The 142,098-nt window shown below is 38.0% G+C and overlaps 10 protein-coding genes, 1 long non-coding RNA gene and 1 pseudogene across 16 annotated transcripts in view; 5 read left to right on the top strand and 7 right to left on the bottom strand.

The window, feature by feature from the left end:
• Window positions 1-8,016, bottom strand: part of LOC144643651 (alpha-L-fucosidase-like) — a 12,700-nt gene extending 4,684 nt beyond the window's left edge. The window contains exons 1-5 of one of the 2 annotated variants that reach the window (XM_078502968.1): window positions 7,789-8,016; window positions 7,245-7,705; window positions 5,963-6,069; window positions 4,944-5,074; window positions 3,985-4,115 (exon numbers count right to left, since the gene is read on the bottom strand). In XM_078502968.1, the coding sequence (XP_078359094.1) occupies window positions 3,985-4,115; window positions 4,944-5,074; window positions 5,963-6,069; window positions 7,245-7,585 (710 nt within the window). In that variant the 5' untranslated portion in view covers window positions 7,586-7,705; window positions 7,789-8,016. The remainder of the gene's footprint in view (window positions 1-3,984; window positions 4,116-4,943; window positions 5,075-5,962; window positions 6,070-7,244; window positions 7,706-7,788) is intronic. The other variant, XM_078502969.1, reaches the window with a different exon arrangement.
• A 152-nt stretch (window positions 8,017-8,168) lies between these two features.
• Window positions 8,169-13,530, top strand: LOC144643650 (uncharacterized; annotated as a pseudogene). Its single transcript, XR_013568947.1, has 3 exons — window positions 8,169-8,323; window positions 8,454-8,542; window positions 10,638-13,530. The product of XR_013568947.1 is annotated as an uncharacterized LOC144643650 (transcript).
• Window positions 13,531-13,972: 442 nt separating this feature from the next.
• LOC144643649 (ectonucleoside triphosphate diphosphohydrolase 8-like) lies at window positions 13,973-24,118 on the bottom strand. Its single transcript, XM_078502967.1, has 10 exons — window positions 23,962-24,118; window positions 23,345-23,466; window positions 22,236-22,362; window positions 20,919-21,081; window positions 20,360-20,531; window positions 18,675-18,890; window positions 18,029-18,301; window positions 16,750-16,860; window positions 16,133-16,264; window positions 13,973-15,443 (listed from the first exon to the last, which is right to left on the bottom strand). Exons 1-10 carry the CDS (start codon window positions 24,014-24,016, stop codon window positions 15,213-15,215), a joined length of 1,602 nt encoding a protein of 533 aa, XP_078359093.1. The 5' UTR covers window positions 24,017-24,118; the 3' UTR covers window positions 13,973-15,212.
• A 2,276-nt stretch (window positions 24,119-26,394) lies between these two features.
• LOC144641875 (uncharacterized) lies at window positions 26,395-37,191 on the bottom strand. The gene is made up of 14 exons (XM_078500885.1): window positions 36,180-37,191; window positions 34,753-34,927; window positions 33,247-33,412; window positions 32,506-32,676; window positions 31,921-32,034; window positions 31,417-31,527; window positions 30,998-31,094; window positions 29,903-30,121; window positions 28,867-29,249; window positions 28,214-28,381; window positions 27,469-27,579; window positions 27,233-27,355; window positions 27,000-27,090; window positions 26,395-26,581 (listed from the first exon to the last, which is right to left on the bottom strand). The coding sequence occupies exons 1-14, from the start codon at window positions 36,244-36,246 to the stop codon at window positions 26,574-26,576; spliced, it is 2,004 nt and encodes a 667-aa protein (XP_078357011.1). The 5' UTR covers window positions 36,247-37,191; the 3' UTR covers window positions 26,395-26,573.
• Window positions 37,192-37,957: 766 nt separating this feature from the next.
• LOC144643659 (uracil-DNA glycosylase-like) lies at window positions 37,958-46,600 on the bottom strand. The gene is made up of 9 exons (XM_078502978.1): window positions 46,174-46,600; window positions 45,992-46,043; window positions 44,725-44,768; window positions 44,375-44,429; window positions 43,844-43,886; window positions 43,516-43,604; window positions 43,079-43,143; window positions 42,316-42,429; window positions 37,958-38,830 (listed from the first exon to the last, which is right to left on the bottom strand). The coding sequence occupies exons 1-9, from the start codon at window positions 46,477-46,479 to the stop codon at window positions 38,675-38,677; spliced, it is 924 nt and encodes a 307-aa protein (XP_078359104.1). The 5' UTR covers window positions 46,480-46,600; the 3' UTR covers window positions 37,958-38,674.
• Window positions 46,601-46,621: 21 nt separating this feature from the next.
• On the top strand, window positions 46,622-55,198 carry LOC144643657 (MICOS complex subunit MIC60-like). The gene is made up of 9 exons (XM_078502975.1): window positions 46,622-46,759; window positions 46,897-46,973; window positions 47,441-47,732; window positions 48,499-48,868; window positions 49,311-49,591; window positions 51,430-51,719; window positions 52,933-53,137; window positions 53,546-53,667; window positions 54,347-55,198. The coding sequence occupies exons 1-9, from the start codon at window positions 46,685-46,687 to the stop codon at window positions 55,050-55,052; spliced, it is 2,418 nt and encodes an 805-aa protein (XP_078359101.1). The 5' UTR covers window positions 46,622-46,684; the 3' UTR covers window positions 55,053-55,198.
• An 853-nt stretch (window positions 55,199-56,051) lies between these two features.
• Window positions 56,052-58,819, bottom strand: LOC144643660 (uncharacterized). The gene is made up of 2 exons (XM_078502979.1): window positions 58,665-58,819; window positions 56,052-56,804 (listed from the first exon to the last, which is right to left on the bottom strand). The coding sequence occupies exons 1-2, from the start codon at window positions 58,741-58,743 to the stop codon at window positions 56,347-56,349; spliced, it is 537 nt and encodes a 178-aa protein (XP_078359105.1). The 5' UTR covers window positions 58,744-58,819; the 3' UTR covers window positions 56,052-56,346.
• Window positions 58,820-79,743: 20,924 nt separating this feature from the next.
• LOC144643648 (uncharacterized) lies at window positions 79,744-94,119 on the bottom strand. 3 transcript variants are annotated; one of them, XM_078502963.1, is made up of 6 exons: window positions 87,537-87,995; window positions 84,534-84,707; window positions 83,295-83,617; window positions 82,654-82,786; window positions 81,267-81,986; window positions 79,744-80,981 (listed from the first exon to the last, which is right to left on the bottom strand). In XM_078502963.1, exons 1-6 carry the CDS (start codon window positions 87,625-87,627, stop codon window positions 80,689-80,691), a joined length of 1,734 nt encoding a protein of 577 aa, XP_078359089.1. In that variant the 5' UTR covers window positions 87,628-87,995; the 3' UTR covers window positions 79,744-80,688. The 3 variants fall into 3 exon arrangements, with proteins under 3 accessions (XP_078359089.1, XP_078359090.1, XP_078359092.1); XM_078502964.1 differs by lacking the exon at window positions 87,537-87,995 and adding an exon at window positions 93,808-94,119 and having other exon boundaries at window positions 79,745-80,981; XM_078502966.1 differs by lacking the exon at window positions 87,537-87,995 and adding an exon at window positions 91,824-91,920 and having other exon boundaries at window positions 79,745-80,981.
• A 4,629-nt stretch (window positions 94,120-98,748) lies between these two features.
• On the top strand, window positions 98,749-101,371 carry LOC144641874 (uncharacterized). 2 transcript variants are annotated; one of them, XM_078500884.1, is made up of 3 exons: window positions 98,749-98,821; window positions 100,330-100,486; window positions 101,051-101,371. In XM_078500884.1, the coding sequence occupies exons 1-3, from the start codon at window positions 98,774-98,776 to the stop codon at window positions 101,314-101,316; spliced, it is 471 nt and encodes a 156-aa protein (XP_078357010.1). In that variant the 5' UTR covers window positions 98,749-98,773; the 3' UTR covers window positions 101,317-101,371. The 2 variants fall into 2 exon arrangements, with proteins under 2 accessions (XP_078357010.1, XP_078357009.1); XM_078500883.1 differs by lacking the exon at window positions 98,749-98,821 and adding an exon at window positions 99,392-99,474 and having other exon boundaries at window positions 100,334-100,486.
• Window positions 101,372-102,269: 898 nt separating this feature from the next.
• On the bottom strand, window positions 102,270-119,829 carry LOC144643644 (vesicular glutamate transporter 2-like). The gene is made up of 10 exons (XM_078502962.1): window positions 119,372-119,829; window positions 113,175-113,208; window positions 112,030-112,229; window positions 111,437-111,524; window positions 110,095-110,190; window positions 109,521-109,642; window positions 108,750-108,902; window positions 108,168-108,297; window positions 103,942-104,180; window positions 102,270-103,251 (listed from the first exon to the last, which is right to left on the bottom strand). The coding sequence occupies exons 1-10, from the start codon at window positions 119,729-119,731 to the stop codon at window positions 103,084-103,086; spliced, it is 1,590 nt and encodes a 529-aa protein (XP_078359088.1). The 5' UTR covers window positions 119,732-119,829; the 3' UTR covers window positions 102,270-103,083.
• On the top strand, window positions 105,858-121,686 carry LOC144643646 (uncharacterized). Its single transcript, XR_013568945.1, has 3 exons — window positions 105,858-105,984; window positions 120,362-120,467; window positions 121,572-121,686. It is a non-coding gene; the product is annotated as an uncharacterized LOC144643646 (long non-coding RNA).
• A 774-nt stretch (window positions 121,687-122,460) lies between these two features.
• On the top strand, window positions 122,461-140,705 carry LOC144642229 (uncharacterized). The gene is made up of 18 exons (XM_078501211.1): window positions 122,461-122,479; window positions 123,184-123,674; window positions 124,048-124,572; window positions 124,776-125,097; window positions 125,259-125,429; window positions 126,891-127,121; window positions 127,591-128,066; window positions 128,706-128,842; window positions 130,177-130,312; window positions 130,692-131,008; window positions 131,738-131,994; window positions 132,454-132,717; window positions 133,105-133,303; window positions 134,606-134,786; window positions 135,306-135,758; window positions 138,169-138,405; window positions 140,099-140,287; window positions 140,484-140,705. Exons 1-18 carry the CDS (start codon window positions 122,461-122,463, stop codon window positions 140,574-140,576), a joined length of 4,698 nt encoding a protein of 1,565 aa, XP_078357337.1. The 3' UTR covers window positions 140,577-140,705.
• Window positions 140,706-142,098: the final 1,393 nt, after the last annotated feature.

The following is a 142,098-nucleotide window of genomic DNA, read 5'->3' as shown; positions in this document are numbered from 1 at the left end:
AATTATAATAATAATAATAATAATAATAATAATAATAATAATAATAATAATAATAATAATAATAACGGCTTTATTGGAAGAGCTTCCACAGAGTGGCTCTTCGTCTTCCAAATAAACTAAATTTACAAAGAGTTATTAAAATATATAAAAGATTATTATTTACAATATTTACAATAAAAAATAATCAAAGGGCACTTAGAGCCAGCTCATTCTTCTGCCTCTTTCGGGGGGGGGGGGGGGTGGGAAGGGTAGGGTTTGGGAGTGGTGGTGGTGAATGGAAATGTACTGGTACAGTTCACTTAAGTCAAGTACAGTCCCGTGTAAAGTCAAAATCAGATACGCATGTGAAAAGAAATGAAATCACAATTTCACAACTTCTAAAAATGGTGCAACGTGAATCAAGTTGCCGAGCTGTTTAGACCTTAGGGACCCTAAACGTATTTTCACGTATTTTAACACGCGCTGACACAAGCGATCAAATCCATTGAGGCAGCCGGAAGTAATTTTACATGGCCCCATTCCCCGCTACGTAAAAGTCCACAAGCAGTTATTTAAAAAAGAAATAGTATTTCGTTTCCGGATCGCGGTACGATAAGCATAATAAAAATATAAATAATAGGAAGAGAAGATTCTAGGTCGAGAATCAGTATTACGCGGAAAGGAATTGCGAAACAGTCAAGTTTTTTGCATGCATGCACATTCCTTTACCCTTCCGTGCCAGAAAAAACGAGACATCCGAAGACATCCAGTCTTGTTTGCTCTTCTTAGTGCTATTATTGATGGAAAATGTAAAGTCAACAACAACATAGACAGAAAAGCTAGAATGTTTACATAACAATTAAACACGGAAAGGGCTTTCACAATATTTTTCACCAATACATCGCTTCTTGACAAATATAATTTCGATATTTGAAGAACATGTTTTTACTGCTAAAACGTGTGGAGATTGTGGTTACGAGCTTTCTTCTGGTTGGATAGTGTGTAAATAGTTCATATCTTCCACGAAGCTCAGATACACATGTGAAAAGAAATGAAATGAATATTTGTTACCGTTTTAAATTACTGAATTGCGTTTTGAATAACCTTTCTGTCAGCACGCATCTACCGGGCAGTGACAATCATTGTTCATGGATTGAGCAGCGAATGAAATTTGAGAGAAAGATGCGCACGAACACGTCGTGTAAAACGGATGACGTGAGTCACGGGAAATGAGATGACTACAAAGAGAGTTGACGTGGCTTTATTTTTGGTTCATTGTACACATAGAGAAATGCGTGCGGGTGAACATCAACTGCGTAACGTCATAAGTTAATTTTTGAATGGCTCTTTATCGTTTTACTTGGACGTGTCCAGGGTTCTTAGAAAGAGGAAATTCAATAAAAACTATACATTTGATACATTTTCGTTCTCGGAAATATTAGCTGTCAAGCTACTCTAAATTCGAGTTTAAATAAAGTTTTATTATTATTATTATTTCGGCGACGTGCGCAGATCGTGCATTTCTAAAAAAGAGAGTTGACGTAACTTTAGGTTTATTTTTGGTTCATTGTGCACGTACAGAAATGCATGCAGGGACGCGTGCGGGTGAACATCAGCTGCGTCACGTCACGAGCCAAAACCAACTCTACTTCAAACATACCAAAAAAATTCCATTGATTCCATATTTTAGATCGCTCTTTATACTTTCTGTTGGACATAGACAGATTGGGGTCAGGGCCGAGGACATGTTGAGGGGTCTCAGAAAAGAAAAAAAAATGAAAATATACATTTGATAATTTTTTGTAATAACGACACGTGCGGGTTGTAGTCGTAGTTGACGTAGCTTTAGTTTTGGTTCATTGTAGACCAGTAGTTCCGAAATTGTCATTTGATGTTAATTTATTTATTACACTATACAATGATTTCACTTCTTTTCACATTTGCATCTGAGCTTCACTGAAGTTATTTTTGGCGTTACTAAGGGGGCAGGGGTAGCATATAAAATTACTTCCGTTCTACCAGTAGTTCCGAAATTGTCATTTGATGTTAATTTATTTATTACACTATACAATGATTTCATTTCTTTTCACATTTGCATCTGAGCTTCACTGAAGTTATTTTTTGGCGTTACTTAGGGGGCAGGGGTAGCATATAAAATTACTTCCGTTCTACAACTTCCGTCCACACAATTTTTGTACACGCAGACTTCCGTCAACATATGTATCACTTCAGGTCCACACAATTTTTGTACACGCAGACTTCCGTCAACATCTGTATCACTTCCGGTCCACACAATTTTTGTACACGCAGACTTCCGTCGACATCTGTATCACTTCCGGTCCACACAATTTTTGTACACGCAGACTTCCGTCAACATCTGTATCACTTCCGGTCCACACAATTTTTGTACACGCAGACTTCCGTCAACATCTGTATCACTTCCGGTCCACACAATTTTTGTACACGCAGACTTCCGTCAACATTTGTATCACTCTATTACTCATTCTGGAGAATGAGCTAAAAACTATGAAATCTGAAACTTCTCATAAAATTACACGAATACTATAAAAATGGATCACTAAAAAGTCATTCGATTTGTAAAAAGAAAAAAATAAAACTGAGGGTAAAATTAACCTATGCGAGACTTTGCATTTTTGAATAAAATGTCTTTAACGGCCTTGATAATCAAAGAGGTCTATGACCTACTCGTGAACGCGTTAGATTCCTTTGAACAGTATAGTATCGATGGAAAATATTCATTATAGTGATTAATAATATTAATCAACTTTATTTAAAGAGGGTGAACATATAACAGGTCGCTTAGGTATAAGAATTACTTTTTTCATCATTTTAATTGCTCAGTAAACCGATGGCTCAGTGGTACTGCCCTGCGTTCTGAAGCGTGTGACCCGGGATCGACTCTCATACCCTGTGGCTAAAATTCTTTTTTCTTCTTATTTTTTTTTTCACGGATATTATATACATATCTGTCTTGTATAGAGTTTCGTTACTCTTTTACTGATTATCCTTTATTAAATCGTGCCGTGATTTAACCTTCCCAGTCTTTTAATAACACATACATAAAGTCACTGGTCATCGTTTCCGAATGTTCGCGATTATTATATACGAAAAGGCAATATTTCATCGTTTGGGAAACGATTGTTTCTCATTTACAGGGTGAAGTATTTTCTACACTTATTTCTTTGAAATGATACCTTTGTAAAGCTGTATTTTTATCCACAGCCGAGGGAAACGAAATTTAGAAAGCGCCCGTGAGCATACCTAATTTGCATAATGTTAACAACGATGGAAGGAAGGACGGATGGACGGATGGCTCACTTTCCCCACTATACTCGTTCATTATGCATTCACGAGTAAAAAGGGTATATGTGGGTATATTTCGTACGTTCGCTGGTAGGCCATTAAAACTAGTTGCGGCCATGTGTTGGAAAGTGTTCGCCTCTTTTGGAACTGATAGTTTGGGTGCCACAGATGATCGCAGGTTATAAGCTGTAACTGAGTGTACATCCAAACGTAGATAGTCTGGCCAGTGAATGCTATGTTGTGCTAATTGAATGTTATTTTAAGCAGACTTAACTCCCTTCCATATAAAATAAAGGCCTACTTATCGGGGACACAATGGAATCTGGCAAGGTTTATTTTAAGACTAAAGGGTTGAAAATAAGAAATTTTTTATGAAAAATAATTAATTTTAGCATTTCCTAAGAACATGTACAACAGATCTTGTTCAGCTTGGGTGTGTGGAGACTTAAGCATTACCAGGATGCTGAAACCTTAGGTTTAAAAACTATTGCCTATATGAGCAAGACATGACTTTTCTAGCAAACGTCTGAGACCACATCACGTTTACACTAGCAAGACTCTTGTATGTCTTAACTTCTCTGTACAGCATGTATTTAATGGTCCTTATAGGTTTGGAAACTCGCTCAGTACCGGTACTTAATAAATCACGATAATTTCAAGCAGAAGACGTTAAGTTAGCACCTGTCGTTATAGAGCCATGCTAGAAACTCACGACTCCCCCAGTACGTATCAGGTCCATGTGGTCCATCTGCAAACAAATACTCAGGTTTGTACGTGTTGAACAAGTCGTACAGCTCCGGCATCAGCACTTCCTGTGGATACCAAAATGAAATTCAGACCAATGCATGTAAACACAAAATACTGCAGCCAAAAGTTGTATTGATCCCCCCTCTCTGATTAATTATAATTATTATAGCCTGATCTCCCAAACAGATCTTATAATTATTTTCTTAAACTCTTAACATCTGGTCTCCACTGATTTCTCTAATTAATTATTAATGTTTTGTAACTTGATCCTTACATTTCAATATTACAAGAAACCAAAGAGAGCATGATAGCTTTAATTAATATTGTCTTGCTGGACAAACAAGAACAACATAATTATTAGAAAAATAAGGTATGACAATCAATTAATTAATGAGGCCTTCCAAGGGGGGTAGCCGTGTCGCAAGGTCGCATGTTTCTGAGAACCCATGTCGCCTAGCTAACAGCGGTAAATGTCGTTGTCGTTTTTTACCCCATTGTTTTGCTGTCGCTTCGTGTTGCTGTCGCATTTCAGTGCTGTAATGATGTCGCTTGTCGCTTTTAAAATATTCCATGTCGCCTGAGTTTTCAGGGTCATGTCGCTTGTCGCTTTTACCCCTTGGAAGGCCTCATTAATAAGGGAAGTAAATAAATCGCTATCCCCCAAATAGTGATTTATCTGGTGGAAAGTGTTATCCACCCTTTGAACAACTGTGGCCTGATGACTTGCAATATTTAAGTTCAAATTAAATTTTTTTCCTAATATAATAGCAGTCCGGCAGTCATCCTCATGTTGTGTGGCATACAAGGCCTTCTAATTGCTGGTCATGCTAGTGCATGGAGCTAATGTAACTGTTACATGATTGTATAAATTAACATATTAACATACACTTTACCTTAACATAATCCTGAGTTGTGAAATTATTTGCAACATCTTTCACATATAAAGGATGAAACCACTCATACAGTGAATGGTACAATCCAAGGGTGATATTTGTATTTTTCCTTATAGATTGTGAAAATTCAGCTGAAACATAACAATAATACATACAAACAAATATTAAAGGAATATTAACAAATTAATAAATTATTTTTTGCATGTCAGGGCTCGAGACTAAATTTATGGCTAACTAGCCAAGTGGCTAGTGACAGCTTTGATTTCACTAGCCAAAACGTATTTTCTACTAGCCACAATTTTAAGCATAGTTCTTTTTTTTTGGGGGGGGGGGGGTGAAAACAATGTCCGATAATGTTTAAACCTTAAGCCGTAAAGTGTTCCTTAAATCTTCACGTTTTTTCCCTTAAAAATTGGGCTTTGTTCTTCACTATAAAAAATTGTACATGTACAATCGTTTTTGTCAACTAGAATTTTGTTTAAAGCTTCACATTCTATAATGTCAACAGTTTACTTTTTAGTTATAATTATTCTCTGAGACGATTTTAATAAATGCGGTTTCTTGCCACTAATGCCTGATTTTTTCACTAGCCATTTTGGCTAGTGAAAGGCCAAAAGCTACTAGCCAAAACTGCATTTTTACTAGCCTTTGGCTAGTTGGCTACTGTCAGTCTCGAGCCCTGCATGTAAGGTTTGGTATGAAGAATTTTCAACTACATGTACAGTACCAGTTTGGTTCCTGACTTTGACTGAAAGGGTGTATATTTGCAACAGCGACAAGTTTTCCACAAATAGGCAACAGGTGGGTTGGAAACGAGCAACAAAGCAACATCAGAACCCCCCTTGGAAGGCCTCTTTAATAACTATTCTGGATACAGGGCTGTATTGCAGTGTTCGACTGAGCCTGAGAGTTTGCAGTGTTCACTTTTGGTTCAAGTTTTCAGGAGGTTCCAGAAATAGAGGGTTAGAGAAATCAGGACTCTACTATATATGGCTTAAATGAATGCTAGTGATAATTACCCACAAGATCCCTGTGAGGTCCATTGTCAACAGAGTTCCAGTTCCATGACACATTAGATCTCCAGTTTGTCCATCCTTCATGATGTTTACTGGTCAGCACTACATACCTGTTAATAAAAACACCTAGTAATTTATTACAGGCATGTGACTGTAACACATTTTGCTGGCAGGTATAGCTCATTATTATGACTGACATTTTTCTTCTAGTTCCTTTAATTTGGCCACCCTGTCAACTGGTCAATAACATGACTATGGGTTCAGAATCGAAGGGGCTGTACAAGTTTGCAGATCAATGGATTTGGCCGTAAAAAGTGCACAGATTACAGACTTTTGTGATAAATTGAGTGGATTTGTGGATTTCAAAAACAGTGGATGGCAGATTAACCGAGAATTTTGGCCCAGATTCTGGTCTCTGCTTATGTCCTGAAGTTTGTAATTTGTTGATCCTAAATGAGTATTTGGACAATGGATCTTGGGACAAGGCTTAAATAACCTTTGACCTTGTTACTGGGAATAGGTGATGCTTTACCTAGTGCGGAAACGTTGCCTTCATATAAACATGCAAATATGATAGGAAACTTCTTAATAAATCATCACAAAAACAAACATCTACAGTCTGTTGGAGTGAAACTGCATCAGAGAAAGTTATCAAGTAGGCATTGACATGGATTTGAACAAAAATAGCGCCAGTTCAGAATGGGCCAAAAAATAGCACAGACGGACACATTTGCATAGCCCTATTTCCCCCTCCCCCCACACACTCGCCCTTGTCCAGTTGGTAGGTAGCTCATTATTATGACTGACATTTTTCTTCAAGTTCCTTTAATTTGGCCCCACTGTCAACTGGTTAATAACATGACTATGGGTTTGGAAGGGGCTGAACAAGTTTGCAGATGATCATATAAACATGCAAAAACAATAGAAAAGTTCTTGATAAATCATCACAAAAACAAACATCTACAGTCTGTTGAAGTGAAACTGCATCAGAGAAAGTTATCAAGTAGACATTGACATGGATTTGAACAAAAATAGCGCCAGTTCGGAATGGGCCAAAAAATAGCACAGACGGACACATTTGCATACCCCTATCCCCCCCCCCCCCCCCCCCCCCCCACACTCGCCCTAGTCCAGCAAAACATACCTGGGGCGTAGTAAAGCCAAGCAATAATTGTTGACTACCTTGCCCTTTCCCTGTGCCCTCCTGTGCCCAAATTATGCCCATCTGTCATTGGAAAACTGCTCTAAATAAACACAAGGTGACAAATTGTTTATTACGTCATACCTTGCTCCTGACTTGGCCAATATCTCTGCCCAGGTGTCTGGGTTGAAAAATTCAGCTTTAAACATTGGCGCAAAATCAGCATATTCAAAATTTGGTGGGTAATTCTGCTTCATAAATTCCACATAGCTTGGTATCTGTTGATGTTTCCAGCGGTACCAAAACCACTCAGATCCAAAACTTGGCACAGAGTACACCCCCCAGTGTATGAAAATACCAAACTTGGCCTCATCATACCAAGAGGGCAGAGGACGTGAGTCCAGCGATTCCCACGTTGGCTTATACTGAGCTGATCCAAAGCTCAAAAAGAATAGGAGGATACAAACTGTTATAATTTGAATCATTTCTGACTGCAACTCCGTCAAAATATAAACGATGCAATGCGATTTTCAGCCTTCTGGTCCGCCTGTTCCTGCGTCAGCTCCCGAGCTCAAGATTTAAGACTGATCTATCTTCTCGACAATCTGCAAATGAGAGAGAATAAAGTAATCAACGTTATCAGTCTAAGTTTCACTTGAATTCAGATCCAAAAAAATTATTGACTTACAGAGAGCGAAGAGCACGAACACAAATCAGCGACAGGCACGTTGCGGATCAAGTAAACTTACGTCGGTTACGAAATTTTTGGCGAGGTTTTGCACAGAAGGTGGTCTCTGTCTGCAGTAAAAGTACTCGCCACTTCGAACCTTTCAAGGTCTAGATCATGCTTCAGCTTTTTATTTTGAAAACATAGTCAGAAATCAGTCTGAATCTAGTCTGAAAACTTTTCCAACACAGCTTCGAACATTCACATTTCTACTCCCTAGTTCCAGTTTTTTCTCGGCGAAGCAATGATATTTTGGCTGGTGACTCCCCACCTACTCCACCCCTACTATCTTCCTTATGCTATCTGTCAATCAAAAGTTGAATGAGTTCAGAACTTGGAAGTGCTGGCAAAACGGTCGAGCAAAAACTCGTCCAAATAAAGACCTGAAATCTGGAACGCTTACAAATACGGACAATGGAGAAAAAGATCGGCATAAAAAGTCTTTGGTGACAAAAGAATAAGGAGCGATAGTGATCAATGCGACAGAAGCGATACGGTGAGTTTTTATGAGTGTGCTTTTGCTTTGAGTCTAGCGCATTGCGCTTTGGGTTTGAACAGTTTTTGAAGTTAGGATCGGAATACAGTCGTTAAAACGTTCTTAGAGAATCTCCATTTTTCTGGTTTAGGTACATAAAGCCTGCTGATAAAGGGACTTTTTTCACAATCGGAATTGAGGTTCTTCGGAATCTTCGCATCACTGGCACCATTTTCGCAGGTACGCCCCACAAGCAGTTGTTTTGTTTATGAAAACACTCGATCTCGTTGTCAAGCGATTTTACTCTACCAGTTTTGAACATTTCTCGTTTTAGTTTATTATTACATGTCTCTATAAATCTTTATCTTATAAATCGATGCAAAATTTTAGTGGAACGCTCGTTAAACGCGAGTAAACAGTGGATCCAAATGTCAATACCTCGCCGAACTCTTGGCATACCGTCCAAAAAAAATTCCAGAATTTTAGTCTAGACTTCTTTGGGCACGTACAAAAGCTTAAAAATCAATTTTGATTTTGTTTTCAGGAAACTACTTTTCTGATCGCAACTTCAGTTAGTTCAGTTTTTGCGAAAGAATTCAAAGACTGAATCGTAACTAAAAAATCGCCATTGCCTCCATTTGAAAGGCTTCTCGCTTATATCTTTCCCGCGAATTAAAAAGTTCAGGTGATATATTTTGTGCTTGGTTGAAAGAAACAGTGACTTTTATGCCTCGATAAACCTATTTTTGGAAAAATCTTTATAATATCGCAAAATGCTACAGCCCATTTTTTAGGCGTTAACTACGCTTTATTTGCAGTGTTCGTTTGCACTGGTTTCGACTAATTACGTAGCCCTATTTTTAGAATATAAACTACGCTACGCTTCACTTTGCCAGTAAGTCAGTAAAAAAATATTTATTTAAAATCGTATGATCGATATGATTCTTAAAACAAAAGTCTTTAAGCAAATTACAAAAATAATTAGATTGGTATCTTTATAAGGTCTTATAAAAAAACACAAAACTGTTAGCAACAGATGGCAAATTACAAAGGTGCGAAACGCTTGTACCTTTGTGCCGATGTCGCAAAAATGTGGCCTCGCAATTTAACAAGTCATGGAAAATTCTGCTCTGTCTCTTTGGATTGCAAATTGGTTGATTGTACAAGATCAATTCTACTTCCAATTTTTAAGGAGAAATTGTGCACTGAAAGAAACCATCGTATTAAATGAGCATGCAAGGCTCACTGAGTAGAAATCTGTGAAATCAGAAAGCTTATAAAACATTCAAGAAAATTTAAGTGAACGAGTGCGTTTTAAAATTTTTTGTCGATTTTCATTACATTCAATAAAACGTATGCCATATTTCCACTGAAGGGCAGTTCTTCTAGTCTTCTGAGGCGCGCTTCGCGGCTTTGTGTCACGTGACATTAGTAGAGCTTCTGATTGAAAGCAACAACCAAACGCGCACTTTAACTCGGACTCGAAGGCGCTGTACATTAGCAGGAAAGGAACCTTTTTTTTACCCTTCAAGGCCAGTAGCTATTTACTCGGAGAAAATGGTCCTGGCCACGAAGGGCGACGCCCCTTTCCCCCCATTTCACCCACCCCTTCCCCACTCTAACACCCTGGGCAAATAACAGAAAGCTTTTGGGGCCAAAAAACTACTTTTGTTCAAAAGGCGCTTTTAGTGGGCTTATATCAATTGATCGTATCTTCGAAAAGGCTTCTATAAACGGAAGAAGTTTTGCGTTTTAGAAACGGTTTATCAGGCTTATAATTAAAAGGGACTTAGCCTCTAAGAAAATTACTATCACTATTGTTACTGGAAATACCAAAGAACCGCTACACTAACAGTGGAGGGCTTATTGTTCAAAAGAAATTTTATTGAAGAGCAAAAACTAGATTTTAGCCGATGGGCTGATATTGAGAAAGGCATCTTCTTTTTTTGTTCAGGCGCTTTTGTGGGCTTTTCAATGTCGTTTTCGGGCTTCTCGGCGATTTGCGTTGCGGTTTCCGGCTTTATGGGACTTAGCCTCTAAGAAATTAGTATCACTATTGTTACTGGAAATACCAACAACCGCTACAGTGGAGGGCTTATTAATAAAAGAAAAAATATTGAAGAGCTAAAACTAGATTTTAGCCGATGGCCTGATATTGAGAATGAAGGCATTTTACTGGAAGGATTTGTGGGGAGCGGAGTGGGGGGAGGGTATTTTCTGGCGGGCATTTATTCGTGAGAGGGGTATATTATCCCATTTTTACGGTAGTTTACTGAGTTGCAGTTTATTGGTGAAAATTTCATTCAAAGAAAAAATGTATTTTTTCCTTTTATAGGGCTACCTTAAAAAGAAGTTTTACACTACATCAGCGAACAATTTTCCAAGTAAACATAATGGAATGTTTTGAAGAGAAGACACCAAATGGTCCAACAAGCGGAAAAAGCCAATCCCTCGAAGCTCAAACCCTGTACAACAAGCAACAAGGATTTCCAGCAAACGATGATCAAGAAATGATCACGAATTACGCAAGGCAAATGAATTTATCTGTTCCAACTGAGTTCTCGCTTATCGAGCCTTTATCCTTTGGGTCACTTCCTTCGGCGCAACAGCCCCGGCACGCCAAGACATCAGTTTCTACTGTATTAAAGGGTCCTTCCTACTGCTTCCCTCATGATCCAAGCATTTTTGGTTCCTCCTACACGCTCCAGCGGCAAGAACCAAATGCAAGTTCTGATTTCCAATCAGCTTCTGTGTTTTCCTCGCCTAACCGTAACATTCTGAATCATCAATGTTCCCAAAGTGGTATCTTTACACCCGCTACGAGATCTGCGTTATCAAGGCATACTAACACTCATCAAAACGAGCCTAATTTGCCTCCTGGGAAAGGCGAAAGCAGCGAGGTTGTTTGGTGTAAGGACGCTCTGAAAGCTCCGTCACTTGAAAATCCGCTGCAATTGAATCCAGTCCCTGCTTATCTAGATTCTTTGCGCCGCAGACTGTTCCTTGTAATGCAGACACTGGAAATCGAATTCAGAAGAACAGTTCATTTCAAACAGGCCGTGAAGCCCTTTTTAGTAAAATGAATATCCCACGCTATGTATTCCATCCAAACGAAGCCCTGAGAGTACCACAGAAGCTAGCTAATCCCAGCGGATCAGTTCCTTCCGGGAGACCATTGAACTGCAGCACCGCCCAAATATCTGGCGGCCAAAGAGTGGGCGAAAACAGTATCTCAGCGCCGCAGTCAGACTTCCAAGTGTGCCCCACAAACGACCAGCGTTTCCAGGATCTTCAAAACGCCATAAAATTGAAAGAAAATTACGCGGCGGCTTTGTGTCTGAACAAGATGGCCCAATCATTGAATAAAAACACGCCTTCCAACAACAACATCCCGCTTCATTACGTACCGACGAGTAGAAGTCACGAACAGGAACATATGGATAACAGCTCAGCACAGTTCGTTCCAAGTAACCTTCATCAAAACCTACCTCGTCATTTTCCCAGTAGCAATGGATACAGCCAAACATTGCTTCCTTCAGCACATTACTGCAATGCACAGCCTTCTGCAGGAAACAGCTCAAACGGGAGGAACACTAGTGCTCTGTCTGATTTTGCATTCCAAAGCGCTAGACAACCTGGAAACGTCCTCCACAACACCATGCCTGCCCAGTTTACTTCTGGTACGTCCGCGGTTATTCCAAGTCCCGTTGGTGCCTCAACTCAATTTGCACCATACCCAATATCTATACCAGTATCAGCGCCATTTTCTCCATTTTTTGAAGCTACTGTGATGGGTCAGCAATTCCCTCCTCACCAAGGCTATGCAAGTGGGAATACAAGAGAATGGAGCAATGAACAAGCAATGTTTCACTCGTCTCTCCCGACAGCCATTCAGCCCAAGCCTTCCCCAGTTGCGTATGCCTTTGATCCTATGTCTCTCCTTCACTTCCCGCGAGGCCTGGGTTATCAAGCTCCGATGCCTTTTGTTCCCAGGGGGTTTTCATTTCTCCAATACCCGGATCCGCGTACCATGTTCCGCGAAGCAAACTTGTTGAGGCTTGATCATGTGAATGAAGGAGCAATACCTTTTGCGGTTGGTGAATCACCACAAAGAACACCACAGCTTCCCATTATCCCAGAAGAAAATTCGCATCAAGACGCAAGTCCGTCTCAGAAACAAGCGACCAGCACAAGTGTCCCTGCAGTGAAAAGAACCCATCAAACTCATCAGTGCAAGATCTGTTCAAAAATATGCGCACGCGCCTCTTCTCTCAAGGTCCACGTGCGCACCCACACTGGAGAGAAGCCCTTCTCGTGCAAATTTTGTAAACGGACTTTCGCTCAGGCTGGAGGTCTAAAGTCGCACGAGCGCAGCCACACGGGAGAAAAACCTTACAAGTGTGATGTTTGTGACCGGTACTTCTCGCATTCCACAGCAGTCGTCAACCACAAGCGAACTCACACCGGGGAGAAACCCTTCGCATGCGACCACAAGGGATGCGGCAAGTGCTTCGCTGATCAGTCAACGCTAAAGAAACACCAGCGAACACACACAGGAGAGAAGCCGTTTCAGTGCCCTTATTGCACGAAGAAATTTACTCAGTTGGGAAACATGAACAAGCATGTTCGATGTAAGCACGGTGAAAAGAATGGGCAATAGGTTCGTTGTGATGGTAAATCCATCACTGGAGTTCTCTTCCGACAATAGTTGTGTTAAACTTGAAGGCTTAGGTTTTAATCTCTCCATTGTGTTGCAAAATTTACACCGCATAATACTAGAAAGGAAAGAATTGTGGTTTGGTCGAGCTCATACAGCTACTGTACGAAGCAGGGATTCATTCTGTTGCGTTCAGTTAGCATAGTCTCTGACTGGCTCGTACAAGTAGTAGACTCTACTTTGAGACGTTAGTTGAGAGCACAAAAAAGTGATTTACAAAACAAATAGTGGATTTCCTCTCCACGTTCTGGACTAAGGAAACCTCGAAACTAGAGCTCGCTAAAATAAGGCGTATGATGCTCCCTAACAAAAAATCACGTCCGGGAAAATTTAGCTGTCTATATTAAACTGACGTTCCCCTTCGCGCGCTCATGCAACCCTTCACTGTCTCTGATCGGTTGAAATTAGTCGCGAAAAATTCAAAACCGAGCAAGAACAAGCTAGGGACAAGGCAACAAAGATCTCTATGGCGTCAAGTCGTCAGTATCAAAATTTTCAAGTTTAATATCAATCGTTTCAGTTCTTAAGCGGGTGAACGCACGCGCCAAAAACATGTCCCGTCAGACTGATGTCAAACGTCAGCGTTTCAGGTGTCAAACGTTCAAGTTTAGCAATTAGTAACGACTTATACATTCCAGCCGAAACATTCCACACTGATTCCGTTTAAATGGCGGAAAGATTAGATATAGAAACTTCTTCTGAGAAACTAATGCTATCTGTGTCGATATGCAATACACAGGTTCACTTGAATCATTTCTAGGGTGTAAAGTTTCGCCCGTACTCAGTGTTTATGGTGAGTATTTTGAGTGCAAAAGTTCGCGTTTCGGTCGGCTAAACTTCACAGTTTGGCACCTGAAACGCTGACGTTTGACGTCATTTGAAAACATGTTTTCAGCGCGTGCGTCCACAAGTAGGTACTTAAATAAAATATTACAAGAAACTCTCGGTTGAAAACGATTTTAAAAGTTGAGTTTTAATAAAAGCTATAAATCTTATTAGGTTGTAGTTAGCTATTTCTTACATTGATACATTTGTTGACATCAAAGAGACATGCAACATACAGACGTTTATATCTCGAAGTTAGAAACCTCTGTGAAAATGATAGAAGCAAACAGTATGTTTTGTCATTTTTTTAATCTCAAAGCTTTTAAAGCTTTTAATTCTTAATCAGAAGAAAGTTCCTGTAAGGATGGTAACTAAGCTAAATACTATAACGTAATAAAAAGGTGTTGAGATTTATTTCGAGTCTGCTCATTTTAATTCTTAGTTACAAACGCATACTGACAAATGTCATAAGTATGATTCCTATCGTTTCTTTGAAGAGTACCATTAATTTTAATCTGGATACTCATATTAAGAGCATGTGTTAGTAAATCTGAAAAAAAAAAAATTCAAAAAATAAAAGTAAAAAGCAGCCCTGCATTGGGAGCAACCTGGTACTCTGGGGAAAACGGTGCGCAAGCTCTTTCCACTTTTCGCTCGCTCCCATTCATTCGTTTCCCCAACATGCAGTGTTTTCACGATTTAACTAATGCCGAAGGCCTTTTTTCAACACTCAGTCTTACAGATCCGGCGTTTATCTGAACCCAGCATAGATAAAACAAAAAAACACACATAAAAAAAACAAAGGTGTGATAGAGATGAATTATAAAACACAACCGTGAAAAAAATAAACGGTAAATCTTTCAACGTTAACTATAATCAACTGAAGTTGTATACACTTCAAAAATGGCATTAAAGTTTTTTAATAAATCCTTTACTTGATCTGTTTTGGGGTGTTAAACAATCTCTTTGCATAAATTGAAGATAAAACTATAACTACGATATTTTTTCTTCCTCTAGTAAATCTGCCCGTTGTTCCAAACTTAAGGCTACATTTTGCAAGATACTCTATCCATAGCGAAACATATTTGAAAATGAAACATAGTGATTAATAAAGCTTTCTCTAAATCTAAAAATTCCTAATCGTAAAACTCTAGCTCCCTTCACAAATAATTCGTTATGGAACTTAAATTAAAGATAATACTATTGTGATATTTTTTCTTCTTCTAGTGAATTTCTCCGTTGTTCCAAAATTCAACTATAGCTTGCTAATCATTGGTCATATGACTTGGTCTTGACCATGTATGTCGTATACATGAATAGAGAAACCTCCATCTCAGTTTTAAAGGGCCTGGACGCCACTGATCAGGTTTACATCACCCGTCCTTGTGTTCGCAACTGCTTTCGTTGGTAAATCCTGCCAGCAGACAGCATACATATCAGCACCCCCGAACTGATGAGTAGAGCACCTACGATAACCACTGCCAAGTAAACATTACTTTGAATGAGGTGAATGGAGATGGTGCCTGGATTTTCCACTGGCAGGAGATTTGTGGCGTTGATCATAAAACCAAGAGTCCAGCCCAGGGATAGCTGGTTCACCTGGGGAAAAACAGTATAGCGACAAACGGTCAGAAATGAATTCAAAATGTTTTATGTTTCCGTTAAATTTAAGCAACATTAGCGGATGTTCAGGAGAACGTGAAAAGTATAAACAAACAAACAAACAAACAAACAAACAAACAGATTCTCTTCTTGCCATCGAAGGGTTGTGACAAATAATTTACCAACGCTATTTGGCCTTTACAGACTAATCGGGGACACTAATAAAGTTACTTAAAGTTAAAAAAAGTGAAACAAAATAAAATAAGAGTTAAGTTACAGTAATTTCTATATAAAAGACTAAGAATTCGAAAAAATGGTCTTAATTTTTTGACAAAATACAGCCCGATTCTAGTTGTGCAATCAGGAAATTGAACGAATAGTCTGAAAATTGTCTTGTTATGTAAATATGCGTCATTGTTACTAAGCAACCCCTCGGACTAAGACTGTTGGTTTCACTGCCATCAACGCTTTCAGTTTCGAAGACGGCTGCTGGATAAGATAAACTGATTTGTGCACGGGCAACTCAGCACCAGTAGCCGAACTCTGTAGTCTACTCTTCGTTTTTTGTCTTTTCCGCGAACCCCTGCTTCTCTGCGACTTTGAACTTTTTTCTAGTATCAGGTCACCACTAACTTTTTGTTGCTTTGTAGTATTTAAAAGGAACATTAAATAATGCTGGTACTTACCGAGCCGACAAATCTCACGTTTGCTTTCGATTTGTCGAAGTGGTAACCGCGTGAAAGAATTGTGTAGATGTACTGCGCATCAAAACAGTAAAATGCAAGAAACAAAGGATTTGGAGAAGGAATAACCACCATCTGTATAAAGAAAAAACAACTTTGTTAAGTTAAATTTCGTTTACTATTTTAGTTTTAACTTGTTTCGAATACAAAGCCGTGGATCTGCAAGCAACTTTCGTGTTCTTTCTGCAGTTGGACTTCGGTAATCAGTCAATTTGCCCACAGCGAAGTAACATTAAATGGCGTGGAATAGGTCCAAAAAAAAGACACTAATAGTCGCCGGCTTAAGAGCGTGCTGCCTGGAAATTAAAAGGGATGAATTTGCATAAAAAAGGATGAATGTGTATTCCTCGCTCTAAAACCAATTGTAAATGAGTTGATCTAAGTGTGGGTGAGCGGCACTTTGGGCATAGTAGGTAGAGCTTTGCTTTGGGTAAGTTAACATAAACTTGAGTGCAAAGTAACCGATCGGGACGTTCCAACCACCCAGTCAAAGTTGTGAGGGCTTTTTATTGCAATTTTACGTTTAACTTTTTAAGTAGACAGATGTAAACAATACTAACTTCTTCCCAAGTTTTCCTGCAGATATTTATTGTTGCAGCCTGTAGCTGATCAAGCGACACGTTACTTGTGAGATTAAGATCTTTGATGATGGCATAGTAACCAGAGAATGCCTGAAATCAAGAAACAGAAAAAACTACTAAATATGTCCAAAAACTACATGTAAATCTTTACGTAATTGCCACACTAAACAACAAGTTTAAAGAAAAAGAAGGTTTTTGCCGTTTTTCAGCAACGTAAGTAGTTGCGAATAAAGCCGACGAAATTAAGTAGTAAGTAAGTAGTTGCGAATAAAGCCGACGAAATTAAGGCTCCAACAGGGTCCGGGCCAATGATATTTGCTAACCTTTGCTATGCAGGTCCAAACGCTATGCCACTATTACTGGGGGCTAGATTGTCCTACTTAACATGTAAAATAAATAGTGAACATAAACTGCGAGTGAAGGATTTAAAGGAAAAACGATTTTTTGAAGTTTTTACAGCAACTTTTAAAAGTTGCTAAAACTACAAAGAACTCTATGAACAAGTGCAAGAAACCATGAACCAAATCTAAGATAAATCTTTTTAATTTCTACTAGGCTTAAAGTTAGACTACAAGCAGTGAAAACTTTCCTGGTATGGATCGTCGAACAATAGGCACAAAAAACAACAACAAACAATCAACAACAACACGTTAGGGGGAAAATCTACTGTACGGAAAATATGGCGGCTATACATTTTACCACAATACCTTGCGAACCTAACATAGCCAATAGAGAACAAAGACAGCCACGTTTCTGTAAAATTCGTCCTTGTACTAACAACATTGCTCATGTAGAGTTTGAATTTTTTGGAGCTTTTCGGTGCGTTTTTATGAGCGTTTTAAGCGTTTTTGCGGTACGGTGGATTGAAGGTAGGGTTCTCCTTGTGTCCGCTCTTAATCAATCAATCAATCAATCAATCAATCAATCAATCAATCAATCAATCAATCAATCAATCAATCAATCAATCAATCAATTAATCACTTTGTAAATGTTATGGCGCGGGATGAGGTTGCCCTCTCTATCCGAGTTGGAGGCTCATGTAAATAGCACATGGCAATAATTAAAATATAGTATAAAAACAATGGGAACTAGTATAAGTAATAAATAATAAAAATAATTAAAAATTATTAGCGTTTTTGTCCTAGCGTTATTCGTGGCCTTTTTTTTTCCTGCTCATTTTTTTGCTTCATCGCTTCTTTCTGGACCATCTTTAAGGGTGAGTAAGGACAGCACATAGTCTACTAAAAAGTGAACTTACAAAAAATGTTTCTCCATCAGGAATGGGTGGTTGATAAACATCATCAAATGAACAACTGCTATTTCCTCGACATGATGTGAAGTTGAAAAGTTTGTTGACTTGCTCGGCACAAAGAGTATAGTTCCCAGTTCCCTTCAGAGTAAAGGAAGTCCTCTTTGGACTTTGGCCTTGCAATTGAACGCAAGGTGGAGCCCATAAGTACTTGGACGATACGTTTCTTTGGTGGCCCTTGGGTCCACATGGATTGTCAACTGTTGGTGAATAGTTAGATTCCTGAAAGCAAGGTCATAGTTAAGAACAAAGTGTTTTGTTTGCTTTGCTTTTCTATAACTAGAGTCAGTTACAGAAGACTTCTGAAACAGCTGAGGAAACGAGGGGTGTTCATAACAAAAGCCGGAAGAAACTGACATTGAATTCCCTGCAAGGTGGACAGCCACTTAAAGTCATTTAGATACTGAACAGCAATACAGAACGGTGGCTAAACTTTTTCAAAGTCAGTGGTTTGCTTTTAGTTCCGGTTTGGTAGTAATACACAATGTAAGCAAGACTAAAAGTGGCCTTATGGAAGAGGGACCTCTTTGACCTTGTACATGTCAAATAGGGTAAATACTGACGGTTTAAAGAACATACATAGAAATCTATTTACCTTGACAAGTTGGGCTAAAAATCTCCTCTCTGCCTCTTTCTTGCCATAACACAAATAGCTATGTGTGTACAGCTGATACTCGACTCCATACAGCTTTAATTTACTGGAACGTGGTGCAGGTTTAGAAGGAAGAAATGTTATTTGAGTAGATGCGCCTCCCATGTCCAAAGCTCCAACTATTTTTTGACTGACCAGACCATATTTTTGACTTGTTTCCTATAAGCAAGAATTGAACCTTTTAAGGCCAATTTATATGGTCTTGGGTACCCAAGACAATCTTTCCCCGAGTTACCCTGACCAAGCTAACTTTTTATTTTTTTTTTCTTTGAAAAATTCACCAACCATTTACATGAGAACCGCAAACTCGTGTTGGGGTGGGGGGGGGGGGAACTCAGGTGGGCGAGTTGTCTTGCCTCGGCAGGTAGGGTAACCCTGGCAGACAGAACAACTTTTTTTTTTTCATATAAACACCTTGGCTCCCCACCTGGTGGGAGATACAGTAAAGAAAACAGGCCAAAAGAAAAGAGTACCACAAGGGGAGGACAGCCTTCCCCACTCTCCATCCCCCTCCCTACACCTTTCCCATATTTCTTTCTCTTTGCCCTATGTCCAAGAACTGGTATTAAAAGTAATTTTGGCATTCACTAAATTTTGAAAAAACTGTTTATGATCTCTTTAATTAATGTCCTTGCATCTTTCTCGATCAGTACAGCCTAACTCAGCCCAATGGCCAAATTTCTGTTGCCTACAAGGGGGGTGACACCTGACTACCAATTTGTTGCTAAGGAAGGTTTCTAACCATCATATTTTGAAAAACCAGACCTCATACGGATAAGATTTTTGCACAAGATTGTTCCACTGGAGAATCCTTAAAGAGTTTCAAATCACGGCCATATTTGACAAGTCATGTGACCAGAACAGAAAAAACTCTATAACTCAAACAACGTATAGATTTGAAAATTAAAATCAACACCAATATATAAAGATTGCCCACATGCTTAATGTGTAGCATCATTTTTATGAAATTCACATTTTTTTAACAGTTATGGCGTTATAAACACTCGTATTTACAGACTTTCTTCATTAGCATTTCTTTCTTTCGTGTAAACTGTAATCGCATGCTTCAGATTATAAAGAAGGCTATATTATTTATGATGTGTAAAAAAAATAGGAACTCTACCTTCTTTCCTCTGAGTTTTAGAGAATTTAAATTCTAACGTGTGGCTAGGGACTGGCACTAGTCGCATTTGGGCAATAATATATTTTTCAAAGCACTTGGAAACCCAAACAAAATTCACCATTTAGTGTTAAAATATGCTCCAAAATCGCATGCCACAAATGACAGTCTTTAGAAACTCCTTAGCAACTAAATAAATAAATAAAATAAATAAACGGTAATTTGCAGTGGCATTTCCACAGGGTGGCTCTTCGTCCACTGTTAGCGATGGAATTGGAATTTAGCAACTGCTCTGGATCTGTAGTTAAGAATCTTCAAGTTAAGCACAAACAGATAATTTCCAGCATTCATTAATGCATGTTCCTCATTCATATTTGAGAATCCGTCCAGGTTTTACAATAATTTCCAGGTCTGGGGACTAGGAATCACTATCAGTTTGGCAGTTTTTCTTACATTTTTCATATCTTTTCAATGCATCTCAAGGTAGACAGGTGATGAGATCACATACCTGTGAATCTTTCAAGGCACCATTCAAGTAGTTTACTGTTACCCAGGAAGAAAGACCTTCTTCTTCACCACTTATGATACGGGCAAAGTCATCTTTAAACATGAAAGGTGATTTTTCCAGTGTTTGCCTCACAGAGTCAAGGATGTGATCTGCTGTTGTAGCATTTGTCTCCCTGAAGCAGTAAAACATTATCATATTGCTGTCAGTGTCAGTAGAAGTTCAATGATTGTGGTGTAAAACTGACAGTGCTTCAAATTTCATAATTATTCATTCACTCAGAAGAGGACTGTGAGTCCTACTGAAAACTGACACATGTACCTTGTTTATTGTAATATATTATATTAAGCATTACAGTAAAAACCCGCGTTGCCTGTTGGGCCTCAGGTTCTTGGTGGTGGTCCCTGTTCGGTTTCTCGTCTGGGGGCCTCTTGGGTGGGTCTTTGGCTGTGGCTGTTGTGGGGGCTAAAATGAAATAGCTAAAGGTTCTTAAATGTTAGGTTCTACGCGGGTTACTGTATTATTATTATCATTATTATTATTATTATTAATTATTTCTTACTTCAGCAGCCTCATCCCTGCCGTAGCACCCAAGTAAATTGGAGACTTGTCCTGTAGATACGATGGAATAAGCTTCTTAGCTTTGCTTTTTATACAACTCTCCAGTGACTGTCCAGCCTGCTCAGGGTTTGCAACATAACTTGATATTCCTCTCACGTTACCATCTGCAAGATGAGTTTGAGTTGTAAACTTGCAAGCTGCCTATCAAGGGGGTCCCCAATAGGTTTTTCGGGATTGGGGATTTGGCTTATTTGAAGGCCGAGATCCGGGATTTTAGATGGAAAAGGGAGTGGAATTCGGGATTGAAATTATGAACAGGACACCTGAATTGCTGATTTTATAAGGCAGGAATCAGGAAATGTCACTTAAAAGAAATAAGATCAGAGCGTCCAGTGACAAAAACATAATTCACTTGTATAGAAAATCACGTTGTTATCTTCGTGAAGGTCACAAAAAGCTCCACAAAGCATTTATTGTGACTAACACAAGTTACCCTGTTTCTATGTGTCAGTTACACGGAAAGAAAGAATAATCTGATTGTCGGTGACCAAAGACTTGAAGGTCAGTGCTGGGTGGGAATATACACCCACTGAAAGGCTTTTTATCATTGAGGCAAGGAATTAAGAATTTTCAACATTTTATGGTCGGAATCGGGATAAGCCAATAAAAACCTTCGGGATTACGAGATTGAGGCAAAATTTTAGCCAGGATGGCGGGATCCGAAAACCCTATTGGGGACTCTCTTTCAAGTGAGTGACAATTTTAAATTAACTACATGTTAGGATTTTTATAAAATAATTATCCATCATTATTTCAAAGGTTTAAAATTATACAACTTGGTTGTGTTTAACTATCATGCTATAAAAAATCAACACAGATTGGGGTCATTTTAAGCAGATTAAACTCGCTAATTCTGCGTGTGGTATGCTCGAGGTTATTTCAATCACAAATTAAAACCGTCAGAATTTAATTATAAGCATTTCTAATTATTAAATTAACAAAAATAAATATCAGGCCCCTTTTCACTGAACATCACTGTTCATGTTGGTATAAATCAAACATAGTTTATCACTGACACTATTTACAGTCAAACTATTCAACTTTTAAAACTAAAAAACTGAATTATTTTTTTACTCATTTGTCATGTTGTCAATGAAGTTTCTGAAGCCAATTGAAAATGTCTCTGTCAAATGAATGTCTTATGATTGGTCCAATCAAACACAGAAATCTTTGTTTCAAACTTGTGCAGTGATTGGTGGCCTTCAAAGTAGTCGGCCTGTAAATGATGTACTATTCAAGTAAATATTGGCCCTTTTACCTTTATCAGTAACTGTACAGTCTCCAATCTGCTTGACAAGTGCAGTGCCTTTAATGACATCGCTGACTGTCCATTTGTAAATAAACATATTGGTATGTGTCGATCCTGCATCCAGTACAACTCCATACTAAATTTTAAGTACAGAAATCAAGAAGGTGATGTTAATAAGTAACAGCAGTAACAGTGTTATATAAACAATAACTGGAGTCTTAATAATTTCTGTTAAAACCTCCTGACCAATAATTTTCTTTTCTCATCATTTTCATTATTAAAATAGTGATTGTACTGATTCTTACACTAATCAATTTCTGAAGAAAAATTGAAAAAAAAAAAATCCAAAAACAGATGGTTTTCATTTTAAATTCTTCAGTATATGTACTAGCAAATAATAAAAACTAGTAAGGGAGATAGGTACTGAGGCCTTTATAACTACAGAATCAAATGTTACAAAACTCTTGCATACTTTAACGACAAGCTGAGTTTTGAAACGTTCTCCCAACAGAAGCCACATCCATGACCTTAAGAGGTGCTTTATCATACTGAGTTTCCAACATGAAACTGGTAGGGACTCATGGAAGTAAGCCCATCTGATAAGTTAAAATTACCGGGTTTGATATTAAGCCATACAACTGGGTTCATTTCATATATTAACTAAGTTCAAACATTCCAAGATGATTCATGAACATTCAGTTCAATAGCAACAAACAATAGACCCTTCCACGGTTTCTGACGCCAGAGCTAAAAGAGTTAACTGATTAAATTTGAAGGGGATCGGTTTACTTAGAAGCGAGAAATCGTACTTTTAGTTTTTCATACAAATGCTTCTAAATTTTCCCGCGAACGGCGGCTCCATTTTACAGAGAAATATATGAAAAATGAAAATCTTAATTTGTGGCTTTCTAAGTGAGATTAAAATTCTCAAATTTGATCGGTTAACTCTTTCATCTAATATTTTAGGTTTGTAATTCATAGAAGTTGCAGATTATCGAGCATCAAACTCCTGATTTTTCCCATACATTTACTGTAAATTTTGCTGCGTTTGTCCCCCAACCAAGATGGCGTCAGAAACCGTGAAAGGGTTTATTGTAAATGAGTTGCTTATACTGTACCTCATCTTTGATCTTCTCCTTGTACACACTGATAACTGTGATACAAGTGATTCCAAAGATGATCAAGCATGATGATACAATGCAGCCTGCCCAATCTCGTATGTAGCAGGTAGAGTTCCTGGCTGAAAACATCAATTTGAAATTGAAAAATATATGAAATCAAATACAGGCAGCCTACACATATTTTAAAATATGTCATTCATGGTTTGAATTTGCCCGGGCAATTTGGTAGTTCCTGAGTACCCAAGGCTGGCTACAAAAATGAGAAAAAATTGGTAAAAAAAAATCAATCAATGATCGATCGATCGATCGATCAATCAATCATTCAATAATTATAATTAGTCAGTCAATCATTTAATATAAGTCAATCAGTCAGTCAGTTGATAAATGTAGCTCCATTGTTCACACAAAGCGGATCACAAAGCGAATCTCAAATAATTAAACACCCCATTCCCCTCCTTAGAGCGATATCACTTTGCAAGGCTGCATGATGACGACCTTTATATTTATAAGACTAAGTTAAATTTGTCAATCGGAATTGTGAATCACTTGAAAAACTCAATTGCAAATTTGCAATGAAGAATAGTTCGTGATAGCAAAAATGAGAAGAATATTACCTTCAACAGCATTTCTTAAGAGCGGTGTATTATCCTCCTCGTCTGTAGGCAGCATTTATTGGCAAAATAAAATTAAACCAGCAGAAAATACCAAGAGAAAGTCGCTGCAAGCAGGAAGAAACGAAAATGTGACAGGCGTTCCCGGCAAGTATTGTGAAACGGAGAGTTGTACCCAGTTCCCTCCGCTTGGAAATTGGAACTCTATCTTATGAATAGAGGCCGCTTTTCTAAAATAACAAAATTTTTCCAATACTGTCACATGGGTCACATACAGGAAATCAAAACACGCATTGTATGAAGTAAACGAGTTGAAAAGTACAGATACCCTATCCTCTAGTTGGACAATCGCGTCGATCTAAGAGGGTCCGAACACAGGCTTCTCAAGCTCAAGTCGTCTTTTGTTGTTTTGGCCCCTTCGGGCGTGACTCCATCGGTGTGGCGCTGGTTATGGGTGGGATCACGGATTCCATCGGGTAAATAACTTCTTTTCCCGATTTTGATCCGGTTCCCTCACTCCCCTCCCGTCCCCCACCGGTGGTCGAAAGAAAGGATGACAGCACAGGCCCGGCGGCCTCGTGTGACATATTATGCGGAAGGAAAATTGGCGTTTTCGTTCCAAGTCAAATTGTGTGCAAACCATCAATGGTAACCCCAATAAAGTATATATTTTCTGAAAGCTTATTGAATAAAGATTGTAATTGTGGATTTTGTTTACATCATATAGACCATAATAAGCAACGTCAGCATTTTGTTTGCAATTATGATGTTGCGCAACTTCAGGTTTATTTGAGAAGCAAGGCTGACACTACGTAGAAATGAAACCTAACGGGACAACGACAGGTTTCATCGGTGTCACTTTTCTTGTCTCTGTATTTTTATTTTTGGCTGTTGGCTGTCGCCGCTCCTACGTACACAGCAGCATTTTCGTCCGCGGTCCCTGCTTTCTATTGTCACTTTTGTTTGAGAACACTTTTCGCGCTTCGACCCGCAAATAAACCGCCTGTTTTGCAGGCTAATGAGAGCCAAAACTTTTATGTGGAATTTGATCTACATATATTGGTCTAAAAAACGGTGTCTCAGATTTTTCTTTTCTTGCTCCATTAATTTTTTAGGAATTTTTAATCCTAAAGAAGCCCTAAAAATGCCATTTTAAAGTTTAATGAATTCATAAAAAATAATGGATCAAGAAAAGAAAAATCTGAGACACCGTTTTTTAGACCAGTATATGTAGATCAAATTCCACATAAAAGTTTTGGCTCTCATGTAAAAGTGTTTTCAAATAAACCTTAAGTTTAAACGATTTTCACTTTCGACGGTTTAGCTTCCCCTAAAGAAAAACTGATGGCAGAAGCCCGTGAAATGTTTGCTGTTGGGCCTGGAGTTCCATCGTTTTGCTGCTTGGGGCCCTTAATTTTTTAAAGTGCGGAGCCCTGAGAACTTTTTTCACAAAGCCCGTAGCCCTGTTTTTAAGGAGCCCAGAGCTTTTTTGGGCCTGGAGTCCTGGAGCCCTAAACCCAACCCAAACTCTGGTCTAAGCTCCATCTTACTCGTCAATGAAGTCACGGCCCCCAAGCCTGTTTAAGAGTTATTTTTTGGTCTTAGATTAAAATCTCCACCCGGGGAGAGGTTATTCGGCCCTCAAGCCAGTCTAGAATAACCCCTTTAAAGCGTGATTCGAACCCTCGAGCCCTGATGACGTCGTTGTCCTCGCTGCGCGCTGCGATTACCGCTCGGCCAGCTCTGAAATCCCTTTGGAATACTAGCATAAAAAGTCGCTGTGGTAAGTGGTAAAATTGCTAATTTAGGGTTCCTGACTGAGAGTACGTACTCTGATAGATCAGTTAAAATGGATAAAAATCAACAAGCTTTACCCCCCATTTTTTTTAGGTGGGAATAGTGCTTTTCACAATGTAGACTTTGGAAAGGTTTCAAACCCAGCGTTTTTCTGCTGCTGTAAATTTACGCAAGCTTGGAAAACTACACAGGTCTACACATCCCACAAGTGTTGGACGTAATCGGAGATCAAAACACGTTTGTCCCAAGTCTTTGGATTTTGCCGACTTTCTGCAGCTTTAGCCCAGAACTGTACATGTGTGGCTCGCTTAATCTGCAATTTCAACGATTTTTTTTTAACCCGATTTTATCTGTCACCCCAAAAGGTGGCAACTGTTTATTGACCATCACCGTAGGTGTAAACAACTAAGTTTTTCGAGCGCAACTCTTCGATATCAAAGCAAGCTATAATATTTTCCTTATAAAAAACCTGGTTAAAAAAAAATTTTCATTAAATATAAGAACAAAGATAAGACTTTTCGAAACTTGGGCAGATTTAAGATGACAGCGAAAATTCAAGGGCATTTCAAGACTGTACGAGCCATGTTTGATATTATACGGGGAGATAACGGCAACAAAAAGAACACTCATAAGGTCAAATACTCATAATTTATTAATTTTAAATTTAACAGTTTAGAGTGTTTAATAACACTTTTAGGTATAAGAATTCTTAAGCAATCAGTATTTTATAATATAATTTCATATTCTGCAGGTCGTTTTTCCAACTTCAATCGTTCACGTCGGTCCGTCCATATTCGGTGCATCTGAGTTTAACGATTCTAGGAACCTGTTGAAGGAACAGATGTTTATATATCAAATTGTTTTGTTTCCGCTGTAAGTTGAACACTATTATAAACGTTTTGATCAAATGAGTCTTTATTTATACAGAGTGCTCCTTCAGTTCAATAGAGGCCCTGAAGAAATATGGTGAAGCTATAGTTAAATCTTCCCGTTTCGAAAATAGCACATCCGAGTAAAACATATAAGGTCATCATCATTGAAACTGTCTTTGAAGTGCCCTTGTATTGCTTCTTGTTGTTGTTGTTGTTGTCGTTTAAGTTTAAAAAAAAAAAACACCTTTACAGAGCGGAAAACCTCGCGGAATAGTCGTTGTAAGAAAAGTAATCTTGCTTCTGTACTAAATTTAAACTGTCCTAATGTATTCTTGATAAAGTTGTATTATCGGAAAGAAACATTCGACCTACCAATGATAAGTGAGGACACTTTGACAGGATCGTAACCATTTGGATTGTGAAGTTCCTTGATACAGACTCGGCAGGCTGTAGTGTTAATTTGCTGGAAAGGAAGAAAAATTGAAAAAATTAATTAAACAATAAAAAGTCTCAAGCGAATATAAGTGTCAGATTGTCAACAGTGTGACTAATGTCGCCTAGTTTTGGTGCGAAATTTTCATCTTATTCCAGTTACATTTACGTACCTCTACCCAGGATGCAATGCTGTTATACTCGGGAATGACGTTTGTCTTTCCAGCTCCCCAACTGTGAGACGCTGACACAATGACTGTGGGCGCGGAGCTGTAAACCTTGTTGAATGCCAAGTTCTGTAAATGTGACAGGAATCAAGTTTTTCAAAGTTGTTAAAATTATCTTGGTAAACCATAAATGCAATAAACTCCAGATATGTCTAAGTGTGGACTTTTACGGAATGACATACCTGACAGTACGCGTTGTGATGTTCTGCAAGAGGCAGGGCGTCGTTTGGAAAGTCGATGTACCTTTGCTGGGAAAGAAGCTTGGCTGGCAGGGTTTTATACGCCATCCAGTTCTGTGTAAGAACAGAAAAACACATTCAACAAGAATTACAGCATAATTTCCCATCCAGACTTCTGGATGATAATGCTGTCGGTGGAATTATGATTTTTTGATTGAATTTGTTTGTTCTCTTATTTGGTGTTGTTGTACACGGTAAAAAAAGAATAAGGAATAAAATAAATATTTATAACAAAAATATAACGATTAAAAAATTCTTAGCCTAAAAATTGTACAATGGCCAGAATTTAGAGTTCAATGAGGTGCAAAATAATTAGCTAGGGAGCTCCGCTCTTAGGCTTGCCTAAATCTATATATTATACTAACTGTCGCCGATAAGAAAAAAGAAAAAATGTAATGCAATGAAACTGAATAGCATGCAGTTTTTGGGATATGTGTATGTTGTTGTTTTGTACTGAGAAAATGGGCATTCCTTCTCTTGTACGTTGATGTTGTAATTGTTAACAGTATGAAGTTGTTATTTATGTAATTTGGGACACAGCAGTATACTTCACCCCAATATCATCAGCTTTTTGATAGGGCCACACCCCTGCTCCTCAGTTCAATTCTAAACTGGTATAGCTTAATCTGGGCTCACGTTGTCTCGAAGACTTAGTACGGCTCCCGCTGTAAACATATTTCTTACTTACCACTTTAATATTTTCATGAAGACCATCAAAGTTCTGCATTTCTCTCAAACAGGCGGAAAATCCTTCAGCTGTAGCATTCTCGACCCAGACCGTGGCCGCGTCATGATTAAGATCCAACTTTGTGTGTTCAGCGGTCAGTAAAACATGTGGCGCAGAGGAAAAGGTGCCCTGAAAAAACAGAATGTTTTATGCTTAAAACTGTTATTCCTTCATGATCAGTTAGATTGGCAAAGCAGAAACTTCTCCTCCAGGTTACCAGCTGTGGACTACTTTTTCCTCGATCGAAACCCTTGTGTTGATTGTACTGGCTTAGTTTTTCACCAACTAAACAGTGAAAAGACGTGTTCTTTACAAAAGCAAAATGAAAATAATGGAAATTTCCTATTTTGTAAATTTAGTTGATCGAGATTGTTGCATAAAATTCAAGTTACCTTACTAACTCAAGTTGCTCAAAATTTCTTTTGTTTTCCATTGAGAATTTCGATATACATTTAATTGAAAGATAGGAACAGGTGGTTTGTTTGTCAGTATAGTACAAGAAGGTTTGTATTCGTTCGTTTGCACTCTGATAAAAAGCGTTGGCTTTTATATTTTTCGTTAGTCTACTGACCCCGGCAAGAGAAGAAAATTATGCTGATCAAATTAAAACTAACCGAAGGAAAATCAATTTTCTTGCAGTTAGTTCCATCCCACCAATTTGAAATACTGAATCGACCAGCCACGGAGTCCACAGGAGCTTCCTGGAACGCGATGTAGTCAACAAATGTGAGCCCGCCGTCTGGTGTCAAGCGCTCTGCTCTTCCCGCTTTAAGCGCGCACACGTCGAAGGCGTTGAGGTTAACATTCTCGATCCAGTTCACAGCAGCGTCATGGACGAAGTTACCGGTGTAGTTGAAGTAATTGATAGATGTTTGGACATGAACCAATCCACGGCTGGACTCAAAGCTTCCGTTAACGTTATTAAATGAAATGGTTCTGCACTGCACATCGGTCGTTTGTAAACGTAGAACAATGCGACCACGTTGAAGAACAAATGCTAAAGAAATAAACAAAAAAGCGTTGAGAAGTACGACCTTAAACTTAAGGAATTTATTCCTTTAGGACTTTTAATTGGCTTTAAACTTGGAAATTAGTCTGATAAGCGAGTCATTCCAGTGAAATTCATTGTGGCGCATAGTAACCAAGTATTTGACCTACTTCTTGGGCAGCTTTTGTTTGGTAGGAAAAAACTCAAAGGGCGGTGTAATTTATCGACTTCGACTTAATCCCCTCATCAGGATAGAACGATTTTAGCTCAAGTGTCAACAGAAATCAATGAATGAAACCTTTATTGGAGTGTCTTCTGAAATTCGCGTTTGCTTTTGTTTTGCATTAGCAGCATTACTACAAGAGGTGAAAACCGAAACCAATAGTGTCTCGCTCATACACGTTTTCCCGCGCTTTATGCCGGCTAAATATATTTACTTCAAGATTTGATTGGTTCACTGGATTGCCTGTGTTCTTATTGATTGGCGAGACTGATTAATTCGGATTGATTTCAAGACATTCGATCAAAAATCGCTCTAAGCCTATACATCATGATTTAGTTCGGCTAAAAACCAAACAGGTGATGCAAGGCAAGAATACACTCCTACACTTTTTAGTGGCAACGGTACGACGCGCTGAACTACAAAATTGCATATGACTCACGTTTACAGCCGCCAAGGTGCTTGATGCCGGGTTCCTCCTTATTCTGACAAACTGTGTAATTGTATTCACAAAGACTTTGATGCGTCTTGTCATTGTTGTCACACAGCGGTTCTGATACTCCACTGTCGCAGGGTTTACAGACGCACTCGTGCGATGTAGGGCCAGTGGCATTGCATACTCCGTAAAAAGGACACGTGATACCGATACATGGGTGATAATCTGTGAAAGCAAGAGAACGAGAAGACCAGAAGTCATATTTTTTCTAACCACTGAATATCTGAATATCATTGAAATGACTAAGATTTTTAGAATTAAGAAAAAACGGACTTTTCCTTCTAAACTTGACAGAAACGGCCAAAAACTGTGGTCATTTTTCGAAATTAAACGTCCGCCATTTTGAACACTTTTTCTGTCGGTTACTTTAAAATAAGGAATGCGATTCGCCATGTTTTTACGTCATTCTGCACATCCAAATTTCCCTTGAAGTAAAAAAAAAAAGTAAATCTGTTTTACAGTTCGGTGCATGTGTAAGCTATTACTTGGCCTACTCAATTCCATTGTTTATGAACCAATCGATGCAAGTGAATCACTTATATGTGTGCCCAGAATAAACCCCGCGGGCCAACAATAAATTCGATGTCCAACACTAAGTTCTAAAGGCGCGAGGGGGGCACGCAAGGAAAAAAAAATTCTATGCGCGGCCTTCTCGCGATCGCGCACTCTTTTCAAAGTGTGCTAAAAAACGTACACAGACGCCTGCCATGCAGGCTATTTTCTGAGCAAATCTGTTGACATATTTTGTACACATGATAGCCTGTACATACGTATGTACATAACTGGCATAAACTATATTTTAGAAGCTCGCGTTTTCTGTGATTGCTGCTATATGTGTGTAAACGCAATTTAAGGAAGCCTCGCATATTTCGAATTTAACGATCTATTGAAACAAAATGATTGAATACACTGTTCCATTATTTGAAACCGTCAGTTGTATAGTGTCTTCTGTTAATTGCTTAATGAACGATGTTACAGTGGCGTTATAATATACGCATTGCGGACCTTCTATTTACATCCTACGAAGTGTATCGTACTTACTTCCCAAAGCCATGTAGTTGACAGTGATGGGATCATGTAAGGCATCAAAACGTTGGATATCCTTCAGACAGACATCAAAGCTCGTCTTCGATATGCTCTAAAGGCAAATAAGATAAAGTACAATGTTGAATAGATTGCATCTTGAAAGGCATATGTGCAAAAAGAAAACAAGAAGGTTGAGGAAGCTTACAACCGGCCGGTTAATGTTTGTAAAAGGCGCGGAAAACTTGAGTAAAACACAACTCCGAGATTTGCGCGAGTCACGCAGTTTGCGTGAGATGTAGTAGTGTGCCAAAATCTCTCTCATTACGTCATCTCTTTCTTTTATAACACGAATTATAAACCGGCTCGGCCTAAGGCCGCACGGTTAAAACATATTTTTAGTTTGAGTATGGCCTTTTTCCTTCAGCGATTCCTACCTTAACCCATTCTGTTATGGCGTTGTTATCGGCGTCAATGTTTGTCTTGTTATGCTCAGCTGTCGTTATCACGGTTGGTGCTTTGTAGAACTCTTTTGGGAAATTCACAGTCTGAGGAAAAATAGAACATTTTCATTAATCAAGTGTTATACCAGCCTTAAGTATTGGAATATCTTCTTTGGAACACCTCTTGTAATAGAAGCTCATATCGAGCTTGTTGTTGCCCACGAACACTGTAATCTGTAGTAAAGATACATCCGTCGTTCAGTGTTTCTTGTGGTAAATTCGACTACATTGAGTTATTGTGCTTTCTTTTTGCGATACTTCGCGATTGTGTTCTGTCATCCTAAACTTAATGAATTTTAATTACATTTTCAAATTAATTATTCACAATTTAAACAATCTGAAACTTTTCAAGATGCGTTAATTTAGATTTTTCTTTATATTGCAAGCCGGAATCAAATAACCTAGCTACATGTACATGTACCAAGTTTACTCACTCACCTTGCAGAAGCCATATCCATGGTCTCCAGACGGGGTATAGTTGTTAGCAAAAAGAACTTCAGCGTTCGTAGGAACACTCCACCCACTGGGCGTTTTAGTCAAGACTAAAATGTCCTAAACAGCAGTGAAAAACAAATGAAAGGTCTTCGACTAGCTTCTACAAGTTAAGGGAAATAAGTTACAAATAAACTGCCGTGTTACGGTATAATCGCAGTTTGTGATCGGTCAACAAGTCGCCGAGTCACGTTCGGGTAAATTTGCATGCAAAAAGTTCTCCTTCGTGCATTCTAAGTGTTGAGTCTAAGAGAGAGGTCCCGAGCTCATAATCAGAGTAGACTTGCTCTAAGTCGACCTTTTAAAGCAACTGAAACGTATAAACGATAGCGAGCTGTTAGTTTTTTTTTTTTAAACCAGTGAAAAAAAATCCCATTTCGAAAAGTGGAAAATCACTCCCAATGTAAAGGTTTAGTAAACTACAATATCAAGGCGTTTTTAAATCGGAAGTTCCTTTCTTTTTTGTTTTCAGGTTGTCCATTCTCATGCGAACACGGATGATGTCTAAAATATTTTATAATCAACACTTACCACTTTCACGTATTCATGTTCGCCGTCAAAGTTTTTCAACTCACGGAGACAAGCTTTGAAGTTAAACACAGTGACTTCTTCTGCCCACACGCTCGCTGCATCGTGTTTGTTTTTGAGCGACGGCGACAAATGAATAGCGGTCAAAAACACAGATGGAGGGCTAGAGTAACGCTGGAAATAATAAAAATAAATATTTTTATAGCACCTATCCAGGCCTGTTCTAGGCGCTTTACAAAATAAAAATAATAGATAAAATAACACAAATTAAAACGAGATAATTTTAAATACTTCCGCTAGAAGGTCACCCCGAGTTTCGTTATCAGTTCAGTCCATTCAGAACTAAATAAGTTGCGCAGAATGTCGCCTAGATTATACACTTTTTCACAAAAACACCATTACGTTATATAATAGACCAAATCATATGATTGGTTACAAAAAGGCGGGAAATTCGTAATATACTAGGTTATATTTATATTAACAGATGTCGTACAATACGTAAAACCCTTAATTTTTTGCGGCTAATTTGGCTGTGGTACATCTACTAAGGGAGCAAGTCGACGCATTTCACATTCAAAGGTTTGTGAGAGCGAGACATCAATTCTACGAGACTTCAACTATGCTTTTGCACGCAAATCTCTTTCGGCTGGCCAGGACCACAAAAGTGGGAACCGAGTCCATAAAGATCTGGTGATCTCAACTGATTGATGAAAATAACTAGTAATATAATATGTTCAAATTTACCTTGGGATAGTCTACGCGGACGCATCTAGTTCCAGAGGTCCAGAGAGGAATATCTATTACCGTCTTATAACCGGCATCATTGGCGACAGTTTGGTATGCCATCCACTGTAAAGTTACAGCTCTGGTTCCTGAAATCGCTCCTGCTGTGGCAACACATCCTGTAAATCTACAAAAAAAATTAAAAATGATTAAAATTGTATTAAAGGGGCGCAATTTTAATGTCACGCAATTTTTGGCAATTTCGTCACAGACTATAGCTAACTGGTCATGGAATTAACTAAAATATCACAATAACGGCTTAAAACTGTAGAATAACTCAAAAGAAACACAGAAAGGCCAAAACGGGGCATGGATGGGCAAAATTAGAGAAGATTAAAACGGATTGCGTTCGGGTAAACTTGAATAACGTCGGCCCGACTTTTTTTCAAGTTTACCTCAATTTGTATGAAAGTGTCATTTACAATGCTCGAAAATTCTCCTTGTTTGATTATGTGTCTGTGCTTTTACCAAAAAATAACTTTTGCTCTGCCAATTTGAAGTTTACAGCTCTTAATTAACGAAAATAAATAGACTTATCTGAAATACCGTGACTCTAATTTCGTTACGCGTTTGCCCACAAGTAAAAACTTAGTTGAGAAAGAACTCAATGGTCGCTTAGACTATGCCAATAACAATGTTAACTTTTCTACTATGCACTTGAACGCACGAAGCTTACTAGGAAACTAATAAATTTAAGCTACATTTAGGAAATCTGCGAAATATAAAACATATCTTTGTGTAAACTTTTTATTGGCGAAAAGAAAAGAAATGGCCATTCTGGAGTGAACTTCTCCTTTAATTTAACAGAGAAGGATGAATGACAACCATCCCGCACCCAGCATTCAAGGTCCTCAAGACGATTCATCCGAAAAACACTCGTCAACTCTAACGTGATTTAAAACTTATCATAGAGCTACGTCAGGGGTAAGGCATGTTGAAAAATTGATCTTTCGTAATCCGTCTTCATCATTTCTCCAATCTTCGAGCGGTTTTCGTAAAAACAAAACCAAGTAATCATTATGGCCAATCAAAAAGAAAAAAGACAATCAATTGAACCAATCAAAACTCGAAGCATAGCCGCTACGAAGGGCGGGGAAACGTGTGCGAGCGAGTCACGATTTTTTTTTTACTTTGACTGGTGGAGAAAGTAGCGAGAGATTTTAAAACCACTCACTAAGTGTATTGAGCAAAACCAAAGGAATTCCGGATTACTTTCGTCATGCGAAAATTACTCAAAGCATCCTTTTATTTTTCAATTTTGGTTTATTTTACGATTCCATTCAAAGCAAATGTAAACTTTTTATCCATCGCAAAAACACCGTTTTGGATTACTCGACTTATTCCGCGCTTCCCGTTATTTAAAGTTTCATTCAGTCGTAACTGAGCAACATTATTAATCACATCCACCGGGTATCTAATTTCAACAGTGAATTCGAAGACATTTATTTCTTCGCACTAATGGCTTACCCAGATGCAGTCACCTCCTCGACCCAGGTCACGGCGGCCTCATGTATCGCAGATTTTAAAGCCAGCTGAACACGAACGTCACTGGACGCAAAATGCGGTTCAAATGGAAACACTTTACATTCATAATCCTTGTCCTGGGTAACGGTTATTTGTCCTGATCCGAAGATCATTGTGGCTGAAAAGGATAAAAAAAAAAAAACGGTTAGTACACTGCGTCGGTCGATGCAAAGTTTGAAACTTTTTTTCTAATAAAATTTCAGTCCCAGGAGCAAATTTCATACTCAATGTTGCTAAATTAGTTTGAAATGCCAAAATGACCAAAACAAAATACCTGAAACAATTCAGTGAAGAACTATACTGAGCGGCGAAAAAAAAAATTCACTAGCTTAGGCTCGAATACTCTCCTTCGTTTTATCGCCAATAATATTTTAGCTCCAAAAAACTAAGCTCAAATGTATATTTTATCATCCATGTACGAACGTTAACAGGAATATTTTTGCAAAAATCCAAATCTATCAGCAAGTTGAATTGCCCATTCTTCAAACACTAGTGCTATCAAATTTTCGCAAACGTTCAATATTTCTTCAGCAACGCCTCGTGGCACGCTACTGGGCTAACTTTGGCGTGGGGCGCTTTCCATTCGACCAAAACTTTCGGAAATTTCGGAACAAGGACGAATGGTACAGAAATTTGCTCGGAAAGTTTCCAGAAAATCCGGAAAGTGTTGACTTTCCGAAATGCGAACCATTCAATCGAAAACCCCGGAAATTCCAGAAGCAAAATCAAATGGAACTGAAAGTTCCCGGAAATTGTTTTCGAAAATTTGGGTCTACCTTGCGAGGTTGTCCTCTTTTCCGGAAATTTTGGAAAAAGCTACCATTTTACACTCAGCCTGAGTTCCTTCGGCAGAAAATTTAGCGATTTGTGCAGCTGAAAGCAGCTACATGTGTTAAGGAAGCATTGTTGAAACTCCAAATAAAATTTTTTGGTGAACTCGGTTGTTTTTCGTTGTTGTTTTGCAGGTGGCAGCAAAGAAATGTACAAATATTTATAACGCGCGTGCAGGCTACGCCATTGTTTTGCTCATTAAACTTTTTGGGTTTTCGTTTTCCCTGTATTTGTAGCCACGATGTCATTCATGGCGTTTATTTTCAGTGCTCGGAATGCTTTTTATTTGCAAAAATATCGAGTTATATGTGCAGGAAAGCGGCAACAGTGCATTATTTTAATGCACCGTAGAAATTTCCATATTAGACGCACTACCTGACCATATGCAAATTTTGTTTTGCTTTCCGTGCAGTCAACCGGAAAAGTTGGAAAATGCTGTTCCATTTGCCACTGGAATTGTCCGGAAACTCAAACCAGAATTTTTGGTCGAATGGAAAGCGCCCGTGGTGATTAAAACCCTTGAACTGATATGAACTAACCTGAAACTTGTCCAGAAATGAGAAGGCTAAGAGTGATAACGCAAACTATCAGCTGAAGACGACTCATGGTCAAACCCAAGAAAGAGACTGCAATGATAACTTCGACAAGGGAAGACAGAAAATGTGACCAGCAAAGGAAACACTTCCATTTTATAGTCGACAAACAAAGCACGCACGATGCAAAGAAATCCCGTGCGCATTCATATAAAAGGTGACAAGTCCCGCCCGCACAAGCTAAGATTAATAATGCGTATTCTCACCCTTACAAATGTAAATGTGTTTTATCGCACATTTTGAAGAATGTAATCAAACAAACGGCTGAAAAATTGTTACATGTTCGGCGGCATCCACCTATTGTATTCAGCGTTATTGCGCCGCCACAATGTGCCGTTTGTGGATATATGAACTGAGATTTTATCACCCTTCACAGCCGCCCCGTATGGTTTTGCACAGTATACAGTGTGCCGCCCGAAAGCATTGTTGCAAGTGTTAGGCATGTACCAAAGAAATAAAGCGCTTTGAAAACGCGCGCAAATCTTCCATCCTTCAGCATTCTTAACTTTTAGCCATCAGAAATTGGCTCTTTGTACCCCAGTGGTTATGATTTTGGTATTATTCACCTCGGTGTAGGTGAGCCGCGCAGTAGATATCCCACCCCATTCATATTTTTCTTGCCCTTCAATAAGAACGTTGTTTCATTTTAATTAATTTTCATTATTTTTTCATCATCTTGTCGGAAAAAGGAAATAATCTTTGTCGAAAAAAAGGAAACAACTGTCACAAAAAAGCCGCATTGAAAAAAATCTTGTAGAAATGAAAGAATCTGCAAATAATAAACCAGAAAGCTTTATTGTTTAGGTGAGAAATGGCTGCAAAAACAAAGTCGTAGGTCAAAGCAATTCGCGACAAACCAAAATTAATATTCAGTTATTCTTGGCACCTACAAACAAGCAAATGTTTTGATATTGGGCATAAGGTTTTGCTGTTGATTTTTCTGGACAAGAAATGCGGAAAGCCATCTCCAACATTTGAACAGTAAATTCTAAGAACCGTCACGTTTCCCCCGCTATTTTTAAGGAGTACAAGCAAGATGGAAAAAGCATGTTTTTGTGCGAATTGAATAATTTCCCTTAAATTTGATTTGTTAAATATTCAGACTGTAAACTTGAGGTACCAGAAAATAATTTTGCTGATCGAATACGAGGGACAGAAAAATTGATAGCTCTGAAGCGTAAAGTCGCGAGCTTAGTTTCTCACCCCTCCTATTATCAAACAGGTCCAGTGGCAAATCTAAGGGAGGGGCCCAGGGGGGCCGGCCCCACCTTATTTTTAGGCCAAACTGAGGCCCAAAGGGTCAAAAAATTATTTTCGAGAGCGGCCATCCCCCTCTGTTTCAAGGGTCTTGATGATCGCCCCCCCCCCCCCCCCACTTTTTTCTGAAGATCTGAATGCGCCACTGGGGTCCAAGGGTAAATTTGCAGACGAAAAAAAGAAAAACGTACGTGGTTAGAAATGTACGTGCATGGTTGCAACAGACATCAGTTTTCAAGATTCCTTGACTTTTCACTGATGAAAAAAAACTTCCTTGACCAAATAAATACAAAATGTCAGAAATAGTAGCAGCCTCCAGCCTCTGCTGGAGATCACATTGACCTGAAATTTTCTTCCAACCATTAATGGTATTAAATCAGTCAGGCGTTGTAATTAGGTTCAATTTTCCCTGACTTTTCTTCAAAATTTCGATTTTCCCTGATGAAATTACCTGACTTTTCCCTGACCTTCAAGAATTTTATTTTTTCCTAACCATTTCCTTAGTTACATGTGACAACCCTGACATGAAATCGGTACCGGTAATAAAGTACTGGTATGTAAAATATAAAATGTGCATGCCAGCTCCAGCAAGGCAGCAGGTGAATTTCACCACACATGCCTATAAATATGGCAAAACTTTATCAATGACTACATCATTGTAAATCATTGGTGGCTACATTTTATCACTACAATGCACGAGTGCAGTCAATAAATGACTCATTACATTTAGTTTTGACTATTTTTATTAATACATCTATTATATTTTATTTGTCTTAAATTACATTAAGCACCATACATGGGCTAAAATAAAGTTGCAAGATCATACAGAAACTTGAGTTTTTAAGCTGAGGGCTAAAATACTTTGAAAAGATGATCTTTACAAGCTGAGATTAATAATATGACAACAAATTTGCTCCTCTTTACAACAACTTTAAACTAAAAATATTCACCAAGTTCTGATGTATTTCTCTAAATATAATTTATTCATCTAAATAACTGTCGAGAAGAGCATAGATGAGCAAAACTTCCTGACAAACAGTTGGAACAGAAATAAAAGTACTGACAAAGCAGTCTCACTGCTACTTTTGATGCTGCTACTGACAACAATTTCAACAAGAACAAAATTAACTACAGTAATGTACATGAAATGCTGACAAAACATTTCAATTACAATTCACCCGAATTTAATTTTCATCTCCAGGAAGATTGCACCAATCAATGGGTTTCTTTCCAGCTTTCTTTAAATATTCATTGGCTTGAGAAAAGTGTTTGCAGCCCAGGAAACCACGGTGGGCAGACAAAGGTGAAGGATGGACAGCCTTTAGGACACAGTGCTTTTTCTACAGAAAATCACAAAAAAAATCATTTAAAAGTAATGCACACTAATTGCAAGACTCGTTAAGCAAACACATTACTGGACTAGTCTTCTATGCAGCTGTCTATATTTGAATCATCACACAAACACAAATAGGGCAGGATTGTGCGATGACGCAAACAGTGATCGTGAAGGAAACTAGGCACTGAAATGCATTCAAACTGTTTGTGTCAACATGAAAAATATGCCCTCCAAAGTGCTTGGCCTGTGTAAAAATGGCACCTGTTAGGCTAACAAATAAGTTGGATCAATATATTTATTTAGCTTTCTACATGCACTGCAGGCTTATGATGCTGGATGACTACCTAGCTCTGTGCACACATTGTGGCCCGGCACATGATGCTAAATGCAGATTATTATCCAGCTCTCTGTATGCATTTTAATGGGAGGCGTGGTGGCCTAATGGTTAGTGCGCCGGACTCCAGATCGAGCGGTCTGAGTTTGAGCCCCGGCCGGAGTCATTGTGTTGTGTTCTTGGGCAAGACACTTTACTCTCATAGTGCCTCTCTCCACCCAGGTGTATAAATGGGTACCGGCGACATAATGCTGGGGGGGGGAACCCTGCAATGGACTAGCATCCCATTCAGGGGGGAATAGAAATATTCCTAGCCGCTTAATGCTACGGAAAATGCTACGGGATAAGCTCCGGCAGTGTGGGCCGCTTGGCTCGTGGCTTCTCCTTTCCTCTGTATGCATTTACAGGCCTATAATGCTAGATAACTGTCTAGTTCTTTGCACATATTGCAGGCCTATGATGCCAGAACTGTCTAGATCTTTGAATACTCTGCAGGCCTTTGATGCCAGAACTGTCTAGATCTTTGCACACATTGCAGGCCTATGTTGGTAGATAACTGTTCGGCCCTTTGCATATATTGCAAGCCTGTGATGTTAGATAACTTTCCAGCTCTCTGCACACATTGCTTGCCAATGATGCTAGATAACTGTCTAAATCTTTGCACCCATTGCAGGCCTATGATGCTAGATCACTGTCTAGAATGCATACATTGCAAGCCTATGGTGCTAGATAACTGTCTAAAACTTTTTATATAATAACCTGAATTCTACGCGCATTTTGATTGGTTCTTACTTATGATCTATTAGAGAACAGACACATGGATGACGTCACACGGTGGTGTGACCGGCGCGCGTGATCAGAGTTCATAGTCCAAATCAGAGTTGTCGGCAAAGTTTTTCAAACTTGCGAGGCCACAACAAAGCAAGAAAGTTCAGCTTCGGTCAGCTTATATTAATTACAAATGTCCAGTGAGAAACAATACGCCAAGCATCGTTCACCTTTCGAAGCATTTAACTGGGCGAAACAAGCTTGAAGAAGACAGTGAATTATTCGAGAAATTATCCAAAATCCGTATGAAAGTTTGACCGATGTTGTGCAATTGGACAACGCCACGGGAAACAAACGAATTGCGGTTGAACGCTTCGGTTATGTTTACAGATTTGAACAACTTTCCAAATCGGAATAAAGGTAAGTTTTTTCATTGACTTTCAATTGACCATTTTTCTGTTTATTTAATTAATCGGATTATAACAGTGCTTCGTGTTAACGAAAACTCAATAGTGAAATCAAAACAACTTAGCTCATCTTTACGGCGGCATTGCTCAAACTGAAGTGTGCCGAAGTCTTGTGTTATTATATAAAACAAATAGATTCCATTTTGCCGTGCGTCTGTTCAGTTATAGATCACAGAAGACGTCAAAATGTGGTATGAACATCAGTGACCCACTCGGCTAGCGCCTCGTGGGCCACTTCTCTGTTAAGCACACATTGCAGGCTTACGATGCTAGATAACTGTCTAATCTTTGCACACATTGCAAGCCTATAAGGCTAGATTACTGTCCAACTCTCTGCACACGTTGCAGGCCTATGATGCTAGATAACTGTCTAAAACTTTGCACACATTGCAGGCTTATGATGCTAGATAACTGTCAAATCTTTGCACACATTGCAGGCCTATGATACCAGAACTGTCCAGCTCTCTACACATGCTGCAGGCCTATGATGCCAGAACTGTCCAGCTCTCTACACATGTTGCAGGCCTACAAGCCTTGATAACTGTCCAGCTCTTAATCTCGTTCCCAGATCTTGCGGGTGGGCGAGCTAGAAGACAAGATCTGGTCAAATCCAATTTGTACCACATGATTGCCTGTCAGGAATGTGGCAGGCGAGTCAATAGCGCATGCCGGAGACAATTCTTAGAAAATCTCAATCAAATGAATAACCAATGCTCAACCAAATGAATAACGAATGCTTAACCAATCTCGTCTTTCCTGGAATGATAAAACTGTCTAGATCTTTGCACACATAGCAGGCTTATGATGCCAAAATTGACTAGATCTTTGCACACATTGCAGGCCTACAAAGCTTAATAACTGACTAGCTCTTTGCATACATTGCAGGCCTATGATGCTAGATAACTGTCTAGCTCTCTGCACACATTGCAGGCTTACGAGGCTAGCTGCCTTGCTCTCTGCACACATTGCAGGCCTACAAAGCTTAATAACTGACTAGCTCTTTGCATACATTGCAGGCCTATGATGCTAGATAACTGTCTAGCTCTCTGCACACATTGCAGGCTTACGAGGCTAGCTGCCTTGCTCTCTGCACACATTGCAGGCCTACAAGGCTAGATCACTGCCTAGCTCTTTGCATACATTGCAGGCCTACGAGGCTAGATAACTGTCCAGCTCTCTGCACACATTGCAGGCTTATGAGGCTAGCTGCCTTGCTCTCTGCACACATTGCAGGCCTACAAGGCTAGATCACTGCCTAGCTCTTTGCATACATTGCAGGCCTATGATGCTAGATAACTGTCCAGCTCTCTGCACACATTGCAGGCTTACGAGGCTAGATAACTGTCCAGCTCTCTGCACACATTGCAGGCTTACGAGGCTAGATAACTGTCCAGCTCTCTGCACACATTGCAGGCTTACGAGGCTAGCTGCCTTGCTCTCTGCACACATTGCAGGCCTACAAGGCTAGATAACTACCTAGCTCTTTGCGTACATTGCAGGCCTATGGTGATATATAAAATTATCTCTCTCTGCACACATTGCAGGCCTATGATGTCCGCCTATGATGCTTGGGAGATAAGAATTTGAATTTACATATACCAGGGGTGAGTACTTTCAAATTCTCCCAAATTTACTCGGGTGTTTGCATCTGACAATAACAACACAAAGGAGCCATTTTCTAGTTCTTTTTATAAAATAAATATGCATGATGCCATTACCATGTTTACAAGCCTTATGCAAAAGGTCAACTGACCAATCAGAGTTGTTCAAAATTGACAAAATATGATCGAGATCTCTGCAGCAATAGAAGGTACGGTATTATTGGATGGTAAGTAGCTCAGGTGATTAGCTACACCTATCTCGAAAGATTACTGCTTGTAATAAACCATCAATCAGTAGTTGAGCACTCTGACAGTATACCTTGTCAATGAAGCTTCCTTTCTTCTGAGCATATGCTCCCCAAAGCAAGAAAACCACACCACTGAGATTGGAATTAATCCATCTTATAACAGCATCAGTAAATTTTTCCCATCCCTAAAAAAGCAAACAAGAAAACTTATTATTTAGCCTATTTATCAAGGTTCACTTCCTTTATAAATCTGCTGTATTTCAGATGTTCTGCTAGAGTTCTATGCATTTGTTCACAAATGATGTGTTTTATATATTAAAAGTACTGGTAGTTGGGTGACAACACTTGGAACTAAAAGAGGCCACAATGCAAAGCAGCAGAACAAATCTGAGTCTTATTTAAGTTGTGCATGTGGATGTTATTGAGTGTCATGGGTCTGCAATGTGAGCAAAGGCCAGCCTACAGCTACAGCTGCAAACCCTTTGCACTCATTGCCTGGCTATGATTCTAGGCTATATAGTACCAAGTATCATAAGTCCACATTATTTGTTGAGGACTACAGCTACAAAACCCTCTGCATGCATTGGGTTTCAATGATCCTGCCCTGTTTTTGAGTGTCTTGGACAATTTTTCCCCTGTACCCCCAGACAATATGTTTTCTTTTAATCTCTAAGACTAAGTAGAACACAGACTGTGCAGACCACAGCATATTGTGCACAGCACTGTTGAATTGGGAGGCTAGGAGTATCAGACAATCAGCTGTCTCAACTTCTTTTGTTGCTGCATGATTGTAGATATTTTATCATGATAGTTTAATTTGTTGTCATCACGTACCTTATCTTTGTGTGAATTTGCTTGTGAAGCCACAACTGTCAGGCAAGCATTTAACAGCAGTACACCTGCAGATAATAAAAGTAGAAAACATATCAACAATGTTTATAATAAAATGACTGTATTAATTGCAATGTGAAACACTCCCTTATTAGTACAGTAGAACCCGGTAACTCAAACTTCTATTTCCCTTGGACCCACTTTTCAGTCATTGTTACTCAGTTAACTTGAAAACCCCGCTAACTCGAACTGTTTTTCATTTCCCTTCAGAGTTCGAGTTACCGGGGTTCAACTGTAATCCTTTATAGGCAGACTATTAAATTTGGGATCCACTTTAACTGTCAACCTCTGGTAACCCCTGAAAGCAGAGTTAATAACTTCGGGACTTTTCTCTTAGTTTACCTTTTAGTGAAAGTAGAAGTCATATATTTTAAACTCACCTTGTTTTGCCCAGCCCATAAGATATCCATGTTTTGGTGCTTGAAAACCTTCAATATCATTTGTTAGTTCCTTGTAGATATTCACCAAACTACCGAGTAAAATAATAAGAAGAAAAACTAAGAATAAGAGCTTGTTAGATTCTTTCACTGCTTCTTAATGGTGAGTAATCAATAGACTATTCTGTAACACATGCCTGTTAATATACCATTAGTAGACATCCTGTATGCATTGCAGACCTATATTATCTATATATGTACTAACTTTCTGTGGTAATGCATGATCTGTAACATGTTTTTCATAAATAATAACAGTTTTCTTTTCACTCACCTTGGTGGTATGCCAACGCCAGGAGGTACACTAAAACAAAGTCCTGATTGAAAAAAGTAAGTAAGTAAGTGAGCGAGTGAGTGAGTACGTATGTACAAAAGAAAGAAAGAAAGAAAAGAAAAGAAAAGAAAAGAAAAGAAAACAAAAGAAAACAAAAGAAAAGAAAACAAAAGAAAAGACATAAGATGATAAAGCAGTAGAATTCTGACAATTTTCCTGTTGTGGTTTAATAGACAATGAAAAAAAAAATTGGTTTTAAGAATTTTAAACCAAAGATACAATAAGGAGAAAGAGAGGGAGGGGAGGTTATTATCAGAAATAATTTTGATTTTCAAAAATGTTTTGGATCTTATTTGGAAGTGATGTTGTGTCAGAAAAATTCAGGTGCAAACAAGGATACCATGCAGTATAATAGAACTCTCCATAATGACACAAAGCACAAAACAAGTTTGTCAGTAGTAAAAATCATAAAATTACCAACAAAACAGTAGAGTTATAATCATGGCAATTCAACTAGTCACATTAACACACCATGTGCCTGCCTTGGTCCATGGTAGGGGTCTTGCCCAATTATTACAACTTTAATCTGTAAATTTAAGAAAATACTTGACATGTCAGATAAAGCCAGTGATTACACATTCATATTCTTCTTACTTCATCATATCATTACTTGTCTCCATGCATATTTTTTGTATAGTATTAGATGGGAAAATTTGAATCAATTTCCAGACAATTTCTTTGTCCATTATTCTGATTGCAGCAAGTTAATTGAAGATCAATTTAACAAAAGGCTTACTCAATTTTTGCAGATGGGCTTCAAACCAAATATACCATACATTTTGCCTTAAATGTTAAGGCGTGCATGATATAGGGTCACCTACCTCATTTATGTCACACTGGAGAGTCCAGCTGAACACATCCTTTTCTGCATTGATAGAAATCATAAATGATATTGAGTTTGAGATGTGGTGGTTTAAATGGTTAGCGTGCTGGACTCTAGATTGACTAAACCGGGTTTGGGTCCTGCCATGGTCAACGTGTTGTGTCCTTGGGCAAGACTTCTTACCTTTGAGTGCTTATTACTCAACACATGCACGCGCTGCCCTTATATGGTCAAAATGTCAACGTTACCTGTCATCCGTACATAACAGATATCCTGCGATATACGTAGGTTGCGAAGATTCGCCTGAAATCTTGTAAAGCGCTGCATAATTACAGTTTTCTATCTGTAAAATGTGTTTCGTTGACAATTTGTTGAATAATAAAACAATGCGATTTTGCAGGATAATTGTTAATTATCTGATGTTGGATTAAAATAATAATCGCTGCTAATAAAATTAGCAGATCACAGTGGTCGATTTGCAACTTGACTGGCTAAGGAACTTGTAGTGCTACATTTGTACTGATCTGAAGGAGGCCCTCAGAGTGAGCATATGGTTATAGGTACATTATAGCCAAGAAGTTTGATAGTAGATATCAACTGATAGACACCTTGCATTTTTAGGCTTATTGATAAATAGAATGTGTATGGCATATTTACAGTAATTAGATATTTTCAGGAGCGCCATTAAGTTCATGGACTGTCCCTTTAGAATTATGATGGGAAACCTGAGAAAATGATATGTTTTACGGGGAGGTCAGCTACCCCAGAAAATTTACGGGAAAACCCTTAATGTGTCCCCCTCCCCTCAACACCTCCTCACACTAGCAAGAGGTACCCCCTTTATCATGTTTTTTGTTTTTAAAGACTTTTGGTGTGAATCACTACAGCATATCCTATGATTCGAAGAGTGTATCGAACAGTAATTAAAGATTATTGTGTTTTTATGCACCTATCAATGGTTTGCCCCAGGATGGGGGGGGGGGGCGCGGTCAACCCACGGGAATTTGACATCGTGAAGCTCTCCCAGGGAAGGGATTTTGACATCTAAAATGGACTGCTGGGTTAGAAATTTAAGAGGAGATATGTGAAATTTGACATTCGCTAGGTGCCCAGGGGTGGGGAATTCGACTCTGGATTCCAAAAAAAGTCAAATTCCCCTGGGGTTGCCCGCCCCCCAATCCTGGGGCAAACCATTGATAGGTGCATTATACGACATTGTCGCTTTTGTCCCCCCAGGGGGGAGGGGGGGATGGATTGTTTCTTACCTGGAGGATAAACCGTCTTGCGGGACCTTTCTTCCTTAACAAAACTGCTAAGCTGATAAAAGAAACAATCAGTCAATGAGCTCAATCGCTTTTCAGTAAGTTTACACATGCTTAAAAATATATATTTACACTTAAACATTATAATAAATATTAAACTTGACTTGTGCCTCGTCCGTACGTACCTTCACGAAATATTCCTTGGTGAATTCTGCCGCTAAGGCTTTTTGCCATGAAGTTCCGAAGAACTGAGGACTTTTTCTGGCAAGTAGCTTCTTTTGTGCTTCTTGACGATTAGCTTCCATGCGTGCTTTTTGCTCTGGTGAAAGATTCGACACGGGTCGCTTGGAGCTCGAGTTTGCACCTGGCGAATTTTCATCTGTCTTTGAGGACTTGTTTTGCGGCGAATCATTGCTTACACCAGCATCATCTGCAGTTCTTTTGGTGCCCAAAGTGTTGAAAAAGCTGGAAATTTTCTTCTGATTTTGCATTTTTCATCCGTACCGGTCACAAACTACAAAATCGAAGCACCGATCAAATCGTAGGAAAACACAGGAAAACAACAAGAAAGCCTGGTATTTTCCCGCCATTGTCAACAATGCATTCAACCAATCAAAATGTAGTTGCGAGAGAAGCCTGGAATAGAGAGAAGAAAAGAAATCCGCCATATTGGATTTATCGGTGAGGGTTTCTAACATGTTCCGAATAAAAAGTGCAAGAGGGTCATTATTTCAGACGTTTTCAACGATATCTAGACCGGCCTCTGCACAGGTTTGTATTTAGCATAATTTTTCTGATCATTTAGAGAAAGAAGGAAGCTCAAATTTTATTGGAATCCTGCTTTAGTGTTGGAGAAATATTGCAGCACGTTCTGCTGTAAAGCTTAAGCTTATTGCTTATTCTTTAAGGGCCGAATATCTTCAACAAGTATATCCTTTCGTTCAGAGTTGAGAAGATGTAAGTCAACAACGACAGATCCTTCCAAGTAAGTTCAATAAAATAATTAAAAAAAATCATTAAAAAGTAAATATATCTTAGGTTGCTGCAGTTTCTGAGTTCTTATTGGTTGATGTATCATTGCCCATTCCCGCCCCTGGGCACTATAGTTGGGAGGGGTTGACCCTAGGGGATGGGCATATTTAGTGGGGGTCTCCTGGGCGGGGGAGGGGAGGTACATGTTACCTTCATGTTTTAAAAATTGTTTTGCATTTTTTTCCTTGTTCTCCATTAATTAAATAATTTATTTCTTCCTTGCCAAGCCACTGTTAATAATAATAATCCTTTTTTCCCTCAAAATAAACCAATAATCCCATGTTCCCTTGAAATAAACGATGTCATGTTCCCTCATTTCCAATTCCCCCCCCCCCCCCCCACCTTGGGAGGTACTCTTTTGTCCAGGATAATTGTATGTATTGTATAATCACCTATAATCTGATAATTTCTTTGTATAAGGTCAGCCAAAGGCTCTTCAACTGGGAAAATAGTCGGAGGAGTGACTGCAGTTTGCGCTGGAAGTGTGATAGCTGCGGCTTTGGCATATTCCTACAACACAGAATTCCGCAGTTTTGTGCACAAGAATCTTCCAGGTGTTGAACCTCTTCTTGGTACATTGGATCGCTACCTAGGCAACAGGAACAAGCCAGCTGATAATAAACCAACCAGTGCTCAAGGAGGCACTAAACCTCTCCCACCTGCTGGTGATCCTTTGAATCTTGGTCTGTCAGCGCCTAAGAGTACACAAAAGGTAAGATATCTAAATTTGTTGTTAACTAAACAAGTTAGTATATTCTGGTATACCGAGAATAGAAAGGCTTAAAATATTAATCGTTGCTGGGATTTTCTAGTAGTAGATTTAAAAGCACTTTTAACCTCTAAAGCATGGTTTAGTATGAAAAGTCGTTAACCCAAACATGAATGTGTTAAAGTGGCAACTACATGTTTTAAGTGCATGCATAGTTTCAAAATACAGCCACATCCTCTGTCAATGAAGAAAATGGAGCTTTCTGAAACAAAAAAAAAAACAACTAACGTGACGACTTAAATCAAGTCATATATGCGCCACATTTATTTGTGCATTCTGTTGGTACATTTGAACATTTTTGTGTACATTTATCTTTCCAGGTAACACATACTGTTATGTCTTAACTTGGTCAATTTTTGTTTATTTAATTTGAATTTTTGTTACCAAAATTGCCTCGGAAAGATCTGCATTTTAAAAACATAAAATTGTTCCTCCCACCCTATTGGTGACTTGATCGACCACCCCAATAACTTTTGAATCTTTTTTTTCCTGATACGTATGTGAGATACAACATGACTATATTTACCATGACACTGAGAGCTGCATAATAAGCTATAGTTTAGGGATATCCTAGGTACTATAAATTATACGGAGATATACACATTTTTAAACCTTTTTCTTTTTATGTTTTAACAGAGCCATTTCTTTCAAGGCCGTAGGTTGACACATCATAAAAGTAAGCCTTGTAAGTTTTTTTTCTTGGTGCTAGGATGCAGATTTTCCATTAAGAAAGGCAGTTAAGCCCATAACTGAGAGTCAAACTTCAGTGGCATCAGTGTCGTCAATTGATCAAACAGCCATTTCTGCTGTGGATCTTGCCATTGCCACATCAGTTGAGAAAGAGGTGCAGCAAGGTGTCCAGCATACTGAGACCAAACCTGAGGCTCCGACTGTCAAACAGCCAAAGGTTCCAGGTGGAAAAGTCAAGTCCCCTACGGCAGCTGTGTCAACCCTCGATCACGTGGGTGTGTCCTCTGTGGACCTTGCTATTGCTGCCTCTGTTGAGAAGGAGGCTGAGACTGTAATGCCATCTAAAGTGCCAGAGAGTTCTGAGAAAGTATCTGAGAAGGAAAAAAGAGGTAAGGCACTCCTTTGGTGTTTGTATTGAAGAGGTTCGACTGTAAATGTAACACAATACTGTATGTAATTTTACTGGTATTGCTGTTCTTACTCCCAATATGATAATTATTACCTGCACAAGAAATTGTGCACAGGTGATCTACACATGCATGTAGTTTAGTATTTCCCAAACAAATACGAGGTGTCAATTTTCACACTTAAATGGTAATTTTTGAAAGTTGCTTGTCTGAAGGACAAGCTGGAATTCAAGTTTTTTTTCTGAGCCCTTGCCCCTGTAAATTTAACATAAATGTATATTTCAAGTTGGAAATGTTAATTGACGTTTTGATGGGAGATCCTTACACAAAGGGGTCATATTCATGTGTTGAAGTCAACTTTCTATGTACCTTAAACATGTACCTAGAATTTTCAGTTAACCATTGCTCCATGTACACAATGTAGATGTGGATACAAGTCTTACTGAAAAAGAAGTTGAAGCCATAGTAGATCAGACTGCCATGGAACTTATGGTTCACGATGCCATGGATAAATTAAAGGTCATTGGTCAAGAAGCCGTCGAGGCACAGCAGAAAGCAGCAGGAGCCATAAAAGCACACGTTGAACAGCTGAGGTCTGCACTAGCTCAAACACAACAGGGTGGAAGTCTGAAAGATCTCAGTGATGTGGTACTAAATTCTCAAAAGGCAGCCACTGACAGTGTAACTGCTGCCAAAGCTGCACAGGTATGTGATTTACAAATCATGATAATATTGTGTTCCCTTAAAGAAGTTTTTTTAACCACTTCTTAAAGTGCAGTTATTTAACAACTATTTAGCGAAGTGAAGGTGGCTAGTGGTGGATATTTACTCAGTCAAATGTTTAAGTATACCTTATTATAGGAAATTAACGCTTGTGTTAATTAAGGTATTGGAAATTAACGCGACTTAAATTAACGCAAATTGAAGGAAAAATTACTTCCCAATAAAGGAAATTAACTCGAAAGAGGGGGTAACATTTCAAAATGAAGGAAATTAACGCGAAAGAGGGGGTAACATTTCAAAATGAAGGAAATTAACGCGTTGTACACAACACGAACAAGTTTATTTCAACACTTGTTGGCGTATAATCTTAAACACAAAATATGTCCATGGTACTTTTCCCACTTCGAGCGTTCTTCGCAGTCTCAGTATAGCGGCAGATGTCCACCCTGATAAAAAAAAAAAGATTTTTCCTTTGAGTCAAGAACGTCTGGACTGCAACAAGAAATTGGGGCCAAAATAATGGAAATTAAGGTCATGGAAATTAACACTCCACTTAATTAACGGTGCGGAAATTAACGTTAACAAACATTAACGCGACTTAAATTAACACGAATTTTTGAAATTCGCGTTAATTTCATGACGCGTTAATTTCCTATAATAAGGTATACTAAAACGGTGAGATAAAATAACCCAAAAAGAATGATTTTTAACTCATTTGTTCCTGTCAACTATTACAATTTTCGTAGATTAAATTTACCATAATTTGTTGTCCCAAGTGGTACATAGAATGGAAAAAAACATTGATGCTAACCTAAACCTACCGAAAAGTAGCAACCCCCAAAAGTTCAATCCCCTAATAGTGTTGATTGGCAATGGTTGCTAAATCCAGCAGGGCTCAAGACTTAAGGTAGCCAACTAGCAACAGGCTAGTAGAAATGCAGTATTGGCTGGTAGGTTTTGGGCTTTCTCTAGCCAAAATGGCTATAGTGAAATTTTGCTGCTGGTATTTTTGCTGCACGTGGGAGCAAAAGAGGCCAGGAAAACAAGGAGAATACTCTATCTGATAAAGATAATGATAAGAGAGCTAGTGAAACAACAACAACAACAACAACAACAACAATCTTTATTTCGTGCCCAGAAGAGTTTTACAATAAATAAATACATGCAAGAGGAAAAATTAACAATAAAAAAAAAGAGCACCGCCACTTAGAGAGCTAAGTGGCTGGGCCAAGCGGAAAAAAATATTGCAATAAAGTTACAGAGTATAAAAAAAACGGGACACGATTTCCATTCACACACACACACACAGACAGATAACAAAAAAAGAAAAGTGTATGTACACACAGAAAAGAAAAATAAAGTTCATCAATGTAACCAGTTAGTAGTTGGAGATAATCAATTCTTTAAAGAGATTTTTTTAACAAGCACGACTCTTAGTTTTAAGTGAGCCATCAATGGAATTCCAAACTTTAGCACCGAAAAAACGAATGTTAAATTTTCCGTAATTAGTCCTTGCTTTTGGCAGATAGTATGAAATCTTACTTGCCAGTCTGGTTTGATATTGATGCACTTTATTGATACTCTTAAAGAAATTGTCAAATACGAGGTGAAGATGGCGATGTGCCTCTGCTGAATCAAAAGTTTGCTAAAAAATTTGTCTAGTAGAAAATTAGTGTTGGCTAGTAAAATCAAAGCTGTCGCTAGCCATTAGGCTAGTTAGCTCTGATCCAAAAGTAACCAGGGTGATTACTTAAGGAAATTTACGGTATCTTGTTTTCCTTCATGTGTTGATTGGCAGGTGTTTCATTTGTGTCTACCAGGTGAAAGTTAATGAGGAAGTTGAAAAGGTGCATTCCATCATCAAAGAAGCTGAAGCAGCTGGAGCTAAGCAGGCAGTTACCACGGCAACAGAGGAAGCAGCTCGTGTTAGTTACAGAGTGCAGAAGGCAGCATTAGACATGCAGCAGTCCAAAGCAGAGGCAGCAGTACTGGAGGAGCATCAGAAAGACTTGCAAGAGAGCAAAGAGGCACTTAAGAAGGAGCTGCTGGGTATTATACCAGGTGCCCTGAAAGGAGAAGCTTTGGAGGGTGGTGAAGAGAAAGATGTTAGGTAAGGGATTAAGATTACTCTTTGGTGACATAATTTTGCATTTTCCTCATGACTGTAAACACAGTGACATTGTGTTACATTACATGCACCTTGATTTTAAGGACGTTCACGCGAAAATCTTCCAACATTGCAATTTTTCTTTAACTTTCACCACTGCTAGTTTACAAGTTACTTATGTCAGAAATGTAAACAAATTTGGGTCACTGAATTCGTTTTTGAGATATGATATCAGAACGCGCTTATTTGGATAAATTTGATTTTGTCACTCGATATGACCTCTGCGGCTCCTGGCAACAAAATATTTTAAATGAATTGGTGCAGGCCAACTTCCTTTGTCCCAATTTATTTGTCATGAGTGGGTCTATTGAACAAATATATTTCACTTTTTAAGTCCCTTAGAGCAAACCTTGTCTTTAACAATTGGATTTGTAAACGTTCAAAACAGCAAAATGCTGAAAAATGGACCGATTCGATCGCATGCGGAAGAGAAAATGATAAAAATAATAAACTTCCAACATTCGAATTTTGCTCGTTTTTTGTCAATCTCAAAAGGTTTTTTATCCAGAAAAAAAATGGGGGTCACCGACCATTTAAGAGAGCAAACTGCAAGCGAATTTAATGCAACGGCTACTCACTCTATATGTGTTTGGAGAGTTTTCTCAGCGCACGCGCTCATGCATGACTTGGCGTGACGTTGCAAGATGAATTACGTGCGCAGTAAGGATGCGCATAAACGGCAAAGTTGTCATAATACTCTCAACTTTTGAAAAAGTACTTTACCCTTGACATGTTAGCCGTCTGCTTGACTGCTTTAAGTTTACAATATGTCAATTAATGAAATAATTCATCTCATTCATGAGTGAGTTTAAAACGTCACTGAAAGATAATTTCTTATAGGGTTGAATCACCTTATGTGCCACTGGTATCTTTGTTTTTTTTTCTTTTCAATTCAATTCACGAAATGTTAAATTGTCTTTAATGCGTGCTGCTGGTTTGACCAACGGGCATTAATCATATGAGCAGTTACCAGTCAGTAACTTTGCTGGATGTCAATCAATTCTGCCTCTGTGCTGAAGGTACTCGAGACTTCAATTGTTCGAATACTATTAGTTGAGCGCTGATTAAAGCAGTATCACCCAGATTATAGTTTTTTGGCAATGTATACAAATCAATGTACTGATGTTTTCTAATTACTAATTGATCTCATTATCAGATCAGAGTCGGTCCTTTTGGCGTATGCGCGTAAGAGACTTGATCAACTGACTCAGGAGTTGGCTAGCTACCAGACTGAAGAGCAGAAGAGGCTAGAGAACTCCCTTAAAATCCAGCGTGAAGAAGATGCCAAGTTAACTGATCTTAAACTAAAACAAGAAGGTGAAAGAATGGCGTCCGAGTTTGAGACTTCCCTCAAGAAGAAGGTAAGAAAGGGCTGACTGTGAATTTATTTTTTACTAATCTCTTGCCACTGAAGCTGTTAAATCAGTGGGCTGGGTGAAGAACTGTATGGGTTTCCTCTCCCTTTCCATCGTCAAACTTTTATTTTACATTACAACATGCACATGTACCTGTACTCAAAAACCGCAGCGGTCAGTAGCTGTTTAATTACAAGCATTATAAGAGGTTAAATTGTCAGTAGTGTTTGTATGTGGCAGGACAAAGTGTTCGCTTATGGGAGGTGTTCATTAGCGGAGCTTCGACTGTATTTTACTTTGCGCAAAAATTGCTCTACTCTACTCTAACGCTATAAATCGCAATGAAATAGGTTGCCAAAGACGTTTTTTGACACAAAGTCATGCTTACAAAGGTTACACGTCTTTTGTTCTTAGGAGGCAGAGCTTGCAGTAGAACACGAGGCGAGCCTCCGTCAACAGCTGCGTCGCCAAGCAGCAGCGTACAGTGATCACTTGGCTGAAGTGCTCCGTGTACAAGCAACAGAAATAGAGAGCAGGTTAGTGGATCGTCACGAGACGCTCTTGTGTCACAACTCACAGCTGTAATGTAGTCTAGGCTCTTCTTGATTGACTGAATACAATTCGATTTTCGATGCAGACAGGCTGGTGGACGTGAAAATACAGTCTTCGTTAAATTGTACGAAGAGATTCCGATTCGTTTAGCCAACCATAACATTGCACAAACGCATCGGCGGATGTTATAACGTCAATCGCATAACCTAGCAACGTCGTTTACTTACACCGCGAACTCGGGGAATTCTTCCAATAAGAAAAGGTAGCTCTTCACCCACCTTGCGACCCATCCCTGGGGTTCAAATTACATGGAAGTCCCTTATCTCATGCTCATTTAGGTATTTGCGCGGAAATGCATATTTGACTGGCCCGGGATTTAATCAAATTCCCATCATTATCGAATTTTTCTTGTTTTCTTTTTCTCTTTCTTGTTTTTCTTTTTGCACATTATCTCGGGAAACTACCTTTGGTAAAGACATCTTTGCAGCGAAAAAAAAAAAAACTTTGCAGAGATTTTTAAGCAGTAAATTAAGTAGTTTCACGTTTCAGATATCCTCTTCCTCTTTCCCCCACAATCCAGGCGCCTGGATGAGTAGCAGGGTAATTAACATAGATTGATGTTTAGAATTTCTAACATAATAATTATGATGTACTTCTTTCCAGGCACAAAGAAGACTTACGACAGAAGTTGAACGATGAAAAAAGCGCCTTTGAGACGCAACTAGCTGGTGCCCTTGCTCAATTACGAGGCGTCGAGGCAGTGATAGAAGGTCGAGCAGACATCGAAAAACAAAACAAGCAGTCTCAAAAGCTGTGGGCAGCATGCCAGTCGCTGAGTACAGCTATCGACAAAGGTGTTGACCAACCAAGGCCACTGCTGCCTCAGCTGACGGCCATTCACGACGCAGCGGCAGAAGATCCACTGGTTTCCCAGGTCCTCAACTCTTTACCTTTAGAGGCAGTAACAAGGGGAGTGTTGAACGAGGAGCATGTAACCCGTCGCTTTTACAAGGTCCGGAGATGGTGTCGTCGAGTAGCCATGATAGGAGAGAACGGAGCTTCTCCTTGGACTCATCTACTGTCGTATTTTCAATCTTTTCTAATCTTCGATTCGTTTGATCCTAAAAAGGAAGGAGAACTCGTAGATCTAGACAATGTAGACACTTTTGATCTTCTGGCGCGCGCAGAGTATTACGTGCGCCGTGGAGATCTGGAGCTAGCAACGCGGTTGGTGAATCAGCTTCGCGGGGAGCCTAGAAATTTAGCTCATGATTGGCTGCTTGAAGCTCGGTTGCTATTGGAAACGAGGCAGGCTGCCAACTTGTTGACTGCTTATGCCGCTGTTTTGGGTACAGTGGGCGCTGATTAGTTATGTCTTGGAGGGTATAGATATTTGTTTACCAAAAGGCTTTTAAAGGGGCAGCTTAGACAAGCGGCCGTCTATTAATATGCATAGTTAATGATTTTCTCATCAAAAAAAGTGAAGAACAAAATTAAAGTTCACATTTTGCGAGTTACGACATGGATTTCATTACTAACCAACAGATAATGATTGGATAGTGACAGTATAGTTCTTGTAATGATATAAACCAACTTTGCCAGTAAGGTTTTCTCATGTGTTTAAACCAAGTTTGCGACCACCACTTAGAGCGGTTTTCACTTGAGTGTCGAATGTAAATTGCGTTTGCTTTGGTTTTGCATTACTACGCTTAGTGATTGGCTTAAAAATCTCGCGCCACTTTCTCAGCCAATCAGGAGTAAAACCAAAACCAATTGTGACTCGCTCGCGCACGTTTTCCCGCGTTTCGTGCCAGCTACATGTATTTGCTTCGAGTTTTGATTGGTTCACTGGATTGTCTGTGTCCTTTGTGATTGGCCAGAGTAATTACTTTGGTTTTGGTTTTACGACACTCAATTGAAAACTGCTCTAACCAACAGATAATGATTGGTTCCTGAAAGACAGTATAGTTCTTGTAATGATATAAACCAACTTTGCCAGTAAGGTTTTCTCATGTGTTTAAACCAAGTTTGCTACCACCACTTATTGGATTTTTTGCCAAGTGGAACCACAATTTTTTCACAAACAAAGTAGAACGGGACGAGTGTATAAATGAAAAGCGCTCCTCAGATTTTCACACCGCCAAAACAGAACGGTGTCCTTGATGTCTTGATGAAAATGAACCTGCCGAAAAAATAAAGGAGAAAGGGTTGGTGGGGTTGTGGTGGGTCCTTGGTTAGTAACAAAGTGGGGGCTGGAGCGGGCAAAATTCTCGTCCCTTCAATTCTTATATTTTTCCAGGAACAAGTGGAGACGGGCCCCTCGGGTACCTCCCATACCTCTGCTACGACTATGCTACTGGTTGCTTTGCGAGGGCTGTTAAGAAAAGCACCAGGTTGTGTCTAAAGTATAGCCTGTGTTCAGCCGTCCCCCTCCCCCACAGGATATCTAAAGTAACGCTCAAGCAGAACCATTTTATTGGTCGTTTAGCGCACTGGCTTTTAATACTACCAAAATCTTTTTACAGACTATTATATAAATTGTGTTTTACAGATTTAGTAAAAGTATTCTAAACCGAGACGTTGTTTGGCGAACCGTTCCCATCACCTGTCCAGCGCGCCTTTAAAACCTGTTAGTCTAAAATTAGTGTAACCCGGCACAGTCCTCAATCTCCGAAATGCCTGGATAATACGCTGTAATAGTTGAAACCAATGGAACCAACTAAATCCTCTGGTACAGAATCAGCAGTGGACTTGTTAAGCTGGCACACAAGTAATGCAAATAGTGCATGTGCTGAGTCCTGCACTCCAATATTGATAGAGCTGCATTCAGGTATTCTCATGCAATGAAGAGCGCATTCTGTTTCGGAAGAAACCAACAGCTCTTTGATATTGTGGTCTCTTAAAGCTACGTCGGTCTTGCTTCCTTGGAACAGGCCTTCGAGGTAGCGATCTTTGAAGCTATCAGCCATGTCGTCGTGAATAGCCATAACACATGATCTTGTCTCCGGGGACTGCACTTGCTGACACACCTCTGCTGTGGACTTACATTGAAACACCCTCTGCTGAAACCCAGTTCCTGATCCATCTGATGAGGAGCATGCGCTCCATTGCGTCCACTCTCCTAGCGATAGGCAGGATAAATTGCCGTGTGTTACAAAATAAATAATATTTTATCACTGAAATAAGACCAAAATGACATCTAGCCGAATAAATACACCTTTTTCGATGGTTTTACATAGAATACGCGCGAATATTGCGAGTTGCGTAGTATTTTTCCGAGCCCCGTAGGGTCGAAGAAAATTACGAGCAATGACAAAATGTCCGCTCGTATTATATGTTAAACCATCGAAAAGATATTTATTATTCCACTATTTTTCCCACTAAGTTTGGGTCCGTGTTCTGTAAGTTTGTTCGCCCGTATTTTTGCCTTGTTCTACAGTGTAACAACGTGGTATATATTTTGCGCCTTCTTTTGCCCTAATATGGTAAAATGGCGCAATAGTGGAATAATAAAATAAAGTAAAGAATGAACTAATCGAGACTCAAAACAAATGACTTGCTACAGGTGCCAATGGCGGGAAAATCATGGCGGGAAAGCCAACGATTGGGTTTGGCTTTGCTTTTGTTGATAAAAATATTCTTTTCCATTTGATCGGTCTCTGAAAATAATTCACGAGTTTTTCTGAGCCAGTTAAAAGGGGCTCACAATCAAGTTACTTTTGGCTGTATATCGACAATCACGTAATAAACGAAAACGCACTTTTTGCAAAATAAGAGGAAGAAAGAAACTCTCTAGCACTCTGGGTATCTTATGGTCTCGAATAGTCGAATCCAGACAAAAAAATACACAATTTTTTTTCTCAGTTTGATTTCTTGACGATAAGGGATTTAAGCTTGACCGGTTTTTGACGTCGGGATTGACTCTTTGAAGAAGCTCTCTTTTAAAATGTCTTGGCGTATTCATCACGAGTGTCAGTCCATAGTAACAAACCACTATATAACAAAAAGACTGAGATAAAAATCGTACTGCCGAGTTCACTTAGCCACAACGTAGTGGTTTAATTTTTCTGTGTTGATGCAATGAATTAATAACCATAGGCCCCATGACGAATGAAATTGAATTGATTTAACGAGAACAGACCAACAAATTACTCAGTTCTTATAGTCTTACTGTAACATGCACTCATGCAAGGTCGGTGAAAGCTTGATTGCTAAGGCATAGGTCAGGACACACAAATGGTGAAAATCGTTTATGGTTCAAAATTAAAAATTAATTGAAAAATTTAATAAGTTTTTCGTTTTCGCCCAGAAAGTACATGTAATCTCACTATTGACAGAGAGACAGACATCTTTTGAGTGTTCCGTTTCCGTCGAGGAAATGTATACGCTCGTTATCCGCTATTAAAAACGGCAGGTGAATTTGCCTGGCATGTATTATAATGAGCAAAAAATAAAGAAAAAATGGACTTTTTATAGCCAAATTTTGACCTGCACAGTAGAGTCTGTGAAATTGGTAAAATCAAGCCCTCTGTTAGGACACCATTAGCTTGACCGCCAGCATTATTTATAGAAGAGAATGAAAAAACACTTAACTTAAAGATCATAAGAGAGATACAGAAATTTTTGAAGAAATGACCTGAATAATTACGAAAGTGTATACGTGCGGAAGACAACACACTAAAAGGAAATTACTGATCATGGAGTGAACATAACACCAACAAGCGGTTTTAGTGAAGACTTCCATTACGTTAATAATCATTTCTATTGATAACTGTTCTTTGTTAACGTTTTTAGTTTTGTTTTTAGATCTACGAACAACGCATTGTATATATGAACAACGCATATGATCGGAAAAATAGAACTTTAGAGTAATTTAAAATATGTTAACTAAACCAAAGTTTGCTTTAAAAGTGCTTTAGTTGCCATGTATTATATGAAGAGAAAAGAGAAAATAGCGAAATGTTTAATCGGCACATCTTACCTATCATTCGGTTTCCAACAGTGCTCGCTAGTCTCCATAGAAAGAGAAATGAAATTAAGAAACCTTTCCTTGAACTCATCTTAAACTATATGAACGTTTACTGTGTATTCATAACGCCAAACATCGTTCAATGAGAAATCATCATCTTGTTTCCGTTCTTTGTGAACAGTTTTATATGATGTCCGGCTTGTATTTGTTTAGTTTCCGCCAGCACTTTTTCATCTCAATGTCAGGAGTATAATAAATAAATATGATTAATTAACTTCTATTGTGCATTTATCAATTTAGGAATTTTTCAATTGCGCATTACAATATCATAAGAAAAAAAGATTAAAGTTAAATTTGAAATTCACAAGCTAAAAAGGTAGGCATAAAATGTATATAACTGTAAAAAGAAATGTACAATTAAAAAGCTCTCCCGTCCCAGAAGAAATCGAGGGGAAAATGTGTTACGACAAATAGAAACAAAGCGAGCTAAGTTCCCTCATCCTCTCCCCCCCCTCATCCTCTCCTCTCCTCTCCTCTCCTCTCCTCTCCTCTCCTCTCCTCTCCTCTCCTCTCCTCTCCTCTCCTTCATATATATCGTTCGTCCCACTAAGTTTCCAACCTTTTTGAAGCACCTTAAAGTCTATGAACTAAAGGATCTAATGACTTTAACTCAAAACGTCGAAATGCGACTGCATTGGCGCGAAAATAATCTCTGTTACAAATTTACATTGCAAATTATTCAAATAAACGCATGCTGACCCAAATAATTACTATTCATCGCGAGCTCAGTTTGGCATCACCTTTGCGCGTTGCATTGGTTCTTCGGCTTCGTCGATTTCTCTACAAAGGTAAAAGCCCTTCGCGACAAGCTTGTAAAAAAAGGCTATGATGTAAGTACAAGAACGAAGATATACTCCATGGCCAGTACATTACCAAATGAACCGAAACAAAGATATATTCAACCGAAAATGATGATTTGATGTAAGATACACGTGTTGAATCCCGGACAGTCATCCAAACTTTCATGTCTCTAAATGTGGCTGTTACGTCTTCGTGGGATGTTTCTCATCAGGTTGGTGAAATTATAGTACCGTATTTTTCGATTAAGCGCCCTGGGCGCTTATTTAATTTTGGACCTTTAGAGTGGGCGCTTATTCGAGGCTGGGCGCTTATTAAATTTTCGCCATAACTCGCAAGTAGTTAGTTTAATGTACAACAAAACAAAGAATAATGATAAAATGTAAAAATGTACCAAAGTAGAATATTAACTGTTCATTGAAAGTTTCTTTAAAATACTAACAAAACTCGGTCTTCGAGGAAGTCTCTACTTAGCCAATTTTAATCTCAATTTTAATAATAATCAAAGTACTCCTCTTCTACATTTCTCTTTTTTGAAGGCATAGGGCAGAATGCGGATGTGGGGTGGGCGCTTATTCGAGGCTGGGCGCTTATTTGCTTTTCCCACCTTCAGGGTGGGCGCTTATTCGAGGCTGGGCGCTTAATCGAATAAATACGGTAACCACCGGTAGATTCGGTGCAAATTGGTCAATCGTTCTTCTTGATGTTGTCGTGGTTTTATGCGGGCGCAGTATTCCCACAACACAGAAGCCATGGAGGAAAACGATTTACTGCTTAGTGGAAGCTGTATCCGGCACCCAATTAAATAAACGTATTTGTGACAAAAACGAATTTGTCTGGATCTTTAGGAGCAAATTCTCTGCAAGGACTAAATCTCCAGTTTTGCAGTAGACATTTACAATAGCCATAGTCTGAAAATAGTGCAAAATCGTTTATTGTAGTTAAGAATTTTTTCATCCTGCTTTGTTCCTTCGGTTGAATCTTTGCATCCATCCTGTTAGTTGTCAATGTTAAACTTTCACTGGGTTTTTTGCTGAGATTTCAAATCGCCTTGTTAGGTTGTAGTCTCACTATTTTATCTTTTATTTAGGCTTGTCAACAAAAAGGACAAACAAAAAGACGGAACTTGATTGGCCCTTTCTGTAATGTCAACACTGACACCGAACTAAAGGCAAGTATCAGTTTATCAGCGTGTAGTCCTGTGTTTGTTTTGGCATTTAATTTAAGTCGAAGGCGATCTCTGTTTCATAAGGAAATTGACGAAGACAATGCAAACTCTGTAGTTATGACAAAGAAAGATCGTTATAAAGTCCAACAAACGTCACTGAAGCTTACACAGTAAGGGCTCAGGCCCGTCAATGGTATGTGTTAAACGCATATTACAGTTTTTACGTACTAGATAATGAAGTATCTGGGCAACAATCTGAAAGAGTAAATGCATGGCGTAATCAAGAGGAAGAGAGGTGACCGGGCTCCCCTGGTCAACCACTGCTGTAAAAAGAATCTCATTTGAATGCAATGCCAACAGTCCCCAGCAGACGTACAAGCAGTCATTCCCCCACAATAGTAAAAAGGGGAAGAGGGGAGGGATGCCGATGGATCCCCCCCCCTGAGTTTTCGTTAATGTAAGATACCTTAAAAGAGTATGCCTTTCGGAGCCATGTCTGCAAGGAGGCTCGATGTAGTTTTTTTAGCCGAAGGGTGGTTGTTTTGAAAATTAAAATTATCTAGGAAGCCAATCTTCGATTTTTGCCAAAATACACCATAATGATCAAATATGACCAAATTTTAATTTTTTACCCGTCACTTTGTCACAAAGGTTACCATAGCAACGACTGACGTTTTCTTTTGTTCTCAAACAAGCTTGATTTTCTCGAAATCTAGATTGACTCTTGGTGTTTATTTTTTGATATGTTAAAGTTTAGTAGATTGACTAACTGTTGACGAAATTTTAGAAAAATCTGTAAGAGCATTGGCTTCCTAGATAATTTTGATTTTCAAAACAACCACCCTTCGGCTAAAAAAACTACATCGAGCCTCCTTAAGATATGATTATCTGTTGTATAATGTCTATGACATCATAAAACCTGCACATCTTGGATTTTACTGTTTAGTTATGACGTTCGAAAATATCATAGTCGATATGAAATTACGCGTCATAGGGTATGATTTTTATTTTACAAGTAACTACAAGTGAAAACATTTTCATTCTTCTGTGTTATGAATCCACTAGGAATAATGATACTCCGCTGGATGGGATGCCAAGCCCATAGCTGGTTACCCAAGCATTGTTGTCAGGTTTTTTCCAACAGTTGGCCGCTGGGAGGGGGAGAGGGCAAGAACAAAATACAAGCACCCCAACCATGTCTAGAACCTTATCCTCTTGATCCAGAGTTCAACGAACTAGCCCTACCATCCTGAAAGCGGCTTACAACTGTCAAGGGCCCAATATTTCTTTGATGGCATTACCATACGAGGATTAAAACGTCAATGAGAATATTGTGTGCATAGGCCGAGTTACTGGTGGACAAAATTATGGGTGCAACAAACTTTACTCGGAATAGTTTAATTTGGCGTGTGATCTCTAACCAAAAAAAGTAGTTTGGTGATAAAAATGGGGTCCACCAGGCTATAGCGTTGGTATTTCAGTTATCCATTTTTGTTATTATGATAGCCATATTTTGTTCTCCAATAACTAGGTCTACATATATTAGTCCTACATGTATAGTTCACTGCTGTAGATTGGTAGCTTCGATCTATTAGTTCTGTTACAATTTTTTTGACTGTGGTATTTTATAAGGTTTACAGCAGTGGTTAACCAGGGGAGCCCGTACACCTCTTTTCTTTGTTGAAAAATGCCGAACAGTCCGCTCCCTTATTGGAGCAACACAACGACCACATTCACTCGTGCCCTTTCCCCCGAGCTGCGCACTACTTAAAACAGATTTGAGTTTCAATGAGTGCACCCATAGCAATTATGTAAAAAAAGTGTTCACTTCTAATCCTTTTATTTTTCAAACCTTGCTATTGTAGCAAGTAGCAAGTAAAGTAACGTCGATGCGGACAAACTTGTAAATAATTGTTATTAAACAAAGCACTCAACATCGCCAATCTGAAAGTAACCTAAACTCTACGTATCAGTGATGAAAATTAAGAACATTTCACGAGTTGTGTTTGTGACTGTTTTTTTTTTTCAGTTCCATGGTGAAAGTGATTACTTTCCTGCTATCAGAATACAGGGAGCATCAGTCATGGTGAGTTTAAATTGCCTTTTTATATTTGTTTATTTTTAATAATTGGACTACTTGAAGGCAAAATGAAAAAGAAATTAAGATATGTCGATTTTTCTAATATTTGTGGCAGATAAGTTATATTTGGAAAAATAGAAACCTATGACATAAAAGAAAATACTTAAATAATCAAACAGAAAATTGAAATTGTGTGTGAAAATTCATAGCCAGGATTACAATTAATGCCAAACAGAGAAAGTGTTGAATTTGTCAAATTGCTTATGCGCAACTTTTTTTTCACAAATTAAAGGTGGCTCTTCGACATATTTTTCTAAGTGTCTTATCGCACTACTTTTAAGGTGGTTCACTGCACTTCAAACCATCCCGCATCGGAATTGTCCCTCGGCTAAGCTGACCTAACTGACAAGGAACATTGACCAAAAATCTCTAAAGCATTTACTAATTTACTGTTTAGTTGTCATAGCAACAGCAGCAGAGACGAAACGTACTTTATATTTTTTCCTGTTGAAAATTCTTTAGAACTTTTTTTCATAAATTAAGGTGGCTCTTTAACAGATTTTTCTAAAAATTGGTACAAGTGTCTTACTTTTCTACTTAACGAAAATATATGAACATAGAAAAATTGCACCTATTAGGTTGAAAATTATTATCCTGAAAAATTTAAAAATAGTTTTGTTGAACTCTTCGTCTATAAATAGCAAATAATTTGCCGTCACGAAGACAAAATTTTCTTTATTGGTCAAATCTATTTGTCCTTCTCATCAATGTTACAAAAACTGTTTGCACGAAAGACATCAGGTGGAAAACCGTTTGATCCAAATAATACATTTGTCTGTAACATTTTTGAGTCTAATGCGCATGCGCAAAGCGCACGCAAGCATTAGACTCTTTGTTATATGAAAAAAGCTGTTAGCAATCCCAAGGGAATGGTTCGGGATCGATAATCGTTCGCTGTAATGTAGAAAACAATGATCAGCTGCAAGAACGGACTCCGTACGGACACGCACGATTAGTTTCAATTAAAAACAGCCAATCAGCGACACGTGTTCCCACGCATAATTAAAAGTTCTTTCTCAAGTCACGATTATTCAACACTTGAACAGGACGAAATAATTTTCCAGTTAAGACATTTGTAAGCTTTTTGTGAAAATAAATCTTCGTTTTCAGTTCAGTTAAGCACTTGTGTTTTCGTCTTGCTTAAAAAGCAAGACGTCTTTGAGAAAAAATATTTCGACGGCGACTCGCGTTTATTTACACAATGCGACCAAATATTTATTTTGTTTTAAAAAATAGAAAACTTTACCTCGGTTTTTGTATTTAAGTCATTCGAATTTTGACCAATTTTTTCTTTACAGTGCAAACAAAAACCTTCAAAAATAAAAGATGTACATGGATAAATGTAAATCAAGTTACGCGACTAAATCAAAATGCGTTTGTTTGGCCGCTTTGCAGTATTACACTGTCCCGGCCTTTGCCATACACTGAAATCGAATTTCATGCTTTTACGACTCTCAGAGATCTTAAGTTCTTCTTACAGCTAGAAAAATCATAAAATGGTTACATTGATATGGAAGTGATGATTCGCGAAATTTGTACATCATGATAAACAGTCTTCGCTCCTGTGTATGGTAGCTCGATAATAATTGCCTAGTTTCCAGCGTTCAAAAGGTCATCATTATATTGACGTGAGCATTTACACCCGTTTTTAGGAAAATCTGTCACTAAGTGCTTACAGTACAATGGAGTAACAGTCACTATTTCAAGTGCTTTTATTGCAAAATCTGTTTCAAGAGTCATCATCAAAATGGTGAAAAATCTGAAAGAAAACGATGTGAAGTTCTTTAACCCTTGTTGTAATGAACATGCTTTTTGTAAATCGTCACGCAATCTTGTCCAAATGTTTAATCGTTTCTGCTTTTACGGACAATACGGAAGAAGTAACATCAACTCCTGTTCATACTTTAAATTTTGTGAAGCATATAACATTTATGACTGTTTCGTTTTCATCCATAATCATCCACGATGCCCCCACAGGGGGCCCAGACAAACTGTTTGTGTATGGCCTGTGCACATTTACATTTTTATAGAGAATGTATGGAATTTACCGAATGGTTTGTAGAATTGCGTAAAATGGTGCAAAACATTAACAAATTTGTGCTGAATAAATGTTAAGTTTCCTACCTTTTGTGTAGTGTCGTTCTTTTGGCTCAAAATGGCGAATTTGAGTCGATTGAAGGGTATTTTGCTTTCGCTGTTTACTATACATCTAATTATATGGAAAGGGTGGAAACTCCAACAGCTCCAAAGTAGAACACTTCCAGCGCCGAGCCGATTTTCGACCTGATAATCCCATCGCACAGCTTTCAAACTACGCACCAGAAAAGAGGAAGGCTTGACGAATCTTCTCGTATCATTTGATCGAAAATTTATCCAAACGGTCCGGAACAAGCCCTCAAACGAAAACGGGTATCCAAAATTTTTAAGCCGTCCGAATGCGTAGCACCAATTTGTTGTGCCGAAGGGAAACGCTATTCCCCAGCCTCTTTGTGATTGGATACAATTGAACAATGGTCGTTCAAGATTTTGTTTCGTGGATAGGGAGGCAAAGGCAAAACCAATACTCAATAGTATAGGGAGTGATGTCAATTGTGCGACACAACCTAAGGACCCTCGCGCAAAATATGGCAATATTGACGGCGATGCCGAAAGCGATGCATTATCATTTAAATATGCGTCGTTGTAACTTGTCAGTGCGGCGAAGTAATTATGAAATATTCATACTGACTTAAAAAACAAGTAAGTACCTACATCTAGTCGGTATGAGTTCATTTTTAAAGCTAGCTAGCTTCAAATAAAAGTCAGCGTTCATTTTTCAACGAAAAAAATATTTTACAGCCCTAAAAAATATCAGACTTTAGTCATCTCACCTAGTTGTTTTACAGAGATTGCAAAACTATACACCCACATGTGAAACTCTCGTGCAAAACCGTTGTTGTGATTTGCTATTCTTGTGTCAAGGTCCGGCTGATTGGGAAAATCCCGCGAAGTTCCATCACGACTTTCGTAGCGCAGAAAATGCAGGCGATCGCGAGTTTGCGGAAAAGTGGGATTTTTTCGGGACATACGAATATGGCAAGGTATTCGTGTTTAAGTTCCTTTATTTTTCTTTCTGTTTTTGATGTTTTAAACATTTATGGCTGCAATCACCGAAATAGTCCTCATTTTATAGGTTCGAAACCTAATTAACTTCTGAACAATCTGAAATCCTACACATAGCCGAAGCTGGGCACAATATTCTCGTAACTGGAGAGGGAGGAACAGGGAAATCTTTTGTGGCGAAGGCTATCAACAGTTGACTGCTAAAGCAAGGGAAAAAGGTTTTCATTGTTTGTGGGAGCGGTGCTTCGGAAAGAGTGTATTTGGAAGTAAATAAACAGACGTCAACGGTGCACTCCTTTTACTTCGACGCATAGAAGTTACAACGACGCATATTTAAATGATAATGCATCGCTTTCGGCATCGCCGTCAATATTGCCATATTTTGCGCGAGGGTCCTTAGGTTGTGTCGCACAATTGACATCACTCCCTATACTATTGAGTATTGGTTTTGCCTTTGCCTCCCTATCCACGAAACAAAATCTTGAACGACCATTGTTCAATTGTATCCAATCACAAAGAGGCTGGGGAATAGCGTTTCCCTTCGGCACAACAAATTGGTGCTACGCATTCGGACGGCTTAAAAATTTTGGATACCCGTTTTCGTTTGAGGGCTTGTTCCGGACCGTTTGGATAAATTTTCGATCAAATGATACGAGAAGATTCGTCAAGCCTTCCTCTTTTCTGGTGCGTAGTTTGAAAGCTGTGCGATGGGATTATCAGGTCGAAAATCGGCTCGGCGCTGGAAGTGTTCTACTTTGGAGCTGTTGGAGTTTCCACCCTTTCCATATAATTAGATGTATAGTAAACAGCGAAAGCAAAATACCCTTCAATCGACTCAAATTCGCCATTTTGAGCCAAAAGAACGACACTACACAAAAGGTAGGAAACTTAACATTTATTCAGCACAAATTTGTTAATGTTTTGCACCATTTTACGCAATTCTACAAACCATTCGGTAAATTCCATACATTCTCTATAAAAATGTAAATGTGCACAGGCCATACACAAACAGTTTGTCTGGGCCCCCTGTGATGCCCCTAGCTTGCTATAAGCATTTTAAATTAAACTCCCGAACACAAACCTCTAACCAATTTTAACCGGCTTACGAAAACCGCGCAATCTGTATCACTATGCCATACGGCATTAGACTCATGTCACCCTTGGTGACCTATTTTTATAATCGAGTTGCTGCAAAAATAATTTTGAGAAAATTAGTAGATATATACAGCCGCCATGCATGGTAGTGTTCCTCTTTGGGTGTATATGAAATCTGAAAAACTTTTGAAATCAAGAACAGAAAGTTTTAATACTCCGTTCAGCATACACATATAAGCTATAAACTTCTGCCTGTGGCTTAATGAGTGTTTATACACACAATTACAATTTTAAACACTAAATGGCGCACTATCCTTCGACACCATCTAATTTGCATTTTAGATTACACGTGGAGGCAAGAGGTTTTAGAGATTATTGTGTTCCTCTAAAAGTTTCAAATCCACAGTGAACATAAAATTTTACTATTTCCATTTTTGTCCTCAGTAAGATAAAAATTAAACATATACAAAATATACTTGTAATTATTATGTACTTTACCAAACTGTAAGCTTTGCGCAAGTTTAAATTTCGCGCGATTTGCGTCGGCGTAAACACGTACAGTCAATCGCCAGCAAGGATAATACTGTTTTATAATTCATGTTAAATGCCTTGATTGCGATGTGTACCCTATAATTCAGACCGGCAGAATGTTAATCTTTGCTACATGTATATCTTATTTAATTTGTACTTTGCCTGATAAAATGGATTGGTAATTTCATTGTAATTTACACGATAGAGTAAATTCAGTGTTGTTTAAAACTTTTTTTCTTTGCAGGAGTGAAGAAAGTTATGAACAAAACGCTATTGAAGACTCTTCCAAATGAAGCTGGGAGAAATATTCGTCGAATATTTTCCATGCCAAACCATGCAACTTTGTTTAATAAATAACACCCAAACTCGTTGGACATTTATCCAGGTCGATTGCAAAGACATCGTGCAAAAATGTGTTTGGCGGGAGAAACATCAGTGCTTTGAAGTGGATTTTAAGTCAAATTAAGTCTTTTTGCAAGAAAAATTTTGGGTTTTGGTTTTGGTCAAAAATATAATAGTCTTTTGGCGGGTAAAATTTGCGCTTTTAAAAGGAGCCTGGTAATGATAAAAAAATAAACTAAGTCTTTTGGCGGGAAAAAAGTCTGCGCTTTTAAATGAAGTCTAATAATAAGTAAAAAATAAACTAAGTCTTTTGGCGGGAAAAATCTGTTCAGTTTTTGGACGGATTTTCTCCATCAAAAGACAGCTTTTATTTTCTCTTATTACTAGACTCTGTTTAAAAGCGCAGAATTTTTTTTCGCGTTGGCAACCCTACATAGTCAAAATGCATCAAAAGAGATAGCCTACATTTTCACTGGTTACCAGGCCCCTTTTAAAAGCGCATTAATTTTTTTATAAGACAGAAGACTCAATTGTTGATAACAACTCATTGTTTATTTCAACTTCATTAAATGTAAACTATTTTACAAGATGTGTCATTAATTGACTACACTACTAAGTACACATCATAATTGTAGTTATTACAAAAGTCAATAAAAAATGAAAAATATATCAACTACGTCGTCATGAAAAATTCTCAAATGAAACTAAGCGTTTTAACAACATCTGCAATAATTACAAAGATTGATATAAATAAAGAAGTTTCCTTAAAAATCACAGATTCGTCTTTTCAAAACTGAAAATCATAAAGTAATCGAGAAAAAACTTAGACTAAACTTTTTCCTAAATTAGAAGAAGCAGTTGGTAAACTTAGAAAGAAAAATTCCAAACTGTTATTTACTTTTTGTGTCAAATTCTAGTCGAAGCTAACTAAGGTTTAGCAGTTTGCTGATGACTTGATGAACAATCAGTTTCAATTCTTTGCAAAAATCGAATGCGATGAAAGTTTTGTGTATTAAATACGATTACAAAGTAAACGTGGACCCGTGAATTCAAGGAAACCTAACAGAACATGAAGTTTAACTCTCATTCACAAGGAGCGTGAGATTAGAAATTCAGTGTTCGCTTTTGGTATTCGAATCGCAAGAAAACAGATGAAATTTTGAATAATCTCTTGATGATTTTGTGAATTTTCTCTGATTCTGACTGATGCCGAATTGGATTAGTATCAGCAGAGAAATATGGAGGGATTTAAAGCAGTTCACATAATTCCAGCGTAAAACGACGAAATAATTCATTTCAAAATATTAGATGGAGTTCCATGGTCGACAAAAAAGAAAATTCATTTAGGCTTCAAGTTTCAATAACACGGGTCCGCGTTTGTATTTTGCAGGTTCAATTCTAATTCTCCTTTCTAAATTTTGCATTTTTTAACATTTCTTCTAATTTGAAAACTGATGTAACAACAAGACAATATCCTTCTTCCTTCTTCTTGACAATGTACTGATTTTGTAAGGAGAAACTGGTTTGTAATCTCTATTGAGAATAAAAGACTTTAATCTGTATTGATAGTCGATTACTGTTCTTTACCTAATGATCGACACAGCGAGAACAGAATCCAGTCCATGCAAGCATATTATACTCGCAATCCACTTCACGCAGGCATCTGTCTTCTGCAAGAATCCATGAAAATCCATGAGTTGATCCAGACAAGTAGCAACTCTACGAAGGAGAAATAAAGGAGAACAGCCATGTCAACAATTGATTACATTTAAGTAGTATTTAACATGCAATGTCTTAGAGTGATTTCATTTAACCCGTGAAACAATATATATCAAAAGGAAACTAAAGAAAACAATGGAATTTGTGTGTAATAGTATCTAAGAGTGTAAGACCTATTTCACGGGTTTACTGAAATCACTCGATTCACATAAAGACAAAGGCGTGAAAAAAATCTTCCCGAGAACGAAAGAGTTTTATTGTTGCTTTATGTGGTACAAGGGGTTGGGAGTGGGGATGCCACCCCTTTCGAGCTATTTTAATTTATTTCACAATATTAAAAAGAGGTTTCATTCTGTATCTCTGCAATACTAAAACTTTCAATAGCTGTTCATTCATCCCTCCAGAAAATTTTGATGTGCCAATTGGGTATCCATGTCTTTGACATTGCTATGGCAACCACATTTTGTCATAAGCATTAAAATTTTGGAGTAATCCTTGGACGTACAAGGGGTGTGGGGGTGTGGATGGAACCCCTCCCAGGAGTTTTCGTTCCGTTAAGGTGCAGCGAAATTATTTTGCACTGAGAAGAAAGCCCGTAGCTTACTCTACAATATAATATGACGTCATACGTCACGTGATGTCATTACAGCCGCCATATTGGATCCGCCATCATGGATTTCGACATTTTCTTAGAAAGTCACCAAATTTACGGAAATTGATGCAACATCGTGCCAGAATGCTTATGGACTGTAAAAGTAACCAAATCATGCTTTTCTGTTTCAAAAACTGGAAATAATAAAGAAAAATGTTAAAAATGAAGATTTTTGCCAAGACCTGCTTGTAGTTAGGACGTTGTCATGGCAACGTCAAATATCAAGGACACATGGTTGACATGAAATTTTTGCAAAGGATGGATGAACAACTACTGAAAGTTTCATCCTTGTAGAGTAAATCCTTTTTTCAAAATTTTGAAAAACCTTACGGGGGTGGCATCCACCCCCCCCCCCCCCCTCATGTACGTTTGAGAGGTAATTTTGTTTCAATTTGTAGTATTTCCACCTTACTGAGGAAAAAGTAAAATCCATGATGGCAGATTTAAGTTCGCAGATTTAACTTAAAACATAAGAATATATAGCTGCCGTGATATAATGCTTTGAGACTGCCAGAAGGCAAGCACAGTACAATAAAAAGAGGACAAGCTTGAGAAATCGACAGAATCTGTGCCAACAAGCCTTACATTCTTTTAAAGTAGCGTAAAATATTATCTCAAATTCTACCATATTTATTCTATTATAACCCTGAAAACTTGAAATCAATTACAAAAGGTAACCACAGTACAACGAATTTGGTCGAAATCGCCCTCAAAAATCACGCGAGGTTAATTTGCATTATAATGTGAAGCCAACTTGACGGCAATCGTAAAAGAGGCCAACTGAAGGTCATTCAAGGTCAGCTGCAAAATCACAACCATCTTTAGGATAACAGTAGCTTTTTAAAAATTGCCTTTCTATCTTGTTAAACACAATATACGGTTAATTTGAGGCTTTCCATAAAAACAATTGACAAGAAATTAAATTGACAGTTTTTTCTCGTCAAATTTTTGTGAACAGGGATCTCAGGTCCACAATTTTTCTGTTGACTTCATGAACAATAGGTTTCGATTACCGTATTTACTCGAATAAGCGCCGCGGCGCTTATTTAATTTTTCGCGCCTCAAGTGCGGCGCTTATTCGAGGGCGGCGCTTATTTAAAATTTGGACGCCGCAAAAAATCTAATCTAAACGAAACTTCTACAGTAACTAAAAAAGAGGGTCTTTTGATTGTCAGTATTCGTCTCTTACGGAAGAGAGTAGTTGCGCTTGCTGTCTCGACAAAGCTCACGGCCTTCACATTGTTAAAAGAACTGCGTATTGTTAGAATTTTGGATAGAAAGAAATAATAGCAAAGATATCGTTGACGTCACCTATTGTAATTAATGTGCCAACCACAAATCTATTGGCTAGTGAAACAAAGAGTTCTTTTGTTTAACTTGTTGGACATTTAAATAACAAAAACAATGTTTGTAAACAAATATCTTCCCTGTAGGCGAGCGGTAAAACATAATAACTTTCAAATGCGAAACGTCGCTTTTGATGAAAAGGAATTTCCAAGGCTGTTTTGGAGTTTTTTTTTGTAGTGCTATTTTTGGTTATACGGAATTACTTTTTTTTTGTCACCACTGCCATCAATTTATTGAACATTCCTTCTTCAACTCACTATATTAATTCATCAGGCGCTCAGCACAGTATTACCAATCTACAAAACAATTGAGAAAACAACTTGAGTAACGAAGCTTTCGAACAACAACAAAAAAATACAAACAACACTATGTGCTTAGATAAACAATCGTGCTACGTCATTTTTAGGCACATTCGAAGACCGCACACGATGTCGGCGAATTATAGGCGAATTCTTATTCTTGGTTTTCACATGACGTCATCAAAATTCTTTTAAAAATCCAGAATCGCGAGAACCCTGACTTTTCATCCTTCACTGGCTATTAGACATCATTGATATATGTCTTGTTGAAGGTTTTCAGGTCGAAAGCATCCACCGTCTTTAGGATATATCATTTTGAATTTCGGACTTTCGCGCCACACGACATCAAAATGGCTGCTTAAAGGCTGTCACGTAGGCTTAAATCAAAGGCTCTTCGAGCAACCTCATGGTAATTCGATGAATGAAGTGCCGACCTCCGCATTTTTTTCTCAATAAGTGTCCAATAAAGTAAAGCAATCTCACTTTGCTTTATTTTTCCACGTGAGTTGCGTCATTGATGACTCGTGCTCTCGGGCGTCGTAGCGCTATGTGAATATGATTACTTTTCCGTCAGCACGTATAGCGTTACAGTAGAACCCCGCTAACTCGAACATACTTCCATTTCCCTTGGATTTGAACTCACTTTTAAGTCATTTTTACTCGGTTAACTCGAACTCGGATAACTCGAAAACCCCGCCAACTCGAACTAAGTTTCGTTTCCCTTGATCAAAATTTGGGTCAAATTTACCCCGATAACTCAAATTCCGGTTCTTGCAACTCGCCACGGTTGCCCATTGATTAGAGCAACAAAACAGGTCACGTATTTGACAGCCTTTTTCCACTCTTATCCTAAGAATTTATGATCGTATTAGAGTTTCTGACAAGATAAGTTTAATTTGCACTGTGCTGTATACTGAGGTGCTGAAAAATCAGTAAGCTATCAATTATTAACTTGGCAAATTAAATATTAAATCTACCCCGATAACTCGAAACCCCGCTAACTCGAACGGTTTTTCGTTTCCCTTCAGAGTTCAAGTTACCGGGATTCTACTGTATTTTTGAGAAGCCGATAAAATTTGAGAGAAAAGATACGCCCGAGCACTTCGTGTATCTGCTCGACTCAAAAAGATGAAAAACGGATGACGTGACACGAGGTGACGTGACGCGAAATAAAAAACGTGCCGTTGATGTGGTGTTAACTAAACTGAACACGTCACATGCCGAGCATAATATTTTTTTATATAACAATTTAAGCGTAACTATGTGTAGTTCATAGCTGCTTTCAGTAAGGTCACAACCTCAATTTGCCTTTGAATGTTTTCTTGCGTGAATGGGTCATTGATACTATTTAGTTCAAATGAGCGTTCAATAATGTAACACAATCTCACTTTATTTCCCTGTGAATGTTTTATTTTTCCATGGGAATTGCGTCATGATGGTTCGTGCTTTCAGGCTTCGTAGCGCGAATTCTATTTCATCACAAAAATATTTAAGTGTAACCTTTGATCCTTTTTAGCATAATTAAATTTGTTTTATGAATATGTTTACTTTTCTGCCAGCACGTATAGCGTTATTTTAGGAGCGAATAAAATTTGAGAGAAAGAAGCGCGTTTCTGCACGACTCAAAAAGATGAAGAACGGATGACGTGACACAAAGATGATGTGACGCGAAACAAAAACGTGCATGAATGTTGTGTTTACTAAAACGCGTCTTTGAATGTTTTCTTACGTGAATGGGACATTGATAGCCTGCTCTGAGGCTTCGTAGAGCGAATTCTATTCTCTTTTGTCACCAGAGGATAACTGTAACTGATCCTCTTTCGATTTGTTTTGTGAAAATTCAATTTAGTTCCCTGAAAGAGAGTGACCCTGGGAACGAGGTTGGAGAATAATTTGTTTTGACATGCGCTGAATGGCCTTTTAAAGAACCTTTTTGTCAGCACGTTCACTGTTAAATGCATGAATTAATTGCGGTTTTATATCAGAGTCGAGTGTTCGAGTGAGTGAGTGAGGGAAACACGTGACTTAGCGAATGATCCCAAGAACCTCATTACCATTCGGTAAAAATGAGTGATCCTGTTGTTTTTAACGATTTGAACAATTGAGGTTTTACCAGAAGTGTTTATGTGAATGTTTACGTATCTACTAGTTCGTTTTATCATGTATTACGAAACTCTCAAAACGCATATCGTATGGCAATCAGTGAAAGGTCAAGATACCTGAAAAAATCGTGATATGGTTGGCCTCGTGATTCTCTGTTCTACACTCATTTCCAAGTCTTTCCTAGAAAAACAACCAGAAAACAATTAATATTGAAAACTATTTATTTGTAGCTCTGTTCTCCGTTATCAAATAATGTTATCTTTTCTAAAACACATCTAATTTGGAAAAGATTTTTACCCATCTGCCTTCATAGATACTGTTTAACATTTATGATTTGTTAGATTTAATGGATAGAACGACTTGGTGCACGCATTACATTCCCTATCAAGAGAATGTCAAACGACTCTTTCATAGTATGGAATATAGAATTCTAACGAATAATAATTCTAATAGCTAGGAGGTACCGAAACATTTTGGTTACCTTAATGGAAGAGAAATCACCGAGGATCAGTTTACGACCAAATTCTTAGCAAATATTGCATAATTGAAAAAAATGTTCTACGTCAAAATACTAAGTTCTTAGCAAACGTCGACATGTTACATCCGTGGACAAAGACGGAATAACTAACAATTTGCATCTATTCACAAACAATTGACTGACAATTTACAGCTGGTAAATCCTTCCAAAAGATTCCGTAGAATGCATTCCGAAAGAAAAAAGATATAAGTTACTTCTACAAAACATTACTTTGGTGTACAATTCGTACCTTGAATCAAAGATTACACTCCGACATCTCCGGTTTACACGAAGCACGTGCTTGCAAGTTTGCTTGAAGTTAAGTTCTTGCCACAGCTATTTTTGTTCCATAACAGCTCCAAACGTATAAACAATCCGACACTGAAGCTTGATAGTTTTTTGCAGCCGTGGGCGAGGACGAAGTTAGTTTTCTACGACGTGACATTTTGAACGTGGACGGGAAATGAACGGTCAAAGAACCCAAAGCGAGAAAAGATTTATCACGTGTATAATTTAAAATTTAAATTTTCAAGTTTGTGACCGCGCGCCGAATGGTAGCTATACTGCTACTTAATTGGTCTGGATTGTCATTGTTATTATTTGTTTGTTTTTCGTTCTTTTTACTGGGGGTGGCGGAGATTTAAAACTTCATACCTTTTTTTACTTTAAAAAAAAAAAGAATTTTGGAGACCACAAAATTAAATTAAACTATATAAACTACATGCAGTAATAAAAAGGTTCGGACTATGTGAGCATTTTGAAACTTGAATAAAATGCTCACATTGACCGACCCTTGGTAAATGTGATCTAAAAGTTAAGTTAGTTCCATAATAAATGGTTTAATTACTCTTACCTTAAACAAAATGTACAGTCATCTTTCATAAACCTTACACCTCAAACTTCCATGGTCTCAATTTTGTCTTTCCAGCAGGCCAGAGCGGCTCTACAAACAAGAAGTTGAAATCCTGTGTTGTAGAAGAACGCTACAAGTCTGTTTTGTTTTCACCATAGCTTCCAACACGAGGTCTGTATTTATTAAAATAGTTTCAGTGCTTACTCGGTCTTAACAGATCGAGTGTTTATACTTGACATACTGTGGGCGGAGAGATGGCGCTCGTGACCGATTTTCTGCTCCCTTTTGAAATTTTTAAAAGAAAAAGATTTCTTCTCCCATGTGTTTCCAATGGGTTTCTTCCTACTTTTCCGGTGGATTTGCTGTAAAGGTTCCCTAATGCGTTTCCACTTCTCTTATAGTTGTGCATTTAAGCGTTCCCTTGTACATTTCTTTGCGCATTCCCTGTGCGGTTTTCTACGTTCCCCTCTGCACAACGCCATGCACCCTTTAAAGAGTTTCAGCTAAGTTCCCTCCTATGTTCCACATGCATTCCATGAGAGTTTGCCCGTGCATTTGAATTGCTCCTTCCTTACCCCATACTTTCCGTGTATGGTCCTTTCTTGCGTGCAGTCCCCGGCATTTCCAATGCGTTCAGCTAAACGTTACCCCCCGCCCCGTGCGTCCTGCGATGCGCAACTCATGGGTTCCCACCACTCTCCCACCTACGTTCTCCGTGCATTGGATGTGGCTTCTCTTGTAAGTTGTCAAAGAAACGCATGGAAAAACACTTTAAACAAAAAAAAACTAGGGTAGGCAGGAACGCCCGGGGTAGTTATCTTTGTGATCATATGGAGACAGTTCGCTCTGCGCCGTGCGTCACGGTTGAGTATTTCTACGATTTGCGTCGTCAGTCATTACGATCATATGGAAAGCAGGGTTAAAAGGCGTTTAAATGCTTGGGAAACAAAAGGTAAATCCACCAGGAACACAGGAGGAATTATAATGGAATGGAATACACGGACAACGCAAGTGAATACACGAGGAATATGCAGGGCGTACAGGGGGAAGGGGGGGGGGAGGTGAGCACGGGGAAATAACAAACAAACGAGGAAATTCACAAGCAATGTACAGTGAATTGTACCAGCTATCGCATGGGGAAAAACACAGTGAATGCATATTTATTTCCCTAAATAGATGTACAAAGACCAACCAAGATAAATGAAAGCTTAACGTATAAATAGCGCGTCACCATACGACAATTAAACAAAACCAATTAAAGCGCCTTAAGACACTCAGTAAAGCAAGCTAAAATTGCAAGTAAAAACTTTGAGTTCTTTGCTCGTCTTCCTTTGAATTGCAATGATACTGCAGCAATTCACTGGTCAAACAATTTTCAACCTCTTTAGCCTTGCGGCTTTGCCTGAAGCTTCCAGATATCCTTGGCAAAAGGTAATGGTTAATTTACTTTCCATCAGCTCTACGTTGACCTTCAACTAAGTCTAAGACTTAAGTGGGGAGCAAGCCATAACGGCAAATTGTATTCCTAATTCGTTTCATTAATTTATTCATTTGAAAGTATCTACTCAAGCTTCTCTTCAAAACTAGGTAAGCTCGTTCAGCCCGTTTACTATATGTATGGTTTGCCTTTAAAGCAAAAACTTGTGCAGAAAACTGTACTATGCTTGATACTACACTAATTTCGTGAGCGCCGTGCTGTTATGTAAGCAGTCATGAAATGTACTTTAGGTTCTCGATTGCCGTGAAATAAAGCTGTAATAAGTTGAACCATTGATTCCAACTAAATTTTCTGGTTCAGAATCAGCAGTAGCATTGTTAAGCTGGCACAGAAGTGATAAATTTTCCTTTGCCGGGTTCGCTAAGTCTTTCTGCACTTTAACATTGATAGAGCTGCATTCAGGTAATCTCAGACAGTAAAGAGCGCATTCTATTTCGGAAGAAACGAACAGCTCCTTAATGTCGTGGTTGATTAACGCCAGGTCGTTTCTGCCTCTTCGCAGCAGTCCTCCCAGGTTATTTCCGGTCATGTCGTGTATAGAACAGGAGGTTATTTGACACGATCTTGTCTGTACGCGATCACACTTCTTTTTCTTACAATTAAAGTGTCGCTGCTGAACACCAGATCCGCATGAGAAAGAGCATGCGCTCCACTGACTCCAATGAGCTAAAGAATCGACAGAACAGTTTACGTTACAAGAAAATAAATTAACCCAAATACAACGCGCACTCTGATTGGTTGAAAAATGCGCTTGCATGCAATCACTGTCCAATAAGAACAAGGGCGCTCTGAGAATAAGAATGGTTTTCTTAAAGCTATTCAGTCCATCTTAACACCTTGTAAAATATCCCTGCGTCTACATAGTGCAATGAAAGGGCTAAAATGTATAAAAGAGAACTTGGAGGAATAAAGCGATGTTTTTCCCTTCAACGTTGATTACTTGTTTTGAATTCACTATAATAAAACAATCTTTTGAACTCTTGAAACTTTGCTTGTGTGATTTGATTTTTTTAGGCGAATAGAACTGAACACACTTCAAATTTGCTGCTAAAAAAGACCGCATCATTTTTAATCACGTCACTAAGAAGAAAAATAAAGATCTACATGTTACTGTGATAAGCTTTTCATTAGCCAAGGCTTTTGATACCCTATACTACACTGTTTTTTTTTTTGCGCGCGCGCGCTTTCGTAGCTGGACAAACAAGCGAAGAGGTCCCATGTAGAAAACAACAAACTGTTGTTTTAGCGCAGAAACAAGGAAATCATATGCATTTTTTTGTTCAAAATTAAAAGTCATTAATTATATTTGAGATTTTCTTGCTTTGTTGATGTGTTAACAGAATTAACCATCGACCAATGACGCAAATATAAACAGTGAAGAGCTCGTTTCCGAGTGACATTTCCGAGCTATCTGCAACTGAACACTGCAGGTGATTTTGGTGATCACGTTTCAGTGAACTGAAACGTGAACTGAACTTGAACCTAAACTGAAACTGCACTGCCCGTTTGCAATAGCTTAAAATACTGTGACGCCTCAGCTTGTTTTTTTAACCTTTAACTTGACCGAACACCTTCGAGTCAAAGGGTGTATAAGAAGAATGAAACAAAAAAAAAAACAGGACAATCCTTAAAAGAAATATCAGTCAGGCAAGAAATGTAAAGGGACAGAAGAGAGAAAGATGAAATAAAGTGACACTGTGCGATTATAGAATGTTAACAATGTATTTCTGCAATGATAACGTTGTTTGAGAATCTATAAAATACTGAATTCTGTAGGTTATAACTCACTTATAAGAGATCTAAATGGCTATATTTCGATGCTTGTCAACTCGTTTTCCATGTTCTTTCGTTTTAAATTTGTTCCATATCTTTATCTGCTCTACTAAGATATCACATGGAAAATATGGACTTCTGACAAGCCTCGTTTGCCAAAGCCAACAATTTTACGAGAGAAATTGCAATTAAATTTAGATATAATGTGGAAAGAACTTAAAATACCATTTTTTTAAAAAAAGAAGTATAACTTACCGTTTTCTACATTGCTCAGAAGTCTGCATAAAAAGATTAGCAATACAAAGAACACCTTCCCAAGACGCATTTTAAACTATATCACACATATACGCCTTAACAAATTAACGCGTAAAATATTTTTTCTTCCTTCCCACGCGTACGGTGAAACTCTTATGGTGTTTATTTATTTTCCCCAAGCAATTTTTCACCTCCGGGTACTACATATCTTTGATTTTGTATCAGATAACAAAGGAAGCTTTCAAATTTGATCTTTCTCCTTAACCAATGAAATATAAATAATCTTGAATTGCCTTACTTTACTTTACTGTGAGCTCACGTTTCATGTCTTTTTTCACTCTAGCATTCTTGTTTCTCGGCGTTATGAAACAGAAAGGCGAAATGATCACAGGCTAACTCAGAAAATTCGGAAGACAATGGAAATCAGCTTAATTTAAGAGTTTTATACAGTCAAAAAGCTTACATGCTTATTTGACTCATTTAAGTGGGTTTTATTCGCGTTCATTAAAACCTGCCAATTTAGATTTCACATATTATAAAATGTGTTTTTTACGTTCGTCTTGTGTCATAATTTCTGTTCATCTATGAAAACATCGAAAGAAACAAAGTCTTTAATCTTTTGTATTTTTTGAGTTCCAATTCCTGGGAAAAGTAGAGTTATAGGAACCGATCACTGATTGAAAATCCTTCTGCACCTGGTCTGTGTTTTCAGCTGAAGCTCGCAAATAGCATAAACGTGTAACAACACTAAACAGTAATTTTCTTACGTTAATTCCCTCAATAGCAATGGGCTACTGCGGTAGCTCAGTTACTGTAAAAGCACTATTAAGCCTCCCTCACTAAACAGGACTAAAACATTACAAAGTCAACTTTATTTCTTTTCTATGTATCCAAACTGATTTATGGTTCGCTCCCCCCCCCCCCTAAAAAGGCCCCAAAAAGGAAAACAAGCACGGGGGTGCAGGGGGTTAAAAGAGCTTCTATGGTATGCAGCATAACCCTATGGAACTAAATTTTCGGCAAATTATTTACATCAAATTTGCGGATGCTAAACAAAAAGAAGTCTGTTCGTGAGAATACAAGCTGGGGAAAAAAGGTAAAAAGGAATGTCTATGCTCCATTGTGATGCTCGCTCTCTCTTTTTTGCGTTCAGGTCGATACAAGCCGGCTTCCCCCTTGAAGAAAAATTATTTAGCGCTTAACCAATATATTTAGCAGGCACACACTATCATCTTCACATGAATCTTGATTTTCGGCAAAAGAAAACCATCATGTTATCTGGCCAAATTTAGGCGACTTTAACCATAATTCTTTAGCATTAATATTTTTGTTTCGTGCATTAATCTCCATTTTCAGACGTAAAAAATGTTCATAGGCCTCAATTTGTAGACGTTACCCCAGCTATGGCTTCGACCTGGATCTGGCGCTGTCGCGTTACATGTGTGATGTTACACCTTATCTGGAGGAATAATTTGTTGAAAGTTCGTCGTTATGTCAGTAACTACTAACAGTATCCAATCCCATTATGTGCTAATAACGTTATGGGGTAAAAGCGGCATTTCTTCATGGCCATAAAAGGTAAAGCGGTATCATGTCCTTGTTGTGTAAAGTAATATAAAAGTAATATCATTTCCTTGTCATGTAAGGCAATAATAGCGCTATCTTCTTCGTTGCCACGGAAGGCAATAATAGCGGTATCCCCTTCGTTGTCATGCGAGGTAATAACAGTGGTATCCCCTTCGTTGTCCGCATGCGAGGTAATAACAGTGGTATCTCCTTCTTTGTCATGTAAAGTAATAATAGCGGTAACCTTTCCTTGGGAAGAAGTCCATTGGATTGGCCAAGTGTTTGGCAGAGTTGAGCTGACAGTTCGGGTACTGTTTTGTGTTGGTGTTTTTAACCTGGATAGAGTCCTTTGCTGTAAACTTGAAGTTGATTGATTGACAGTTTTGATCTCTTAAACAAAACATCGCACACGTGATTTCGCTTGGGGTCCAGATATCTTTTATCACGTGATTAAGAAGAATCCAATTTTCCTCCGCAGTGTGGAAATACGCCTGGCGACTGGATGGGTCATCTAGGAGAACAAAAGACCACAAAAAATAGATGTTTAAAATATGATATTCAACAAGAAGATATTAACTTTAAAAGAAACTCTGCAATTTATAGCAGTTGTCATTTAAATGGATTTATTAATCACAAATTTAACATCATCTAGAAGATTCCAGGATTTTTTTAAAAGTATAAACAACAAATGTTGATAGGTTTAATACATGCTGCTAGGTGGATTTTATAACAGCAACATTTAAGAAAAGCAGGTCAGACGGGTGTGAAATATTCAGGGCATAATTGTCATGGCTACCTTTATTATTCCCACTATTGAGGGATGCGAAGGAAGCTATTGATCCCCAGTGAATAGACTTGGCAGGTGACATAAGAATCACTGACGAAGAACCCGACGCCATCATTACTGCCGATGACATTGACTGAGAGGGCGAAGACTTGGCAAGCGGCGGAGTTAAAGCCACAGATGACGTCTTTCCCTGAGAGGATGACGTCATAGCCAGTAATGAAGAGGGTTGCGCTGTGGACGATGGTGAAGTGGATAACATAAGGATCACAGACGAAGAATCTGACGTCGAAAGCTTGGCAAGCGATGATGTAATTGACACAGATGACGTCTTTTTCTGAGATGATGACGTCAGAGCAAGAAATGAAGAGGGTTGCGCTGTGGGCGATGGTGAAGTGGATGACATAAGAATCTCAGACGAAAAATCTGACGTCATCGTTTCTGAAGATGACATTAGCGCAGAAATCGAAGGCTTGGCAAGCGGTGATGTAATTGGCACAAATGACGTCTTTTTCTGAGAGGATGACGCCAGAGTCAGAGAAGAAGAGAGTTGCGCTGTGGACGATGGAGAAGTGGATGACATAGGGAAAACAGACGAAGAATCCGACGTCATCGCTTCTGAAGATGACGTTAGCGCAGAGATCGAAGGCTTGGCAAGCGGTGATGTAATTGGCACAAATGACGTCTTTTTCTGAGAGGATGACGTCAGAGCCACAGATGATGAATATTGCGCTGTGGATGATGATAAAGTAAAGATGATACGTGTTATAACTTTTCTGGGTCCCGTTATTGAAAAGGAGGTTAATTCCTAAACTTGGCCAAATTTTATTGTAGCTTGATGTTTTGAGGGTCTCAATGAAGTTGTTGCATTTACGGTTAACGGTTAATTTTTTTTCATTTTTACGCCTAACGGCCAATTTTTGGCTGTTTCGCCCCGGTGCCATGAATGGATGGTGCGAACTTTTTACAGGGGTTTTAATTTTATCTCCTTCAGTGCGTGGGGTGCATTACCTTCCTTTTCTTACCTTCAGTGATTACACCAAGGGTTAAGAAAGGATAGAAAGCACCCACCGTTTAAGTCCAACTCATCATCTACTGTACATGTTAAAGATTTTTCGATCTGCGCCTTAACGGTTAAAGAATCTTACAGTTAACAGGTTTTTCTTGCTCTTAACTTGTTTTGTACAGTTGTTGTTTTACCTGTTGATATTTCTGTAAAGCAGAAATAGAAAATTGAGTTCAAACGGAAATATATTATATTATTATGTGGTGTAATAACTTCTGGCAGTGTTATGGTGTAATTATTACCTGATTAGAATAGACCCTATAGATAACACAGAAATACGTTGCTTTGTTTTCAGATGTCTAATTGATAAAAGAACTGAGAACTCACGCTTACCTTCATACAACTCAACTCTAAGACAGTTCCATTTATGTTGCTTGGTTGGATAAAAACGAAAGTATCTTGCAGACACTGGCACTGACAATCTGTGTTGGTCAACTGTGTTGCTGTCACCTTGCCTGTGGAATTCCTTTCATTAAAAACAAACAAACAACGTAATTATACGAAGCATAAATGGATTTATACCATGCCATAGAAAATACAACCAATTAGAATACAGGAACGCCGTTGTATATTCGACGGTGTTCAACCCAACCTTCCCATCGTGCGCTGCGATTGTATTCTCGACGAAATTAAGTAAGCGTATTTTCTATGGCATGGTATAAAATAGTTATACAACACTTTCTCGTGGTATACTATGGAATATTCCACCTGTCACTTGTATTTTCTTTTTCGCCTAAAGGCTCGTGTGTATACCGAGAAAATACAAGTGACTCGTGGGATATTCCATAGTATACCACTCGAAAGCGTTGCATAACTAGTATATATACAATATAAAGTGTTGCTTATAACTATTGTGTCATCGATTTTAAACATATGATCATTGCATCGCTCTGATTTTCTATTTGAATTAAATGAATCTCGTGACATGCAATAACAATTAACTAGTATTGAAGTTAAGCGGTGTAACCTCTCACCACTTCTACACCATTTGCATCCTTATAAGGTGTCCAGACGTTTCCATCCGAGGAGTAAGACAACTTGAAGTGCGTGGCCCATTCATCGCCATCTATGTCTCCCTGGGTAGCAACAGCACACACTTGAAAAGTTGTGCCAAGATCAACCTGTAGCCAGTCATCTTTATCTTTTTTTTTGGCGCACCAACCATCGCCTCTGTCTCCGTTGAGTCGACCGTAAGCGGGCTTGTAATTATCGCCATATTGAGAAGAAGCTGTTATGTGATTATCAGGAATTTTGGCTTGGTCAGATACTCCTACAGGCTTTGTGAAGCAATCATCAGCTGGTCGTGGAGGAAGGTAAACAGTGATTCATATAAAAATACTGAAAAGTTGATGTCACTTAAAATTGCTCAAAATATCACAGCATGAAAATTGGGATTTACATGAAATTAAAGATGTGGTTAAATCTGGTGTAAAGTCGGTTATCCAACTTTACACCATCAATTAAATGTTGTTAAAGGTGGTTAAACCGACCTTTACGCTACCGTGTGTAAATGTTTTTAAAGTTGGTGTAAAGGAGTCTCTTTACTTACCAGTCTAACTGTTTTGGAACAGTGATTTACGAAATGTGTCATAAATGAGCAGCAGTGTTTTATCAAGTTAAAAATTCGAGGCGCAGCCGAGTGTTTTAGACTTGATAAAACACGAACTGAGATTTTATTGAACAGCTTCAAAATCTTCTAATGTAGATCAACTCATTCTTGCACTAATATTTAGTTTTTGGGCTATTTTTGCCTAGAAAATTGGAGGTAAAGTTTAAAAATTAATCATTAAAAATTAATTTCTTTTGTATTTTCTTTATGAATTATTAATGAATTTTTGAATGACAGTTTTGTTAATCCTTTTGGGCCATTGTACACGAAAAACCACTCCAAGAGCTTTCTATTGAGCGATCAATCGGTCGATATTAGGTGGCTATGTACACATAGCCACCTACTAAGCAGTGACGTTAGGAAGTATCATCCTGTACTGGCAATCTACTATTTTTTTCTACTAACAATGCAATAAATTTTATGCATTTTCTGGTATTGCAAACAAACTACTAAATTTAAGATTCTTTAATTCGTGATGATGTGTTCGAAAATAAGTCTGAGACGTACTGTGTTTTGATACATCCAAATAGACATGAAAATGGACGTATTTGTTCAGTGTAACATTTTCCTATTTTAAGCTATCCACTGGCACATATTAAGTCACCTTGTGCTACCAAAGAGGATACACCACAAGAAGCTGTGCTGCACACTTCGGTCTGTGTTGTCACCTGTCCTGGTGGACATGTCTTTCCCGGTTTAACTTCCTTTTTACATCCTTCACGTGTTCTCTGTCCAGTTCCACACGTGACAGCACAAGCTCCCCACTCTCCCCACTCTCCTAAAAAAATTAAAGAATAAGGTGATTAAAGCTTGACAGCACAAGCTCCCCACTCTCCCCACTCTCCTAAAAACATTAAAGAATAAGGTGATTAAAGCTTGACAGCACAAGCTCCCCACTCTCCCCACTCTCCTAAAAACATTTAAGAAACATTTAAGAATAAGATAATAAAAGCAGTTCCCATTTAGTTTGCGTGTGCTTAATATATTCACTTTATCACTCTATCTAGTTATTTATTTACTAATGGTGTCTGTTTATGTGAAAGCTTTATCTTGAAAAACTTTAAGTGCTTACGATAAAAATATGTTGGTACGTAAATTGAAGTACTTGCCGCAAATAAGCGAAATCCCTGTGAGGTCATACCTTATTGCTACTTATTTTCGCGGGACTTTCACAAGCGAATTTTGCGATTTTCATAAAATCGCGAAATTAAAGACCCGCGAAAAAATGTTATTGCAAAAAATAACGACGCGAAGTTTAATACCCTTCTATATAATACGTTATAATTTATCAACGTTGCGGTCAATTTACTACATAATTATCTTGGTACAGTCGTCAAACTAGCTCTACTTTGCTACAAAGGAAACATGTAAAAATGCTTTAAGCTTCGTTTTGTTATATGGGTTTGTTCAGTGCCATTGGAAACTATTACTAGCACTGAGGAAAATTAAAATCAGTTGTACCAATTGTGAGACTTACTGTTTGTTAATGCAGACCAGTCTTTTGACAATTTTCGCGAAATTTAGTTCCTGTAAAACGTATTTTTTTGGCCAAGTCGCGAAATTTAAGTCACGCGAAACATGCCCATTCCATTTTCGCGAAATTAAGGTTCCGCGAAAATAAGTAACAATAAGGTACTCGCAAGTAATTTTTTTTGTCTAGTGGAGATACATTTCCCTACCAGTTCCCCGAGTACGAATTTACTTCGCTTAGCACACATTTACAAACAATACTGATGTACATTAAAAAAAATGCCTTCAAGTGCTAATGCTAGCTTGACAAATAGTAACAAAAACTAGGCCAAATAATATGACAAATACACCAGCGCAACGGTTGACAGCGGTAATCAGATTGTTTTGATTTCTCGGCTGACATAATTCGTGTGACTTAAAAGGTCTCTTAAAAGTGGCTTTTATGGCTTAGGTCAACAAATCGTGATCTTAAGACAACTAAGCTAAAAATAATCAAGTAAATCGATGCCGATTTAAAAGCATTTATGCGAAATCTGAGTTTCATTTGTTCAAGCTCTCACAAAATTATTTTTTGATTTCGAATATCTTTTAGAGATTAAAAGTATTAGCTATGTTACGTGTTAGCTTGAACTCATTGTCAATCTCTCCATTTTGATGGCCGGACATTTGATGTTTTGAAACATGACGGGAATAGAAAAGTGTCAAACTAATTGTCGAGTCCGTGTCTTTTGTGTAACATCCGGATGTATTAATTTTAAAACTGTTGCCTGAGAATAAAACGTACATGCAGGATTGATTTTTACTCCAGTTCCTCTCTTTCAAGCGAGCGAGAAAATAGATGCATTATTAAATATTTGGACGATTTTATTGCTAAATCTGATCTCAAAGACACCCGATACAATTGTTTGAATTCGCATGTGAACCGCGGAAAGTGGCATGAGAACCTCTTTTTCCGTATCGAGAAAATGACAACAACGGACAATAAAGTTATATTTGCATGCACTTTGTGTTTAAATGTTTTTGGCATATTTGCATGATAAATAATAACTCATAAAATTCGATATGAAGTTTCTAACTTCTCTGTTATAATATTCCACGACAGTCTGTACTGAATGTTTCAACTTAGCGGCAACCCAACAATCAGAAAAACATTTTTATGTTCAACACAATAATTCCATTTTACATTTGTATGGTTTATTATCCTTCTTTCAATGCCATATATTGAGACAAAAAGATCAATTTAAATGATAAAAGAAGATTGATTTCATCTACAAAGTACAAAGCCCATCTATCCATTTGAGTCTTGTGACTTAAAAAGTACAAAAATTAAAATAGGCGAGCCTTATTTTTTTTGTTAAAAAACTCGCTTTTGTACCATATTAATAAATCATTCACCAGTAGTTTTTGCAGTAAAAATGTGTCTTCCTTTTTAACTGGATAGCTTTAATGTTGCCGCTGAGACTAAAGTAAGCGGCGGCGTGAATTATACAGCTTTTGAATAAGAGACTGTTTGTGCATGGAAACACATTGGGTGTTTTAAAAACAACAGTTTTTTTTCATACATTTGAGCTAGGTATACTTTTAGCTGAGAGCTCTGTTTTGTAAATGAACTGCGCAGTTTAGGTTTCATTAAAAATAAATCCATGGGCTTATTACACGATTACACGTGAAACGTTATCCAGTCAGTATCAGTTAATAAGTTTACGCATGCATTTTCTAAGTTTTCAATCGTGTTTCCGTCCTTTTGGCCCATAAAACTGATAGACCTCAGCATTGTAATCAGTTATGGACTCAGGATTTGAAAGAAACTTCAACATCATTTATTGATTCTCTTTATACTCTTTATATATATTGCCCATAAATTTCAGGAGATATCAATAATTTTGCTTTACGAATGCCTTCAACCGACCAAATCAAGATTTTAGGGTTACATTCTTCACTGAAACCTCAACGAAATATTTCGATATTTAGTTTATGAAATTCATCTTCGCAAAAGAAAAAAAAATTTTCGTTCAGCCGTCATCGCGCGCTTTTCAGTTGTCGGCGACGTCAAAAGAATACGATATAAAAGTAAAAACATCAGATCTCGCAGTTATTACGTCCTAGTAAGAAAAGTAAGCAAACTCATCATGAATACCTTTTACCACTGAAATGCTGCATAGCCACAGTAAAAGCAAGTTCGGCACCAGTCGATGGACCTTTGCGCTCCGCATAGATCCTACTTCCATAACTTCTTCGGACTATAAATGAATTTTTGTCATAATTGTAAGCGATCTCCGCTCTGATTGTTGCCTTGTATTGGCTTCTAAAGTACAGAAACTGCCAAGCAAACATTTACAAACGGTGCTTTGACAGACACGGACGTCTATTGGCCAAGCGTTTTATTGTAATGGCGGTAATCCCCTTGACGGTAAAGTTAATCATAATTAGCAAACTGTACGTAGATGGCTTTATCCCGCCAATCAATGCTTCGGAGACTAATTTGAGCTGAAAGCCAATTTTTCATTTTCTTTGAAGAAAAAAAGCATGTCGATGTGCATTAGTGGAGGGCTGGTAAAAAACACATTGAGTAAAATTGAACGTGGATGAATTATTTACGGAAATAAAACGAAAGACTCGATAGTTTTCTTCGATATCGCACGCAACCGTTATGCGTTCATGATTCTCAGTCGAACTGCTACTAATTCGTTCAATTTTACTTTGTGAAATTGTTCAGTTTAAGCTGTCGAAGCAGCAATTTTCACAACATTAAATATTGAAATTGGATAGAACACCGTAAGATTCAAAAAGGTAATTAGAGGACTCTGCGCGGAATGGCTTGGTAAAATTAAACTTTAAAAAGGCAAGCATTATAAATTTCTTCTTAGGAACGCCTTATTTTTTTTTATTTTTTTATCCACTTTTCTACCTTCGAAGAACAATTGCATCACTACCAATTTTCTCAAAGCAGTAAATTTAATTATTAATTTGAGCTAAATTTTTCCATAAAGAACCATCAGTGCGCTTCTTTTAATTTAACTATTCTATATCTATTTCTCCGAGATACTTCACAAAATAACAATAATATTCTTAACATTTATGTTTCGATTATCTCCCAAACAGTATACGAAAGCACCATACCATATTTTTAAATTGCAATCCAAGAATAAGCTACGTATATTACTACGAGTATAACTGATTTAGCCTCTATAATCCCTTAATCCTTTGCACACACGCATGCCAATTTCAAATACCAAAATAAGACATATTGCGCATGCCCAAAACGGGACGTAGTAATTGTATGAATGATGAAAATTTAGGCGTTGAAAATTATATCATATTATTAGACTGAAAACTGATTGAATTAGTCGGTGTTTCAGTTGAACAACGAAATACGAACTTGAAGGTGCTTTCAGAAAAGCGAGTGAGATTTTTCACTACTTGAAATAAAAAAATATTGAAATTTTATAGCAGAAAAGTAACGTAAAAACTGATCTTTCTTTTTTAATAAGCCCCGAACAGGCGACGCATAACGCCTCAACATATAAGATGTCGCAAATCCCTTCCTAGAAATTTCTCGTGCAGTTAGATATTTATATGCCTATTCTGTGTGGCTAAGAATCTACCTAATGCACGTTGCCGTAAAAGACGGTTTCTTCTTGAATTTAATTGGGAGTAAAGCTGGGTAACACTTATTAGAAAACTTTATTGAAGAGTTTTAAGGAAGGAAACAAGAAAGCAAAATGCGAAAAAATGCATGGTAACAAAACGTAGTCTATACTTTGATGGGTCAGTACTTCCATTCTCTATCAGTTAACTCTAAAATAATGGTAAAGAAGGCCCAATCATTGATGAAAAAGTTATGGTTATGTTAATAAGGTAAAGGTAACCAAAGCAACAGTATAACCTCTAAAAAAAGCACGCTTAATTTACCTTGAAGTGCTTTTAAGTTTGGTGACCCTACGTTTTACTATCGAATTGTGATAAGTATGTAAAGATACAAATGGACCGAAAAAATAGATCATACTTTTGCTATGTAAACCAAAAATGTCAAGAAAATAGGCATTCGTTTGATACCCATATTGTTGCATCAGAGTGGGTTACTGACCCATCAACTAATCAATAGTAGTACGTAGGGCTGACCCAACAACGTATAAGTGATGGAAAGTGCTGGAAACCCTTACCAGCCACCTTAAAATCTGCCGTAAAATCTTTCATCGATCATCAAGACATGCACACATGTTCTAACTTTTCTGGTTCCATACTTCAAAAAAAAATTTAAACTGATAAAATGGATAAATTGCATACCGTACTTTCTCAATCATTAAACGCCCCCGGCCCCTTGGCTCCGTGGATCCGGCGTTCATTTGAATGGTGCAGTTTATTGGAGTAAAATGTTTATTAAACAAGGGTTTTAAATCATTATTTGTGACAGGAACGTAATTTGCCATCATACCTAAAGCATATTACACCTCAAATATATGCCTGGAAGGCTTACTTACAACTATAGCTCGGAGACCCGGCGTTTATTCGGGGCCCGGCGTTTAATCGAGAAAATACGGTATGCTATTTTATACCATGCCATAGAAAATACAGCCAATCAGAATACTGGAAAGCCGTTGAATATTCGACGGTATTCAACTCAACCTTCCCATCATGCGCTGCGATTTTATTCTCGACGGAATTTTATTCGTATTTTCTATGGCATGGTATAAAATAGATACACAACACTTTCTCGTGGTACACTATGGATTATCCCACTTGTCACTTGTTTTTTCTTTGTATACACAAACGCCTAAAGGCTCGTGTGTATACCGAGAAAATACAAGTGACTCGTAAGATATTCCATAGTAAACCACTTGAAAGCGTTGCACAACTCAGTATATATCCACTTTCCGATCCGTCCATATGCATCTAGTGGAGTTTACAATCGTCAGGGGCGTTCCTAGGCAATGTTTAGCTGTACGCACAAAGTCAGTGGGAGATTAAGCCAAAGGTGTGATACCAGCGCCGCTGACTCGTCCCCAGTCGTCTCTTATGCGAAAAGTACAAGACGCAAAAATGATGGGAAGGAGGAAAGGCGAGAGACTTCCTTCCCATTATTCCCTCCGTGTCCAGCAGTCGACTCAAGATGGACTCAAAAAAGACGACTGGGGACGAGTCAGCGAGCGCCGTAGGCGCGAGCTTCTTTGGGGGTCCGGGGGCATGTCCCCCTGGAAATTTTGTTTTATGTTACCCTCTAAAACGCCATTTCCTGCATTCCTGAGACTGAAAAGAGTTTGTGAAGTCAAGATTAAACCCTGGAGGTTAGCTTAATTCTCAACTAGAAAACCAAAATTTTCCATATTATTTATTACAGGACTTTACCGTTTGCTTTTCTTCTATAATGTAAAAAAAGTCTGGGAAATTCTGATACGCACTTGCGTAAATCGCGTAAAGGAAGGTACGCGCCTGATCGTTGAGTGCTGAACTTTGAATATTATTTTTTTTTCTTCTTAACTCCCCAATTTCGAATTAGTTATTCACCTCATCGATTGCCAGGTATTATTTTTAATGTTACTTCTGGTGGCATATCCGAAGACATTTGCACGCAGTTGTTGATATTTTCTTTATCAGTCTCATCACCTACTTGTTCGACAATACATTTATTTTGAAAGGGAAAACCAGACGTAATCATGAGAACGAGAGTTGATGAGACCCGGTTGATGAATTAGAGTTTCACTAGAGTTATATTTTACTCTCATGGGTGAGACCATCTTTGGTGAGATGGTTTGATAGGGCAGGGCACAACATCTGTCTATTATTAAAAGAGCGAAAACTTGGAAACAAAACCTATGTTAAGGTTATATCTGCGTTCAAGCCTTGAAGTATTTCTACTCTCCCCTGGATGGAACGCTAGCTCATCGCAGAAACAAAAACTTTAGCAGGTTCAAATTCAGTGAGAGCGCGCGACATCCGATGGCTTTGATAAAGAATTTAATAGCGGAAAACGAAAGCGGAAGTTTTCGTTTGATCAAAACTTGACGTTTCTTCCTTTAATTAATGTAAATGATTATATTAGACAGCAACTTCAGGGTCTTTCGATCAAAATACAGCGGTGTGGCGGCGTACGCGCAATCAATTGCCTCTTACTTGGTGTCATTTTCTTTCAGTAAGACAGGAACTTGGTTGCGACATATAGCAAACAGTCTTAAACTAATATGAACAGTTTCAGATTAAGAGGGTTGATAAATATCTTAAGCTGAATATTATTCAAAGACCATTAGCAAAATGGTTTTGTTCTTTTCAAATCAAATGACATGAAACAGAAGGTGTTAGGGAAAATCCTTTGAGAAGATTTCATTGAAGTCAAGATCACCACAAAAGGGTTTTCCGCTAAATTATTTATACGGAGTAAAAAGAATGAAAATCATTCATCCTCTAAAGTACAAAAGAAAATCCCTACCTTGGCATTTTACTTCGAAAGGCATCGTTAAAGCGAGAGCACAAACAAAAAGGAACGTGCTGTGTTTGTGAGCGAGCCCTTGGCCCGTTGTCAGATGCATCGCTAATCACTCCGACAGAAAAAGTAAAAACTGAGACTCAATATCGAACTTGGCTCTTTATAAACGCATACGACAAAAATGAAAGAGAGTCGTCAATTATATACGACGGTGTCGCTGATGGTATCAGTCATGCATTTCGTCACTATGTTACCTTAAACTATTGGAGTAGGATTTAATTTCCTCCAATAGAATAGTCACAATTCTCTAAACAAATATTGTTATCAGTATCATAAAAGAAAAATACTGTGAAGTCACTAAATATTTACCAAGTTAATTTTTACAGAGTCAAGGTAAAATAACAGAAATCCGTGCGATCTTCGATTTTGAGTTTGAACGTTTAATATGCCTACTGTACTCGGCACGATTAATGACTGTTGTGTGCAAGCCTGCTTCTTATGTAGCGGCTGATTTGCCCTATAATTTTAATAATTTAAGCAGACGTCTAGGGTGACTTATTGCATGCATGGAAAGATTTTTATCTTTATTTAACACCACGTTCTTTTAAAGATAACCATGCAATGCAAAAAAAAAAAAAAAATTAACAGACTTTTCTTTAGTGCAATTTATGCAATACTTAGAAAATTTCACGGTCCTCGAATTCGGTGAACCGAAAAATGAACGTCTCAGGAAAAACCGACTAAAATTATTTTCTTAAAAATAGAGTTCTGAATTACAGCAAAGTAAACCAAAGATAGTAACAAGCTGTAACATAGGATACCTGCTGGAAAAAATGTTGTTTACTCATCAATTTCGAGGTAGGTATAGACTCAAACATGTTTAATACACGTACTGAGAAGACTGGCGTGAGTCATGTTTAAAGTGTTTTAATTATAAATTTTTTTATTCAGTTTGTACTGCCCGTATAAGCGACGCAGGCAGCTATCTGCAGAAACTTTATAATTTTAGCCGCAAAACATGTAAGAAAAACAAAAACACTTTCTATATTTTAGTGAATTTCTGCCACTGAGCATGATACAACCAACGCTGCACGCAAATGTCATTGATATGTTTCTTTTGTTTGTACTTGAGGCTATTTAGTGCGTGGCTTGTCCAAACACGAAAATGGCCCCATTAATCTTTTGAGTATTTCTTACTGGCTACTCGCAGTACGTGCCTTCAAGCCCATTTACCTGTTTATCAAGAACATTTTACATTGGTAATGGTGATGCAATCTTTTTATTTAGCACAATTTCCATCTATTCTTGGTTTATCGAATGGTCATAGCGAGCATGAATTGCGGTTGTTTCGTTAGCGAAACAACTCGTAGGCGAAACAACCGGTTACCGCGAGCATGGGAGCACAGCGTTTTTCTTTGCGAGCACGAGCATTGACAAATGTTAGCCTTGCGAGCAACGAGCACTTTTCAAAAAGCTGCCTCCACAAAACACCGAGCATGCGAGCATGATGCGAGCACTTGTAAAAATATGCGAGCACGAAAAAACGAGCATACACCAAAATTTTGCGAGCATTCTGAGCACCAGCCTAATTTTGCGAACACTACGAAATTTCGAGGGACTATTAATATCAGTGTTACGCAGTTTCCAGCTTACGGAGCTTGGGTTGCCGGTGCCCTCCCGAGACAGTGTTTATCAGTGTTGTTACTCCTCTTTTAGCCGGGCTTATTTTCTTATACTGTAAATGCTATTCGTAAAACATCGTCGATTTGTGCATATACGTACCGACATCGCTCTTTAGCACACTAGGTACATTTTAAAGCACTATTATAAATGGCGCGGTTAGCTTTGCGCGCTTTGCGCGCTTTGCGCGGTTGAAATATGACTAATTTGCAAGCTGTCTCCGCCGTCGCCGCCGCAGACTGAAATAGTTGAGACAGTTAACTGTAAATTCAGACTTTACAGCTACATGTAAATATTTAGGTCTTACCTTCTTTCTGTTTGCCTTCATAGCAAGGAACGAAAACGAAGCAAAATATTTGTAGCGTCCACAGTGATCTCATTGTATCCAAGACTGGAAAAATTTTCCCCAAAATTTTAAAACCGAGGCGATTTCAAGTTCCAAAAGTGTTCCAAAAGTGATTTCTGTAGTCGTCATATCATCCTACTGGAGTTTACGGAATATACGTAAGAATCAAATACAAACATCTATTATCGCTAGTTGCTTTCCGAAACCGAAACAGTGGGGTACTTTTGATGGTTCGGCCAGAGATTTTCAATCAGGTGCGATTAAGAAAATCAACATATTATCTGTGGCCATCTGCCAAACGCAATCTGACGAAAATTCATGGCCGCATGCATAAACGATCAAAACCTTTCAATTTGAATTTGGAGACAAAATAAAAAACAGTAAATGCTTGTTATTATAACTCTGATAGGCCTCTTCTAACTGCCCTGATTGCTGTTAAGAATATTAAAAACTGATAGCCACCGTGAACACTTTTATAAACATATTTTTATATTATCAACCAAACAGATATTTTAAGGCTTGTCTACCTTAAAGTTATTTCATTAAATCTAGTACCGTGAAAAAGGAAAGCAAACGAAACATAACGAGAAAATAATTTAAAATAACTTTCAAGAGCTGTGTTTTAGCAGTATTTTAATTAGAGCATTGACAATATATTTGTTTATAATTAATCTCCAACTGGTTTTGCCTAAAGGTAAGTTTGAATAGTTCTAATCACAGATAAATTGCCAACAATTGATTGCACTTTCTAACGGAGGAAGTAAAACCAAAACAAATTTAGAGTTCACAGCTTTTTTTCTATGGTAGGGAAATTATGACCCCATTGTTATAATTTATTGCAAATGTAACAGAACAGAAAGAAAGATTGAAAATGACAAAAGTGACAAATGGAGAGGTTTGAGTTAAAATTTATTTTCCTGTTTGATTCGGGATCCCAAGAATGATGATTGGTGGTAGCTTAAATTAAAATAAAATCGCTACACGGAACTTTAAATTGACGCAACATTAGTATGGAACGTTAAGCTTAATTTGTATAATTCTCAGTCAGTTGTCAGTGGGAAGTTCACAAAGCAAAGCCCCTGGTCGAGAAAAGTCTGATTTTAGACGTGATCACCATCGTTCCCTGTCTAGCAAAATGCGATGTCAAGTTCCTTTTTTTCGACTAATGCATTCACATTAAACAATCAAACCCCGACATAACGAAGTTCCAAAGGCACTGGGTAAATGTGCTCGCCATAACGGGTAGCTCGTTATACCGGGTTTCTGTTTGTATTCATTTTACTGTTAGTAACTTTGGTCGGGCTGAAGAAAACCGTTCGTTACACCGGAAACTTCGTTAAATTGGAGTTCCACTGTTTTTGCTTATAATTAATTCATACTTATTTTGCTTAAAAACAAGCTTCAAAAGCATTTATCACACAATGTAATTGCCAACATATATTCCGCTTCTTCATGATTGCACTATATCCATGTGTCCTTGCTATTTTAGGGACTTTTAGAGTTCGTAGCTTTTTCATCGGAGGGAATTACGCACCGCATTGGTTATATTAGTTGACACTCGACCGTATTCTATTAGAAATCTGTGAATCTGATTGGTTCTCCCACTGTTTTCTAGTTAAACAATGGGGTCTTTCGAGGGCTAATATGCTAGTTTCGCTGATAGAAAATTATCGCGCGCGTGTTGTTCCTGATTTCTGGCCAAAAAATACACAAAATAGTAGGTTTTGGGCTGCAATCCTTCAATGTATAACAATTAGATGACTTTCCCCGGTTTTTGAGTAATAGTCAACTCGGCTAAGCGAATAGAAAAACGTAAACTCAACCTTCAAGTCGAATTGTTTTTTATTAGTAAATGTGGCGGCATATTAAAATAATTTGTGGAACCAGTATTCACGACAAATGAAGTCTGGGATTGAAATTCAAGCCAAAACTTTCCCTATTATTGCGGAAACTCATGCAGCGTTCCTAATTGGTTGTAGTGTCTCTGTTTGGTCCCATCTTTTTAAAACTTTTCAAAAAGAAACAATTTAAGATAGTAATTTTAGCTAGATTTCGGCGCAGACTTCCCTGTGGCGATACCCAAGGCGAGAAAAGCGCCTGCAGGGATAAGTATTTTTAATAATTTTTAAGTAAACGTTATAGGGTTATCCTTGTGTTTTACTTTTTAATTAAGACGTATTTTCACGTGTCTAATATGTATTTTGTCTTGTTTTGTGGCATCTTGAATAAATGTTTTGTTATGTATATTAAGTTATGCTTCCGGATGACTTTATGCCTGTGTCTGGAGAAGTGCAAGTCTAAGTTGAAAATTTTAAATTACGTACAATCAAAACAAGTAGTAAATATTTATGTGATTATCGATCAAAAATTACACCAACGATTATACTTTTAAATTGTACGACACTAAGTCTTATGGTCAATTAATAGCGGAATCAGTAGAATAGGAGGCTCTGTTTGGGGTTTCACTGCTAGCCGAGAATTGGTAAATATTATCACTTTTAGCTGAGAAATGCGTTTTTTTAACTAATAGCTGAGATCTTAGATTGGCAGAGTTTACTGTGGATAGCAGAGAAGTGGGCTGAAATTTGAACTGTTAACTTATTATAAGAAATCGACGAAAATTTTAAAACTGTGAACTGAGATTCCAGTACCCCAGCTAGACCCTCATAAAGGAATTGGAAATTCAAGTCTTCTTTGAGCGTTTATTTTAAAATAAAAAAAAAAATAAAATCGAATAATAAATGAGTCTATTGGACTTAATAGCAGTTGTAATTGGACACCTACGACACGCTGCTTTTGCCCAAAAATAAAATAAGACGCGTGTTCCAAAGAACCAATCAAACTCAAGATTTTTTTATTTGGATGATCAAGATACTAATAGCAGAAAACAGCAGTAGGGCGAGGAAGCCCAAAGACTAATATGCGATTAATTAGACTTCCTTTCAAGAGTATAAGGATGTGTTCCGAGAGAAAAAAGAAAACAGAAAAAAAAATGCGTTTCTTGCACTGTAAGTATGGGTTAAGATGATGACCATTTTAGGCAAAATATAATCCAAGGTAAGGCCTTTATTTTTTTGTGAATTAGCGTCTGATCATATCCCTCTTTTTCTTTTTGCAGGATACACATTTTTGCAAGAAAAAGAAGCCTCTGCAAGCAGGGAAGTCACGTGTAAGAATCAAAGTTCGACTTGGACTTACTGCGCGTGTTTAAAATTGGAGAAGATTGGTTTTGTAGGTGAATGTACGTAAAGAGGTTTTTGACACTTGAAGGATCGATGTATGAATCACTCGTGTAGATTTTGAAATTTTACTTGCTGCCTGAAAACATTTCTGAATTTCAAGATATTTTTTCATCCTGAAGCTCCTAAAGAAGAAAGGCTTTTTCGTCAGTAGTTAATTATTTATAGTTGTTTGACTTGGCTTGCATACATAATATTCTTCCTCCTTATCAAGGTTGTTTGGCTTGACCAAACCGGACAAAATTATTGAATTTTTGTATTTGTTTTGTCTTGAACAAAATAAAAGGTCAAATTATGTCTGTGTCATCAGGATTTATTACTTTCACGATGTGCTAGCATTACAAATAAAGGACACAAGTACATTTATTTGTAATGTTATAACAGTTGTATTAGATTAAAGTCACCCACAACATTTAAGACCTTTAAACTAGTTTGAGAAAAAATTTAAATAAGAAGGAAAAAGTATTAATTAATCTTTATTCCCGAAAAGCGTTTACTGGATTTCGAAACATCGATCCGCTTCGAGGCTTCAACGGGTTTCGAGCCCATACTCTTTCCGAAACGGTACAGTGCACGTGTGAAGCCGGGTGAAAATTGAACGCGTTGTTAATGACCTGCCCCCATGTGGCTTCAAAGATCAGTTTTCTGGGCTTTCTTTCTTTCCTTCTTACATTATTGCTTTACCTTTTTTCACTTACTGCTACGTACATTTTTAAGCGATGACGTAATCGCTTATTGCCATGGCACGACGGGCTCTTTTAGTCTGTCGCGATCGAACAAAATCAAGTTTAACTTAACAAGAAATCGCCGCGTAGAACACAAAATCAAAATACTCCCGTGCAGTTAGAATGGAACACTACAATGTATAAACGAAGGAGATAAATTATAAATGATAGGATCTATTAGCTTTAGTAGACAGAAATTTCTAATTCTTATAATATAAAGGGCCGCTGTGAGCAAGAGACCGTTTAACCTTTCTTTAAAAGCTTGCTAGCGCGTATCGTATGTCGTTCATCAGATGTCACACTATAATATAACGCAATCTCTGTTGAGACAACATAGGGAAATCTAAAAAAAATTTAGAATATAAAATAAAATATAACTGTTGTTCAATTGAGCAAATCTACAAAGAAAATGTATTAATTGCATCTTTTGCCTGTGAATTTATAAGTACTGTATTAATTTAAATTTAATCAGATCCTAACTATGCTATGCTATTTATACAATCACTTAGATTGCTTCTTATGTTTGGAAAATGTAAGCTGCAGTTGGATAACAGTCTTTTTCACGCACAAGGTGTCAGCTACTTTTATTTACGATACGTTTTTGACAAATTTCCTCAAAATTATGTAAGACCCCTTGTGAAACGTCATCGCTTCTGCATGCATTGCGTACCATTTATTTTGTATTGCATTTATGTGTGAATAATAAGAAAAGCTTGGCGTGTTTCCTGTTACAACTCGAGGGAAGACAGGTAGAGGAGAATAAAGAAAGCAAAAGAAAAGCAGAAGCTGTTACTTATCCACTTATTCATTATTTTACCTTTAAAACAACCCAGTTAACTGACAGTTTGCCCTTCCGATTCGTTATCATCTTATTGTTAGCCTTTTCCTTTCTAGGCGTTCAGTTAGTTGGGGTACAGCGCGGAAAACGGGACGGATTTGCACGAAAAACGACGAGTGGAAAAAATGGCGAGACAACTAACCGAACGCCTGGAACAGGCTATCTTATTCTGGGTAGGCTTTTGCTTATCACAAAGCCTACTAAGAAATAAGAACTCTCAATTGACAGCTGAATTGACCTTGCTCCCAATGTATGGCTTCATATATATAGCTCAGATAGTAGAGCATCGCACCGGTATCGCGGAGGTCACGAGTTTAAAATTCGTTGAAACCCTAAATATTTTTTAGGCTTCTTTCTTTGCAGTTTCGTTAATTGCAATTTCACTGTGAGGATCATTTCTTTACTTTATAAAGCCTTTAAACTAGATGTACAACAGATCCCTAATTATAATTGCTATATAAGTCATTTATTCTTATTGATTTTGAATTTGATTTTAAATCAGCAAATTAGCATATTCTATTCATTAGCGGACTTTTTTCCTACTCTTGTTTTGGGAACCTATCTCCGGAGACCATTCACTCAGTTAGACGTTAGGAAGCAATTAATTAACCGTCGAGATAAGACAATAGCAGACTGACAGGTCAAAAAAAAGCACTGATTTCCTTAGATCTTAGTGTGAAGGAGAACTTGAAGTTGATCTCTGATCTGAGATAAACCTACGCTTACATTTGCTAAATGTTGGCACTAGTAACAATGCTTGTCCTTTATGTGGGAGCCATTCACATCTTCATCACGAGTGTGCAAGCCAGTGATCCCCCGTGCCATGGTAATGCGTTTATTGAATCTCTCTACGATCTTTATATGTACTTCGATTATTTTGATTTTTTTTTTTTTTGCAATCTACATGTAGGTTCATGTACAACATTTCTTCGACTGAAAACCAGAATTATATTTTAGGGAGATTTTGCCCCAGACCAAACTTGTTCGATGGATCGTTTATTCGCAGTTGTTGTTGTTAAATTGGAAACCGACTTACATGCATCTCGTCAAAAAAATCAGCAAGCTACAATTGTCAAGTGGAGAATTTATAAGGCATGTCGTATCAATTCGCTTTTTCAAGCCTTGCGAATGGTTTACGGAATTTTTTTAAAATAAATTATAGCAGAAGAATTAATGCACGAACAAAATAATTATTTGACTAACATAAAAAAAGAACAATTATGGAAGGTAGCATAGAAATCTCTAATTACATCTGCTGAACACCTTTTGCTCACTGAATATCTGCTATTTCTTGCGGACAACAACGTCGGTGATTATTAAATTGATTTTTCTTTTTGATTCAATGCAGAATATTGTTTCATAAATTTTCGCGTGCAAGGTCAAGTTTGAAAGGAGGCGTCTAACGTAATTGTACAGTTAAACTCTAAACATTGACGATATATTAATTAAGTATTGATTTCGCTGGCAACTGCTAAAAAATTTTCACCACACTTCTGTTAAAATGAATTCGAGTACTTTCATTTCAAAATAAATTCGAGTGCCTTGACTTTTAATTTCACATCCAGAGGTTTACGCACTGCGCTTTTTATGATAAGAGCTACACACTCCCCCTTTTAAACTCGCCAAGTGACTGGTTTCTAGATTCATTCTGGCATTGTCATTTATTTTTTGTGTTGTAGAGATAGATCTAAAATGGGGACCATGGAGCGCATGCTCAGTCACATGTGACCGCGGGGTAAGACATCGCGAGAAGCTTTGTCCTTCAGATAATCTTCCGCCAGACTACTTACAAGAAACAGGAACAGAGAGCTGTGGAGCTGGGAATATATGCCCTCAAGGTATCACGAACCGAACAAAGTATGAACCAAAGAATTTTTTTTTGATGTAGAAAAACCAATGCTTTTTGTTGTGAAAATAAATCATTTCTTTTCGTTTGTTTCAATCTTTAATCAGAATGTGTAACTCAATGTTTTAGGTACCTAAGCACCGGCAAAACATAGTAGTCTCGCTCCTTGACGTCAAAATTTCTAGGTCATAGTTCGTGAACAGCTTTCTTGGGATAAAACACATATCTACCAGGGCAGCCGAATAGAGATACCAAACGTTGATCCTATAAAGGGTATATACCCTGAACGATAAGGCCAATTGGGATTCTGGTTGCCGACAGTATTGGTAAGCTTAGGAATATTCCATTTATTTATAATCAACATATTTTCTTTCTTTGAGAACTTTAAGAGTATGATTTTTGCAACCTGTCTTATCATAATGTTCGTTCTGTCACAGAGGATGATTTATAGTATTTTGCGATTTCCCAGTAAACATTTGGGTAACATCATTTATGGTTTATGCTTTTCATGGTTCGACTTTTCTTCAATCAGGTGTTTCTTTTATCTTATTTCTAGATGTCACAGGTCGTTCCCTTCTGGTGCAGGGTCACGCTTACGCCTCTCTGCATGACCACGTGATCAAGACTACGACTGTGTATGGCGTGACAGAATGTGGACTGTTGTGCACACGTGACCTGCGTTGCAGGTCTTTCAATGTTTGTGCTGATAAAAACAAACTATTCTGTGAGTTAAATAACGCCACAAATGAGGACTTCGAGGAGCATTTCCGTGAGACGATCAGTTGTTCGTATTATAGCGCCATTGTTCGAACAACGTTTTAGCAAGCAGCAGCTTTACTTTGTTTGTTGTTCGGGTTCACTCATATTGTTCATGTTTCAAAATAATATTATTTTCAACGTTAAATTTTTAGGCACCTAAGTACCTTTCAGGGCAATTTGATCAAATTTAACTCATTGCGTTATTTACAATTATCCTACAGTAACTTTAGTTTTAAAAATTATAATCTCTCTAACCTGGGGAGGGGAGTGCCCCAGGTTGTAAATATATAAAGAGACTATCAACTTTTGAGCAAGATTTCGAGAGCTATGATAATTAAATAGCGCCGAGCTGAATGAAATTGGAAAATAATTTCAGGCACGTTTTGGCAAAATTCCTATAAATGAAACCGAAATTTCTTATGATTACGACAGAAGTAAATTATTTCTTAATCTCATGAGCACACCAGTATTACTGAATTATAAATTGTAAAAAAATCAATAATACAATTTAGCCAGGCGACTTGATATATAACGAACTTATCTCACCTTTCCAACTTCTTTTCGGGATTTGAAGCGTCGCCACGCCATTTCCATTCTTCGACTTTTGTTCTAACACACATTGTCCGTATTGTTTTGAAAGGATTTAGTTTTTTTTTCTGTATTTTATCCGTTTTATTTCCATGTTGATTTGCTGGTTCGACGCCATGTTGTTTGACTAAATTTGGAAACCGAGAGGGCGTGGTAACCAGTCTTGCAATAATGAGCAGCATAATTTGTATAGTGGCATTTTATTTTTTTTTGTCTTGATAATAGCATTTGTTGTAGTAACAGGCTGTAAAATATTACAAGCAATACTCTAAAATTGCCCACAATATCGCGAACCGGCTAGATAAGTGATATTATAACAAGCCATCAGCAAAATCCTGCTTATATTCATAAACAATTCAGTAACATAATGATCCCAAGAAAACTCAAGAGATGGATATTTTATTTTAATTACAATTCTCAATATTACAAAGTACAACATGGAATAAACGGCTTAAAACAAGAGAAAATCATTTCAATGTCTAATATTGCAACATTGATTAGTAACACTGACTTATTTTCAGAACTTGAACGAAACATATAATTTTGTACACTTATTTTTGCTTTGAGTCAAAAACCGCAGTGATTTTATTTGTTCTCGTAACTGATTTTTCGAGCTGGTACTCGATTGAACGTTCAGTACAAACACTAGATGAATCATTACGTGAAGGTTTTGTAAAGCCCGTAACATTTCAAGACCTGTTGCTTTTCTGGAAAATAACCTGAATAACCGCAGTGACTTCTCTAAGTTTTAGCAACTGATATTTTGGATCAATACCTGATTCAACGCCAGTTAGTGCAAACGCGATGAAGTACTACTTAAAGTTTCGTAACTGCCTGAAAGAGCAGCGTATATATATTGTACAAATCGGCTTATTTTTGTGAGTAAACTAAACACTGTCGAATCTCGCCAACTGACTCCTCTCCTGAGCAGACCTTGAGTTGTGGTCTCGGTCCCCGTGAACATTACATTTTGAACTTCCCATAACTTTATACCAAAACATGTTCTGGCCCAGACCAAGGGTGCCGCCATTTATGGCACGATCGTCTCGTCTTCTCTCTCGTCATGTTAAATTTTAAAGACTTTTATTTGTTGAAATCTTCAAGTATATCATAAAGGTGTGGTTGAGTATAGCCCACTTGTCATCATGGGTTGTAATACTAGCAAAGTACTATTGTTTCATGTAATGTTATTATTAAAATTATTTATATAAAGTAAAGAAATGTTTGCAGTCAGCCTAATGGTCAACTTTGTTCCTCCATGAGTACTTCTTCTCTCTCGTCACTCTTTCTTTCTGTGCCGCCGTTTGCCCACGGCTGCTGGTCAGCGGACATCAGCAAGCAAAAGAGCAACATTCCAACCACATAGATAACAAATGTTACCCAAAACACTGTGCGCCACTCTTCAGCTTTCTAAAGAGGAGAAAACACCTGTTGTCACTGTATCACCCAGACTAAACACTATAATGCCAAAATTAAACAAAAAATACAGGGTAGAAGGAAAGGTCATAACTATTAAAGGCGAATGTCCTGGAAAATAAAACATGAAGGGTACAGTGAGTTATAATTAATCAAGATTATTGTGATTTCAACTGCAATAACTTCTCCGTTAATCTTTTTTTACCTCCTTTAATTAATCAATTTCATTTTCTAATTATTGAACTACAAGCTTAAAGAGTATCACGTAGGGTTGCAGTTATTAACTTTCACAAATTTGCAAATTTCTTCCTGCTTTCTTTACTAAGAGAAGAATAAAAAGAATTAAAGAAAAACAAATCAGAATCAAGTACAAGTACAATGGAGGTATGTACAGATGTTTTATGACTCCCAGACGAGTGCGAGTGCCGTAATCGGTGAATTTTACGCACCGTATTCTTTAGTACGGCCCGGCCGCCTGCTTTTTGTGCTTGAGACAATAATATCAACGCGGAAAAAATCAATTCGTTTCTAACAACATCGACTTCCAACTCGATTAATACTACGAATTTCTGTAGCGTCGTTGTGAATGACATTACGAACATTATATTTGTAGCATATCGAGCTAAACAAGTTGACTGTGCTCGTCACTTACGTTGATCGCGTGCGCAGTTGTTCCATACCTACCTTATTAACCGTGATATATCCAACCATCATGGGACTAAGAAATCCAGTTATTGTTCCCACAGTGTTAGTTAGTCCCATAATCACGCATGCGTACCGTGGAGCAATATCCAACATATTGACATTGTACCCAGAGTGCATCAGTCCAGAGGCCGCTACACCGATACACATGCACGTCACCGCCACTGTAGCAGTCTTGGCGTAACCTGCAGCGAGGATAAACGTTCCAGCTCCCATGGCCCCTGGTGAAGGGAATAGAATATAACTTTAGAATCACATTTGAGACAACAGTTTGCTGTCAAGTGACCTCGCCAGATATTTTTCAAACGATGTCTGCCATATTGGAGTTACATGTTAGTAAATCTTGGGAAAAAACGTTGCCTTTATATAAAGAAATCCATTAAATTATTTAACAAAAATTAAAAAATTGCGAGATGAACAGTCAACATGATTTGATTGACTATGTCTTGTATAAAAACAGCGACAGAATTGATACAACGGGAGACTAATAAGGTGGTCGGTTGTCTTGACGACAAACACGTGAGGGACTGGTGGGTTAGGTGCTCTGTGCATCTTTCGTACAAGTTTGCTACAAATGTTAATCAATTAATATTAGAACATTAGTGATGTCTAGTCAAAGGAAAATCCGGCGGTCCCGGCTGTTCTACAAATAGCATTCTATATTTGACGGATTTTTATCCTGCTATTTTTACGGGTTTTTTGTTCGATAGTGACATGTATAACTAATTTTATTCAGTGGGGCCACAACATGGGTATAATTTGGGTTTCCGGCAAGTGGGTCTTTGATAATATCATGATGTTAGAACTCCTAGATACAGTGCTTCCGTGAAACAATGAAATGATAACTAATTAAGATATAAAAATATGAATGAAATACTGCAGATACATTGTAAAACAAAATGATCCTCGTAGTTGTTTTGCACCTTATTATGGATTTTTAATGTCGAAAAATTTAAGGATTTGACCCTCTCCATATTACCTTTACATTAAAACATTTACATTACTCTTTACTTTGCGGTTAAGCGCTAAATAAGCACTTTGTAACGGGTGATTGGTATCCTTAGCCAAAAAAATTGTAAGCGCGATGTTTTTAAATTAACCACCACAACCTATATATCAACCTTAGGGTGGCTCACAATAGTTTAGATCTTCCCGAGTTTAGCATTCTTATTGCACGCTGGATATCGCGGCAGAAGGACGAGTTATTAAAAGCGATTTTCAATAAACAGGATCCGATGCAAATGATATCAAACTTTGTTGTTATGGCAACGTAAAAAGAGGTTAAATACCCTATTTATTACTGTTTGAATTGCGTTAATAACTTTAAAATAAGTTGGTAAAAGCTTTTGTTTTTAATATATTTTTGTCCTATCGGCAAACGAAACAATTTGATAATTTTCTGAACAATAATTAATATTGGTGAAGCTGCGAAAGAGTGTCAAAGACGTGAATGTTTAAACCGTTACAATCCACCTTTAATAATTAAGATGAGTAAAATGAACGGTCTCTTAAAAATTGTTTTGCTTTAATTTCATGTAATCGTTAGAAAAGAACGGCTTTAATTAAATCCAATGACTGCCCATGATCTCAAAACAGCGTTTCCATAGTTGTTTTTGACCTTCATTAACAATCTCTCTACAATTTATTTTTCTTTGAATCAAAACAGCGAGTATCAACAATTGATTCTAATTTTTACTTTCTCATGACTTTTTCGTATCTAAAAGATTGTTTAAAAGAAGTTTACTTAAGAAAACTCGCGCAAAAGCTGTGAAAACACAAGCCGTCGAGTCTGTTACCACAGCTGTTTTGACTCCTTAATTTGAAAGCAAACTTTTAAAGGGACGTAAAGAAGTCATAACCTCGAGATAGTAATTTCATCAGCAGATCTCGCTTGATTACCTTTCGCTTGAATATAAGCGATATGGCATCATAAAAACTATCAAAAAAATATACGTTCATTTTAGTGAAAGGGCGTGAAAAGCTCCTTAGAAAAACAGCCGTTCTATGCTTATACACGTCATCTGGGTAAGTATTGTCAGTCAACACTGAATACTTGTTATGTAAGGCTTTTTTGTAGAATTTTAAACGCCACGATTGGTCTCTTGCAGAAACCCTAACTTCGTAAGAGTCTATTCAGGGCAAAAAACGATTTTTAAGGAAATGTTGAATTTTGGTGGTTCTTTAATCCTCTAGATTGTTAATGATTTTAGTGTTTTCCGGGCCACGAAGAATGAGAGCCCCAGAAATTAAAGTTGACGATATTTTTTAATTTAGCCATTAACAAAAACAGAGCATGCCAGTATTGAACTCTCGTCGACTATGAATCGTGCGTATAGCCAAACGGGACGAGATAAACGAGTGAAAAATCTCGTTGAAACTTACAAAAAATTTGAGCAGGCTTAAATAAAATAAGAGTAACCATAAGAGTTGGCGAGGGTTAATGAGAGCATGCCAGAGTTTGAAGCCAAACTTAACGGTGACCCTTGCAATTGGGCAACGAGTGCGATTTCGACTCTTGAAAACCAGCTAAAACGGGCTTAACGATGTCCTCTTTAAGAAAACTCGGCGTTCAGTCAAGTTCTCACTGGAAATAAAGTGGGCTTTACGATAAGAAAACTTTCCTTTTTGGTAACAAGTTAAAAATCTCTGAAATGACAAATAACCATTTTAAGCGAGCTTCGCGACCGTTTACGAGTCAAGCGTCATACGTTACCAATACCAAAAAAGATAACTAGCCCTTCTTCGCGGTAAACTTGCTCCAACGAGGAGCTGATGCTCGGAACGTCAGCTTTCTAAATTTGATTCGACGTTGATAATTAGCTTAGTGTTTCACTTACCTTCACATGCAGCCAACGGTTACGAGAAACGATTATTTTTGCTCATAAACAAAAGTCAAACTCGTGCGCAATTAATCAAGGAGCAAAAAGAAGCGAGACTAGCAAGGATATCTTAAAGTATTGAAGAGTAAATTATGTTGTTTATTTTAGTCTTGAACTTTACATGGTAATTAGAACTTATAATTTAAAGGGAAGTTTATATAACTTATTGAACGTTTTTCTCCTTGAAAAGCATGTATGTTCCTCTTGCATTCTCCTTAGCTGGCATTTCCAAAGGTCTCAGTCTAAAATACTTAAATTGTGGATGAGTAACAAAAACATGCAATGTTCTAATAAAACGGGCAAATTTGAATTGCTAAGCGAGATTAAGTGGTTTCGAATCTATTTTTCTTTGTGTCCATGGTGACATGACAGATGATAAGACCTTCACTTACAAGCAAGCACGCTCATAATCAGCTAGACCTCTGGTTAGATTTGCTTTACTGAACTAAAGTTATTTACTGTTTATAGCAACACCCGGCGTCCTGAACAAGGAACGTTTCACTTGATCATGAAAAAAGGTGGAGAACTTTATTTGCACTACGTTTTCGATTTAGTCCGGCGTAAATTATTTACCTCGCTACATTTAAAATGAAGGTGAAGTTGTTCAGTATAAAAAAATAAAACTCCAGCGGATGTTTAAGAAGCGACTTCCTCTTTCTTTTTATTTGTTTTTTTTTGGGGGGGGGGGGGGGGGGGGTTTTTAAAAAAAAATTTTTTTTTTTTTATTATATATAAAAAAAAAAAAAAAAAATAAATAAAAAAAAAAAAAAAAAAAAAAAAAGGTAAAAAAACCAAATCCACCCACAAAAAAAAAAATTCAAAACGACAAAATCTCTTTTCAATCGTTTCCCAATTTCACGCTGTTTTATAAAAGCTGTAACCTTTCAGGGAGAAGGCCATTGCTGGGCCTAGCTTGGGGGAATCAGCTTGCGATGAAGAATATTTCTATTGGAACATGTCAAAAAAAGCTGCCTACTTTCAATACGAAGCACTTGGCTGACTTCGTGAGTTCCGATTGTCAAGAGGGACGCCGCTGATGATATTTACCTCATCGACGTCGGATGAGGATGAGAAAGAAATCGAATCCGATATTTTATAATGTACCTTCTTAATCACTGAGCTTAACTTAACTACAGTACTAGGAAAACGAACCGATTTTTTTAGTCAGTACCAAAGTACGGGAAAAATTCTACCAACCAAGAGAGACCCACTTCGTTACCCTTTTGTACAACAATATTGTTTTTAAAGTGAATGTATTTGTATTTTTTTTTAAAAAATATAAGAATAAATATGGTGAAGCAGCAATGACAAAAAGTAGTTAACATTTACCAACAGCGAAGTATAATCTTCTAACTGATTTGGTACTTAGTCCCCTTCTTCGTAAAAGATCGGCCGTGATGCCACCAAAGGGGCCTGAGAGAGATTTCACCAAGAAAGGCGTGGCCGCAAGGAATCCCATCTGTGAGTTAACAATAAATTTATTATTTGCAAGTTACCTGCTGCAGAAACAAACTTCAGGCCTAACTTTCCATTTTTTAAGGTGTTATTGATTAAAAAGGTTTAGACAAAAAGGCCAGACGAATTCCTCCCTCTCCAAGCTAACGCCAGTTGAAGTTGTTGTACAACACGGCAGAGACAAATGATCTGAACTGATAAATAACTGTATAGTTTCTTATTTTTGTCATTATAACGCTGTGAGTTCTACTCGAAGCTCATAAGAAAATAGAATTGATCAGAAAGGAGAAAATTGTTGTCATACAACATACAATGAGATTTTTCCTGACGAATTGCTGTACTGTACTGAATGTATGACTGTCCAGTAAACTATTTCCGTGTTAATTTCACACTTGAAGGATAAAAGAAACTTTTGCATTAATATGCCTCTTAGAATAATAAAAGCACTATACCTACCGTTTGTATATCGAAGTGCAAAATATCAAGGAGGAACATTGGGAGACAGATTAGAATAGTGTACAGACCCCAGTCCGAGGCCAGGTTACCAAACATGATTCCCCACACGGGTACTGACGTCAGAATTGACCTCCATGGTATTGGTGCATCTTCCTAAAACGACAACAGAAAGTTAAAGGGTCACGAAAGTTAAGGAAATTTCAGTACTGAACAGCTGGCCATTGAATCAACTGAAATATCACAACATGCTTAATGCTGTAGAAGAACTCACAAGCCGACACTGAAAGCCAAGAAGCGCGTAAGCGACATTCACATTGATGGACAAAATTGGAGAAAATTAAAATGGACTGCATAAGGGTGAACTTGATAAGCGCTAGCTCGACTTTTTTTATGCTAAACACAGCTTGTAAAAAAGATGTCGTTTAAATTAATGCTCAAAAATCATCCTTGTTTGTTAGGTGGCCGAGATTTTGACAACAGAAGTTTAATAGAAAGCGAAAAAGAAAAGAATTACGTAAAATACCATGAACTGCCCTTTAAATGTCATGGCTATAGGATGTGATGTATTCTGCCAAACCGTAAACAAAAAGCGAACGTCTTTGATAAGTCTATGACCAAGAAAATGGAATTCTGCCATCCATGCGCAACCTTTTAAAAATGTGAAACGAGTTATATCGCTTGCTTTTTAAGCCACGGATCATTCAACCTAAGATTGTCTTTATCGTTTTATAAGCTAAGGAATCTTTTCAAAACCAGCTGCGATTCTCTTACATTTCCTTTTTCAAAGCTTCTTTCGATGTAATTTTTCTCATCTTCTGATATGGTGGGATGATCGAAAGGTGATTCATGAACAATCAGTTGCCAGGCAACGAACCACAGTATACCAGCAGCACCTACAAAGCAAATCAACAACAAACAATGCGTTCAAAATAATGACAACTTAAACATTTGATATTTGTTAAATATTTTTCATTTAAAACACTGCAATGTTCAAGTCATGATCATTCAACAATTTCCTCATTAATAAATTAATTAATTCATTCATTCATTCATTCGTTCGTTCGTTCGTTCATTCGTTCGTTCGTTGTTCAGTCAGTCAGTCAGTTCTACAAGAATTCATAGGCTTGTACCTCAGTAAGTCTAAATATAACAGGCACATATGCTTCATTGGTGAATGATGCGATGGCTGAAAAAATTGCAGTGAATCCTAATGTCCACGCGAAACCTTTACAGTTTGTAATTTTTAGAAATTGATTGATTGACTTATTGATTGATTGACTGACTGACTAATTGATTGATTGTTGTACTCGAAGTCTCTCAAGTTACTGTAAGAAATTTCACTCACCAAAGCAGTAAAACACTGAGGCCCAGCCCCCATCAAATCCATATTTTGTTAAAAGTCCTGATAATGGCATAGTTATGATAGTGCCCACGTGACAGCCTTATGTGGGGAAAAAAATCGAAAATAAATTTATAAATTACTTATTCTTAAGTATATAAAACAAAGCATTCAAACATTCAACCAATCCAATATGTCTGTGTTTCGTTATTCAATTCTCGCCCGCACGTTTAATGCTTATGCACAGCTTAGCAAAAGTTAAATGAGGGAAAAGAAAGATGATGTGCAAGGTGATTGCTTTCAATGTAGGGTGTTGTTGTTTTTTTTTTTTACGAAAGGGGGGGGGGGGGGGGGGGGTAAGGGGGCAAGACTCGTTTCAGTATTTGGGATTAGACAACGGTTTTGATTATAGTGTAAATAGCCATAGGCGTACGGGCACCTTCGGTCCTGGGGGGCGGAGACCTTTTTGCCCGAAAAAATGGCATGGGTTGAAAGCCGAAAAAGTGGCTTATACTGAAATAAAATAAAACATGCATTAAAATAGTTATATACAAACTTCGCCTGCTTGCTTTAAGTTCTTCAATTAATTTAGTGACGTCGTCCGAAGGTGTCAATACATTGAATCCTTTTTCGGAAGTATTTTATTTATTCATTTTAGTTCAGCAAAAATTAAATTAATTTTGGGGAGCCAATTTACATTGATCCCCCCCATTTGAAAGTAATAGAAAAGTGTGTAAAACATTTAGGGATGGATGGGTTTTAAAACATTTCGTTGAAAGTTAAAAAGATGTTAAAACATCTGGTCGAAAGCATTAGCTTCATACATTTAAAACAGCTTTGTTTTAAGGTCTTGCACTAAATCCGCACCGTGCGCAAACACTCAAGCTATGGAAAAGCTGATTGCATTTGAATCAAACTGAGGGCTCACGCAGAATTTGCGAGAAAAATTGAACATGATTATAGCCATGCGAGAGAGAAGAGATGAAGAGAAATTTGGATTGAACACAAAGTTCGGTATATATTCCAGTGCTTTTCCTGCTGATGTAATTCGTTTTGAACGTATGTTGACTAAACTTTCGGCTTATTTTCTATTTTTTCTCTAGGCTTATTGCCCGTCCAATGCCCAATTTGCACTGGGGGGCTGCGCCCCCCTCCCCCCCCGCCTCGTACGCCTATGTGAATAGCAATTATCCTTCAAGGTTTATTAATGAAAGAGCGTTTAATTTACCTTTGCTTGCTCTATCAGAATAGGAATCGAAGTCACAATGCCCTTTTTCATTAAAGAACAGTTGGCAATTTTAAAATTGTGCATATTGAGCAATGGTACTGATCACAACTATACACTTGCCTGAAATCGCCATGGTAACAAGAGTCGTTCGCTCCAGAGGAGGGGCCCATTTACTCCATATAGCGTGATTGCAAGGAAACACTGCGCCCTGTAACATGAAGATGATCTCCTTAGCACGTAAAGTAATTTGTGGAGTAGTATTAATTACAAACTGAATATAGGAAACATTTGTTTGTTTTCCATATGTTTTTATTTGAGTTCCGGCTACTGCAGGTAACTGAATGAAGAGATATCAAGAAAACAATTGTTTAGAGAAGATTTATGGTCTTTCACAGTATGTCCTGTTTAATATAGGATATTTCAGCTCAGAGGAGTTCGTCGGACATTAAGAAAGTTACCGTTTTCAGTGGTCGGTACTCCTCTTACATAAAGACAAATATAAACGCAGGTCACCAGCCCCTTTATCGAGACAAAGGACAAACCTTTATTGAGCTTATGCCAAACGAATAAAGCTATAAAATTGCTTTGACGTACGCTCTAATAAATTAAGATCGAAGTCAAACGCAGCAAATACAAGAAACTCACCCAAGGGCGTCCCTTTCTTTGTAAGCCGAAAGCAATATAATAAGCAAATAAACCATCTCATATCTCACCAGCATGAGTCCTTCCCCTGCTCTCACGGCGATCATGCCGTACACACTATACCGTGTCGCTACTGGAGTCAGAAGCGTCAACATAGAGGCTAAAAAGATGGCGTATCCAAATATTCTCGTGCCACCGAGCTTGAGTGCGAGGCAACCACCAGGGAGCTGCAAAAAGGCGTATCCATAGTAGAACGAGCCCAAAACAATACCTGTCAATCAAACAGACACTCAAATATAAAGGATTTGCAGTAAAACTTACATTTATTTGAGGGCGGCGCGGTAGCCTGTATGGTTAGTGCGCTGTACTCCAGATCGACCGGGTTTTGAGCCCTGGCTGAGATACTGCATTGCGTTTTGGGGCAAGACACTTTACTTTCACAATGCCTATCTCCACCCAGGTGTATAAATGGGTACTAGCGAATTTAATGCTGGGGGTAACGATGCGATGGACTAGCATCCCATCCAGGGTGGAGCAGAAATACTCCTAGTCGCGTCATCGTCCAAACTGGAAAAGCTCCACTAGGAAAAAACCCAGAAATTTTTACCTTTTTTTGAGGGATAATTTTTCACTAACGTAGCCCACTGGAGATATTCAATTTAAATTACTTGGTGAGCCTAAAAAACTGTGAAAGTTTACAAAGAAATCGGCGAGAACTATCCGCCTAGTTGTTTCGAGAGCGATGTGCCTGCGGTTAATCCCATTTCACAACTCTGAACATAGTTTAAAGGAAGAGTATATTCTCGCATTGCCAAATGTAGACACAACTAAAAATGGCGTTTTAAAGCCCCCCTTTTTTAAAAAAACCTGGCGTTTCTTTGCTGTTATTTTGTTATTATGTTAATAGTTTTAAATAGAGAATTTTATAAATAGAAATTAATTTACAATTTATTTCGACAGATTGTGTATTTTTAACTATAAAGATTAGTGAAAAAACCAAACGACGTTTCGGTGTCATCTTGCATTTTTAAAATTTTTTTTTTGTGGAATACGTGGAAACTAGCTTACAGCCAAGATGTACTTTCACATTTAATACAAAGTTTTACATCACGTCCGTTTGCTTGCTCTATATCTTTCACAGTGGCAGTGAGGCTATGAAAAGTGATTATGTGTTACTTTAGCTTAAAATAAGCTTTTATTATCATGCTATAATTACCTTGCAGTTTTGAATCCCAATCAAATTCTGCTTCCTTAAAAAATAATATAAAATTGTTACTAAGTTATCAGTCATATAGTATAGGAGTGTAATGATATAATACCTTTACAATAATTACATAATTACGGTTCACCTGGAAAGCTGGCCAAATTTTTAGATGGGCTGACAGACAAAGTACTGACAAATGGCAAAAAATTTAGTTGACAAATGCCCCAAATTTACATCTTCAAGCGTATGCGATGCTCATATATTAAAAAAGTCAAAAATTCATTGTTAACCGTCATCCGTACACAACAGATATCCTGCGATATAGACTGTACGTAGGTTGCTAAGATCAATGCCAAGCCTTGCAAAACGCTTCAGGCAAACTTCCGCGCAATTTCGCAGTGAATTGTTCATATCCCCCTAAACGTGCTTAAATTACATTCATTCTGCAGATTCTGATCATGAGCTCGACTAATCTTAATTGTGAATAATTTTTGCTTGATCAGTGGAGTTCCTCATTGGTAAACCGGTAAACGTATGGTTTTACGATTCCGGATGTAATGTTTTTTTGTTCAAAGGAAACATGGCACTATCTCTTAAAATCTTTTTAACCGAACAAAATCGCTGTTTTCATTTACAAACAGCCGGTAGCAAGCAGTTTACAAAAATCTCTGTGTCATAGAGTGTCGCAGCTGGACCTTTGGAGTCGGTGAAAGCATGTCAAAAGTAGATATAAAGTGGGGATTCACCAACGGGAGGGCCGGGGAGGAATGACGTCACAATAGCCGGGAGGAATGACGTCACAATAACCCCCGCATCACAATAGCCGGGAGGAATGACGTAACAATAACCCCCTGGGTTGACATCCTCAAAAAATGATGACATCATCTAAAAATACTATACACCCCCACAATCACCGGTTTAGGTGGTGGAATCTCCTCATAGTTCTAAAAATAGATCGGATGATGTAATTAGATATTTTTAGAACATAACATCATGCAATGTTCCCTCTCCCCCTGCATTCTGGTTTATTGTCAAAAATTAGTAGATATAAATATTTTGCAAAAATTATGATTTTAGTAAATAATATTTTGATATACGTTAAAGAATCTACATTCAGAAGTCTTTTCAGAGGTAAAATTATCGGTAATTTAAGATTTACGGAGCAGCCGACCGAAAAGTCATGGGAGCAATTATTTCTCGTTTCCATTCTAACTCGGGCAATAGTTCGAATATAATGTATGCAGGTTGGCGCAATGTTTTGCTGTGAAAGACCATTGTCACATTTTCATAGTCCCGGCATATTTGGATCATCTCTGGTAAGTTTTTGCTTCTAGTCCAAACTAAATTAAATAACTTCGTGAACCTCAATCAACTAACGCCAAGATTTATCGACGCTTCGATCAACTTAACTAGTAATTAGTTTAGAAATCAAATTTCACTGGCACTTTTTTGTTTAACGAAATTACCTTTGTAAAGTTCAGTGATGTCATAGTTTAATTTTCTACTTCATGGCGGTAGCGGTTTTCAGCATTTCAAAGTACAGGCATAAGTACCGATTCATTTCGGTCAAAGTTTTTAGCTTTGTAATTATGCAAGTTGTCTTGTCGCATAATTTAGTACTGCTAACATACCGGTAATTGTTTTTAAAACAATGGTAAAGACTCGTGTGCTCTAGTGAACAAAGCATACAATCGAAAAAAAAAATAAGTGCGCGCTTCATGACCTCGGATATAAAAACATCGCGCTTATGATAGAAAAATATCGGTAATGAGTTTAAAAAAAATATAACTAAAACAAGATTGTAAGTAAGATAAATTTTATTTCGATCGTTCAAATGGCATTAAATGATTTAATTAATCGTCTTTCCTCCTCATTCTTGGGGGATAAAATGTGGATTTTGATGACTTACTTCTTGTGTGTTATAGCTCCGCAATCTAACATCGACGAAATATCCTTTCCTGCTTTCGGTCAAGAGGGATTTCGTGCTCACATATAGGACACATTTTACAGTTATCTTCCAAAAGCACTTCGGGCATTTCATGATCGCAGTATCATATACATTGGAACCCTCGCAGTGTTCAATGAAGAACTAGCTTTTGTCTGATAATTCGAAATCGCTATTCTCGGCTTCTTTATCACTATCGCTCTCGCTCCCTGAGGTTCCTCCTCCACTACCCTCCTCAGAAGCTGTTCCCTCCTCTTCGTTACTGTCAGTCGAGTTACCGTCGTCAGCCTCTTCCTCTTTATCACGATAGGCTTGTTCTTTTTGTAATATATCGCTTAGAACTTTCTTATTCTTTATCAAACGCTTATTAACTCCCAGCTCCGCCAGTCCCTCTGAAAAGGTATTGAGTGCGCGGGGTTTAGCTACATCATCGTTACGTGGAAGTAGCACATACTCGACCAGTTCTGAATGTTTGTTACTGGTATTATGCGTTGATTTCGGAGTATTTGTCCGCGTGGTGTCCAAAACAAGATATCTTTGGAGGTGGCCATGCTATGCAGCAGTTCAGAAGCATACTTTCTAGACACAGCTTGGGAAAGATTATTTAAAAATCTTTTATCCGAGGTTCCTCGTCATCGCTCTCGTCGTCATCAGAGTTGTGCTATCTTCTTGTCCGCTTTCCTCCTCTTCATCTCCCAGTCTATCTTTCTCTTCATATTGACCAGCACTCGTTAAAAGCAAGATATAAATGATCAATTTTAAGATGCAGCTATGCTCTTATAACATAAGAAGTCCCAAACTACTTATAAAGGGGTAATAATTCTTGATAATCCACCCTCTTGTACAAGACGTTTTGTCTTGAAGGGAACATTTGGTTCAACGAGGTTGACTAGAGCATCCTTTTAGGGTATCACTTACGTTTATCTTCTCTTGGTTTTTCCTTGAAACGAACTTCGTGATCTGTTGGGTGGCTGTCTTAAGAAGAAACTGGCGTTGATGAGAAGGAAGTAGATACTAAAGTGTAGGTTTTAAAACTTGGTGGGGGGGGGTGGTGGTGGAGTTAAAAATAAAATGTGGTGGTGGTGGTGGTGGAGAAAATAATTTTGGTGGTGGTGGAGTTAAACATAAATTGTGGTGGTGTTGGTGGTGGTGGTGGAGTAAAGTGGTGGTGGGTGGGGGGGGAGAAAAGGGGGGGGTGGTGGAGATAAAATAGAATTGTGGTGGTGGTGGTGGTGGTGGTGGTGGACTTAAACAATAGAAGTTTGGTGGTGGTGGAGTTAAAAATAAATTGTGGTGGTGGTGGTGGTGGTGGTGGAGATAAAAATAGAATTGTGGTGGTGGTGGTGGTGGTGGACTTAAACAATAGAATTTTGGTGGTGGTGGTGAAGTTAAAAATAGAAATGTAATGGGCGAGGTCTATATAATTGTGAAAATGCAAGAAATTCAGTTCTCGTTGAGTTGTGAGAGAGTTGACATGAGTTGGTCCTGTCCTATTTGTCAAAGGATTTTTCAAGGAAAGATAGCATGCAAAACACATGAGCAGTAAACATAGTACTTCCGGTTTTTCCATTGTGTCGATTTCTCAAGAAAGTGTCGCGGTTCTTGGGGCACCACCTGTTGGTGGCGGGATGACAGGTGGGCAAGACGCTCTGGGTTAATCTTTGTTGCAACAGGCTCACAACACACCACCCCCTAGGTGGCTCTTGAAGGCTAGCGAGTGTGAGACGAGGGTAGGGTTCCCTGAGACCTTAGAACAAGATTTTTACTTTGATGTTAATAAACGAAACTTGATTGTCATCGACGACCAAATGATCGAAGCCGGAAGTGATAACCGAGTCGTGAACCTGTTTACTAAAGGATCGCATCATCGCAACTTGAGTGTCATTTACATTGTGCAAAACCTCTTCCATCAAGGCAAAGGCAATCGAAGCATCAGCTTAAACAGCCATTACTTGGTACTTTTCAAAAACCCCCGCGACAAACTGCAGATTTTGACACTAGCAAAACAAATGTATCCTGGACAAACTGCTTGGTTTATGAAACAGTACGAAGACGCGGTACAGAGACCATTTGGTTATCTGTTTGTTGATCTTAAACCAACCACTCAGGACAGTTGCAGATTGCGAACGAACGTATTACCTGGTGAAGAACGATTCGAAAAAGACCAAGTAGAAGGCAACGTTTCTAAGGAACTAGTGCAATATCTTAAGCAGCAAAACTTGATGATTCCCCCGGTAATTTCGGAAATGCAACGCTTGCAGAACAATATGGATGGCTTTCTCTCTCGTGGAGACCTTGCAGAAGACGAAAAAGCAAGGCAATACATACAGCTGCAAAACAGGTTTTTGACATACAAACACCAGCTCAATTCTATACCAGAAGCAACCGAAGAGCAGAAACAAATAGCTACCGCAGGCAACTTACCAACAGTGCCAACCCCCCTTCAAGAATCACCGGTAACAATACCAGCAGCTCCTGTTCAAACACCAAACCAACAAGTAATTACTTCCATGGCAACTTCCACTCCCTTACCTCCCTCCCCTCCTCCATCGATCTTGACCCCTCCTCCCACGGTGGAATCATTATCTCCGCCTAAAAAGCGGAAACGACCTCAAATCCGATTCGTAAATTACTGGGATGATGAACCGAAAAGGCCTTCAAGACGCTCCCGGCGAATACATAAAAACTCACCTTACAAATCTTCCAAAGGACAAGAAGAGGATTATTAAATTAAATCATTGTAATGCCATGTTGAACGATCGAAATAAAAGTTTATCTTACTTACAATCTGTGTGTTTAGTGTATGATTTTTTTTTTTAAACTCATTACCGATATTTTTCTATCATAAGCGGTTCGAAATCGTTGTTTATATCCGAGGTCACTGAAGCGCGTTCACTCTATTGTTTTAACTTTTCGATTGGTCATGCTTTGTTCACTAGAGCACATCGAGTCTTTACCATTGTTTTAAAAACAATTACCGGTATGTTAGCAGTACTAAATGTATGCGACAAGACAACTTGCATAATTACAAAGCTAAAAACTTTGACCGAAATGAATCGGTACTTATGCCTGTACTTTGAAATGCTGAAAACCGCTACCGCCATGAAGTAGAAAATTAAACTATGACATCACTGAACTTTACAAAGGTAATTTCGTTAAACAAAAAAGTGCCAGTGAAATGTTGATTTCGTAAACTATACTAGTTCAAGTTGATGCGAATTCGCGTGCGATAAATCTTGGCGTTAGTTGATTGAGGTTCACGAAGTTATTTAATTCTAGTTTGGACTAGAAGCAAAAACTTACCAAGATGATCCAAATATGCCGGGACTATGAAAATGTGACAATGGTCTTTCACAGCAAAACATTGCGCCAACCTGCATACATTATATTCGAACTATTGCCCGAGTTAGAATGGAAACGAGAAATAATTGCTCCCATGACTTTTCGGTCGGCTGCTCCGTAAATCTTAAATTACCGATAATTTTACCTCTGAAAAGACTTCTGAATGTAGATTCTTTAACGTATATCAAAATATTATTTACTAAAATATAATTTTCAAAATATTTATATCTATATTTTGACAATAAACCAGAATGCAGGGGGGAGAGGGAACATTGCATGATGTTATGTTCTAAAAATATCTAATTACATCATCCGATCTATTTTTAGAACTATGAGGAGATTCCACCACCTAAACCGGTGATTGTGGGGGTGTATAGTATTTTTAGATGATGTCATCATTTTTTGAGGATGTCAACCCGGGGGGTTATTGTTACGTCATTCCTCCCGGCTATTGTGATGCGGGGGTTATTGTGACGTCATTCCTCCCGGCTATTGTGACGTCATTCCTCCCCGGCCCTCCCGTTGGTGAATCCCCACTTTATATCTACTGTCAAAACGATCATTAAATAAATAGTCATTAAAAATCAACGAAAATTGTTCGATGAGTTGTTCAATGTTCTTGGGATCATCAGGTGCTGACGTGAAACATAAGAGGTCATAAAACGATATCAGATTTAGATTTATATCGGGGCATTGTATGTTGTCAATCATAGTTACACAGAAACACATAAAGCGACTATTTACTTTTGATTGAAGACCTGTTTTACAACCGAAAACAATTGCCAATGCAGCACATAAATCTTTCATTAACTAAAAATAAAGAGTCAAATTTAAGGTAAAATACACCTCATTGCGAGTTCATAACGTAGTTCTAGAGCAATTAAATAAAATAAAATAAAACTTCAATTCCGTAAATACTTACCCGCGTGATAGTGTATCCTTTCTGGTGAACAGTGTGATTATTAACCATTGCGCCTATAGCGACATTCAAATTAACACGCAACGCATACATGTTCATAAAACCAAGAAAAGTCATTATCACCAAAATATAACGCTTTGGAAAGCTAAATACTGCACTTGAGATACCACTCCTTTCACAGTTCTTCGTTTGTGAGTCATTGCCTTGTTCTCCATTAACCTTCTTTTTACACTTTCTTTGATGTGTCGGACATTCGCAGAACTGGCAACACACAAGAAATCTTGACATAAAACGAAAACACGCGTAGAGGGTGTTTAAAAATCGGGTAAGTCCCGACTCCAAGTTTCCCGGGGACTTAGCCATCAGCGGAAAGTCCTTCTATCACATTATTTTTTTGCTCTTGCGATGTTCAAATTTTACTCGGTTGATCTGTTTTATCGTGTTGGGGCGGCCATGATGGGTAGTTGAAGGTGGCTTATTTATCAGCTTCCTGCTGGTGTTTCATGACTACAACCTGTAGGATTTGATGGTTGTTGCCAAGCAACTTATTCTTTATAAACAAATTTTATTTTTTAAATATGGTTACCGTACTTGCAAACCGCTTGAATTGAACGTCAGTAGTTAAGACGGAAAGTTTTTAAATTAGAAGAAAACCGTTAACCCAAAACGTTTAATCGTAACAACGGCAAAGGATCGAAATGGGTATGAGCTTCAAGTTTAATTGATAAAAATTGTAAGACACAACTTAGTAATTCGGGAAACCTGTTAATTGGCACAAACAAAATATGATTGAAGACTCCTAAAAATATAAGAACATAAGCTCATTGTAAAACCCCAAAATAATTACTTAATAGTATTTACTTTATCGATCTTTAAGTTGTTCCTATAGGTAATCTGTCAAGTAAATGAACAATGTGTTAATCAATTCATCTTTTGCAGTGTTAGATTTGAAAGGGTGTTTGTACACAACAATATAACTTTTTGGTTTTTTAGTCGTCAGAAGCCGCAAGTGTAGAAAAAGTGGACATTTGTAGGAGTGTAGTAGTTCCTTGAGATGGGAACCTCGGCGTCTTCACATTCCAAAAATCCCTTTGCAGAGGTAAGACTGCATTGCTTCTAAACCAATTAACTACCATCGATCATGTTGACTTCTACTTCAAATTTTATCTATCACACTACTCGATACCTATTCCAATTGCCTGAGATCTGATTCAAGGCCCATCCTTTTGGTCCGGTTAAAAAATGTTGCAAACTAAATAAAATGAGTTTTTATGTTGTTAATATGATAATAATATTAAACAAGGATTTTCCGAGATTATCTATTTATTTCGGCGTTTTTAAAATCCTTTTTGCACGCAGTAAGGGCTTTTATCTGTTGTGATTTGTTAAAACCGAATTCAGTGCAGTGTGTAAGTAGACCCGGTTTTTTTCAAAACATCGTTTGATTTAGTTATGAACGTCAATCAATTGCCCAAGGCAGTCACGAAAGTGGCGATATATAAATTTTATACTTGTACAAATTCGGTCACATTTAACTTTTTTATATAGAAAAGGCTTTTTAAAAATGTTGGGAGACAATGAACTTCGATTTCAAGTCTCGGTTTACAGATCTTTGGAGAAAAATTAATTTCATACAAAACCGAGATAGCCAGACAACAGTCACGCCACATGTTTATTTCTGAGCATAAAATTATTGTAGTTTTCATGGTGTTTTATTCAAATGCAAAGCCATTTCTGACAACTTAGCTGCATAAAATCAATCGGTGCCAGTTAAAATTACAGTAAAGAGTTGTGACTGCGGAATGAAACTTTTTTTTATCCTCGGTACACTTGGGCGAATACCTTTTTTTTTGTTAAAGGCGTTAAAGTTTTAGAAAAATGGTCAATCTTATTTTTTTCAAGTGCTCAGAAGATTTGAACCTAAATTAGCCTGAGCTTGTGTTACTGTGATTTAAAGAAAAACAAATATTTCAATGAAAAGAAAGAATAACAATGCATAATTTATTTCCTGTACTGAACCACTTATTAAAATTATTCTGCTTATTTGATCGTAAAGATAACAAATTTTTCTCCTTCATTAGCCGGATAACAGACAACTGATTATAACTGCTTTTAAATCCTTACTGTTTTTTTTCTCAATTAACAAAAATAACCTTAGGCCTGCATTTTATCATGACCTACTGACCAACAATTTTCTTAACAGCAACCGCCACAGTTTCCTCGCTTATCCTCTCCGCCATCCGAAATCAAGCCTCACTATGATGTAGTGATCGTGGGATCTGGGTACGGGGGTTCCATTGCTGCCAGTCGCTGTGCCAGAGCAGGACAGAAAGTTTGTGTTTTGGAACGAGGCAAGGAGTGGTTGCCTGGGGAATTCCCCGAAACATTCTCAGAAGCTTCCAAGGAACTTCAGATTTCATTTGGAGGGAAGACAGAGAATAAAGGTATTTGACATTGTGAAGGGAAAGAACAAAGATTGGATAAAAATTGATCAACCTGAACACATCAAATGCTAATTAATAATACGCTAAATTATACGCTAATGTAAAATGTAAAAAAAGTATTAAATGTTGTTTATAGTGGTCGTGTATTTAGGTTCGATGAACAGTAAACTCTCTCTTCACGGACACCTCAATAAAACGGACACCTACATTACACGGACACCTGGCTATAGTCCCTACCGTTTTTCAGTCATTTTACTGTAACGAAATTCCCTATAAGACGGACACCTCTCTAAGACGGACAACGGACACTTTGAAATCGTTAACGGACACTTGAGGAGTTTTTTTTATAAGTGAAAATACTTCAAAACATCGTATCCTCCCATTAATAAAAGCAAAGTTAGACAGGGCCTTAAGGATACCAAGCTCACTCACCAAAAACAATAACGGATTACGTCTCTGCTTACGTGTAGGGGCACTAAAGAGGTCGTTTTCTACTAACAGTATTACAGCTTGCAGAACTCAACTTTAGTTTCAAAAAGCGAATACGGTCTTTTTATTAGTTTAGTCTTGTTCCAGTGTACAGTGCACAGTTAAGTTTTTAGACGAGAGGCCGTGAACGTTTGCTTGAACAAGCGAATACTTATAGACATGATAAAGTTTGCAACACGTATGGACTGCTAACTTTTTAGCAGCGAACTATCGATTGCAATGAACAAGGAGTTAATTTTGACCAAGCAACAATCTACGCCACAATTGTTGGAACACTTGCTGTTTTTTACACTAAAAACAGGGAAAAAAAATCAACAATTACCCCCCCTGCCCCATAACAATGTTGTGTACCTTGAAATAAACAATGCCTTCCGTTGCCGTCTATTTTGCAAAACTGGTTTTGGGGGCAGGGGGTTCTCCATTTCTGAGAATTCAAAACGGAATGTCATGTTACAATTGTTAAAACGGGTGTCCCAAGGAATTATGGCACGGATTGAAAGTCTTAAAGGGCTTACGTCACAGACTGTGCTTTCTAAGAAAAATGGCCAAATTCTCCAAGCTTGTTCTTTCTCACTCTTAACCTTGCTTTTTAATTTTAAAAATATTATAACTTCACTAGTGTTTTTATAACTTAAAAAACTATTATTTATAGTTTCCTTCAAATTAAAAGTAATTTCATTTTTTAAAAGTTTGAAGGCTGATGACAACACAACACAGGTGTGACGACCGCTTTGAGGCCGCCAGTATACATTTTACTACACATGCGCTAATTTACGTTTTTCAATCTTGTCCCACATGGCCTAGTACGCTCTTTCCTGATTTTTGTGTACAATATATAGTTGATTGATGGATCGATCGTTAATTCATTTTTTTTATATTTAGGGAAGTCATCAAATCTTTATGAGCTTTTCGTCAGTGACAATGTATCAGTTTTTCAAGGGTGTGGACTTGGAGGAACGTCCCTTATAAATGCAAATGTGGCGCTTGACAGCGACCCTGCTGTTTTCAGTGATCCTGTATGGCCACAAGAGCTTAGAGAAGATCTCAAGAATTTTACAAGCGTCGATCGGCAGCACGTACTAGATATGTTGAAGCCAACCCCATACCCTGATCACTACCCAAAGTTACACAAATTGGAGCGAATGAAGGAAGGACTCTGTGAATTCGACATTGAAGACACGGGCAAGATGTTTTATAAGCCGCCTCTGTTTGTTACTTTTGAAGACACGCCTGCGAACCATGTGGGAGTACCGCAGCCCAAATGTACTGCATGCGGAAATTGTATCGGTGGTTGCAACGTTGGTGCGAAGAACACACTAAACATGAACTACCTACCAGACGCAAAGGCTCATAGAGCGAAAATATTTACTGAGGTAACAAACTTTATTCATGAAATTATCGAAGTTGTTTACGTCATTTCCAAACAAAATATAGTGGGCTGTAAATCATTGCTCTGAAAGTAAGTGTGTTACAGCTAAAAATTAAATAGATAAACAACTTTATTAAATAAGAATAGACAATACAACAAAGCAAAAGATTCTAAACGGTACTAGGTCATTTAATTAGGTTCAAATGTGACAGACTCCATCAGTTCTAAAAATATTACACTAAAAGATAAGTAATATAAAATACTTAATAAGCTTCTGATTGTAATTATTCATTATAATTTTATCCGTCACATGCATATAGCAAACATTGAATAATAGTGCCAAAAATTTTAAACAAAATAAAATGTTTCTTTCCCAGGTGGAAGTTATATCAGTGACGAAAGCCTGCGACTCTTCTGATTGGCTAGTGTCATACAGAAGACAGCACACCGGCTGCTTTGATGTCGATGAGCAAATCGTCAGAGCTTCCCACGTCATTCTTGGCGCAGGCGCACTAGGCTCAACTAAAATCCTGCTTCGCTCAAAAGAACGCGGTCTCGACGTCTCAGATAAAGTCGGAAAACGCTTCACTACAAATGGAGATGTGCTGGGTTTCAGCTACAACGGTGATAAAAAGACGAACGCAATTGGAATTAAATCAAAGAAAGAATCAGATACAGAAGATAAGAAGAACGACAGTGATGAACCGCCTGGGCCTACCATAACCTCCGTCATGGATTTCAGAAAAACACTGGATGGGAACTTTAAAGATCACTTTGTTATCGAAGACGGGAATCTTCCTTCAATAGGCTCCGTACCCTTTACTGTTGGAATCAGCGTTTCCGCCAAAGTGTTAGGAGTGGACAAATTTCCAAGTGAAGAAAAGATGGAAAAAGTTGCTCAGGTAGACAGAGCAAAATAATTTGGAGCAATTGGGAAATTAGGTATATATAAAGAGAGGCTTAAACCTTTTCAGACATCAAACAGAAGTTGTACGCTCAAAAAATAAAAACATGACACAATCAAAGTGCTATATTATCAATATATTCAGTTGACATTCTAAACCGTGTGCTTGAAACTATCTTTGTTATTATCGTCTTTTTTAAGGAGCTCCAAGATAAAGGCATGGACAACACTCTCACCTTTGTCTGTATGAGCCATGATGACGCTGGTGGGCAAATAACTTTTGACAAAAACAGCGACAACATTGACATCGAGTGGAAAGAAGTTGGACGCGGCCGGAACTTTGACCGTGTAAACGAGGCTCTCGAGAAAGTGACAAAAGGACTGGGAGGGAGTTTTGTTAAGAACCCCGCGTGGACAGAAGCGTTGGGCAAAAGTGTCATCACTGTTCATCCATTGGGTGGGTGTCCAATGGGTGAATCTGGACAGACAGCTGTTGTAAACCATGCTGGACAAGTATTTGAAGGTTGGTTTCAAACACAAAAGGTTGCTAAGATATTTAAATTTAAGCTATGTGTGACTGATTTATCTGGTTTGAACGATCCGTAAGCATATGTACAAACTGACAACTTGGCACAAAACGGACGAAATCATGATTTTGTTTTTCTATTGTAATATCGCACATAGGAGAATCAAGTGAACCCCTGGATGGTTTATATGTGGTAGATGGAGCCATTCTCCCTCGAGCTGTCGGCATCAACCCAGTATTGACAATAGCTTGCCTGGCGGAACGCTGTATGAGGCTCATGGCCGAGAGAGAAGGATGGATAATAGACTATGACACTTTCATACCTCTAGGTAAGAACGTGGAATAAGGGATGATAATAGGACTGAAAGGAATCCAATTCGGTTTCTAACCATACACACAAAATCGGACGAGTCGGATTTGTTTCATCACGAGTTTGATTACAGACAAAATTGGTTGTCACGATTAGTTCAATTAGGAATTTAACACAACTACAAACCTCGAAAATGAAAACTAAAAAGGTGATGCTTTTCAACAATTTTTTGACTTCAGTGACAAAATTAAGGGTGCGTTTCTTTGGGAAAATCCAAAATTGGATCATTGATCTCAGATCACACGGATACTTTGCTCCCAAAGAAACGAAGAATCCGAAAACGGATTTTTTACCATGACAACCCCGTCAACACATTTCGCACAGAACATAAATTTTAGCACAAATTTATATTTCGTCGAATGTATCCTAGCTAAAATAATTTAAGCATACAAAATCTTTTTCAAAAACCACACGTCGAAGTAGATCTTTTTTAGTGTTAAGCACAATGTGGCTAGAAAGCATCTGAGCGCCAAGAATGATTGCGAAATGATCAGTGCAAATTTCACTCGTGACAATTTCAAAAGGATACAACTTCCGTAGGCACACAGTGGCTGTTCTAGAAAACCTGTATCCCGTTTAAAATGATACTACATACCTATCTGAAGCTACCTTTTCCTTTTATCGTGAAATATTTTTGTATTTTGATCGAAATAACCGCCTAAAACTTTCCGTATGGCAGTGTTTACAAAGAGCGAACCTGTATTTTTACAGCAAAGACCGCTGGGCCAAGGTACTTTTTTCGAATCCTTTCCCAAAGAAACGCACGGATCATGAATCCTAAAAATCCGGATTCAGATACGATCTGATGTATCCACTCGAAGTGTGGATTCTTCAGATCATTGATCCAAGATTAATCCATTTTCGGATATAGGTAAAGAAACGCAAAATCCGTTTTTGGATCAAGAATCCGGATTCGGATTTTTCCCAAAGAAACGCACCCTAACTGTGAAAAATCCGTTTCTGCAAGGTTTGAGGAATATCTAAAAGGAGTATTTCAGTCATTACATACTGGACACTAAGCTGCTCGCTCCAATTTGGTGAAGAAAGATTGCGTGCTAAGAACCAATCTGATACGAAATTTTTTTGTTCTAATTGTTCTAATTATTGTTATTATAAATTAAAGAAATAAGTCACATCTGTCTTCTTCTCACACACTTGCCTTTCCCAGATTTTTTTTCATCACAATTCGATTAGCGGTGAGCAATTGCTATTTCAGGCTTGCGAGAAAATGACGCTCTTCATACTACTTTTTAAGTAGTTAATTTTACATTACACTGTATAACACTCACCAATTAACATCGAAAATTTTTCTTTCGCTTCACTGATTAGCCAATCAGATAAAAAATAGTAATACAATGCCAATCTACTCTAATAAAATCGAAACAAAACTTATTTACAGAACTCGCAATCTATTTTGTAGACCACAGAACATTTAAAAAGCAGAAACAAGGTATTCGTTTCACAGAGAAGATGGTCGGAAACTTTGAGCCTGCAATGGACAAGTACAGCAGCTCACCATGTGAGTTTACAGTTACCATAGAGAGTGAGGACGTTGAACGTATGATTGATTGGGATCCAGCTCACATGGCCAAAATTTCTGGCACGGTTACTTGTCCGAGTTTGTCAGAAGGGGTCATGACTATTTCACAGGGTAAGTAAATAATCCATAGAAATGTCAGAGGTATCATCAAGAGCAAAATTACCAATTACGATTCCATTATAATGGCATTTGAATTAAGTCGAATTATTTGCGATTTTTGTTTGTTTGGTTTTTGTACTTTTTATACTAGGTACTGAAATAGAAAACAGTTATTTTTTGAAGTTGTTTTGTTATAAAAGTCGAGAAAAACAATTTTAATCAGATTGTATTTTTTATATGAGATTGAATGGAATTTTGATTTTTACACGACAATGCGTATGTCTTTTCCAAAGAAACAACGTCGTCGTTATCATGAGGTAAACTTCAAAATCATTTGTGTCAGGAAAAGGAAAAAAGGTATATGATAAGCGTCGATCAAGAAGAACACAACGAAAAGATTATTCATATGTATGTGTCACAAGCAACTTAAATAAAAACATTGTCAAGTTGTCCTAACAGTTATTGTATTCAAATTCAACAGGCGTGTTCAAACTGTTTAGTAAAAGTGCCGACAATGTGGAGACTAAAGAAATGGTCTACAAAATGATTCTCACGGGTCACAAAGGACAACAATTTGCCTTCCAGGGCGTCAAGTTGATCCATAAAGATCATGTTGGAGAGATTGGATTGAGCGACACAACGACTTTGTTTGTTACGATCTATCCTGGTACAAAGTTCCGAGGGAATTCTGTGGGAAGAGCGAAGTTATTTATCTCGCTGCCAAACTTTGCAAAGCAACTGGCAACGCTGGAAGTGACAAACACAAAGAGCCGATTGAAAAAATTGAAATGGATTTCACGATTTGGCTCATTTTTTGCGAGAACCATCTGGGAAACATACGGCCCTGTGACGTCAAAAGATTACTTGCTGAACCCCAATGCTCCTATCAGGAAGAAAAGACCCCTGCAGTTGAACGGGGCCACCCCTGAGGTGTACAAATGCGTCACAGAAGACAAGGTACGCTCTTTATGAAACGAGATGAACCTGTGATCAGGAGCTCTGGGTTCAAATAGAAAATAATACGTCATTCTAACAATTCGTCATGTAAAAACAGAACATCAACAGGGAATATTTTCAGGTTTTTCTTTCAGATGAAAAGTAGAAGCTCTTTTGGCATTTACAGGCCATTTTATGACTACCTGACTACTGTCTAACACACTTCTTAAATAAGCTTTTAACTTTGTTCGGTGCAATTAGATCGCTGGTAGCACTTAACCAGACCTTCATCATTCTGGAGATCACGAACTGAACCGAAATTAAATCAAAGTCTCGGATATGTCACTGAATTCTGGAATTAGTAGCTGTTTCTTCCCTCTTTTGTTTCGAAATCCCATAAATGAATAGTTTAAAATGTTAAGAAAATGATACTTTATTAAAGTATCATATTTTAGATTTAAAACTATTTTTAGATTTAAAACTGAGATACAACCAAAATTAAGAATCTTATTCCTGAAGCTAAAATTGCCAGGTGCGGAAATGTCATAAAAAGGTGCGTTGGAAAAAGTAAAGTGAATTATTATTAGTTTTATGAACTTTAAACTTTGTGCTTCACAAACACCAGTTTAAGTTACCAGACTGATCTGATTTGTTTTACAGGTTGAGCTAAAACTGACTCGATACAAAGGAGGAACCAAAGGACCCGTTATCCTGTTTCACGGCCTTGCAATGAGCAGGGGCAATTATAATCTGGACACTATTGAGCCCAACTTGACTGAGTACCTAGTGCAACACAGGTAAGATAATTCCGATTTTTATCGACTGAAGTGAATAATCTTTAGATGAGGTTTTTCGTGATATCTGGAATAATCGGGGGAAGAAAAGCCCAAGGAAAGGACGCGGATTATCGTCGTCTCGCTTAGGGGTTTAAATTGCTGATAATGATAACAAAAGTTCGTATAGTGTGATCGTCCGGGTGAGAGTAGTTCTCAAAAGAACTGTTGTTCGTGACTGACGTTTCGACAACCTGAGCGGATGTCAACTTCAGAGTCAAGTGAAACGTTGTTGTCAGTCGATGTTGTTATAAGTCCGGTCCGTTGAAGTTGATTGGTCAGTTTAGCCGTGATGTTATTGGCAGTAAGACTCGTGTAAAGTTTGTCAACAGTAATTGGTCACTTTCGATTCGTTTATTGTTATGTCAAATTAAGTCGTTTTGTTTGCGTTCCGTTTGTCGGTTCTGTTGATGTCGTCTGTTGATAGGCGTCTGTTCTAAGTTTGTGAACCAGCTTTCCAGATCTTTAAAATAGTTAGTACTGTAGGTTAAGCATTCAGAGAGTCCCAGTCGATTTTGTGGTTAGTAAGTCGATGGTGTTTAGAAATGTGATTGTTGACATCCTTTGATGTATGGCGCTGAAGCGTAGATTTTCTTCTCGTTTTTCGGGCTCTTTCGTTCCAGACTTGGAATGCGGTATTGTTAGCATCCAATCTGGGTAGTTGTTTGAATCTACGCTTCAGCGCCATACATCAAAGGAATTTCTGAACGCCTTCAAAGAGCGTTTAAGTCACACGAGGTCACACTTATTCATAAACCCGTATATTCCCTGAGGTCGCAATTGGTACATGTCAAGGACAAAACGTCCAATCTAAAGAAATGCGGAACTGTGTACCAGGTTCAATGTGAACAGTGCAACAAGGAGTACGTTGGCGAAACGTCCCGTTTACTGGAAACCAGAATGAAAGAACATCAGTCGAGGTACTCGTCAGCCATTCATGAACATTGTCGACTGGAGGGCCACTCGGTAGACACAAGCAAGACAAAAGTGTTAGCCACCGAAATCAACACCTTTAAACGCCGGGTAAAAGAGGCCATTGAGATAAAACTCAGAAAACCTTTGTTAAATAGAGACAATGGTTTTGAATTAGCTCCAATTTATGACAGAATTTTAACTCCCCCGAGGCAGTGAAATGTCTTCTTAACATTCATCTTAAAAAACACCACCTCAGTGACTGATGAAGTCTGGATGATATCAGACGAAATATTTCACGCTTTTTAAATTTTATTTGCGCTCCGAGTTTGAAAACATTTTAAATCCTTTTAACTAAATACATATCATTTAATAACAATTTTTAGGTATGACGTATGGTTAGCTGATTGGCGAGGGTCATGTGACCTGCCCTGGGCAATTTATAGTGACTACACACTGGACGACTGTGCTAAATATGACTGCCCTGCGCTCATCGACAAAGTGCTGGAAATAACAAAACAGGTAAGAAATAACACTTGATGATCGGTTTATCAGCACGCTGGTAAGGTGTTATCCATAACTGTTTACTTATTAAATAACTTAACCTGCACTGCCCTACACTGCATTATCATGCACTATGTTCAAAACTAGGTCGTGTACTTGCGCAGAACAGGAGATGTGGATGCATAATTATATGATAGTTATTTTATAGATAACATTAGTTATTGAATAGCTAAAAACTAATGTCGTTGATCGACCTTTATAATGTTCTCACACTATTCAATTATTTGGAACGTACCCCATCTTTATAAAATTTCGTTAAAAACTTGTCAATATACATCGACTTCTGAACCAAAGTAGATGAAGTACAGTGTTTGACTGCTAACTTTCTTCCATTCAGAAATCTCTTCAAGTGGTAGCACATTGCATTGGGTCTATAATAAACTATGGAGCACTTCTTACTGGCAGAACGACGGGAAAAATCAGAAACATGGTCTCCTTCAATGTGGCGGCACATACAATGACCGGACAGCTCAATGAATTCAAGTTGGGAATCTACATCCCTGGAACGCTTGAGATGCTCGGAGTTTCTGGAATTGATGAATCCGCGGAAAATACAGCGCAAGTAATGGACAACTTGTTTAATACTTTCGCAAAGCATGTCAGTAACAGTGTCATTCCATATAAGGAAAGATGCCAGAGCCCTACTTGTCACAGGTAAACTGCCCCCCCCCCCCCCCGTTAATTAAACTCTGAGGGAAACTCCCTGAAAGATTGGGTGCGGTGCACTTATTGTAACTCTTTCTCACTCTCAAAAACCAAACCCTTTGGCACCGAACGTACCTATATAGCTTATATAAGAAAGTGTCACCGGGGGTAAACCTGTTTATTTCTAAGGATGACCGGCATCTTACTTCTTTTTCAATATCATGGTCTTTTAAACAGCGTTGGTGATGATCATATCAAGATTGGATTCCATTATCATAACCAGTTTTATTAGTTAAGTATATACGACTTCAAACAGATGATCTTTCCATATCCGAGCAGCCTACATGATACATGCAATATTAGAAAACGTATTTAGGAAATAAAAGTCATTAATTAGAATTTTACCAAATCAGCGTATTCAACTTATCGTTGACCTATATTCAAATCAAGTCAAGGAAACACTTATCTTAGTTCTAAATTCCTGCAGCTCTTTGCTACAAGCAGTTTATATTTTCTCTAAGTCCTTATATAGAGAAACGAAACAAAGTGATAGGAAGACAGGCTGTGAATTTTTCGGCGCATTAACTTTTTACTCCCGCTTGTGTTTAGCCATTCTTACTATGGACTATGAGAAAGAGGGACAGGTCATTGTCTGCTATAATCTTGATTCTTGCGACAAACCTTTGTTAAATGTTGTATCTCTCATAACCGAGTTTTTTTTAATTATTTCTTCAATAGAATAATCTTCATCAATGGACCTCTTTTTCAACACGCTAACTTGAATTCCTTGACTCATGAAGCTCTCCACGAGATCTTTGGTTACTTTAGCACTAAATGTGCGATGCATATGCGCAATTCATTCAAGGCGAAGAAATTCGTGTCTTATTCTGGTGAAGACATTTATCTACCTGATGTGGACAAGAAAGAACGGCTGAAGTCTCCAGATTATTTGGAAAAGATCGGACGGCTGGACATCCCAATCACTTTCCTTGTAGGTGAGCCCGCATTACTTTGCACACCCTTCATCGTTGCCTCGGACGCAAACCTTGGCCTGGCGTATAATTTTGTCATAATACATTTTTTCTTTTCTTTAATCACCCAAAGCGAGCGCTTGTTTCCTGTCTCGGAAGCCAAAGAGCTTAAGCGCAGATATTCATGAGGCACAAACATTAATGAAATCCTCCTGTCTGCATCCTTTTGGCGTCATGACTAGGCGGGCAGTAACGTCAAATCACATACGCCGCAAGAACTTTGCCGTTTGTTTCGGTTTATAAGATAGGAAAAGAGCAAAAATGGAAAATTGGACGTCTGTTGCTTTCCGTGATTCACAATCAAGGATTTACCAAAAAGGTCATTCTCTCTTTATATCGGTCAAAGAGAAAATACGAAAAGGCTCGTATACGCCAAGGACGGTTGCTTATATTTGATATGCTTTATTTATTCATGTGTTCCAGGTGAGAACAACACAGTCTTTGTGCCGGAAAGCATCCGCACCACTTACGAACTGGTGAAAGAAGCGCATCCACACCAAGAATACGATTGGATCCAGATTCCCGATTATAGCCATATGGATTTGATATTGGGCAAAAATGCTGTGTATGATGTTTACCCACATGCTCTCAGGGCCTTAGACAGACATGCGTACGACAACCTGCATCTGAGCGAGGCCAAGCTAGCCCGTATCTCCCAGGAGGCTATGGCTATGCGGTCTATATCAGGTAAAGTTAGGATTTTTGTATACGTTATTTGACTACATGCTGTCCAATTTGGAAAAAGTTGGATAAAAAAAAATCCGATGACAGCCAAAATTGGACAAGGCCGTAGGCCGAAACCAATTTGGCTGCCAGAGGAATTTTGTAAATCTAATTATTTCCAAACTGGACAAGCATGTAGTCCTGTTACATATTATGATTTGAACCCACGACCTCGGGATTAGATCTACCGACGCTCTACCGACTGAGCTACGAGGCCAGACGGGAGCATGTCGGGGTAATTTAGATAGTGAATCGCGGTAAGTATACAAGTGATATAGATATAGAGAGAACTGGTAAAACGACACGGGTGCCACTATATATATTAATGCTTTGATGGCATTCCCTTGGTAGATTGTATGAAAGCCTCTGTCCCATGCACTGCGCAAGAGCTGGGATTAACATACGGAGATTTTGAAGATGATAGCGAGTCGCAGCACACGGTCATTCAGGAAGTTCTAGAAGAAGTCAATGCTGCTCTGCCAAGAGAATGCTTTCTGGCTTGGAAGTCTAAAGCAAAAAGCAAAAAGAACACTTTCGAGCAAGAACCAAGGTAAGCCATCAGCTAAACACAAAGAACCCTTGCAGTCAGTTCTTGCGGTTACAGTTATATGATAGTCGAGTTGGCCGTACAAATTTTCTTTTTTCCAAACATAGTTAACAAGTATAAGTACATGGCTAGACCTTGATATGATACGTTATACTAGTTTTTCCAATTAATTTCATTTGTACAAGGTACAATAGCCCAACAGCAGGTGATATATCATTTAGGTTGAGGCTATTAAAACTTGGAATAGTTTGCCATATGATGAAAGAAACAAGGTTCTCTTCTTGTACTCTTAGGGTCAAATTTCGTAAGGAACAGTTATATGTTTTTAGCACATTTTTTATATGAAACTAGTAGCAACTACAATTTGTAGTTTCTATCTTGTTAAATGACTGTACACAGTTAAACCTTGTAGTGTCTATCTTGTTAAACAACTGTACATCAGTAAACCTTTTATTCTTGTAAAATTCGTTAATTATAGTTTAGATAAAGGACCAAAAATCTGTAAGTGTTGCACAGTATTTAGAAATTTCATCTATAAATAAAGAATTTACTTACTTACTTACTTACTTACATACTTACTAAATAAAAAAATAAATAAATATATGTTTATAGTGGCCATGCACTTAGCTTCATATCTCAACGAGATAGCTAGTTTACAGCTAAACTGAACATAACAAGATTAAAAATCCCAACTGGCAGGAGGCAGACCAGTTGGCTATATACAAAGCGTGGTCGAGGATTTGAACTCGGGACAACCGAGAAACAAATCCAGCTAGTGGCAAGGGCAGTTCTTGAACCGGGGACCTCCGGATTACAACACCAGCGCCCTAAACCACTCGGCAACGCTTGCCTCCCATACTAACTTACTGACTGACTGACTTAGAGCGGTTTTCACTTGAGTTGTCGAAAGTAAATGCGTTTGCTTTGGTTTTGCATTACTACGCTTAATGATTGGCTTAAAAATCTCGCGCCACTTTCTCAGCCAATCAGGAGTAAAACCAAAACCAATCGTGACTCGCTCGCGCACGTTTTCCCGCGCTTCGTGCCGGCTACATGTATTTGCTTGGAGTTTTGACTGGTTTACTGGATTGTCTGTGTCCTTTTTGATTGGCCAGAGTAATTACTTTGGTTTTGGTTTTATATGCTACACTCAATTGAAAACTGCTCTAACTTCTTACTTACTTATCTATTTACAGTGATTAGCTAATAGTCAGGTCCGGACTGGGATACTATCGCCCTAAGGTACGACCTCGCTTTGCTAATGTCACTCTTATTACTTTTCTTTATCGTTTTACATTTTTACAGTTACCAGCCGCCTGTTGGCACAGACGTGGAACAAATTGTTGTTCGTGAAATGCCACACCCGAATGATCCCGTGAAAAACCTGATCATCTGCTTGAGTGACCTTCACCTTGACTCACAGTGGAGTGAAGGAATTAAGGAACGACTAGTTGGATTTATTGAACAGCTTGAAATCATGGCAAAGGTGACAACATAATTATATTAAATTACCAAGACTTAACGAAATTTTAAATTTAATACTCTTTTCATATTCTCCTTTGTGATTGCTTTGTATGTACACATGTAGGCAGAAATATATTTGCATTAAATTATTTTTCTGGTAAGTACAAAATAATTGATATCATGAGGTTATTTAATATTGTGAGATATTCCCACGCAGAAAACAAACATTCGTAATTATATTTCGGGTCGGTGAACTGCAAGTTGTAACCAACATAATGTCCTCATACACTAAAAGATCCAGAGATACTCTCCAACTCATCTACAGAGAACAATGATCAGAATTATTTAATACAGGAGAGGAAGGTTTCGTTCACAGATCAATTAAGTTCTGGTTTCTAGTTTGGAAAAAGAATGATGAGATGATGATGATGATGATGATGGCGATGAAGATAAGAATTGTAATGATTAAAATGACTAAGATGAGCATGATATGATGAAAAACGATAACGCTGTTGTCAATTTGTCTCTTTTTTGTTTTAAGGATTCTCTCAATACGCTGATATTACTTGGCGATGTCTTTGAAATGTGGCTGGATCCTTTCACTGTTTCTCCACCATCGAATGACGAACGAAAGGCCAAATGGAAGCAGAACGAAGTTTGCTCTCTATTCATCAGCTCCGTTCGAAGGATGGCCGAAGAAGATGACGTCAACGTTTTCTACATCCGGGGAGATCATGACCACGAAATGGACGCCGGGACAGTCCGAGATCTGTTTGGCCCCAACGTAGAGTTCATACCAGGAACTCTCATCTACGTCATCAATAGCGATGATGGAAAACAGTATCGGGTGCGGTTTGCGCATGGCCATGACTGGGATGTCTTCAATTCCTACTCCGTGACAGAACCCAGTGACAAGCTATGCGGCAAGCCTACTGGTTATTACGTTGCACGTGCAGCTGCCACGTCTGACACATTAATGGTTGGAGTACTGCAGGTGAGTTACATTTCTATTTCTGGGTTGATTTTGTGATACTTGTCAGCGCTACCATTTCCGGTTGTTTTAATTGAAACAATTATTCTACTTGCGCTTGTTAGATAGGCGGTTTTCAGTGTCACGCATCTGTCGCGCCGCAAAAAAATCCAAAACTATTGAGTCTAAGAAAATCAAGAATAGTACAGGTTGTAGAAAATTACTAGATAAACTACTTGTCCAAGGCTCAGGTCTGTACGGTATTCAGTAGTCGAGTTATCCGTCAAAATGTTCCACACAAATTTAGAGAGCACAGTTTGAAATCGCCATGTTGGTGCCCATGCTGTGGGGCACCAACTTGGCGGCCGGAAATCAATGAAACATCTGGAGTTCACTTCTGCTACAAAAAGCGGTCAGTTCACTCAGTAAACATTCAAACACTTTTCACAAAACCTCAAATGTTCAGGTTGTTAAAAATCACAGGATGAGGCATTTTTTAAGCCTACGTGACAGCCTTCAGGCCGCCATTTTTGATGTCGTGTGACGTGAAACTCTAAAATTCAAAATGATCTATGTTAAAGACGGCGATGCTATCGAGTTGAAAACCTTATTAAGGACGTGTGAAGGATAAAAACTATGGGGTCTTGCGATTTACCAAGAATAAGAGAGGATTATAGCCAGCTCGGTGTTACGCGCCTTATTGGTTATCTACCAGTTCACATTAAACGCGCGCTCGTGGAATAATCGATAGTAATGGGTGTGGTTTTGCATCACTGTCCAAATACGCCTTTCATGTTTTGTTTGCTGAGCTTTTTCGTTCCCAAAAACGTATGGAAAATGCTTTAGCTATGTTTATAAACCAAAATACTAGGCGCTCGGATTTTGGCATCTGACAGCACACATGTTGCAAACTATTTAAAATACTCATTCCAAAATAACTACAATGTTTTAATCAGAATAAAGTTGAAGTTTCCGCTTCGATTCGTAATCCTACGTTAATGGACACCGCGGCAGAACACACTGCGCATGGGTGGGTGGGAAATTAACATCCGGTCAGTTTTGTATTTCCGGTTGACTATGTAATCCAGTCGCGTAAATACAAAATTCCCGTTGCGCGAAGTTTAAACACAAAACTTAAGAAATAGCAAAGAAACTTAAGGAAAAGAATGGTCTCTTTCAAAAGTTTATTTATTTTTGTAGCTTCATACTTTTGCACCATGGGGTTTCCTGCTTGCACTAACGTTGAAAATGATGCTTGAAGTTTGCAGGTCGCTAGCGCTCGACAGTCGACAGCGGCAATTCGTTTTCACGGTTTCTATTACTTTTCCCGCTTTAAATTGCTGGCATATTTAAGTGCGACAAAGGAGAAAGAAAAACTACATAAATCAAAATAAAGAACCACTGAACTTTCAGGTTTAGGCGAGTTATATAAATCTTGCCTTCACTGAGAAAAAAGTCACAAAACAAGAAAGAAAACAACATTTGCTCAGTGTTTGCTTGGTTTAACAAGAATGAATTGAGTCTTCGATCGATACTCCCGTACAGTACCTGGAGTTTTTGCTGGATTGAAAGCTGTTAGCCGAGAAGCAAAACAAGTTAATAATGTGTTTTAATTCAAGACAAAGGCAATTTGATTTCTTAATCCTCCTCACAAGGTCGAAAATTCGTCTACTTGGCGGACGTTTTTCTACATTTCCAGTCCGTGTGGCTGCCCCACGCGCGATTCGCACATGGCGTTCAGTTTACCAATTCAAACTTTCAGACTATCGTACCGGTTCTCTCTTTTCAATCTGAAAGGAAAAGCAGAATCATAGACTTGTTTTACAACTTGCTTTAAACCAAAAAGTTAAAACCGAATAATTAAAAATCGGAACTCACTGCCGGGTGTAATCAAACTGAGTTTTTATACCTTTGAACAAAAAACAAACACGAAGCGACTAGGTTAAATAAATGTAGAACTGAAAATAATCAAAGCTATGAATTTAGTCAAGGTTAATCGATGAGGTGAAACTGGCAAGTAAAACTCCGCCTTCCCGCCTTGTGTGAAAGATAAGCTTAAATTTAAGCTTATTAAAGCTCATCTACTGCTCAAATTCAGGATCAAAACCTTAGTGAATCCGCGACTTACCTTTTCTAAATCTATCGAGTATTGTTTCGGTCATATTTAGCTTGTAATCTACGACGACAGCAGATTAAAACACCGCAATTCACGAAGCAAAACAACTAAAGTCACTAAACGTAGGCAATGATCGACCTTGAACGGAAAGCGTGACGAGTGTCGACGAGTGAAGCCCGTTGAGTGACTGCAAAGGCGACCGGAAGTGCTAAATTCAGCGCATGCGTAGACGTTCTGCCGCGGTGTCACGTTAATGTCAATTATTACACATGTAGAGCGAGAACTGCAGTGCATAATATTGCTATTTATGGTGTACAGATTCTCCGTTCCGTTACTCAAACCATGCTGAAGGGGCTACAGCGTGACGTCATCGGTTCCTCCATTATTGAGTTGCTTGCAAAGAAATCTCCACAGAGAAGATTCACAGAGTCGCTGATAGAGACTGCACTCCAAAGGGATGTCTTCCTGAATGAGCACATTCTTTTGGAAGGAGGAAAGTCTATCAAAATGGCAAATCTCCTAAAATCCAGATACTTTAAACGCATGGTTGAGAAGGTAAAAGACTAAGCTAAATACCACAACTGAAGTATTCCTTAAACTAACAACAGTCATACATATTCTCCTTACTGGAAGCCGCACAAGTTTTTGATGTTGGTTGTGAGAATTTGGAGGTAGGTCAAGACACTGCCCCAAATTTAATGGATTATTTTGTCTGCTTATAATGTGAGGATATTATCAGAAGAAGTCGGTCGTTAGTTTAAACATAGTTAGTACTAACTATGGTTTAAAGAAAGCGTACTGTCAACTCAAGACCTGAACTTTTTTCTGAAAATCCCTACGTATACTGCTACCTCATCATGTCATGACTTCATTGAAGTCTAACCTAGTCAACCCTGAATAATTTTTGAAAGCCAATACAATAAGGAGTTTAAATATACCAAAATACTTTTGGTCATCGACATTTTGTCAATGTCTATGATTGACAGAATTGGTGCATAAATTAATTTTATGAAGAAAAAAAATATTAATTTTGAAGTTTACCAACTCTTGCAACTTATCATTTAATTAAGATAACAACTTCCCTGACTTAAATTTGATCCTTTATCCATAAAAAACTTTTTCAGAAAGCTTCAAGAAAAACTATCAATAATATCCTCACAAAGTCTAAGTTCTTGCAAATGTGGTATGGCAGCCATTTTGAATTCTATTTTAGCTAAAGACTTGTTTGGCTAAACACGACCACATTCTCAAAGCTTTTCTTATCAAAACTCTGAGATTTCGGGGAAAGTATCATCATAAACTTATTTTACATGGAGTTTTCGTTTCTCACATTGGTTTGAGTTCACATATTTTTGGAAAGCATGCCATTTATGGTTGTAATAACTCACATTTTTCGACTTGGCGTGAGAAATTGGTTCGTAAGCGTGAGTTGGCGTGAGATCGAAGTTTTCAACTCATAGGCGTGAGAGTTGGCAGGTATAACTGTCTTTTGTTGTATAAATGTAAATGCAGTTGAAATGTACAACAATAAAGCAATTGCTAGTCAATCTACCGAGTTCACTTCGTGGTCCATGAAGAGAGCAGGTTCTCTTTCGTGAGCTGGGATATTATGCCTTGCTGGTAACACAAACACGTGGCCGTCTTCATCTTGAAAGTCTCCAACAAACTCTTCTTCGCTACTTTGTTTTTCGCAGTCATTTTCATCCAAATCACTTGCTCTATAACTTCATCAGTTGTGAATGTCGGCTCCGCCATGTCTGGTCAGCAATCTAGTCAAAACGCCAGAGCGAAAATAGCAAAAAAGTGGCGAGAAACTCGGTCGAAGCGAAGGATTTACTCGTGGTCGATTTAGTACTTCATGTAAGCCTGCCTTGGAAGCGTAGCTCACTTATTAGTACTTCATAACACAAACCATGATGTGTCTTCTCTGTTCGGGTCGTATACGACCCGATCTGGAGCCCAAGGTTAATTTGTAATAAATAATATAATGAATGAATGAATGAATGAATGAATGATAAATGAATGAATGAATCAATCAATCAATGAATCAGTGAATGAATGAATAAATGAATGAATGAATAGGAATTTGCAGTGACGTATCCACGCTGTGGCTCGTCATCCACTGTTTCCAGATCGAAATGGAATTCGGAACTGTTGATTTTTAAGGAGGAAGAAAAAACGAAGAACCCGGAAAAAAACCTTCTGAGCAATGTTCATAAAGTATTTATTTTTTGCGGTTTTTATATAGTTTGGTTCGAGTGATGCCTTCAGTCTGCTGAAAGGTGTTCTGGGTGATTTTAAAGACCTTTTGTCTCGATGTGGCGAGGACGTGGTAGTACTGGGTCACACTCACGAATGGCGCGGGGAGACGATCAAAAGCAGAATCGGCAAATTGATTTACGTCAACACTGGATCATGGATTGATTATGCACATGAGGTAAAATATAACCCTGCCAGTTGATTCCCCTTACTATGCGTTCAGCACCATATTTCTTATATCGACAAATTTTATTTAATATCCACCATCTATGGTATTGTTAACATCATATCAACCCTCAAGAGTATAGTAAGTACTTGCATAAGATACTTCTTCTATAGCGCACATTTTAAATGCTATTTCATTTCCTTCACAGTTTTCCTACGCTAAAATCGTCCCTCCAAGAAAGTCCAAGCCAGGATTTGTTGAAATTAAACACGACCCACTTAATTCCAAGAAAGTGGCCTAAACTGATACCAGCCGTCTCCGCAACTGGCTCAGCCACGTTAAACTGAGTGCTTGGGGAGACTATAATAGCTGATGCACTATTAATGTAACCGTTATTATAAAATATATAGATGTATAACATGTTACTATGACTAGGAAAGCATAAATTCTGAAGAATGAAAACTAAATCTTCTCTTTCATGTCAATAGCAGTCTTTTAAAGTAAAAATCTTTTTGTAGTTATGTAAGAAATGCTGCAATCCAATAGAAACAAGCCTTTTTCATTGTTATTCTTTTGAGTCTTTGAGATCCCAATTAAATATTGCGCGGTACAATTAAAAAAAAAAAAAAAACAATAATTATAAAAGTAATAATAAATGTTATGAGTGTGTAGTGGATGATCAAAAAAAAATCTGAAAATTTCTGAATTTTTATGACAAGAATACATGCAAATGACGAAAGAAATGTAATGAGTGAATTTTCTTTGATCGAAAAAAACTTTTTTTTTTTGTTTTTAGTTTGAAAAACTGTGATTAAACGAACAGCCCTATTTTGGAGTCTCGCAGACTGAGACACGCCTATGCTGTCCAATACGGAGCTAAATTAATCAAAGTATTGTTGAGTAGGAGCCTTATAGATCATAATAAGATCAGAGTCTAACGGGGAACCAAGTTTCTGACACGTTTGATAGCCCCGATGCCGGCGAAAGCTTTTTTAAATATTGTCAATATTTTGGGCAGTTTGAACTATATTAATTAAGCACGACATGTGCATAACGAAATCATCTTTCGTTATTTTGAAAAGGTAATATAGTGGGGCTGTGATTTATTTTTCATAGAACGTACATACAAAGCCATAGCTTAAATTAATATATACTCAAACATTGGATAGCGTTTTTGGCGACGGCTGACTTGGCTTCTAAAACTCCGTATATCCTTTGCTATTCACCTCCGAGCAACTCACAGGCGAAAACTGTACTCGTTAACGGAATAAACTAGTCAAACATCATCCTTTCGGGCTATATTATGTCACTGTTTGAGTATATACTAAAACAACTATTCACCTCAGTGTCGGTGGCTAGTAGTGGATATTTACCTCCACTTCAGTGAATAGCTGTTAACTGTCGATAGCTTTGAAAACACTGCTTATCGATCTTTCCTCGCAGTGTCAATGCAAGCAAAATTGACGTGTTTTACGCTAAATTCTGTCATGTAACAGGGATTGCTTGTCATTAAATAAATGCTTGCATAAATTGCTTAATTTAATAAAGGAGCCTTATTGTCAAGACATTTGACCAAGTTAAGTTTGTGTTAACCTGCATAGCTGTTTACTGTTAGTTCTCACTTCTCTGAGGACAACCATCACAAACTCCTCAAACATTTTCCATTTTGAGCTAAGGGCACGTGGTCCATCGGATTATTTATGAACGGAATATCACTCAGCTTGCCAATGTTGTCTACCCAGAATGCCATTCAGTCTTATTTCTTCAATGAGGTGTAATTATTCAAGGGCTTTCAACTAAAATATATTTTGTGGATTCATATT

Source organism: Oculina patagonica, chromosome 2 (assembly GCF_052425735.1).
Source record: "Oculina patagonica isolate OP01 chromosome 2, crgOcupat, whole genome shotgun sequence".
Taxonomy (NCBI): Eukaryota; Metazoa; Cnidaria; class Anthozoa; order Scleractinia; family Oculinidae; genus Oculina; species Oculina patagonica.
This window is presented reverse-complemented; position numbering and strand designations above follow the sequence as displayed.

What these genes read in the sequence shown, in the direction of transcription:
- LOC144643657 (XM_078502975.1), top strand. Translation starts at nt 46,685, where the DNA reads ATGTTCCGAATAAAAAGTGCAAGAGGGTCATTATTTCAGACGTTTTCA. An exon ending in ACAACGACAGATCCTTCCAA is followed by an intron (nt 46,974 to 47,440) that starts GTAAGTTCAATA and finishes TCTTTGTATAAG; the next exon opens with GTCAGCCAAAGGCTCTTCAA. An exon ending in GCAACAGAAATAGAGAGCAG is followed by an intron (nt 53,668 to 54,346) that starts GTTAGTGGATCG and finishes ACTTCTTTCCAG; the next exon opens with GCACAAAGAAGACTTACGAC.
- LOC144641874 (XM_078500883.1), top strand. Translation starts at nt 99,402, where the DNA reads ATGCTTGTCCTTTATGTGGGAGCCATTCACATCTTCATCACGAGTGTG. An exon ending in CAGTGATCCCCCGTGCCATG is followed by an intron (nt 99,475 to 100,333) that starts GTAATGCGTTTA and finishes TTGTAGAGATAG; the next exon opens with ATCTAAAATGGGGACCATGG. An exon ending in TGGGAATATATGCCCTCAAG is followed by an intron (nt 100,487 to 101,050) that starts GTATCACGAACC and finishes TCTTATTTCTAG; the next exon opens with ATGTCACAGGTCGTTCCCTT.
- LOC144643648 (XM_078502963.1), bottom strand. Translation starts at nt 87,627, where the DNA reads ATGGAAGTAGGATCTATGCGGAGCGCAAAGGTCCATCGACTGGTGCCG. An exon ending in ATCCTCTTTGGTAGCACAAG is followed by an intron (nt 83,618 to 84,533) that starts GTGACTTAATAT and finishes CTCCACGACCAG; the next exon opens with CTGATGATTGCTTCACAAAG. An exon ending in ATGCAAATGGTGTAGAAGTG is followed by an intron (nt 82,787 to 83,294) that starts GTGAGAGGTTAC and finishes TTTTAATGAAAG; the next exon opens with GAATTCCACAGGCAAGGTGA.
- LOC144642229 (XM_078501211.1), top strand. An exon ending in ACTTTCGAGCAAGAACCAAG is followed by an intron (nt 133,304 to 134,605) that starts GTAAGCCATCAG and finishes ACATTTTTACAG; the next exon opens with TTACCAGCCGCCTGTTGGCA. An exon ending in TTAAACGCATGGTTGAGAAG is followed by an intron (nt 138,406 to 140,098) that starts GTAAAAGACTAA and finishes GTTTTTATATAG; the next exon opens with TTTGGTTCGAGTGATGCCTT.
- LOC144643649 (XM_078502967.1), bottom strand. Translation starts at nt 24,016, where the DNA reads ATGCTGCCTACAGACGAGGAGGATAATACACCGCTCTTAAGAAATGCT. An exon ending in CTGTACAGTTACTGATAAAG is followed by an intron (nt 21,082 to 22,235) that starts GTAAAAGGGCCA and finishes CTCATCTTGCAG; the next exon opens with ATGGTAACGTGAGAGGAATA. An exon ending in ACGTGAGATTTGTCGGCTCG is followed by an intron (nt 15,444 to 16,132) that starts GTAAGTACCAGC and finishes GTTTTTCCCCAG; the next exon opens with GTGAACCAGCTATCCCTGGG.
- LOC144643644 (XM_078502962.1), bottom strand. Translation starts at nt 119,731, where the DNA reads ATGGCTAAGTCCCCGGGAAACTTGGAGTCGGGACTTACCCGATTTTTA. An exon ending in TTGGGATTCAAAACTGCAAG is followed by an intron (nt 112,230 to 113,174) that starts GTAATTATAGCA and finishes TTTGATTGACAG; the next exon opens with GTATTGTTTTGGGCTCGTTC. An exon ending in AAGATTATACTTCGCTGTTG is followed by an intron (nt 104,181 to 108,167) that starts GTAAATGTTAAC and finishes TCCCTTCACCAG; the next exon opens with GGGCCATGGGAGCTGGAACG.
- LOC144643659 (XM_078502978.1), bottom strand. Translation starts at nt 46,479, where the DNA reads ATGCAAAATCAGAAGAAAATTTCCAGCTTTTTCAACACTTTGGGCACC. An exon ending in CCAAGGAATATTTCGTGAAG is followed by an intron (nt 46,044 to 46,173) that starts GTACGTACGGAC and finishes TTCTTTTATCAG; the next exon opens with CTTAGCAGTTTTGTTAAGGA. An exon ending in CAAATTCACACAAAGATAAG is followed by an intron (nt 42,430 to 43,078) that starts GTACGTGATGAC and finishes TTGCTTTTTTAG; the next exon opens with GGATGGGAAAAATTTACTGA.
- LOC144641875 (XM_078500885.1), bottom strand. Translation starts at nt 36,246, where the DNA reads ATGAGTCGTCTTCAGCTGATAGTTTGCGTTATCACTCTTAGCCTTCTC. An exon ending in GAGGAGGTGACTGCATCTGG is followed by an intron (nt 33,413 to 34,752) that starts GTAAGCCATTAG and finishes TTTTTTTTGTAG; the next exon opens with ATTTACAGGATGTGTTGCCA. An exon ending in CAACTACATGGCTTTGGGAA is followed by an intron (nt 30,122 to 30,997) that starts GTAAGTACGATA and finishes TTGCTTTCACAG; the next exon opens with ATTATCACCCATGTATCGGT.
- LOC144643660 (XM_078502979.1), bottom strand. Translation starts at nt 58,743, where the DNA reads ATGAGTTCAAGGAAAGGTTTCTTAATTTCATTTCTCTTTCTATGGAGA. An exon ending in TGTTGGAAACCGAATGATAG is followed by an intron (nt 56,805 to 58,664) that starts GTAAGATGTGCC and finishes GCCTATCGCTAG; the next exon opens with GAGAGTGGACGCAATGGAGC.